The 144,179-nt window shown below is 40.1% G+C and overlaps 1 protein-coding gene, 1 non-coding gene and 1 pseudogene across 2 annotated transcripts; 1 reads left to right on the plus strand and 2 right to left on the minus strand.

The window, feature by feature from the left end:
- Positions 1–7,249: 7,249 nt before the first annotated feature.
- LOC118576843 lies at positions 7,250–7,351 on the minus strand. The gene has a single exon (XR_004944047.1). It is a non-coding gene; the product is annotated as a U6 spliceosomal RNA (small nuclear RNA).
- A 21,911-nt stretch (positions 7,352–29,262) lies between these two features.
- On the plus strand, positions 29,263–89,553 carry Ccdc172 (coiled-coil domain containing 172). Its single transcript, XM_036179358.1, has 8 exons — positions 29,263–29,341; positions 29,539–29,624; positions 48,931–49,047; positions 50,352–50,517; positions 74,437–74,538; positions 75,112–75,214; positions 88,795–88,882; positions 89,425–89,553. Exons 1-8 carry the CDS (start codon positions 29,263–29,265, stop codon positions 89,551–89,553), a joined length of 870 nt encoding a protein of 289 aa, XP_036035251.1.
- LOC118588323 lies at positions 37,259–37,782 on the minus strand (annotated as a pseudogene).
- Positions 89,554–144,179: the final 54,626 nt, after the last annotated feature.

Raw genomic sequence — 144,179 nt, forward strand, 5'->3', positions numbered from 1 at the left:
TAGAGGTTCAATGCCTGTTGCCCATATACTCCTGAATTGCGGAGGACTTCATCCTCTGGAGCATAGCCAATCTACAAGATACCATATCTTTAAAGAAAACTGACTCTCCCATCCCTCAAAAGCCACCAACTATCTGTAGCTGCTCAGTTAGGGGTGGGAGCTCGTGAACCCTTTCCCCCTCCACACCAGAGAATCAGTTGACTTCATCTTGTGCAAGTCTTGTGCGAGAAACCACAGGAGCCTCGTGACTATGAGTGTAGCAGTCCTGTTATAGGCAGAAGACACTGTCTCTCTCTATCCCTCCCTTATCTCTGCCCCCTCTGAGGGGGAGGTTTAAAAAAAATATTATGCTGGAGAGTTTATAAATGATGTATACTATTTTTTTTTTGAGCTGAGGATCAAACCCAGGGCCTTGCGCTTGCTAGGCAAGCGCTCTACCACTGAGCTAAATCCCCCCAACCCCTGAATGATGTGTAATATTTAGGCAAGGTTCAGAAAGGCTTTGAAAGCAATCCTAGTCGTTCTTAAGATGATTAGCTGAGAACAGTAGTGATGCTTAGAAATGATTAAGATAACTTTCTGTCCTGCATGCATAACCAGGCTGAGTCAACCACCAGTAGTGCGTTACAAAGCTGAGCTAGAGGGGACTACTTAGGAAAGGTCTTTCTTCTTGCTCTAATAGCTGAGAGACAACTTTAAAAAATGTATTTCCTGCTTGACTTTGTCCTTGGACTAACAACTGATTATGGAATTTTAATTTAATATTACAGCATATGTTGCCTTTCTGAATTTAAAAATCTATGACTTGCCTCTGAAGTATTTTCAAGTTCTGCAGAAGAATAGTCTCAAAAAATAAGGTCATCAGTGGAAGTATTTATAATAAATTTACAATTTCTGAAAAAAACGGAATCAATATATACAATTAATATTGCAGATAAACGTCAGAATGATAAACTTCCACCATATAAACGAACCTTGTTTCACACATAAATGTGCTTTGTGGCAAAGGTTCAAAATCCTTTTTCTTCAACAGTAAGCAGATTGAATGAAATAAAAAACGATGTGCCAGGACTTAAAGGTACAAGTGGTACAGACTTCAGATTATTGATTGCTGACTGTGCTTACAGACATCAAACAATACTTTTTTTTAGGCATCTGTATTAGTTCACTTCAATAGAGATGAGATATATCACAGGAAAGTTGAAAAAGTGGGGTCTCTTTGACTGGCCATCATCATTGTAGATTATTAAGGTTTGGGGTCCTTTTCTTAAGGTTATAGACATAAAACAATACAGACAAAATGAAATCTCATTAAGTTCACATTTTTCTTTCCCAGAACCTTGATTATAGCTTGAAATGTACCAAGATGTTTAGTAAGAATGCAAACTCACTTCTAAACTTAGGTTGGAAGTGCACATTTGGGCAGAATCCATAGGCTGTGACATTCTTTGATGGAAATCCCAGCAGGACACAGTGATCACTCCTGAGAGACCTGGAATGCATTTATGTATATCAAGGTTTGGCTTCAGATTTAAGAGTGAGCCATTTGCTTTAATGGAATATGAGCCCTTACAGCTGGCCCACTCCTTTCAAATTACTGTTTGGTAACATCTTCCCCAAAGTGTCAGTCACGTATAGCTTCAAAACTAAGTCCATGGTCTTATACTTGAAATTTTTTTCTCTAACTTGGAAGTGGAAAGCACATCCATGTGTTAGGGAATTCTGCTAGTTGGACCTCTTTCAGTTGCTAGTGACATAAACCAAACTCAAACCATCACAAGCCAAAAAGATAATTTATTGTATTGGATTATTGGAAAGTTCAAGTCAGGCTGGAGACATGAGTTCAGGTGATGTCACTGGGAATCTGTCTCTCTCCATCTCTCAACTATACATCTCCTGTGATGGATCTGCTCCCAAGCTGTCTAAAACCATATGGAGGACCTCTGATGGTCAAGATGCAGGCCTGGGGAGGTTCCCCCCCCCCCCCCCCCCCCCGCAGGTACTCCCAGCAAGAATTAACGGATTAAAACATCCTTGCAACTATTTTGCTTCTTGTTTTTTATTGGTGCCTATGCTCAGACCCAGAGCAGTCTTTGAGACCTCACGCCCACAGCGTGGTCATAGGTGCCATCTACCTGCTTTGGTTTCCTTTATACTTAGTCTCAACTTTGTTCCTTCATTAGCCAGGTGCATAAACAAGCCTTCATGGCTCTGCACTCAGAACTTCACAAGGTAGGAGTCCATCTTTGTCTGTTTCTCTGCCTGTCTCTCTCCACTTGGTACCCCTAATCTAGTCAAATTCAAAACTGAATACTCATTGATCCAGTCTTGGCTAATCATAGTACCCAGTGAGATGGAATTTTCTGAAGTGCCCAACGCATGACCAGTCTCCTGGAAACTGGATCATCTCTTGCTTAACAGTGTGAGCACGATGGGATGAAGAAAGCATACCCCAAAACAGGTGTTATACTACCCACATACAAGAAACAGACAGACACCACATAACCACAGAAAACACTCTGTGAAATCAGGATGAGTTGACTCATGTCATTTTCTGGGAACCCAAATTTCTGACTGAGCCAAGAGCCACAAAGCCAGCTGAGATGAGAAGAATCTGAAACTCTGGGAGCAAATGTGAAGGAAAAGAGGGCTTGTTTCCTTTCATCTAGTGACATGGAATTCCCCCACACCACAGATGCATTGCTGTCATGGGGTTCACTTGCTGGGGATGGAGAGCTAGCGCCTGGAGAGTGTTCTGGAAAGTGAAGTAGAGGAGCCATTGGTATGGGTTTTTCAAGGGATGCAATCTGACCTGGAGAGGGGAGGGCAGTGCCTGAAAGGACAGCCTTTCAGGCAGAGGAAACAGTATTTAGAGGGGGGTGGGATTAGCACAACGCTCTAACAGTTGCCAGCCAAGCTTCCAAGGCCAGCACAAGAGGGAGGGAGGATTGAAGCAATTATTGAGAAAATTGTCTCAATCTTTCCTTTTCTCCTGGCTGTGGAAATTTGGCCATCGCTACATTTTTGTAAGAGAAGAGAGTCTTGATTCCAGAGACCACACAAGGTTAAGTGATGGAATTTTATTTATTTATTTTTTAGACAGAACAGAGAAAAACCACAGCACCTGAAATCAGCTATGAAAAGGCAGACTTTATAAGGGAGGAAATAAAAAATCTTTCTTCTCTTGACTCCTGTCCTTGTCTCATGTACAACCCACTCCCCCATGTTCCATCTCTTTTTTTTTTTTTTTGAGTGGGAGGGAGAAATTTTATTTGAGCCAATCTATTGACCAAGAACTGTAAGTACAGATACATTTACTGATTTGTGAGAGTTTAATAAATGCTTGTAGTAAGACAAGGTAATTATTCAAATATTTTTTTTGAGAATTTACTAATACCCAAACCATAATCAAGTACAGTTCGAGGAACTGACTCTCTTGCCCTTTCTCCATTAAGCCACCTCCCCAAATGTCTGCATAGATTCTTAGCATTCAACACTTCCTTTTAAGATTAAATAGCATTGAAATTTTGCCTTGCAAGGAAAGGTATTATGAGCTTATATGAAAATAAGATGGGTAGAGATGCCTGCAGAAATCTCAAGCCAACAAAATGTGCCACAAATGAATAGAAATTAGATGGACCTTAGTTTGAGTTTTAGCACCATCATTTATGAACTATTCAATTATGGGGATGTTTCTTAATGTCCTTAACTCTCATTTTTAAAATCAAGGTAGAATCTGTATGGGTTGTCTGTGTGTGTGTGTGTGTGTGTGTGTATGTGTGTGTATGTGTGTAAGGAATAACTAAAAAAAGAGCTTGACAGCGCCCAGCACATCATATTAACTTGAAAGCAAGAGAACAACCCTCAGTGTTGGTGACATCCATTCTTCCCTGTCACGGCTGTGATGTGGGACCATCCACCTCATCTGTTCCTCCCTGTCAAAGCTGTTGCGGTTGTTCCTTTCTGTTGTGATAAACACTCTGACCAAAAACATCTTAAAGGAGAATGTTTTCATCCTAGCTTATAGTTCCACAGTGACAGGATCCATCATGGTGGGGAAGTCATAGCATGGCAGAAGGAACAGGAAGCAAAGACACCTAGGCTGTAAACCCCCAAAGATCACCCCAGTGAAGGGCTTCCTCTAGCAAGGCTCCATCTCCTAAAGACTCTGTAACCCCCATCCCAAAACAGCTCTACTAACTGGGGACTTATTGTTCAAATACATGAGCTTATGGGGGACATTTCTTATTTAAACCATCACAAAAATATAAGCATTAACATGGTTTGAAAGATACTGTCATGGCACTGATCCATGATGGATACCACCGAAAGAATGACCTTTATTGTTTTGAGCCTCCTATGATTTGCTGAAAGGAAAAAGAACATTAGACTCCCTTCTCAGAAAACCCTGTAAAGAAGAATGGAGGAAAACACAGTATGATGCCACTGTTGAGCCCAGTGTATGGCACAACCATTCCCTTATTCAAGGGTAGATTTTTGTCTATTACCTTCTTTTCCCCTTTTATCTTAAAAAAGACAGAGTCTCATGTATCCCCAGGTGGCCCCAAACTTGCTATGTATGTCTTAGTTACTGTTCTATTGGACCAAGACAACTTATAAAAGAAAGCCTTTAATTGGGGGCTTGCTCACAGTTTCAGAGGGTTAGTCCACAGTCATCATGGCAGGAGTGTAGTGTCAGGCAGGCTTAGCACTGAAACAGTAGCTAAGAGCTTACATCTGATCAAAAAATGGAGGCAGGAAGAAAGCTAAACTAGACCTACCATGGGCTTTTGAAACCTCAAAGCCCACCCTCAGTGACACACCTTTTTCAACAAGGCCGCATCTTCTAATCTTTCCTAAAGAATCCACTGACTGGGAACGAACATTCAAGTATATGAGCCTATGGGCCATTCTCATTCAATCCACAACATTTCACTCCCTGGCCCATATCATAATGGAAACTGAATTCAGTCCAACTTCAAAAATGCCCAGTCTTAACACTGGTTCAAAGTCCAAAGTCTGTTCTGAGACTCAAGGCAATTTCTTAACTACAACTCTCTGTAAAATAAGAAAGCAAATTAAGAACTTCCAGCATACAGTATACATTACCATTCCAAAAGAAAGGAAAAGGGGCATAGTGAGAAAATACCGGACCAAAGCAAGACCAAAACCCAGCAGGGTACACACCAAATTCTGCCACTCCATATCTGATGTCAAAGGACTCTTCAGATTTCTCTCCAGCCTTGTTGACTGCAACACAGTTCTCTCTAGGGCTGTTGCCATACTCTGCAGGTCTCCTTGTAGGCCTTCCAGGTCTCCAGCATCTTCAGCATCCTGGGGTTGCCAATGCAGTCAGGCAATGACCTCTCCAAGTCTCCATGCAGGAACTCCTCCATCACAGGCCTAGCCTCAGCAGTTTGCCTTAACCACAGAGGAATCTTCCACAATGCCTTTAGTCCTATATCCTTGACTTTAAAGCCAGAACCATGTAGGTGAAGCAGCCAAGTTCTGCTTGCGTGGGATAGAATCTGGCCCCCTCCTTGAATTACATTTGCATATGAAGGTTTGACTTGTGGAAGGTTTCCTTTGTTGAATGAGCTCAGAGGACACCACTCTCTTCATCCCATTTCTTCTTAAGCTGTTCCTTAAACTTCTCATCTCTTTGAGCACAAGATTTGGTGCCACCATTTAATTTCCTGGTGTGCCTTTCTTTCTCAAACTGCATTTTGCATTTTGTTTTCCCCTGCTTGCTCCTTTTCATCATAGATCTACGTAAGAGTGATCACTAGTAACCATGTGACACGGTCAATACTAGGTTGTCTTGAAATCTCTTCTGCCAATGACATTAGTCCAGAACTCTTCAATATAGCTCCAGGCAGATTGTTAGGACAAGAGTAAAAAGTCACCACATTCTTTGCCAGAATATCACAAGAACTGTCTGTAGGCCACTTGCTAATATCATTCCTCTTTGAAATCTCTTGAGCTGGGCCACTATTGTCTTTCAAGCTCCTACTAGGATGGCTCATGAAGCTCAACTTACTACACTTAACTACTTTTCTATTCCCAACACCCAAAGTCTTCCATATTTCTCCAAACAGCAAGGTCAGGTCTGTCCCAGCAATACTCCACTGCTTGGTACCAACTTCTGTCTTAGTTAAGGTTAATGCTGCTGTGATAAAACACCACAACCAAAGCAGCTTATAAAAGAAAGCATTTAGGGCTGGAGAGATGGCTCAGAGGTTAAGAGCACTGACTGCTCTTCCAGAGGTCCTGAGTTCAATTCCCAGGAACCACATGGTGGCTCACAACCATCTGTTATGAGATCTGGCACCCTCTTCTGTATACATAATAAATAAATACATCTTTTTAAAAAAGAAAGCCTTTAATTGGGATTTTGCTTACAGTTCCACAGGGTGAGTCTATGAGCATCACAGCAGGCAGCGCAGCAGCAGGCAAGAATAACAGGCATGGTTTTGGAGCAGTAGCTAAGAGCTCACATCTGATCTACAAGATGGAGGCAGAAAGAGAGAGACTAGGGCCTGTCACAGGCATTTAAAACCTCAAAGCTCACCCTCAGTGACACATCTCCTACAACCAGGCCACACTTTCTAATCTTTCCCAAGCAGTTCACTAACCAGGGATCAAGCATTCAAATATGTGAGCCTATGGGAGGCCTTCTCATTCAGACCACCATGGTGGGCAAAGATGAGCTTGAACTACTGACCCTTCCACCTCTACTTTCTGAGTCCTGAGATTAAAGGCATAACTCACCACGCCCAGCTTTTGTGGTACTAAGGATTGAACCCAGGGCTGTGTGCATGCTAAGAAACTTACCAACTGAGCTACATTCTCCTGCTCTAGAACATCTGTTATCTTAAAATACGTTTCAAATACACCATGTTATAGTTAGAGTTTTCCTGCCTGGCCCAGTCAGGACAAATCTCTCTTACCCGCCAGTCCCACAGTCCCTCAGACCTAACCAAGAAAGCACACAGAAACTTATATTCTTTACAAACTGTATGGCCATGGCAGGCTTCTTGTTACTACTTCTTTTATCTTAAATTAACCCATTTCTGTTAGTCTATACTTTGCCACATGGCTTGTGGCTTACCAGTGTCTTTACATGTTGCTTCTCAAGGTGGTGGCTGGCAGTGTCTGTCCTCCCCAGCCTTCTACCTCCCACAATTCTCTTCTCTGCTTGTCCCATCTATATTTCCTGCCTGGCTACTGGCCAATCAGCATTTTATTTATAAAGAGTGATAGCTACAGCACCATGTCATCCTTGCACATGGTCCATGCTCATCTTCTCTTATCATTTCAGTGTTAGTGTATATGCTGCTGAAGTGAGCACTTTTTAAAAAATTAGTTCTTTTAATATTTGAGAGTATAATATAATCACATAATTTACGTCTTCCCTTTCCTCTGTCCAAAGCCTCCCATGTACCCCTAGTTGTTCTCTTTCAAATTCATGATCTCTTTTTTCATTAATTGTTGCTAATGTATGTATATGCTTATATGTGCACGTGCACACACATATAGTTTTCTAAATACATAATAACAAACTGATCAATATGTATAATGTTACTAGTATGTGTGTTTTCAGGGCTGACTATTTGGTAAAAGAAAACCAATTGATGTGCTCTGAGTTGCTATGGTAATATAAATGTTCTCTTTAGGTCATGTTTAAGAAGATACACAATTCAGCATTGAGTCTATTTAAAATATGCACCTGCCTGTTGTGATCTTGATTTTATAGCTGATTTTTTTTAAAAGGAGCTAAAATATTCTTCAAAATAAGAATCTATGTAGAAACAGGAGTCAGGACAGAATTTCTGGTCATCTGCATAGTGACTATGTTTTAGTGTACCTTATTTTTATAGCTAAATATTCAATATTAATTTAAATATAAAATTAAAAATAAGTATTTTAGAGGAAGGATTTCACCTGCTGTCATATGGGAGACAATTCACATGATTGCCCCACTCTCTTGCCATTTAAATGAACTTTCAGCTGTATCTGTGCCTCCCAGTGGACGTTGACCACAATCACCGCGGAACGGAATGCAGTCCTTCTGCTTACCTCATTCTGAACACCACTTAAGTGCAGAAGTCTAGAAAAAGAGCAGTTTTAATCTGGAATAATAGACTATACCATAATTTCCACTATCGTGAAAAATGAGAGGATAGTATTTTAGAAAATCAACAGAAAACCATACTAGATATTAGATTTTGTGCAACCAAGCAAACAGGCTTATGTACAATAAGCAAAAATCCATTCTTCTTACACACTTATTCAATAATTAAATAATGATTTCTTGAGTCAGATTTGCCTATGGTCTTTGGCTCTGCCTACCCTGAGTTTTCATATAACTTTTTCCAATGAAGAAAGGAACTGTATACTTTCTTCTTAAGTTTAAAAAACAAACAAACAAACAAACAACCTGGGCAGTGGTGGTGCATGCCTTTAATTCCAGCATTCAGGAGGCAGAGGCAGGTGGATCACTGTGAGTTTGCGGTTAGCCTGGGTTAGCCTGGTCTACAGAGTGAGTTCCAGGACAGGCTTCAAAGCTACCCTGTCTCAAAAGAAGAAGAAGAAGAAGAAGAAGAAGAAGAAGAAGAAGAAGAAGAAGAAGAAGAAGAAGAAGAAGAAGAAGAAGGGATTTTTGTGTCTATGACCAACATTGTTACATCAAAGCCTCAACTTTTTGATCTATAAATAAGACACTTGTACTCTGTCCCCCCAAATGACCCTCAGTTTCTCAAAATGCTAACCTAGACCAGGATCATACCCTTTGGTGCTCTTGGCTAAAGGGAAACTGAATGGTGTGTTACCAAGAACTCCATAGCTGCTTAAACAGAAATCTATACTAGGGTTTAAGCCATAAATTGTATTTTGTTGAACATTGTTGATGCTAACATAGTTAAATACACCTCATAAATGGAAAGGGCTTCTTGGCCTAATAAACTGAGAACATAATATTAAATTAAATGAACCAGATTTTGTTGCTGCTGCCATATTTCAGAACTTTTAATAAGCCAATGCACATCGCACGCCTCCCAGAGGTGCTGAGATGATGCAGTTTCCTATCTGATTCTGCATGGAATTATCCTTGTGTTTTACAAAGAAGGCATGGGAAAACCTTGAAGCTGAATGAGGGTTCCTCAGGTTACAGCCCCAAAAGCACTTCTTTAAAGACATAATCTTTCTAAAGTTCAGGTACCTTAGGCTGACATGTCTTAAACTGCAGGACGATAAAGCACCAAACTCACCCCTTCATGTGTTGTCTGGGGGAGGCTTCCTGGAATTCTGCGTCCTCTCCAGGAAGGTCTTCGGGTTGTCTTCATTGTAATGAGTTAATTATGGCTTATCAGTGATTTTTAAAGGCACATTTCCAAAGCTCTAGAGACTGTGGTAGAAGATATACTAACATACAATGTGAAAACTAGACAAGAGTGTGAACTTTTTGGAGCCCTTCTTGCATAATTTAGAGATGATGAGAACTTTTTTTGTATGGAATAAAACGAAATTGTTAACTGCAGAGCAGAAGTTGGGTCAGGCAGATATATGGCTCTGGAGAATGTGCTGATTGTGATTTGTGTTTTATGGTAGCTGAAGAGTTTGAGCTGCTTGCTAATGAGATCAAGCACCATTTCATATATTACTGGCATCTTCAGAAACTGCACATTCATTTGGAAATATCTTTATGCTACATTTGTTCAAAGCATTGTCTTTCTGTTAGAGGAATTCACCTGCATATTGCATTTTTCCTGTAATATACTACTGATCGTGTGAACAACTACTTCTATGTGTCTCTTTGTCTGAATTTGGAAGCTGTGCATTTTGAGTTCCATTTTCTTCTGAAAACGAGTTGTTGACAAATAAGACTGTCACAGCCATTGTAGGACTGAATTACTTTCCTGATTTCCTAATTCGTTGCTTGAATTGTAATGTCTCAAAATAAGTGCAGTCTCTCTAAAATATTTTGTCATCTCACACTGTTTGAAAGATACATGGTCTTCAGTGGAATGGTTGCTGAAATTCTTTGTTAGAACAGAAGTCTTAACATCAGGTTCTGTACCGAATAAGATGTAGGCAGCAGGGACGTCTGTGTTACAGGGGAGGTTTTTCTAACACAGTAGTAGAATTCTGGAGTTGAGTCCTAATGTTTGTATTGTTGAAGACTGTGGGGGTTTTTAAAAGTTGAAATGTTTTATATTATAATATTGAAAGTAATATGAGATCTTGGTAACAAACAAGAAAGGAAGGTGTATTTTTTAACAGTAATGATGTATTTGTGTGTCAAGTTGGCAAGGGGTCAATTGTGTTGGCAAGGTTTTTGTTTTGTTTTGTTTGTTTGTTTGTTTGTTTGTGAGCTCGAAAGATGATTGAGTCATCAGAGAAGAGGGAACTGTAATTGAGAAAAATTCCCCCATCATATCAGCCTAAAGGCAAGCCTGTGGGACATTTTCTTGACTGATGATTGATGTGGAAGGTCTCATCCCACTGTGGGTGATGCCACCCTTGGACAGGAGTCCTGTATACAAAAGAAAGCAAATTGAACAAGGATGGAGGAGAAGCCAGCCATTAAGCAGCATTTCTTCGTGGTTTGTGCTTCAGTTCCTGACTTGAGTTCCTTAGCTGATTTCCCTCAGTGATTGATTGCAACTGTAAACTGAAATAAACCCTTTATCCCCCACCAAAAAAAAAAAAAAAAGATGAAGGATGGGTTTCCTAGTTAAAGAGCACGATCATGTGTTTGAAGAGAACAAGGAGTGAGGTCATCTGTTAAAGGGGATGCTTCCCTTTGGATATTCCAGAGGTGGCTAAACATGTGTACTTACATTCTTAATTTCTTGAAGAATGGTCATACTGCTTTCCACAATGGCTACATCAATTTTCAATTTGTTCATTGCAACATTATTCAGTCATTAAGACACCGAGGGTTGGGGATTTAGCTCAGTGGTAGAGTGCTTGCCTACAAGGCCCTGGGTTCAATCCTCAGCTCAAAAAAAAAAAAAAAAAAAAAGATAGTTTTTGAGCTGGAGAGATGGCTCAGTGGTTAAGAGCACCGACTGCTCTTCCAGAGGTCCTGAGTTCAATTCCCAGCAACCACATGGTGGCTCACAACCATCTGTAATGAGATCTGGTGCCCTCTTCTGGCCTGCAGGGACATATGCAGACAGAGCACTGTATACATAATAAATAAATAAACCTTAAAAAAAAAATAGACACGGGAACAGAGCCTGGGGAGCCAGCTCTGCTGATAAAGTCCTTGCCACACAAGCATGAGGATCCAGATTCAACCACCAGAACCACATGGGAATGTTAGGCATGGTGGCTCATTTTAAATCTTAGCACCAGGGAGGTAGAGACAGGAGGATCTCTGGGACTCACTGGCCAGCCAGTTTAGCCTTATCTGTGAGCCCCAGTTCATAGTGAGAGAGAAATGAATTACCATTTGTGTCAATATTCAGGAACATGGAGGAAATTATGAATGAAACAAGCCTGGTACAGAAGAAAAATATTACATAATTTAGGTGCAGACTCCAAAATAGTGGGAAAACAGAAGGTAGGATGGCAGTTAGAGGGATGAGGAGTATGAAAACGGAGCTGTTGGTCAAAGAGTACAAAGTATCAGTTATCCAGGACATGTGAGTTCTGGACATCTAATTTATAGCTCTCTGACTGTAGTTAACAACGCTACATCATACGCTTCCATGTCGAGAAGGTAATTTCAAGTCTTCTTAGCACAAGAAAGGGGGAAAATGGCATGATAGCTATATTAATTAGCTCTTTGTGGTAATCATTTTATAATATGCACACACATAAACCATTATGTTGTTCCCATTACATACACACTATTTTTATTTGTCAAATATATATTTAAAAGGCTAGGGTTATGGACTATGGGATTAGGGTTCAAATCTGTGGGAAAGCCTTTGATAAATCAGACAATTATCAATTATGAATAGAAAGGAAGAGACTACAATAATTCATAAAACAGTATTTTTTTTTCATTATAAATTGGATATTGAACAAGACGGGGGGAAACGAAGCTGTGAAGAGGGGCCACTAGCTGTTGAAGTCTTTCCACATATATGTGCATGTTGTTACACGTTCATGTATGTGTGGCTTCAGTGTGTGTGCTCAGGTGCACGTCAAGACCAGAAAACAACCCAGCTACTATTTCTCAGGAGCTGCTCACTTTTTTTTTTTTTTTTTGACATGTTTCTCTTACTATCCTGGAACTCATCAAGTAGACCAGGCCAGCCAGTGAACCCCAGGAACCTACCTGTCTGCCTCTTCAGGGCAGGGTTTGCAGTCATGAGCCACTATACTTGGGATTCTGTTTAAAATATGAGTTCTAGGGACTTGTCCTTTTGCTTGCAAGGTGAGCACTTTGCCAACCGAGCCACCTTCCCTAGTGCCTGTTTCTGAGTTTTTAAGCACAGAGAAGTCACACTGTTTATAATCATGGTTTCTACATTCTTTGGCTACTGCTCCACATGTAGATTAGCAATGGTTATTGCTTCAGGGAAAAACAGAATCTATGGATTGGACTTAATTTTCTGCCTAGAATTTTGTATATTACTGTTGTGTGCCTAGTCCCCCCCACCCACCCCTTATGCTACTTCTCATTTGAAAGGCTTTCACTCACTGTGCCTATAAGGGATTCTATCAAGGCTCAATACTGGTAAGTTTCAGGGAAAAAAGTGAGAAAATTATTTAAAGGACTGCTTTTTGATAATGGCAGTGTTTTGACAGTCTTTGACAGGCAATTTGGAATAATGCAACCTCCTGGATTACAGCCAACCTCTGAAATGGGCTGTAATTTAGAATGATGGCAGCTTCTATGACCTCTATATTGAAGAGTCACTGGAATTAAAACAGAAAAAAAAATCTCCAAACAATTTAGGTCTATATCTGAAAACCTAGTTAAAATGTTCTGTTGGAACCATTTTATTTATTGAAAGGGTTTTCTCATCCAGTGCACAATACCAAATACTTATCCTAAAGTGGGGAAGATTTTTTTCCTCTGCCTTTTTGTGTGTGATGAAACTCAGATTGTACTCCCAACGGATTCTGGTATTCTTATGAGCCCACTCTGGGTGTATCTGCCTCTTCTGTGCCCTGGATGGAATAGACCCACTTGAGTGTTTATAACTCTATTGTGCTGTCATCCATCTGAAGACAAAGCTCTGAGCTATTATAGCATCCTAAACTTTCTCTTCTCACACACATGTGCTGTCTCAGGTCTTGGATTTGGTCCTTAAGGCTATTTTGAAAAAAGTAGATTCAATTACTCCCTTAATTCTGAGAGTTAAATGCTTTTTAAAGAGTTGTGTAACTTAAATATGAGCTGGGTGTACAGGGTAGGGTTTTTAACTGAACCACAATTCTCCAAACATACCAATATATTCCAAAATTGCCAGTTGCAGGCCATAAAATATTTACATTACAGAGTTAATAATGTATGTTTAGTAAGAAACGATGAAATATTTACAGTTTTTCTAAAGATACTGTATGGGTTTTCCCTTCTTTGCCACAGCCATTTTTCTTGAAGTAGGCAAATGAGCAACTTCCAGAGCTGTGGGAGCCACACAGAAGCCTCTGCAAAGGCAAGGGATGCTACAAGGCAGACAGTGAGAAGAAATACCACTTTACCGAAGGCAGACACAGAAACACATTTCCTGTGACTGAAGGGCCAGGGAGGAATTAGCAAGCTATTTGGGTATCTTCACCATTACCTGGAAGCATGGACAGCCTCTGTCACTGTTTTTTTTTTTTGCCAAACTGCTTCTGTGGGAGATTCTCTGATGATGGTGCAACCTTCTAAGCTTCTGGATAAATACTTTAACCTCCCACGCCTCTTACCTTTGACCTTAGTCATACTACCAAATCTTTACTGTACAAGCATAGAGGGTTTTCCTTTAAAAAAAAGATTTATCTATCTATCATCTATCTATCTATCTATCTATCTATCTATCTATCTATCTATCTATCATCTATCTATCTACCTATTATGTATGCAGTGTTCTCTCTGCATGTATGCCTGCAAGCCAGAAGAGGGCGCCAGATCTCCTTCTAGAAGGTTGTGAGCTGGAACTTGAACTCAGGACCTCTCAGGAAAAGCAGCCAGTGCTCTTAATCACTGAGCCATCTCCCCAGCCCTAAGGAGTTTTCAATAGACTTACAAACAGGGAACTGTGGTGGTATTGTGTTCCCCAAAATATTGTGCACCCTAATAAACTTATCTGGGGTCAAGGCACAGAACAGCTACTAGATACAGAGGCCAGAAAATGGTGGCACTCACACCTTTAATCCTAGCATTCCAGAGGCAGAAATCCCTCTGGATCTCTGTGAGTTCAAAGCCATATTGGAAAACAGCCAGGCATGGTGACACACACCTGTAATCCCAGAAAGTGAGCCTTTAATCAAATGGCAGAAAGCAGAAAGGTATATAAGGGGTGAAGACCAGAAACTAGAAGTATTTGGCTAGTTAAGCTTTTAGGCTTTGAGCAGTACAGTTCATCTGAGACCCATTCTGGATGAGGACTCAGAAGCTTCCAGTCTGAGGAAACAAGATCACCTGAGGAACTGGCAAGGTGAGGTAGCTGTGGTTTGTTCTGCTTCTCTGATCTACCAGCATTCACTCCAATAACTGGCCCCAGATTTGATTTTATTAATAAGTACCTTTAAGATTCAAGCCACAGGGAACCTCGGGACTACCTATACATTCCAACAGGTTAAATCCCATGTAATGCCTGGTCACCTTCATTCTTATAGTTACAGATCATAAGAATCTAGAGAAGAGCTGGGTGGTGGTGGTGCTCACCTGTAATCCCAGCACTCGGCAGGCAGGCAGAACCAGATGGATCTCTGTGAGTTCGAGGCCTGTCTGGTCTTACAGAGTGAGATCCAGGACAGGAACCAAAACTACAGGGAGAGACCTTGTCTCAAAAAACAAAAAAAGAAGAAGAAGGAGGAGGAGGAGGAAGAGGAAGAGAAGAATCATCTAGGGAAGTAGTACAGGATGAAAAATGACTTCCCATAATACCCTTCTAATCCCTGGAATCTATGGGTGGCCCACCATATAATACAGCAAAAAGGAAGTTTCAGATATAATTAAGCATTCTGGTATTGCAAGATATTTGTTTATACTGTGAAGATATATCACTGTGACTGGTTGAATAAAAAGCTGAGTGGTCAATAGATAGGCAGGAGAGGTTAGGCAGGACTTCTGGGCAGAGGTTGAATCTAGGTGCCGATTTTGCCAGCAATATGTGGAGCAAATCAGTTACACACTACTGAGGAGAGATAAAGAACCATATGGCAAAATGTAGATTAATAGAAACAGGTTGATTTAAGTTATAAGAGCTAGTTGGAAACAAGCCTAAGCTAGAGCCAAGCTTTCATAATTAATAATAAGTCTTCATGTCATTATTTGGGGGCTGGTGGTCCAAAGAAATTCCAACAAGAAAGTCCTGCTACATTCTGGGATGGGGATATTGTTCTGAAATACTTTATAAGACCCTAAATGTGAGCAAAGTCTTCTTATAAGAGGAAGACAAGGAAGAGAACATAGAGTAACAGTGGAAGAAGAGATATCATCCTATTGGCTGGAAATATAGAACCAGAGAACATAGATGGGGTTGTGAAGTGGAGAAAGACAGATTCTGTTCCATAAGGAACAGACCTGTATGCTTGTTTTCTCTCTCTCTCTCTCTCTCTCTCTCTCTCTCTCTCTCTCTCTCTCTCTTCCTATCCCTCCTTTCCTCTCCCTTTCTCCATCTTCCTTTATTTCTTCATGTCCTAGAGATTAAATCCAGGACCTCTAACATGCTATGTATGCACTCTACCCATGAGCTGCATCCTCAACCCCTGAGCTCTCCAAGCAACCCAGTGAAACTAGTCTTGGACTTCTAACCTCTTGAACTACAAGAGGATGTGTGTGTTATATAAAGTCAAAATGCTCTTGTGAGTCTGTAGAAGCAGGAACCACTGCCTCCAGTGCTTTAACTTTAAACCCCTTTGTTGCTAAACACAGCTGCTTAAGCCATGACTTCAAGGCACTAAGACCTAACCTGGTTTGTAGATATTGTGGCCTCCTCTTTCCATCTGCCTTGAAGACCTCCCCAACAGTCATACTCCCCTTGAGGATCCCATAGCTGCCAGAAGAGGTAAGGCAGAGGGCATGTGGCCAATAACTGCATCCTTCAAAATTGGACCTTAAGCCACAAGAACTCATCACCATCCTCCTGAGTGCTCAGCATTCTGCTAGCTCCCCAGGGGAACTGAGGGAATAGAGGCGGTCACTCTCCACTCTCCTTGGAGGCAGAAACGTTGCAGTGATTGCATACACTTACTTTGCACTTCCAGGAATGTCAAAGCTGGGGCAACAAAGGATTGTCTAACTCAGGAACAGAACAGATGCATCATTGCTGTTTAAGGGAAGAGATGATGTCAAAGCAGGGGCTTACCACTCATACCCTGATTAGAGGAGCTGGAAATCAAGTCATTTCCCATTGTTTTAGGAACCTGAGAGAGTACTGGGTGTATTACAAGGTTGGTGAGGGTGTATGTGTGTGTTGGGGGTGGGGAGATTCTGTGTATTTTATCAGTATTTGTTCCTATCAGAACACCTCAGTGAAAGGACAGGAAAAAAAAAGATGGCAGCTGCATGGAGCTGGGATAGTATCTCATTTCCATGGCAACGAGTCTGCTTTGTTCCCAAGCACCATCTGGTATTTTCAGGCCTACCATGCAGGTAGTGTGTAAATGCCTGTTGGGGGTTGGGAGGAGACATCAGTGAAAATTCTTGGGATCAAGCACAAATAAATCTACAGCAACACAATGCCTTTTCTCAGGAAGCATGGCTATGGTAGCTCTTGCTGATCTCACTGACTGTCCCTTCCAATTTATTCTTACTGATTACTGCTTGGTGACACCTCCACAGAAAGCATAAGGAGATACATTTCACTCTTCCCTGTGGGCCCTGGGACCCAGAAAAACTGTGCACTTAATGAAGCCTGTACAACACCATTGTTTTCTACCATTCTCTAGCTCCATTTTGAGCATATTTATCTGGGGGAAGTACTTCCCTTGTTTTCTTAAGTAATTCCATCTATAAAGATAGAATATCTTTACAAAGTCATAATTTACCCCAAGTGCAATGTAACCTTAAAGATTTATTGCTGTCCTATATTTGGTATACACACTGAAAAATCATTTGGTGCTTGTCAAATATTCAAGTTTAATGGAACATGGTATATTTTTATTTAACATATCTTATAACTCTATTTATAGATCTGAATATGGGCTTTTAAGGTCATTCTATCACTTAGGCTTTGATAGGGTGTATCAAGATGCCAATATACCGAATAGAGTATTGGTTTCCAGCCTTTTCTTGTTATTGAAACAGATATCCAAATATTTGTTGTTTTCAGTAAAAACTGTTATCTCTTCCACTGCATACACACATCCATTTCTTTTATTCATTGAACACCGAATGGTTGACGTTGAGTACCTGCTGCTTGCCTGACCCTTCTGGAAGCCAGAGTCAGTGGGGTGCCTAAGATCTATGGGCCCAGCCTAGCACTGGACTGCATCTTCTGGTTTTATTTCAGGACATTTACTCTCATTATGTATAAGTCACTGTCTGGTATACAAAGACCCATTAGATATGGCTCCTACCTCCTCAGAGAAGATAAAGTACACTAGATTAGCTATCCCTTACATATCTTAACATTTCCCCAAACCTCTTCAGTCAGGCCCATGGGAATTGAACGGCTGCATGAATTCAGACTGTCATTGTCCTCCACTGCTCATCTCCTCCTCAGTGTTCTTCAGTATGGAGCCTCTTCTTTTCCTTGTGGGGATCTGCCAATCTCAGAGCCTCTCCTCCGTCCTGCTCCTCTTCTGAGCCCACAAGAGATTTGGACCTTGGTAGTGAGATAGACAACCTTCCCCTCTTTTTCCTCAACTCTTATCTTTTTTTTCCCCTTATTTTGTTTTGTATTGGTATCTACTAACTAGGAGGAGATAATCCAAAGTCTTCAGTGCTCCAGAAAGTTCTTGAGATATGGGTCTACTTTTAGTTTTTTTTCTGTGTAGCTCATAGTCTTTTATTTCATATCTCCTGTTTTGATTGTGACACATTTTTGTGAGCATTCTGAGAATCTTACTGCATATACTAAAGTGTGATGGTTAAATATACAACCACCATGGAAAGAGAATAATGGCCCCAAAGATATCTATAACTCAATCTCCAAACATCAGGGATGATACTTCGCATAGCCAAAGGGATTTTCAGGATGTGATAAGGGGTTTTGAGATAAGGAGGTTATGCTGAGTTATAGGGCACACGCAAAGGGGTCGTGAGCTGTGGGATAGTAGAGGACTTTAAGGATTACTTTGCTGTCCCCAAAGAAGAAACCAGAAGCCAATGAGTGTGGGCAGATTTTACAAACTGGACACAGCAAGAGAATGTATGGTCTCCCAAGGTCCCCAGAAGTACTGTGAACACTTTTGCTCACTAGGACAGACCTCCTGTCAGACTTCAGGGACTGCAGTGTCACACACCACAGTTGTCTTGGTACGTACATTTAAGTTTGTGATGATTTGTTCAAGCAGCTATAAAATGTCAACACCTTGCAGCAGGTGCGGGGGCCCTTGGAACTGATACAGAGAAGGATCCCAATGGGTTTTGCTAAGCTGGGTGTTGACTGGTTACAGGATCAGGTGTGGGTAGATATCTGCATGGCTCTGGAGGTGGGACAGCAGAAGTGATGGTGTTGGCACTGGAGGGATCAGGCAGTGGTTATTTACAATACCTGTGTGAATCTTTCAACAGGTTTACAGCCAGAATTGGTATATCAAGGGATTTCTATGATACACAAGCTTGCATGCAATTAAATTTAAGGGATATAAAGAGGATCTCGGCTTGGATCTTGATTTTTTTTCTTCCCTGAGGTCTTGATACACTTTTAACTAAGGTGGCCAAGGCCATGATTTTAATAAATCATACAGCCTTATCTATGTCCATCACAATTTGAAATTTACATTTATAAGTGTTGAGTCTCTACTTCCTCTTCCTCTCTTCTGTAGCTTCCCTTTGTTCACTCTGCATCTTTGATTCCTGCAGTGATATTTTATTTGTGCTTTAGTAGAGCTTGCCTAGAGATCAGAGGAAAAAGCAAGCCATTTTAAGTGAACATAGAAGTCAGGCAACATTAGCACACATCCTTAATCCTATTACTTGGCTGGCAGGGATCTGTCTGGATCTCAAGGCCACACTGGGAACAGAGCCAGGCATGGTGGCACATGTCTTAATTTCCAACACTATTTGTACAGACTTCCAGACCTCCATGGTTAACTAGTGTTGGAGGTCTGGAAGTCTGTACAAACAGACAGGAAGTGACAAAGCTGGGCAGGAAGAGAAAGTGATGTAGCTGGACAGAGAGAGCAAATCAGATGGCAGAACAGCAAGGCATATAACCATGGGTAGACAGGAAGTATCTCACTTTTGGAAGCTGTGGAGTTGGTGAGGTAAGGTTAGCTGTGGCTTTTCCCATTTCCCTGATCTCTCAGGTTTTCACCCCTGTATCTGGCTCCGTGTTTTTTATTTAATAACACTGTTCAGAAATTTGTTTACAGATACCCTTTTGAAAACAGGTGAATAGAGAGAGTCAATAACTTTCTCAGGGCTACATAGCTGGTTATCAGCCAATGAGAACCCTGGACCAAGGTCAATGTGTGTCAACTACTCCACCATGACAGACTGTTGCCCCACTTAGGAAGCAGAAGATTTTTGTTATTTTTTTTCATCTTAAAATACAGTCATTTCCACAAATAAGCCTTTAGAATCTGCCACCGAATTTTGAGTAACATCCAAAACCCTTGTATTATCTTTAAGGCTCTGTATGATTGAACCCAGTGCCTTTGGTCAAGTCCTTCTGTGAACGAACCCCACTGGCATTTTTTCCATCTTTTCAGCCTACCCAGCCTGAAGAACTGTGGGAGGTTAAATGTGTTATCCTCAAGTGCCTATCCCACATCAATATGTTTGACATCTATATTTCTGTGTTTGCAATGACTGAATGAGTGTGTGCATCCTCTTTCTTGTTGTCCCGTGGAATTGGTTAGTGTAGAAAGATAGTTGTTTTTGTTTATTGTTGTGCCACACAGTTTATCACACTCGGTCCCCCATAAACATTTGCTGAATGATGCCTGCAGTCAATCCTCATGGATGCACCCAAAGGCTACAATGCCACTTCTCAAGGCATACAAAAGCTAGTCCATCTTGTAAACCTTCCAAATAGTTTGCCAATCAAATTCTGGGACAGAATAAAAGAAAAAGTGTTTGGTCAGTTACATAAAATATCACAGCAGCACTTAAAGGATGTGAAAACCTGTTTTGTGACCTCTGTGGTAATCGGCTTACACTGAAGCAGGGGATTTAAATCTCCTTATCAATGCCTAGATGAGAATATTGTTTCATTTACAGTTACAGCCTCATGGACAGAATATCATATTTTTTGAGTAATAGCATCTGAAAGTAAGATAAAAGACATCACAAAAGAAAATGAAAGCATTTAAAATACAACAATTACCAAAATAAAATCATCTTGAGGATGTTTTTTTGACAAATTCTCTCAGGCTTTATTAATTCCTTCTGAGATTATCACCATGAATCTCTTTTATGAGTGTTTGGATCCTGTAAGCTCAGTCCTTGGATGTAGTCACTGGGGGCTAAACCATGAAGCTGAGTGGGTCTCAGCTGGCTTCTGCTCTGCTCTGGAGATTGCCTTGAAATGGTAAAGTTAAAGGTTAGATTCGCAAACAGATCTGAAAACCCAGGTCCATACACATTTTGTAAGCAGACATGTAAGTGCCAAATGAAGATGATCTATATCTCCTCCATCATTCTAACATTGCAATGTTTCCATGTATGTCTCAGACATTAAATTCCTTTCACTTATTTTTCTCATCCCACTCAATTAACTGTGAGATACTTGTGATAGTCTTAGATTTAGATAGGTTGTGTGTGTGTGTGTGTATGTGTGCTCATTTATTTAAATGGAAACTAATTATTTCCTTTAGCTCTCTCCAAGAGTTTTTGATATTCTATTATCAACAGCCTGCAATGTCAAATAAAAGATAAGGTTTATGAGCCATGTACACTATGATAAAACATTTTGAGCTGTCTATAGCATCATAGAAGGAAAATAATGGCAGTGTCTGGATTATATAATGTAATACTATTGTACTAAGGCCAATAAAGTCATTTTAAGTATTGAAAGCATAAAGTAATTTTATCCTGGTAAATGAGCAACTTAGCAAAGTGTTTAAGAGTAAATAGAATTTGATGCTCATCCCATCTATTTATGTATAGGTAAATATGTACACTGAATTTTTAAATGATCCAGTGTCAGAGAAAATAATAGCAATATTAAAATTTAATCCAACTTCCCAAATAGTCACTTAAATTAATGAAAAAATCATTCATAGAAATTGCAATAACAGCATGGATAAGAGTGCAACATGTGGTTTAAGTTTAGACTCACTCAATAATTAAGACTCGATTGTTAAGAGCCAGGGAGATGGCTCAGCAGTTAAGGGCACTGCTGAGTGACGCCCCGAGTTTCATTCCCAGAACCCACATGCTATCAGGAGAGAACCAATGCCCACAGTTGTCCTCTAGCATTCACATGTGTGCAGTGACACACCATACCCCAGGAAGTTAAAAATAACATAATAAAGCTTTAAAAATATTAAATAGCAAGTTCTTTAGTGAGGATGTATTAGATAAGCAAAGGCTATGATAATAACTTTTTGAACTATTATTTGTGTGTGTGTGTGTGTGTCTGAGTCTGTGTGTGTGTGCGTGTGTGTGTGTGTGTGTGTGTGTGTCTGTGTGTGTATACAGACACCCACATGATCAGGCCACAGCTAGAGTGTAGAGGTCAGAGGACAGCTTGCAGGAGTCAGTTATCTCCTTCTGTTATTTGAGTTCTGGGGATGGAACTCACATCATCAGGCTTGGAGGCAAATGCCTTTACCCTCTCAGCCATCCCCCAGTTCTATATTAATAATTTAAAAAAGGAATCAGCAAAAAGAAAAACATTTTAATTTTTCTTTTATTCATTTATGTAATCCCAAACCACTAAATTTTGTTGTCATGGAAACTATGAGTTGGTACATACTTATTGCAAACTCCTTGTCTTAGTCATCTTTATCACAGCACATTCCTGTTTGCCTTATGTATAGTACCTACCCAATAAGTATTCATGAAATAAACAAATGAACTACATATGGCAGAGAATATGATTTTCAAGCGTCATTGTGTTTCTGTCTTCTGGGCCTGACAGGCTGCCCTTAAGACAACAGGTACCCACTTTTGTGGTCTCTATGTTTCTGTCTTGATTCTGATGATATAAAACTCTCTTTTTTCAGTCACAACACAGACTCCCCCCTCCCCCCAAAGACTTTGACCTTTAATGGCTCTTAAAATATTGGTGAAATTTTTCACACATTCTATTTCAGAGCCAAAAAGAAAGATTTTCTGTCCATTAAACACTTACTCAGTGATTGAGAATGGACTATTTGGCACAGGGTGGTGGTGGTGAACACCTTTAATCTGTGCACAGAGGCAGAAGCAAGCAGATCTCTGAGTTCCAGGCCAGCCTGATCTATAGAGTGAGTTCCAGGACAGCCAGGGCTACACAGAGAAACCCTGTCTCAAACAAACAAATAGAATTGACTGTTTGGAGATATGGCTCACTGGCAGAACACTTGTCCAGCGCTCCTGTGTCTATAAATTCAAAAGTAACTGTAGCACACTTTTAATCCCAGGACTCCAGAGACAGAGGCAGGTGGGTCCAAGGCCAGCCTTGTCTACAGAGTTAGTTCCAGGATAGCCAGGGCTACATAGAGAAACCCTTCAAAAAATGGTGGGAGGAGGAAAGACTGTATAAGACTTTTTAAATTATTTTTAAAGATTTCCTCTTGTTTGTTAATTAATTATGAGTATGTCTATGCATGGGTATGTACACAAGGGTAGGTGCCCTTGGAGACCCGGGGTGTTGGACTTCCTTTCAGCTAGAGTTATAGCTGGTTCTGAGCTGCCCAGTGTGGGTGCTAGGAACCAAACTCATGTCTACTGCAAGAGCAGTGCATGCTCTTAGTCACTGAGCCATCTATCAATTCCTGTGTGATATAGTCCTAAATCCCCTTTACACCACTAGCATGCTTTGACTTTAATATTGAAAATTCTGTTTCATTTGAAAAACAAAAACAAAAACATAAAAAGCCTAACTGCTTCCTACAGCTTGACTTTTCAGGTCTGTTCTGGGTGTCCTCTCAAGAGATTTGTTGGAGTCATTGCCTCCTGTACTGCAGACTGTGACTGTTCTTGAAACTGGGATATTTGCAGGCATGATTAACTAAGATGAGGTCATATTGGTGAGCTGTAGTCCTCTTACCTAAGATGACTGGTATCCTTCAAAGGAGAAAAGAGGGAAGAGAAAGGCACACATCTGGAGAATTCCAAATGACACCAGAGGAAGATATGGGAGAGCCATGTCCCAAGAGTCCCAGGACAATGACACCAACTTGTTCTGATCTGTAGCCCCTGAGCTGTAGTAGAACACAGTTCTCTTGTTCAGAACCTTTAATGTGGTGCTGTTCCAGAACGCGTAGGAAGCTAATATAAATACTGAGAAACTAATGCAATGCTTCTCAGAGATTTCTGTTCTAGCTTCACACATCAGATACACAACTGGTTACATTTTAAAGGTAAGGCCTGTTACCAACTTTGTTTTTTTACTCTGTAATCATGGCTGACCTCAAACTCACAGAGATCTGCCTGACTCTGCTTCCTGAGTGCTGGATTAAAGGCATGCATCACCAACTTCAACTCACAACTGTATTTCCTTCAGTTATATTTTATTTTAATTCATATTGAAATATAGGATATATATCTGAAATTGTCTTTATAAGTATTAATTGATAATAAGCAGTTTTAGAGATGTCTACCTTTGAGTGAAACAGATACTTGAAACATCTTCTCTCTTGAGGTTTCAGAGACCAAAGAAACTCAAAGATGATGGAAATGCACATCTTGACTCTGCTACTTCCTGCCCCTGGACTGTGGAAGAGTTACCCAGCTCTCTCTGCCCAGGGGTCCAAACAACAAAGAACTGTTCCCATCGGGTTATTGAGTTGATTATGATGATTTATTCATATCAGTGATTTCCATGGTGGCTGGCACACAGTGAGCACTGTGGTATGAATGTTTGTTGCTATGGATATCACTCTGTATAAATAAAATGCTGATTGGCCAGTAGCCAGGCAGGAAGTATAGGCGGGACAAGCAGAGAAGAGAATTCTGGGAAGTGGAAGGCGGAGAGAGAGACACCGCCAGCCACCGCCATGGCAAGAAGGATGTAAGGTAATGGTAAGCCACGAGTCACGTGGCAAAGTATAGATTTACAGAAATGGGTTAATTTAAGATAGAAGAAGTAGATAACAAGAAGCCTGCCACAGCCATACAGTTTGTAAGCAATGTAAGTTTCTGTGTGTTTACTTGGTTGGTTCTGAGCGTCTATGGGCCTGGTGGGTGAGAGAGATTTGTCCTGACTGTGGGCCAGGCAGGAAAACTCCAGCTACAGTTTGTATCTCCCTCCCCATTTCATGGTCTGGTCCTAACTCCTAAGCTGGTGCTGCCAGATGTGGTGCTTTGATGAACCACTTAGACGGTGAGGTTAGGACTCACATGACTGAAATTTGTGTTTCTATGGAGAAAGCTGCGAGGCACTAACTAAGTTCTGCCTACCTGTGACAGTGAAGACGGTAAGCATCTATGAACTAGGAAACAAGCCCACACTGAATGTACAGAAACCTTAAGGTTGAATTCCACTGCTTCTAAAATGATCAGAAATAGATTTGCAGTGTTACTAAGCTACCCAGTTTATGGGACTTTGTGACAGTGGCCCAGATGAACTAAGATAGCATGCTACTCAGTATTCAACAAGCAAACTGGTAGTCTTGTTCTCTTAGTGCTTCTAACCCAGTGCGTTCAATTTACTCTGCAGATCAATGTGGACGTTCCACTCACCTGCTGGAAGCATTCAATGAATCTATATTGTATACATGAAAATGTGAAACACTTAATATTGGCCCTATATGACTTTCTGCTGTTTTTCTCTTCTATTAAAAGTTTGATTTTCATTTACTTCTACTGGCAAGTTTTTCTAGATGGTCTATATTGGACATATTCTCTCACATCTACCAAATTTTAAAAGCATAGATATGAAAATATTATATAGTGCTTATTCTGAAGTTATTTGTGTAACCTCTGCCCCACTGGATAGACTGTGACCTCCAGGAGGGAGGGCTGGTATCTTTCCAGTTTTATAGCCTTCTTAATACTCAGGAGAGAATTCCAAACTTAGTAGATACTCAATAAATGGTTGTTAAACTTGGTTGAACCCACAATATTTTTTTCTTTATGGTAGCTGCCCTAAGAAAAACATAAACTAAATGAATTACTTTTCCTCCTTTCATTGCAATAGATATGCCCTGGGCTAGTGGGTATTTGCAAGCCTGGGTTAGAGCTTAGGAAAACCATCAATCTAAGAAAATAGAAGAAATGCATTTTAAATCATGGGAGCAATAGAGCCTTATATAAGGCCTTCTAGCAAAACAATTATTGATGTCTGCACAGTCCAGGTGCTAAGTGATCACAAGCGGATGCTGAGGGTGAGACACAATGAATGATCTTCACTCGTGTTCCATAGGTAGGCAATTCCATGAGACGTGCACAGATGGAAAGTTTAGGTCTGGGAATCACACGTGGGTGTCATAATGCAAATAATTGACTTTCTTTCTGAAGCACAGCTGTTGAAGCATCTGAAAGCAGTTGTTTATCCTGCTGCCAAAATGCTAAGAAATATAATAATTCTCCAGTGAGGTTAGAATTATCCAGGGGAAGAAAAATGGTTTTTTTATGTAGCTCTGTTTTTATTAAATCTTGTGGTTGCTTCTCTAGCATGGCACATAGATGTTCAATAATATTTGTCGAATGAATGTTGAATGAAAAGCAGAAACTCATTAAACAATTGTTGAATGAATCATTTCCCATTTTTAGACTAAGAAGATACATTTTTAGAAAATTGTATGCCCACAAAGTTTTACCATGTCATATACCATTTTTATTTGGCATAAATTTAAATAATGTCAACCTTGCTCTGTACATTATGGGATGTAATCAGCATACATTGCTATAAGAGAAAATAGTCTCAACATTATACAAAATATATGGATAAAGTTAGATTAGTATCTTAATATGACGTTACTTCAATTCATTATTATGAAAATGGCAAATTTTGAATTGCAGGCTTACATAGTTATGCTTGCTTCAATAAACAATATTAAAAATTTTAAACCCAGCTAGTGTCTGTAGTTGTAATACATCTAAGAAGAGTCTACTAATATTCAGAAGTGCTAGAATGTTCTGTGGTGTAAAGATGACTGTAGATCACGATGGTAGTGCTTATCTGCACCGTCCTTCTCTTGAACTTCCGGTGGTTCTCTTCTGTACTCTTGTATGAGAGAGGCAGGTGGGCTTCCAAAGGTTTTCCAGAATTCTCTTTGCCTAGTTTCAGTACACATAGAATGTGTTAAATAGCAGATGGAGTCTGAGTGTTAAATAATAAAATTGCAATGTTTTAAAAGCATCATGTTTTTGAAAACCATCCTTTCTGTGAGGATGGTGCCTATGCAAGATCACAAGAAATACTCTGAAGGGAGCAATGTCCATTAGTAATGTAGTTTATGTCCAGAAGTCCTTTACTTTGATGGTCACTGTGACACAGTTTAGGAACCTCCATGCAGGTGCTCAAAGAAAATGGTTCAAACCATAATCTGTGTCATCTTCCATCCTTGAATAGATAGAATAGTTTGGTTCCTTTCCATATATCTAAACTATACACACACATGCACACATGTAACAGAGGATCATGAGTTACAAAACATATTCATGAAGCATTATAAATAAGTTCATTATGCATATGATGCAATAAGAAAATTATAGCTGAGTCCAAAACTGAATTCATGGCTCTCAATCCCTAATTTCTTGGTTTCAGTCACTTTCATGTACAAAGTACGCCTCTTCATGAGGCACAGAATTTGAATCCCGATCACACATGGCTGTGGTGATATTTTCTTTGTTCACCCCAATAAAGTTTATCTGAGGATCAGAGGAAAAAGCCAGCCACTATAGTAAACATAGAGGCCAGGCAATGGTGGCACATGCCTTTAATCCCCAGGAGGCAGAGATCTGTTTGGATCTTTGTGAGTTCAAGGCCACACTGGGAACAGAGCCAGGTGTGGTGGCATATACCTTAAATTTCAACACTAGTTAACGATAAAGGTCTGGAGGTCTGTACCAACAGACAGGAAGTGATGTAGCTGGGTGGAGAGAGGAAATGACACAGCAGAACAGAAAGACATATAGGCATGGGTATACAGGAAGTAGGTCTCTTTGGAGACTGAGGTGTCAGTGAGGTGAGGTTGTCTGTGGCTTGTCCTATTCCTCTGATCTCTCAGTTTTTCACCCCAATATCTGGCTCCAGGTTTTTTAAATATGACCATTTAGCAATTCATCTTACACATGACTGTGGACAAGTTCCCTAGGTTTTACTACCTCAGTCCTTTAATTCACAAAAACAGGATGCATGTCTTGATTAAAAGAATTGATACACATCAAGATTTCAGTTGATGACTGAACTAAATAGTTCATTGGAGTAATTTTTTATTGGAATATTTTGTGTCTGTCTCCTTAACTATATTAGAAAAAGAAGGACGAAAGTCATCTGAAGCAGACTTAGAGCGCTCAGAAACAGAGCGCTCGGCACATAGAGTATTCATTTATATTATATAATTATATAATGATTATTATGCAGTTGAATATTACATAAGCAACAAAATAACATTGTTACTCCTTATTCATGAGATTTCAAGGTTGTAAATAAAAAATGCTTGGCATGAAGGGTTACCCAAAAGACTGGGAAATTTTTCATCAATATTTGCTTCTGAATAGCTGCGTAATTCTTCTTCACTTCATTATAGTTTTCAGTGTGTATTCTGTTAGTTTAAATATTAAATTTTATGTATACATGACTTAATGAAAATTAAGGTAGAAATTTAGAATAGGTTAAAATTTATAACTGATTATATTAAGGCATTATGGGCTATTAATTAAGCCTATTATATGTGACAAAATTTGCATTTACTTTATTTTATTTAATTTTAAGCACATTTAAACTAGAAGTTATTTTTAAAAAGTTTAGCCAGTGTCAATCTTATATTCAGAATAAAGTAAAATGTTTATTACAATATCAATATTTTGACCTACCAAAACTGAAAATTTTTTTAATAATAAAAAAAAACTCATGCAAAAGCCCCAAAGGTGCCTTTCACATTTAAGCTTTAATTAGCAACCACTTTGGTCTCTGACACACATTGTGCAGATATTGAAGTGTTAATATTACCAAGGCTTGATTACAAAAGGCAATGAATGATTAATTTCAGAGGAGACAAAAAAGATATGCCCTGATTACAAGGGAATGATTAAGGCAGAATCTCAGGCATTGTACATTTGTAGGAGTCTTTGCTAGCCTCCAAGGATAAGACTTTGCAAAAGTTTACATTTAGAATCACGGGTACTTTGCACTCTATGATACTGTGTCTTGGAGACTGGTCATCCCAGCTCTAGAAACGGCCCAGACCTCTGAGCCCAGAATGGCTGCAGAATGGCCCCATCGGGCTCCGGTCGTTAAGTTCTCGCGAGACTAGCGGAGGCCTTCTCCACCTGGGATACCTGAGGGAAAATTCCCGACCCCCTAACCGTGAGCATCTGTTTCTTGAGAGGTGAGGGTGCTGGGGAGGGGAGGCTGCTGTCCTCCGCCTCGGCTTTCCTGTGGGAACTGCGCCCACTGCAGCTGCAGCAGGCATGGGACAGAGGAGGGAGGACCGCGGCCCAGGCCCTGCTGCAGCCTGGCGGGGCAGAGGAGGGAGGACCGCGGCCCAGGCCCTGCTGCAGCAGGCATGGGACAGAGGAGGGAGGACCGCGGCCCAGGCCCTGCGCAGAGCCTAACTGGGAACAGCCCTGGAAGGCTTCCCCACGGTGCTTTCCAGGATCCTCAGACTCCACCATAAAGTATTTAAGGGCGGACCAAGAACCCGCAGGAGCCTGCCGAGATGAGCCTGGAGTCCTTGTTCCAGCACATCCTCTTCTCAGAGCACCAGGCTGAGGAGAGTCGCAGGGAGTTGCGAGAAGGTCAGCTGGTCCTGCCCTTGGGGGCCTTTGTCTTCTGGAGCTGGGTATTTGCACCCACGAAGGAGGGGAGGGGAGGTCTATGAGGGGAGTTTGCAACCTGGAGGGAGAGAGTTGAAAAGTCACCTACCAACTAACTGCCTCCGAGATGCAGACATGACACTCAGGATGAACGTGAGTAAAGACTTTGTGTGTTACAGTGAGGTCCGAAATTACCCGGTGTCGTGGGAAAATTAAGGAAGCCACAGAGGATCTGAATGAAGAGAAGGTCAAGTTGGAATCTAAGGTAATCATGCGCAGAGCGTCCAATTACTACTTGAGAAGGTATCTGAACTTGGCTTTGGGGAAAATTTTACTGTTTAACTAGGAAACTCAAGAATTATATACTATAGTTCTGTGTTGTCTAATATTGAAAGTTCTGAATCCGGTGCTATCTTTAGTTTTTAGTAGGAAGTGGCTCCAAGGAAGCTAGCCTTCAATAACCAATTCGTCGTCCACTTTGTGGGATGGTTAAGGTGTATAAGAAAACACAATGGAATTGAAGGAATAACTGTCTGATAAGTAGTTAGTGCAGCATAAAACGTTTAAATGCTAAACCATTTAAGCGTGCTATGTGAATGTAATGGATTGTATGTATCTTTCAATGAGTCTTGAGTTTGTGCTTTTCAGTTCACTACCACATTTTTGGGCATGTCTCATTTAAAGAATGCTTCTCTTTCATTCGTCTCTTCTGCTGCATGTGTAAAGTTCTGGGTTTTAGAGAACAGGACCAAGGGACTCTGACAGCTTCAAGAAAGGTTTTGAACTGTGGGTAGGATGTTGGAGGAGCAAAGAGATGTAGTAGAAGAAACCTTTTGTAGCAAAGGGAGGGGCTGATGTGCCCCAGGCACACCGAGGGAGCACCCTTGACCCCAGCAGAGGTGCTGTACAGGAGGAGGAACATGTTGCCAGATTTGACCAGAGAGGGGCAATGAAAGTGCTTTGGGGGCGCTTTGCCCTGGTCGCAAAGATGGGGGCAGAGAGTGAAGATGGCAAGACCACATGGGAGGCCTCCCCTGGGTGGAAGGACGCAGGCGTCCAAGAACAGCGTTTCAACACCTAACGATGAACCAAGCTAGCATTGTGATAGGTGATCTGTTTACTTAATTATTCTATTTTTGCCTATAAAAATTTCACTTTATTACATATTAAATATAAATTTATATGTAAATGAAATATAAATTATACATTTATAAATTATTACTCTATTCATTTAGCTTACAATTGTGAAGAATTTTCAGTTTTCTGTGCATAAAACAATTCTGGAGCCTTTACCACCCGGTGAGCATCCATTCTTCTTTCCCCATCTTGCTCATGCATCACAGAGCCCTCCCTGGTCAGCTATGTAAAATAAAATTCCTTTATTAAATATCAACACATGCTCATGTTTGCAGCCCCTGTTGCTCTGCGAGGAACATACTTAGATTTTCCTTTCTTATTCACCTTGTTCCCCTGCATTTGTTGTTTAGCAAACGTTGTATGTGAGTGTGCTCATTGCTAAGAGTGTGATACATGACAAGGGAGGAGCTGTCTTAATTTGACAAGGAAAACTTGTGCATATTTATGGGTTCCATGTTTTGTTTTTTAGTACATTTTATAATGCTCAAGTCCAGGTTAATGTATCTGTGCCAACACTTATCCTGCCTTTGTGGTGAAAATATTACATATATTTGAATTTTTTAGTATATGCTATGAACTATAGTCACTTTGAATGGTAGAATATAGTAGAGTACCAGCATTTCTTCCTCCTAACTATGAGTACCCACCGAGCAGCCTTTCATTTCTTCCCTTTTCAACTGAGAGAGACTGGTTGTCTTTTAAAACACAGTCTGGTGCTGTTCTTCATGGAGCTCCTAGCTCTGATTTTTCCTGTAGTAAAAGAGAAAGTAGCCCTAGTGACAGGCTGAAAGCTGATGGGTGGGCAACAGGTGAGCAGTGTCATGATGGAACTTTTTCTTAAAGAAGAATTAAGATGCTTTGAAAGTTGGCAAATAGAAGCCATCCGAAGAAAAGGGCCACAGAGAGAGAGAGAGAGAAAGAGAGAGGGAAATAGACCCCACTGCCTCCACACCCCTGGGGCCTGGCAGCCAGCAGTGCTCATGTGCCTGGTACTGTTCAAAGGCTGCATCAGCTCCTTTAGTTCTAACAGCAGCTCTGAGAGGAGAGCCATCATTCCCCTTCTGCTGGTGCAGAAGCTGAGGGTTTAAATGACTTGTCCATGGTATATAATATAAAACCAAATAACTACTACAATAAAAGTAACAATTAAGAAAAACATAACTAGGTTGGGGATTTAGCTCAGTGGTAGAGTGCTTGCCTAGCAAGCACAAGGCCCTGGGTTCGGTCCTCAGCTCCGGCAAAAACAAAAAACAAATTGTGATCTAAGAAAAACATAACTCTATTAAAACAGGTTCTTGAGCTCATCTTGAGCATTCCTTTATGACATACAATAATGCATCCAAAGCTTTGTATCCTGGGCATTTTTTTTTGTTTGGTTTGGTTTTTTGAGACAGGATTTCTCTGTGTAGCTTTGCGCCTTTCCTGGAACTCACTCAGTAGCCCAGGCTGGCCTCGAACTCACAGAGATCCGCCTGCCTCTGCCTCCCGAGTGCTGGGATTAAAGGCGTGTGCCACCACTGCCCGGCTTGGGCAATATTTTTTAAAGGTCACTTGTGTAAGTTTTTGTATAAAGTGCATTTTTCTGGGATTGGTGAAGATACTGACCTGATATCAGATAGTGATGTTTTATTTTAAATGAAATGTTTTTTCTTTGTAATGTTTCCTTTGTAAGACAAATTATTTTTTGTAATACTTTCTTCATTAGCTACCTATTTTACCTGAGAATAGAAATGTGGTATTGATATCTACACATACTTACAGAAAATGTCTATTTAATTATTTGTGCTAGAGAAAACACAACAAATCTCTAATATTGTTTAAAAGCATTCATTGAAATTACTAATTAATATAGGCTCATAAATGTCCATTGCTTTTTAATCAGCTCATAAACATGGGTAATAATATAATTATATCTTACTAATAAAACTAGCATATGAGGGTCATAGTTCATAAAACATTAACTTGTAGTTGAGGTAATCTGATTTATAATTAGAGCCAAGATGTGTATGTATAAAGATTTTAAAGCAGAATTAAGATTATAATGTAAATGAGTAATGGAAAGAGCTAAAGAAGTAATCATAAATTGATTCTCTGTTTCTTTTTTCTCAGAGTTAATTATATGTCTGCCAATAACAATGAAAATCTATGTACTTGAATCTATTTGACCTGGTGTTTATTGACTCATTTATCAAACAGAAGCAGCTTAAAGAGAAGCTAGCACATAACTCGAATAGAGCAGTACTTGAGCTATTGTATATTCATATATTCAAAACTATTTGGGCATTTATTAAGGAAATTGCTTGTGGTCAAAAAATATATTTAGGAAGTATAGTATTCATTTTTCCCCTAGTCTGTAGAACCTAGGTAGCATGTAATTAGAACTTGAATGATAGCATTTGCCTTTCAGGGCTGGATGAATCCTTTAAAATATATGGTTGCAAAAAGTCTCAGATTGTGTGAGTGCTTTGTGACCTGGGCAGCTACAGTGTGCCTGGTTAAGCTCGGTAATGTGAAAGCAGAAGGCTAGGAGCATGCTGGGGTTTGCGTTCATGCTTACTAGTGTGCCTAAAGCTTCCAGCTGCTGATGGAAGGTTTTGTAGTATGGATGTCAGAGAAGCTAAAATTAGGGCTTAGGAAACTATTGTAGTTTCTTGTAAGCAACCCATTGAGTTTCTGCTATGTAAAAATTGGCATGTAATTATAGCTTGGATAGTTTTTATAAACATCTTATATAAAACCCAATACTGTGCCATACTCATGTGGGAGGGGTAAGTGGAGGAAAGGATTCGGCTACATTAGCTTATTTTACATATTCTTCCCTTTTCAACTTGCTGGATAAATACCTTTTTTTTACTTTTGTAATTTTGTGATTATAATATAATTACATTTTCCCCTTCTCTGTTCTCTATCCAAACCATCCCATAAACCTCCCTGCTCTCCTTCGAAAGCATAACCTACTTTTATATTGCATGTATATGTATGTACATATGTATTCCTAAAAATAACCTGCTTGGTCTGGATAATATTATTTGTTCGTATGCAGAAATATCTTAAGAACAATAAAATAATGTTTTATGAATTTTAAAGAAATATATTTGAATGAAGTAATAAAATGGCTCCAATTATGGTTTTAATTATAAATGTAGACATTCTGCCATCTAATTGGTAAAGACAGTCACCCTCTCAGAACTTGAGAATTATTAAATCAAGGAAAGAATAAAACCATAAATTATTATTATTTATAATATTAAAATGGAAGTTTTTAGTTGAGGTGATTTGTTTTCTTTTATAACTTGTATATTTAAATGTTGTATCCTATCCTGCTTATACTTAATTTTATCTTGACTTAAATTTACTTAAAATCATGGATGAAAGAAGACTCTTGTAAGCTTCTGGCACAGCAAAAATTCTCCTTAAAGAACATTGGGATGTCACTGTCTCGCGGAACTGGAGACCCAACATTTAATTCAGGGCTGGCTTCCTCAGTTGTCCTTGCATTGGTCCACTGCCAACAAAAACCTTTGAGGCTTCACTGAGTAACAGTCAGTTGCCTTTCCCCTCCCATGCAGTCCAGGCCGGTCATTAAAGCTGCTCCAGGAAGCCCTTAAAGGAGTAGCTGCTTCTCCATCTGTTGTCACCGTCCTTACCACACCCTGCACCCTTCCTGAGCACTGTTCTGGTCCTAGGCGGTGTTCCTGAAGCTTGGAGGGAGAAGGACCAAAAGTTGCTTCTCCACCATGCAGCCCAGTGTTTAAGTGTTTTAGGAGGAAAGTCCTCAAAAATTTCAACCTACACCTCAAGTGTTAGAATTTAGTATTCAACATTGGCAGGTGAGTCTAGGATTTTGTTGTTGTTTGGTTTTGGAGACAGGATTTAAATCTATAGCTGAGGCTGGCCTTAAAATCTGCATCCATCCTAGGCTGTCCTTGAGCCCTTGATGATTCACTTGTCTCAGCCTCCTAGAAGTGCCTGAATTATTGGCACCAAACAATTGGAATTGTACTAGTCAAGTAAAATAGTGAAATGTGTGACTGTCCTTGTGTCCCCACATAGATCCTAATAACTCCTTAGGTCATGTCCTTTGCTGTTCAGAGACAGAAGGATGTTTATAGGCTACCTTGCAGGCAGGTCCCCATCCTCCATCATGTAGATAAGTGATGACCTTTGAACCAGTAATGATCTTCAAGTTCAGTGAGAATGGCCCATGTTTCAGAAAAACATTAACTGGTTCGTAAGGAAATGAAGAATGTGTGTCAGGGAGGCAACCATAGTGTCTATGGAAAAGGGTTTAGTGGTAAAATCAGAATAGCCGTATAGAAACCCCTGCTGCCATTTGAAATGGATAATGTCTATCATTAATTATGGATAATATCTATCATTCAACTCTTTGCATCACATTTGACAGAACATTCTGCAAGATCCTCCCTTGCCCCGAGTTATCTCTCAGCAAAGGATGAATTTCTCTATGCAAACACTTTTAAAAGCATTTCAGGATATAAAATGGACTTTTTTTCCCTAAATTGATATTAGTGGCAGTTTGGGATACCTGGAGAAAGCCCACAAATGAACAAATAAAAAGGGGGGTCAAAGATCAAATTGGTTTCTATTATAAGGAATATGGTTTTAGAATCCCAAGTGTCAGGTGTTAGTATGAAAAAAAGAATGCTTAATGACTTGAAAATAATTTATCTTCAAAACATAAGGGGCTAAAATTCAACCTGTGGAAGCTATGTAAGTGTGAAAGAACCAAATACACAGAGCACAAGTCTTTCCTGTGAGGGTGTGTAAATATAGTCAGGGCATAATGACATTCATGGGATGATAAGTAGCACATCAAGATAGTGATTGTCCCTGTTGGAGTGGCAGGTGACTGTAATCAGGGAAGGGTGTACAGGGCACTTAAGCTTATGTAATGTCCTCTTTCTTAAGATGAGCTGCTAGGTCACTTTACAAAAAAAAAAATATGTTCTTTAAAGTTGGAAAGCAATGATTTATTATCTTTTCACAAGGTTACACTGTGATCATTGATTTTATAACATTTTCATTCCCCGAAAAGAAATACTACATTTGTTAGCAACCACCCCATACCCTCCTAAGCCCCCAGGGTCCACCAGCCACACATCCTAGTCAATCCATTGCTTTTTCCTCTGGACATGTATAGATGGAGGTACACAGTAGTGACATTTTGTGACTCATCTTTATCTGTTACAGTGTTTCCAGGCTTATCCATGTAGCATGATAAATGGTATTCAATTCCCTTTAGTGGGTGAATAATGTTTCTTGTATCCATACACTGTTTCGTATGTTCATCAATGACCACTCAGATTATTTAGGTGTTTTGAATAACATTGCCATGAAAACTTGTGCACACGTGTTTGAGTAACATATGTTTTCAGATCTCTTGAGTACTCCATCTAGGAGTGGAATTGGGATTTGGGACCTTTGGGATTGTTGTCTATTTGATTTTTTTTTTTTTCAGGAAATGTGAGATGGTTTTCACAATGACTTCACACTTTTGTGTTTGCACCAGTGTGAATGAATGAGGGCTCTGTGTCTGTCCTTGCCAACACTTGCTACCTTCTGTTTCACTGGCTTTAAAAAAAACTGTGTTCATGGGTCTGTAGCGGTGCCTTATTTTGGATTGTCTTTCTATTTCCTTCCTGACACCTGCTGAAGACCCTTCTAGGTGTTTGTTGACCGTATGGCACACTCATTCCTGGCATGGGCTCCTGATAAATACCATGCTTGTGAGGGGGTTCTTCTGTGAGAAGGCCCGACCTCTACAAAGTCATACCTCTTTTTCATGGTCACAGATCTAAAGTGATTACCTTCAAATTAAAGAAAATAGCATGTATGGCATTTATTATTGGACTCCCTTTTCTTAGTGCTGTCTTCATGACTATTGGAAAATCCAAAGAATATTTAGAATAAGAGTTTAGGTTAGACTAGAACAACATGCACATTAGCTCTTCTGATGCAGGGGATTGTAAACCATCCAAGTGGCATGCTTAATGGCTTGTATCCACAGAGTAGAAAATCCACTCAGCTGTTCCTGATTGTAAAATCCAGGATTCTGCTTCCATCCCTATTTTCAAAAGAAGTGTTCTAAATAAATTGTATAACATGAAACATCAGAAATGCTTTGAACAGAAAAATGATCTCTTGGAACCAAGAGGAAAATACTTAGAAGAAAAGTGAGTTTTGCCTCAATTTGCAGAAAGTGAGATTGGATTTGAGTTTGCAGCCCCATAAGCTACAGCACAGAAAAATATCCTTTCAGATTTACTTTGTGATTTATGATTTCTTAGAAAATCAGTTAATTATGACTCTCACTTCTCCTAAGCATCTCCAGTCGTTCAATAACCATTCACTGTACAACCTCTGAGTCACACTATGATTAGTAAATAAATTACATGGTACCTTATATTTAATTATTTATACATGTGTTTGCATCTGTGTAAACATGTGCATATATGTGTATGTTCTGTGGAGACCAGAAGAAGTGGACATGAACAGCCTGACTTGGGTGCTGGGAATGGAACTGTGGCCCTCTGGAAGAGCAGTAGGTGCTCTGACCAGCCCTGCGATACTTTCTTAATAGGGGAATTGGCATTAAACAGCTTCAGTTATATAATGCTGACTGTAAACTCAAGACTTATGAGGTTCTCAAGAGCAGAGATTACAGGGTACTGCAAGCAGATGGGGTGGGGGTGCTCTCCTGAGCTACAGAAGGAATGGTCTGGTGGGTAAGAAGCCTGCAAGTCAAATAATTAGTTGTCTACAGTCGGAAATGGTGGTCTTCTTGCTGGTCTTGGCATTCCTGGACCCAAAGCGCTCCACGGCTTCCACAGTGTTCATGCCTTCTTTCACCTTCCCGAAGACCATGTGTTCACCATCTGGCCACTCAGTCTTGGCGGCGCAGATGTAACTAACACTGGGAACCATTTGCGTTTGGTCCTGCATCTGCCATGGACAAGGTGCCAGGACCCGTGTGCTTCAGGACAAAGTTCTTCAGGACAAAGTTCTTATCCTCAAATTTCTCTCCATAGATGGGTCTGCCGCCAGTGCCATTATGGCGTGTGAAGTCACCACCCTGGCACATGAATCCTGGAATAGTCCTGTGAAAGGAGGAACCCTTATATCCAAATCCTTTCTCTCCAGTGCTCAGAGAGCGGAAGTTTTCTGCGGTCTTTGGAACTCTGTCTGCAAATGACTCAAAGGAGACACGGCCCAAGGGCTTGCCATCAGCCAGCCATGATGTTGAAGAACACGGTGGGGTTGACCATGGCTGCAGCAAGTGATAACGGGACAGCGGTGTCTGCAAAGCCGTATTTATAATTTTTACATCACTTAATACTTGCCTATTTTCTCAAATAATTTACATTTTTTCTTTATTATACATAGGGTCTCTCTAGGAATATTTTTGTAAAGCAATTTTTGTAGCTATATAATATTCCAATAAATACTGTGCCATATTTTAGTTAGCTGCTTTTCTACTGGAAGTATTCACTGTTACATTTGTAAATTACTGCCATTAACACAGTTGTGATGGTAGTCCTGCACATATAATTCTATGCACAAATTCTGGCTGTACTGGGACTTACTTCGTAGACCAGGCTGGCCTCGAACTCACAGAGATCTGCCTAGCTCTGCCTCCCAAGTGCTGGGATTAAAGGTGTGCACCGCTACTGCCCAGCTAGTAAATTTTTATAACATAAGAAAATTGCCTCCTTTATAGTTTCAATTTAAATGTTATTAACTTACAGAGTTTTTAATTTCTTATAGATTCCAGCTTTTTTATTAATATATTTATTTATTAAATTTTTTTTTTCATTTTACATACCAACCCCAGTTCCCCCTCCCTCCCCTTCTCCTGCCTCCTCATCACCCTCCCACTCTACCCCCATCCACTCCTCAGAGTGGGTAAGGCCTCCCATGGTAGTCAACAAAGTCTGGCATACCAAGTTGAAGGAGATCCTAGCCCCTTCCCATTGTATCAAGGCTGAGCAAGGTATCCCACCACAGGGAATGGGTTCCAAAAAGTCAGTTCATACACCTGGGATAAGTTCTGGTCCTGCTGCCAGGGACTCCACAAACAGATCAAGCCACACAACTGTCACCCACATTCAGCAGGCCTAGTTCAGTCCATGCAGGTTCCTGAGCTGTCAGTCCAGAGTCAGTGAGCTCCAACTAACACTGGTCAGCTGTCTCTGGGGGTTTCACCATCATGATCTTGATCCCCTCTTCTTTTTTTTTGAATGCCATTTATTGAAGGAGGGAGGAGGTCTTAAATACAGGCTTACAGCACAATGGGAGAACCCCGGAGGGCAGAAGTTCGCTTCAGATGTTTTTTTTTTTGTTGTTGTTGTTTGAGATTTTGGAGCTGAGGATCAAACCCCGGGCCTTGCTCTTGCTAGGCAAGTGCTCTACCATTGAGCTAAATCCCCATCCCTGCTCCTGATGTTTTACAATCTTGCATCTAAGCTGTTAACACCCAATGTGCTGGATACACAGACAAGGAGCTTCCCTTAAGCATTCAGGAGGGTGGAATCTCTTAGGGAATTAGCATAGGGAGGATATCAAGGTCAAGGTCGGCAAGCAAGGCAACAGTTACCCAAAATGGGGGCCAGGGACCTATGGGTCCCCCCCCCTTTTACTAATGGGTAGATCACTGAATCTAATGTCAAAAGAAAAAGGAGAAGACATAAAAATGACAAAAGGTAGATTACTGAATCTATTATGAAAAGAAAAATTACTTTTAAAAGGAACTACTTGTTTTACATAGGAGAAGTAACAAATGTAGTTTTCCTGCCTGGCCCAGTCAGGACAAATCTCTCTTACCTGCCAGTCCCACAGTCGCTCAAACCCAACCAAGAAAGCACACAGAAACTTATATTGTTTAGAAACTGTATGGCTGTGGCAGGCTTCTTGTTATCTGCTTCTTCTATCTTAAATTAACCCATTTCTGTTAGTCTATACTTTGCCACATGGCTTGTGGCTTACCAGTGTCTTTACATGTTGCTTTTCATGGCGGTGGTTGGCTGTGTCTCTCCCCAACCTTCTACTTCCCAGAATTCTCTTCTCTGCTTGTCCTGCCTATATTTCCTGCCTGGCTACTGGCCAATCAGCATTTTATTTATACAGAACGATATCCACAGCATTTCACCTTTTCTTTTTTTTTTTTAAAGGAAGGTTTTAACTTTTACATAGTACAATTACATATAACAAAACAATCATCAAGCAAGAATTACAGTTACAATATTAAAGAAGATATCCTATCTATTTTATATTTGTGAGTCCAAGGTTTTATATCTAACGTATCTTTTATCATAACTGAGGAAATTATAACTATCTAGTCTTTAACCACATCAAAGACCTCAGAAGGATATAATATTACCTGAGAAATGGGAGAAGGACACAAGCAACTTTCAGGAGTCTTGTAGGGTAGACAGAGACAGCTGGCAGCCTGGACAGTCACCTATTGTTCCTTTGTAAAGTTGGGGCTTTTGTCTTCAGCCCACAGGGCTAGAGTCTCTTGGTCACTTTTTTCAGTGTCCTGTAGAATGTCTGGCAGTTTCCTCTGTGAAGCAGGAACCTAAAGGACCATTTTGTCAAACAAAGTTCAGTGGTCACCTTTCTATGGGTCCTGCATGTCCAGTCGATCAAGCAGTCCAGGCAAGAACAGTTTCTAGCCCAAATGGCTATTTTTTCCAAGGTGAAGATAAACTCCATATGAAGTGTCTTCAATGCCCATCCTCCTCTCTGAAGTAAATTGATGCTGCCAGGAGCAGACATGTCTCACTGTCTAGAAAGTCTAAATTTTAAAAATATTTTAAATGCCATATTCTGTAGACCTTTGAAGTGTTTGAAGATTACCTGTCTATCTGAAATATCTCTGTATATACCTAGAAGACTTAACTAACATGGCTACAAGTATGATTATCATAGATGACCAATTACTAATCTATTTTTAATTATCCATTACAATTTTAAATGAGCTATACAAACATAATAACTTAAACACGAGTAGAAATATACACACAGTATAACAAAATTAACTTTAAGTTTGTATCAATAGACTAAAATCTATACCAATGTAAAACATTTTAAATGAGTTGTTGCTCTTTAGAAGTAAGTTCCTTAGTCTACTTTTCATCCTATTATAGCTATATCATATCCCCTTTTCTTCTTTAGAAGGAGATCACATTTATAATCAACCTGCTTTAAATAAAAATATTGGTTTTTTTTTTCTGTCCCACACCAGAGGGCTCTTCTGATTTGGGATACAAAAATCTCTTAACCTTTTCTTTTAACAATGTGCTTGGGTTTAGAGAAGGAGTGAGCCAATTCCATCTCCAAAGCCAGCTGGGAATTTGGGCGTAGTTTCTCTTACTACTTCCTGCTGGAGGGGGGCGCTGTATCTTATGGGAACACAAAGAAAATTTTAGGATTATGGAGTAGTCTGTGAGGGTAAACCTCTGAGCCAGTTGCCTTGAAACTATTCTGGATGTTGGATCATCTGGGCCATGGTGTCATCAGAGACCTTTTAGGTGGTCTTGGCTGATCAAACCTGATGTATCTTAATCTGGAACAAATCCACAGCCTCTGGCTTTCTGTAGAAACAAAAGCAGAGACTTTTTTCCAAAGCAACATATCCTTATTTCCAAATTTTGAAGTCAAGGTACCTTTAAAATTTACATATTTGTTTAACTCAACAGCTTTTATGATCAAATCTTTTTCTGCAGTTAAAAATTCCAAAGACAAGACAAACCAGATTCTTTGCATAATATCCATCTTTGTAAGACTGAAACACCGCTGTGGCTGCTGGCTCTGCCCACCTCAGCTTCCCAACATGGCGGTGGTACAGTTTACCGCCAGCTCTGGGTCTGGAGCCATGTGTACCATCAACTATCAGAAGCAGTTCTATCAAAGCAGTTCATAGCCCAGAAACCTTTTGTTGTTGTTGTTTTTAACTAGCAAAGGCTAAATCTACCACGCAGCAGAGTAAAGTGCCGCTTGTAGATTCTTCATTCCCGCCACACTGCAGGTCAGACACACACACCAGGAACCCACCATAGTAGCTCAAAACGGCAGGCTGCCACGAACTTGAGAGAGACAACTAGGAAGCTGGTTTTAGCTCCGTTTAGAATCTTTTTTTCTCAGGTTTTAGGTGGAAACTCTTGCCAACATGTTGGATGCCATTTGTAGTTTGAGTTTTCCTGACTGGCCCACAGTCAGGACAAAGCTCTCTTACCCGCCAGGCCCACAGTCGCCCAGACCCAACCAAGACAGCAAACAGAGACTTATATTGTTTACAAACTGTATGGCTATGGCAGGCTTCTTGTTATCTACTACTTCTATCTTAAATTAACCCATTTCTGTTAGTCTATACTTTGCCACATGGCTTGTGGCTTACCAGTGTCTTTACATTTTGCTTCTCATGGCGGCGGTTGGCGGTGTCTCTCCCCAACCTTCTACTTCCCAGAATTCTCTTCTCTGCTTGTCCTGCCTATATTTCCTGCCTGGCTACTGGCCAATCAGCATTTTATTTATACAGAGTGATGTCCACAGCAAACAAATTTTTATTTGTCTGAGTTTATCAGATGTTACTGGACTGGACATTGTTATGTATAATGGAGTTTTTTGCCTGAATCTGTCAAATGTTAATGCACTAGACATCATTAATGTAATCTTGACTGTGTATATTGTATATACTTATTGGATATGATTTTTCTTGTATTAGTTAGAATCTTTTCTAAATTTTAGACAAAAAAGGAGAAATGTGGTGGTATTGTGTTCCCCAAAATATTGTGCACCCTAATGAATTTATCTGGGATTCCAGCTTTTTATGCTATACCAATTACCCTTTGTCATTTAAATCTTGGCTTATGGAATATTTTTCTCATCGGCATTCGTAATTTTTATGTTGTTAGAATCTTTGATACTACTTATTTTAATATTTATTTATTTGTTTGTTTAAGTCCTTATTTATGTATTTGCTTTTGAACTCTTCAGTCTTTAGAAAGCCTGAAAACCCTCTACTGGATTTTAAACAATATATTTTTTTGGTTCTCTGAAGGATCCAGTAGGATAAATGAATGACAATTCTGTGCACAAGGTGCAGATGAAGTGGTTCTGATATGTCTAAGGAATAGCCAGGGAAAACCATGGGTCAGAGAAGGGAAGAGATTGTGGGAGGGTTGGAGAATGATGGGTGGGCAGACATGCTGACAGTTTCCTGTACTGAACCTTTTTATGCTTGCCACATGAGAGTTACTGTGTAATAATGGGACATCTGTAATTTAGAAACACACAAGTACCTGTTTTTTAAAGCTAAAAAATCTGTCTGTGGTGGCTCATGCCTTTAATCTCAACACTACGGAGGCAGAGGCAGGTGGATCTCTAGAAGTTTGATGCCAACTAGGTTTACATAGGGAGATCTTGGCCAGCCAAGGCTACATAGTGAAACCTTGTTTCAAAAAAAAAAAAAAAAGAAAGAAAAACAGCTGAAGCCTTAATGTCTGGTACAGTCTGCTGTTTGATGTACCCTGGCATTTGGACGATCTTTTGTCCTGGCTTCCATAACCCTAGGCTTTCCCCTCAGTCCTTGTGTGATTTTAGGAATACAAAATCTGCATGTCTCCCCTTGTGTCTCTTCTGTAAAGTTGCTTTTTGCTTTTGGAAGATCACCTGCCCAGCACAGTGCTGCTTGCTCAAGGCTAAGCTGATTTTAACAGTGTCAGCTGCAGGAAGCGTGACTCATCACTTTGGACCGAATGATAATCAAAAATGCCATTGTCACTTTCAGGTTCTGAGTTGTGTAGGGAAATATCTGGGGCATGCAGGCAGCAGGGACAGTGGAGAGCAGCAGATGGCAGCTTTGTTGAACACAGACCCCGTCACTGGATAAATCAGCTCCATGCCCAGGGGACTAGACAGGGAAGAAGAGGCAGGACAGTAGCTAGAGTTTTTTCTTTCCAAGGTGTTGTATGTCTCCCCCCCCTCTGCAATCTCACATCCCACTTATAAAATAATCACTCAGATGTTTATATTACTTACAAACTATATGGCCATGGCAGGCTTCTTGTTATCTACTTCTGTCTTAAATTAACCCATTTCTATTAATCTATACATTGCCACGTGGCTTGTGGCTTACCAGTACCTTACATCTCCCTTGTCATGGCGGAGGCTGGCAGTGTCTCCCTGCCTCAGCCTTCCACTTCCCAGAATTCTCTTCTCTGCTTGTCCCGCCTATACTTCCTGCCTGGCTACTGGCCAATCAGTGTTTTATTTATTAACCAATCAGAGCAACACATTTGACATACAGAACATCCCACATTATAGGACTAACAAGGGAAAGGCTACAAAACAGCATTTTCTGACAGAACTTGGCAGATTGAGTCTAGAATGAAATGTTAAGGCTTAATGCAGATATTTTTGTTTTTAGTCAGAAGATAAACAGAGATGAGAATCAGAAACTTGTATTCCTGCCATTGGGAACTTCTTTATATTGCATGCAGTCTTGAGAACCTGGGCAGTTGAGGAGACAGAGTCAAACATTTCTTTAGCTTCTGTTCACTTTAAACTAAATGGCTCAAGCTGCTGAGAGTGCATTGGTGTGTCAGTTCAAACTTGCAGTGTGGGGAGTATTTCTTACAGCATAGTTTCCCTTTTAAGGTGTCTTCCCACCAGCTCCCTCTTGTCTGTTACCTTGTAACAAAGCAGAGCTAAGAAATCTCTCAGGAGTTAGTGATTCTGTGAGTGGCCTCTGCTTTTGATCCCAATGTAGTCAGGGCTGTGTTAGAAGAGCCACTAAGATGGTCCCACCAGTGGCCTGGTGGTCAAGCCACGCAGGCGTGGACAGCATCTTAAGAAAGTAGTTGGGATAATGGAGAGAACAGGAGGAACAATTCCCTGCTTCCTGGGGAGAGGCCGCAAGAGCTGTTGCCTCTGAAAACAAAACCAGGCAGAAACAACCACTTGTCCCTTTAGTTCCATAAAGTGTGACCTCTACAGCCTGCAGCCTCGACCCACTCGTGATATTAGTGCTGTGAAGGAACATATCGGAAGCCCATCTTTTCCCTTCCTGATGGTGGGTGACTTTCCATGGCTCCCATGTTCTCTGTTGTACTTTTTCCCTCACTTGCTGTGGGCTTTTAAAAAAAGTGTGTGTGTGTGTGTGTGTGTGTGTGTGTGTGTGTGTGTGTGTGTATGTGAGAGAGAGAGAGAAAGAGAAAGAGAGCACGTGGGGTGGGAGGTGTGGTGGGTGTGGGTGTGTGGAGGTCAGAGGACAGCTTTGTGCAGTTGGTTCTCTCCTCCTACCCTGTGGATTCTGGGAATCAACATGGAAACAGAGGTCAAGAATTCACTTCTAAAGGACACACTATTTGAAGTGCTTTAGTACATTAAAACAGCTGATCTGCCCCTGGCCTGCAGGAGGCGTGCATGCCACTCCAGAGTACTTAGTGAAAACATGAGATTCATCTGCAATTTTTATTTATTATTTTCGTAACTCAATTCCACAGTTTTCAAACATGATCTCTGTATGGGATACTATAGTGTCACATGACTGGACATACTCATGCCTCACCTGTGGGTCTGAAGCATTTCTGCACAGCGCTGGCTACTATCCGCAGTGAGGTTCTGTGTCCTGGACGCAGGAGGACCCTGTTTGGTAGTTTTTCTTATTGTGTCTAGAACTGTGCTCTACCTTTTACTGCTGGGTGCTGAAGTCCTTCTTATTGCCAGAATTACCTTGAAATTGCTTTAGCATTTCCATTTTAATGTCATGATATAGCATGAAAGATGTTGGAAGACCTGTATTTTAGCTCCATACTTGCCTGTAATTAATTATACATCCTTTATAAATCTTAAACTTGTAGACCTTATATTATTGTCATCTGTATAATAATCATGAAGCAGCCCTGAAGTGTCATGTTCTTACACTAAACAAATGGAGGAGAAGTTATGATTCCTACTTTTGTCTTCCCTGTTGCCTTGTATATGATCCTGAAGTCTGGGAAACACACTTTCTGTTCTGCATTGCAGACACAAGATCCTTCTCATTTGTTACCGTCATACCTTCAGTCATGCAAATTATACATTTCCATCTTTCTCTGTTGGCGTTTTTCTCACGGTGTGGTTGATGGGAACTGCACCTAGGACTGTAGGTTGGGGCAGCGTGCTGTGGCCTTATATAAATGGAAGATCATGTTTTTATTTTACTTCAGCTATTTTTTCTAAATGCCAGTATTTCTAGGACTTAGTAGCTATAATATTTCAAAATGTCTTTGAAGCCAACCCTTTGCCTCTGGAATAGACTGTTCCAGGCTCTTTACTATTCAATATCTTCTGGGACAGAGATTTCACAACCTGTCTCTCACCTTGAGGAAGTTCTTATAACTAATATAAATCTTGCTTTCTGCAGTTGCAGTTGAATTTATGTCATTTTTCTTTTCTCTGTAGAGATGAGAACAGCCCCTAAACTGGAGGTGATACATTCTCATGAAGGCCAGTACCAAACACTGTAGAAAAACTGTTTTCAGCCCAGCATCCATTTCACTGACTTTCATTCTGATATTCAGTTCATGTCTTATAAGGTGCCATTTTAAAAGTCCAAATGAAACAATAGTTTCTACCTAATATCAGTGCTTATGAAATCATTTGTTCTTTGAAATAAAATGGGGTATGAAAATTTAAAAGTGAGTTCTGTGGGGAGGAAGGGGGAAATGTTGGTCTCTGTTCCTGTTTGTAAGAACTTTGTTGGCCAGGTAGTGGTGGCACATGCCTTTAATCCCAGCACTTGGGAGGCAGAGGTGGAAGATTTCTGTGAATTTCAGGCCAACCTGGTGTACCAAACAAGTTCCAGGACAGCCAGGGCTGTACACAAAGAAGCTTTGTCTTTAAAAACAAACAAAAAACAAAGAATGAAAGGAAGAGAGAAAGAAAGAAAAGTACCAAAAACTTTCTTGTTTTCTCCCCCAGTTTGTGGAAGAGTCTAACAGCCAGCTGGGGTTGTAATCTGAAGGGTATCAAATGAATCTAAGCACACGGAGCTTGTTAGTCCATTCGCTTTATTCTTCTATATCCATTCTATCTATGCAGCTGCTTTTCTGTTCTCATACTTAGTTCCTCTCGGTCCCTCCTGCTGCTTTCTCCTATCTATCTAGTTCTTTCCATCTTCCTCTCTTCTTGTTCCCCCAAGCGTGTGTGTGTGTGTGTGTGTGTGTGTGTGTGTGTGTGTCCGTGTCCATTCATTAACAACTTGTTAGTACAAACTACAAAGCAAACTCTCAGGGACAAGTATTCTGATAAGAGTCACACTTGGCAAAGACTTGGTCAGGTTCATTGGTGACTGACAATAGCTGTAGGTTGTGAAAACTTATGGCTGTCTCTTGAAGGAATAGCTGCAAAGGTTACAAGGAAAGAAATTAAACCAATGAGCGATTTAAGGAAAAGGCAAGGAGTATGTGTACTACTTTATGTGATGAATAATATCCAGACATGGTTAGTCAGTTAACAGCCTTTTTCTGTTAGTCACCTGAATCTCAGGACCTATACATGATTAGTCTACTGAGCCTAAAATCTGGCATTAAAAACTGGTGTAGAAAGTGTTAATTGTTATTTGAATCAGAGTGGGGAGGTGCTGGTGGAGGAAGCTTAGGGCAACATAGGTGCTATTGATCTCTTGAAGGACTAAGATACACCCAGGCCAGACACCTGCACTATCACTTCTGGTTCTCTATAATTCTTCTGAAGGGTTTTGATCTAACAAGGCCAGGCACCTGCAGTTCTGCTTTGTGAAAGTTCTGTGAGGACACTTTGGCCAATATTTACCTTGTCAGTAGCTAAGGATGGAGAACAAGACCTCTGAGTCTACAGTCCCCATGGAACAATAGATCTAGTATGAAGCGTATTTTAGAATGTTGCTATTCACAAAAATTGTACAGTTAAATAAGAAACTGTCTTCTAGATTATCCACAATTATGTGTACCCATAAGATTGAGATGAAGTCATGAGATTACATGTATGCATTACATGGAAATACACAGTAAATGGGGAGAATCATAGCTATTATTGCACAAGAAGTTTACAACAAGAGTCAGCCAATTCATTCAAAAGGCAGTAATCCCATAATGGCTTGTGTGATGATTTCCTCTAACAGAACCCTTAGTTCTGATAGGTTGACCTTCTGAACTCTAGTTGTCACTTACTATATATTTCCATGGTCTTTTGCTACCAGCAGCTCTCAATAGAAAAGATGGAAGGAAGGAAGGAAGGAAGGAAGGAAGGAAGGAATTTTAAAAGGTCTTATTAATAAAAACAAACCTGGAGCCAGGTATTGGGGTGAATGCTGGAAGATCAGAGAAGCAGAGCAGTCCACAGCCACCTCACCTTGCCAATTCCTCAGCTAATCCTGTTTCCTCAGATTGGAAGCCTCTGAGTCCTCATCCAAATGAATCTCATCTGAACTGTGCTGCTCAAAAGCCTAAAAGCTTAACCAGCTCTAGTTCCTAGTTTTCATGCCTTATATACCTTTCTACTTCCTGCCATCACTTCCTGGGACTAAAAGCTTTTGTTACCACACCTGGCTGTTTCCAGTGTGGCTTTCAACTCACAGAGATCCAGGCAGATCTCTGCCTCTGGAATGCTAGGATTAAAGGCATGTGTGTCAACATTTTCTGGCCTCTATATCTAGTGGCTGTTCTGTTCTCTGACCCCAGATAAGTTTATTAGGGTACACAATATTTTGGGGAACATAATATCACCACAAGAAAGAAAGAAATCTGTTGGCTGAGTGCCTAGAAGGGGCCAGGCTGGATCTCACTCTGTTGGCTCTCGGCAATTTACCAGTGCTATCACTGCTATCCAACTGCTGAGGTATCTGAAAATAAGAGACCCCCACTCCCCATAAATAAATAAAATAAGAAGACTGTGTTCTCAAAATACATTTGGGATATTTAACCAAATTTATGTCTTATTTCATATAGCTAGCTATTGTCACAAGACTGAGTTTCGGCTGCAGATTTTATCTTATTTTTTTAGTGATCATAGTAAGTGATTGATTCATTCATTATAAATTGTGAGACAAGAAGTCTGCTCCTTAGAGCAAGCTGTCCAGAAGTGGATTTCAGTGTGGATTGTCAGATGCTTCAGTACTCAGCTAAGAACTATGCTGAATGTGGTGAGGAAAATAAATGAGCCGTGCCCATGAGGAGCCTGTGGCTGTGCTGGGGAAGGATGCTGTAAACTTACTGCTGTGAGTCACTTTTATCACTGCATACAGGAAAACTCTGCAAGGAAATTTAATATTGTATCTTAAAGATTTTACAGAAAAAGTCTTATATATACAATTACATACCTGTTCAATTAACTAAACCCCTAAAACATGTATTCATTTGCTTTATTCTGATTTCTGTATTTTTCTTTTGAAGGTTCAGCAGTTTTCTGAAAAATCATTCCTTTTAGAGCTTTTGAAAACCCATGAAAATGCCTTAGAGAGACAGTGCAGTGAAATTATGAACCAAAGGGATACACTGCTCCAAGCCTTTGTAAGTCTCTAGCCACCTAGAAACATCTAAGTAACCATGTCAAAGGCATTTAAATATGCACAGCTTCACTTTGAGAAAATTATCTGTACGCATATCAGCTGACAGCACTGTTCAAATAAAAATATTAAGGGCCATTTAAAGCTGACTGGGAGAGTCATACAGTTTGGAAGGGTTGTGCTGGCATGGGTATAACACAGGGATTATTTGCAGCTCTAATGAGCCTAAGAAACAGAATGCTACTGCTTTGATTCACTCTGGTATTGAGACCCAGTTTTAATGCTCCTAAAAAACAGAGAGGCTTATACTGTTAGGCATATTTATGGGCATGGGTGAAAATATATTGTTTGTCTTTTTATCTTAAGTCAAAGCCAGAAAGCTGAGTGGTGGTTATGAGTATAGACCAGTTTGGAGATGTGACTAGTCATAAGTCAAATTGACATTTCAAAGAAATACATTTGGGTCAGCAAGAGGGCTCAGTGGGTAAAGGCACTTTTCACCAAGTCCGATGACCTTTCAATCCCTGAAACCAACATGGTGGAAGGAGAGAACTGACTCCTGCAAGTTGTCCTTTGACCTTCACATGTATGCCATGGCATGTGCATACCCACACTCACACACACAATGTGTAAATAAATAAATTGAAAAAGTACATGAGATATATGTAACAATAAAAAAAATACAGCTCATGACATGACCAGCTTCTAAAAGTGATTCCACAGAGTTGGCATGCCAGCCAAAAAAATAATAATACAGAAGACTAATGTTTCTAGTGCTGTCAGGAAATTAGACTTCTGCACTGTCCAAAGATTTGAATTCATATTTTCATGCCCTGTGGATATTTAATTCACAACATAAAAGCTTATTTAGAACTAACTTTGAAATGATTGCATAATTTGCCTTCAGATAATCAGTTTTTCTTTTTCCTATAAAGCAGCCATTGTTCCTTTGAGTAAAAGTTGTAATTTTCACATTCACTATTACTCCCCCTCCTAATTGTACATTATATTGACAAAGTAGCATATATGATTCTAAAGTAAATCCACAGATACAACCATAGTGGGAAATGTCAGAATTTCTGCTTCACTAATTCTCCCAGATCTGTAAGAATAAAACTTCCACATGAAAATTGTTGTATGACTGCCTCCATCTTTAAACACACTTTCGTAGTCAGCCCAGTATGTTTGTGGTGATGCAGGAAATAGAGCTGAGGTTACTTTGGCTGATAACTCCAAACTGTTGTATTTAAATCATTGAAGAATAGTGCAACCAGTGTGTATATTTGGTCACTCATTTCTGCTTTTCAGGAGGCCACCAAGAAAAAAGCAACAGAGGAAGAGGAAAGATTTATTAAGGAAATTACAGACTTCAATGATGAGTATCAAATAACCAAGAAAAGAGATTTTCTGTTGAAAGAAAATATCAAGATGGAAATTGCTGACTTGGAAAAGCAGGCAAATGTTTTGAGAGGAGGTATGGACACAGGCGCTTCAATCGTTTGTTGTGAATGAATGTACAGTGTTGTTTGCTTGTTCGCTTGTTTGTTTTTGAGACAGGGTTTTACTAGGTAGCACAAACTGCCTTGGAACTTAATGTGTGTTTCAGGCTGGCCTCAGACTTGGTGTAATCCTTCTGTCTCAGCTCTCTGAGTGTGGAGGTTTGCAGACGTGCACCACCATGCTCAGTTAACAATGAGTCATTTTGAATGAATGTATTTTCTGTATTAAGATAAATTCCATCATTACCCAGTTAACTCTTACTTAGTGAGTGTATACTGCCATGGTGAATATAAATTTCAAAATCTTCAGAAGTACATGTGAGCTGAGCCCTTGATCATCTATCTGATGTGAACGGCTGTTTCCTACATTATATAACTGTTAGGCACTGTTCTAGGTCCCAGAAATATGAAATTTAAAGGTGTAAGAAACAAATGTATAAGCCATGTGATAAGTTAGAGCTGCTGCTGTGAAATGCATGTTCTCACCAACCCTGTATAGCAGGAATTAAGGGTAGAGAGGGGTGGAGGGTGTCATCTCAGGAATATCTGAATGCATGTTATTGGAATCTGTGATAAGATCATTAATTAATGCAATTCCCAAAGAGAGGGGAGTGAAGGAGCTGTTTAGGAAAATAACAGGTCTTTAATACACATAGAACAGGGAATGCCAAAAACGCACCTGTTCCCAGGCCCCAGAGGCTCTAGTCCAGCAGGAACTTGGTTTCTCTTCCTTTGAATCAGGCGCAGTTGATGTGGAGACTCCTTGATTGTCACTGCCCTGGAATTCCTTAAGGATATTTCCTCCTAATCTGAAAACCTCACAGTATAGCAAATAACAATTTTTCAGATGGTCAGTGTGCTGAGATGAGATCAGAAAGAGGAAGATCATAGCTGCCATTGTCCCACCGCAGTTCTGAAGTGCACTTACAGAGACGCTGGCTGTTCCTGGTTAGGACTTAGGTTTCCTGCTGCCATGTTGTGGTTCCCATGTTGTCCTTGGCTCCTCCTGTGTTCTGCTTCCTTCTGAGGCAGTCCTTTTTTGTGAGAAGGGTCCTGTCCTTGCAGCTCCTCCTCTTAAAAGCTTGCTTCTCTTCTCCAGGAGTTCAGGCATTCAAGGGCTTCTTTGACATTTTGAGTATCACTGGAATTATAGAAATAGTTCTCTTAAAGACTTTGTGACTCTCAGATGAATCTATTGAGGTTAATTCCACTAGAAAAAATAGGCTGTAACTACAATTTTCTTTCTGAGATCAGATTTTGTTTTGACTTCTGCTGAAACACCAAGAAACAATATTAAGTGTTTTTTTAAAATTTTCCTCTTTTATGGAAAACAAGAAATGTGAACCATAAAAGGAAAAATATACACTGGATAAATTAAATTAAAAAATGTTAGGAAAATGAAGATAGACTGTATGGGTTGGAGAAAACATTTGTGATTTATGTGCATGGGCTGTTACTTAGAAAAATAACTTACAACTTACAACTTCAAAATGAGAAGACAACAAGACCTGTTATAGCAGGGGAAGGTTTGAACTTCACAGTATAGTACTGATGAATGACCAATGGACACATGGAAAAGGTACTCAATATGTTTAGTCATGAGGAAGATATAAATTAAAATACTGTGAGCTTTCATTGTGCATCCATTTAATCAAAATTAAACAGACTGACCAAGTCAGGTGTTGACAAAAATGAAGAACATTTGAAACTCATGTAGTAGTAATAAAAACAAAATCAATGCTAAAATTGCTTTGAAGAATTGTTTGGCAATTTCTCAAAAATTAAATATGCATTTATCATACAATCCACCACAACTAGATGCTCCAGAAAAATTAACTCTGTGTCTGCAACAGATGTTTTTGAAAGTTTAATTCATAGTAGCCAAAGACTGCACATAATTTAAATGTCTATTATGAAATGAATGGCTAGACAGCAGTTGATGTATATGTACAACAGAATATTCAACAATAAAAAATTGGAAAAACTTCTAGAATACACTATGAAGGGATCTCATGAAACCAGAGCTGTACACACTCCACACTGTGAACCTAGAGGAAATGTGTACAGGGGCAAGGGAGCTTTTGGTGATGATGGAAACGTGTGTTCTTATTTCTAGGGATGGCCTCACAGGGTTAATGACTGTCAAACTCATGGAGTTGGGTGGTACTCTCATTAAAATTGAAAAGGGAAAAAATGTTTCTGGTACCACAAATCCTGTCAGAATCCTCTACCTTGTGTCTTTCTCTCCCAGAAGTACAGATTTGATACGTGTGCCTCCATGGTACTGATACTCTTGCTTCTGCTCTTGGAAGGTCTCCTGTAAGTGTTTTATGACAGTTTATACCAAATATCTCCACAGCAGCAGGGCTTTGTTGTGTTCACTGCCCTATCACCAACAGTATTTCTAGCCTTTTCCAAGTTAAGGAGCTCTGTCATGCATTGTGGTTTTTTCTTACTTTATTGTTTAACTTTGACTTCAGCAGGATATATGATCACCCTGAGTTTATGCATTAATTAAATAAAATCAACCTTGGGTCAGGAGGCGGAGCCAGCAGCTAGTTGACAGAGAGTAATCATAGGTAGTCAGAGGTAGTATGAAAGATGGATAGAGAGATGCACAGGAAGTAGTAGGGAGGGACTTGGAGTGCGGCTGTCCTTTTCGCTTTGGAACAATGAAAGAGATGCTCTCTTTCTGAGATGCGGGCGAAGAGGAAAGGTCAGCTAGTTGTTCCTCAACCTCTCTCTGAGCTAGCAGGTTTTCGCCATAGCCTCTGACTCCCAAGTCTTTATTGGTAAAAGAACAATAGAGATTCAGTTAAAAATTACATTTGGTGGCAGCAGTAGGAGGCAGACCCAGCAGGATGAAAAAGTCTCAGAGGGCCACTGCCTGAGAACAGGCCAATAACAGCGGAGCCACAATTACTGCCAAAACAGCAGTAGATTCAGGGTCAGCCACTGTTTTCCTGTTCATTTTTCATTTTAAAAGTTATAATTACACTTTATTTTATTTAGTATATGTGTGTGAAGTATGTCTTCAAATGGGCATGTGCAGAGCAAGGCATATGGGGAGGTCAGAGGACAGTTTGTAGGAACTGTTTTTCTCTCCACTGTGTGCTCCCCAGATCAAAGTCAACTGCTTTCCCTGCCCTGTCATCCTGCTGGCCCTCCTGTCAGTCATCCTGCTGGCCCTCTTGTCAGTCATCCTGCTGGCCCTCCTGTCAGTCATCCTGCTGGCCCTCCTGTCATCCTGCTGGCCCTCCTGTCATCCTGCTGGCTTTCCTGTCAGTCATCCTGCTGGCCCTCTTGTCAGTCATCCTGCTGGCCCTCCTGTCATCCTGCTGGCTTTCCTGTCAGTCATCCTGCTGGCCCTCCTGTCATCCTGCTGGCTTTCCTGTCAGTCATCCTGCTGGCCCTCCTGTCAGTCATCCTGCTGGCCCTCCTGTCAGTCATCCTGCTGGCCTTCCTGTCAGTCATCCTGCTGGCCCTCCTGTCAGTCATCCTGCTGGTCCTCATGTCATCCTGCTGACCTTTCTGTCAGTCATCCTGCTGGCCCTCCTGTCAGTCATCCTGCTGGCCCTTCTGTTTCATTTTTGCTATTTGTAGTTTTCATCTATCTAGAATTTATTTTGCTGCAAGAAGTTCGGGATTCAACTTTAGCTTTTTCCAAATGACTGGTTAGCTGTTTAATGCTATTTGTTACATGGTGCATCTGTTTCCAGGCTTTTAAAATGTCTACATTTGTTATATCTTAATATTACATATATGTTTGTGTATGCCTCTTTTCTTATTTTGTTTTTTGTTTATGTTAGTTTCATATCATAATATGATAATGAGTGGGACAATCCTCTCTTCTTGCGTTTCATATTGATTATTGTATATATATTTTCTTAGGTAAAGTTAAGTTTTGTAAAGTTCAAAGGTATCTTGTATTTTAATTTGAGTTACACTAAGTTTACTAATGAGCTTGGGAAGAACTGATACCTTCCTAATCTTGAGTCTTCCTGTCAGAAAACTAAACATGGGCAGCAGATGGCTCAGCAGCTTAAGGTGCTTATTACCAAATCTGAGGTCCTGACTCTGATCTCTGGGACCTATAGAACCAACTCCTATAAGATGTCTTTTGACTACCATGTGCATGGCATAGTGTGCATGTACCTGCACATACACACATACACACAGAGAAAAAATGTAAGAGTGTTTCAGTTGTCTTGACTTTTGCTTTTACTTTTTCTCCAAGTATCACTATATTCTAAGTGGGTTTCCTCATTGAGTTCTCTCATGATTATGGTCTGTTTACAGGTAAAATGCCTTCTTCTACATTCAGATTTCCTAACACAAGCTTGATTTTGTTGTTTCCAGTGTATAACTGTGTATGCTACACCCAGTGATAACTCTCTTGGTTTTCCAATATTCATTCCATCTTTAAAATGTAGTTTTATTGGTGGATGTTTTTAAGAATGCTAATGAATACTAGGAATGACATTAGCTAATGTCCCTTCTTTCTTCTAGATCTTTATTACTAATCATGATGTCAGACTGAAGACAATTGCTCTCTCTTTCTCTCCTCCCATGGCCCCCCTTTCCAGTCAGCTTCCCTTTCTTTAATGACCATGTGTTAACTCCCCTCATTTGTTTGTTTGTTTATTTGCCCTGGCCATAGTTTCCCCTTCCTCCTTTCCTCCCAGTTCCTCCTCCCACCTCCCCTCTGCAGCCTCCCTCATCAGCTCCTCCTTCCTTTCTGTTCAGAAAAGAGCAGGGATCAACAAAACATGGCATATCAAATTGCAGTAAACACTTCCCCTCCTATTAAGGCTGGACAGGGTAACCTAGTATGAGGAATAGGGTGCCAAAAGCAAGCAAAAGAGTTGGAGGTAGTCTCTGCTCCCACTGTTAGGAGTCTCATAAGAAGACCAAGCTACACACTGTCCCATATATGCAGAGGGTCTAAGCCAGTCCCATGCAGGCTCCTTGGTTGTCAGTTTAGTCCCTATGAGCCCAGGTGAGTTGATTTTTGGGGTTTTCTTATGGTGTCCTTGACCCCTTTGACTCCTACAATCCTTCCTCCCCCTCTTCTGCAGGATTCTCCAAGCTTCACCTAATGTTTGGCTGTGGGCCTCTGCATCTGTTTCCATTAGTTGCTGGTTGGAGCCTCTCTGATGACAATTGGGCTAGGCAACAATTTATGAGTATAGCAGAACGCTGTTAACCATTATTACATTGACTTTTTTTTCCCCTGCCAGTCATGTTTGGTCTCTGAGTCATTCAACCTCTGGGTCCTGGTGCTCCAGACAGTGTCAGGGGTGGGCTCACTCTCACGGCAGGGGTCTCAGCCTGGACCAGTCATTGGTTGGCCACTCCCACAATATCTGCCACTATTACCCCAGCACATCCCATAGGCAAGATATTGTGGGAGTGGCCAACCAATGACTGGAAGTCTTGTCTGGTCACAGTTGATGGGCAGTTCAGGCCACATATACCATTTTGCTAGGAGTCTTAGTTGGGACATACTTGTAGGTTCCTAGGAGTTTCCCTTGCTCTAGGTTTCTACCTGACTCCAAAATGCCCCAGTTTCTAGTTTTCTCTTTCAGTGCTCTCAGCCCACACTCCCTCCACCTTATCCCTCATGTTCCCATCCCCAACTGCTTCCAGACCACCAAAGAAATCTATTTATCCTAACAGGGAGATCCAAGCATCCCTTGTTGTTACCTAGCTTTTCTGGGTCTGTGGGTTGTAGCATGGTCCTCATTTACTTTACAGTAAATGTCCACTTATGAGTGAGCACATACCATGTTTGTTTTTCTGTGTCTGGGTTACCTCACTCAGGATAATTTTTTCTATTTCCTTCCATTTGCCTGGAAATTTCATGATGTCATTGTCTTTAGCAGCTGAGTAATAGCATTGTATAAATGTAACATATTTTCTTTATCCATTCTTAAGTTGAGGAGCATCTTAGCTGTTTCTAGGTTCTGGCTATTACAAATAAAGCTGCTGTGAACATAGTTGAGCAGGTGTCCTTGTGGTATGATTAAGCATCCTTTGTGTATGTGCCCAAGAGTGCTATAGCTGGGTCTTGAGGTAGATTGATTGCACAGGTTTGAATTCCACCAGCAGCTGGAGGAGTGTTCCCTTGCTCCACATCCTCACCAGTATAAGCTGTCACTTGTGTTGTTTATCTTAGCCATTCAAACAGGTTTAAGATGGAATCTCAGAGTCATTTTGATTTGCATTTCCCTGGAGGCTAAGGATGTTGAAACACTTCTTTAAGTGTTTCTCTGCCATTTGAGATTCTTTTGTTGAGAATTCTCTGTTTAGATCTGTACCCCATTTTAAAATTGGATTATTTGTTTTTTTGATGTCTAGTTTCTTGAGTTCTTCATATATTTTGAAAACCAGTCTTCTGTTGGATCTGGGGTTGGTGAAGAGTTTTTCCCATTCGGTAGGTTGTTGTTTTGTCCTGTTGACACTGTCCTTTGCCCTACAAAAGCTTCTCAGTTTCATGAGGTCCCATTTATTAATTGTCAATCTTACTGTCAATACTATTGGTTCTGTTCATGAAGTTGTCTCTTATGACAATGTGTTCAAGGCTATTTTCTAGTTTCTCTTCTATCAGGTTCAGTGTATCTGTATTTATGTTGAAATCTTTCATCACTTGGACTTGAAGATTGCGCAGGATGATAGATAGGGATCTATTTGCATTTTTCTACATGTTGCCATCCAGTTTTAACAGCACCAGTTGTTGAAGATGCTTTCTTTTTTCCATTGTATAATTTGGCTTCTTTGTTGAAAATCAGGTATTCATAGGTATGTGGATTTATGTCTGGGTCTTCAATTTGATTCTGTTGATACACCTGTCACTTTTTTATGAAAATACCATGTGGGTTTTATTGCTGTAATTCTGGACTAGAGCTTGAAATCAGGAGTGGTGGTACCTCCTCAAGTTCTTTCATTATATAGGATTGTTTTAGCTGTCCTAGGTTTTTTGTTTTTCCTTATGAAGTTGAGTATTGTTCTTTCAAGGTCTGTAAAGAATTATGTTGGGATTTTAATGGGGATTGCATTGCATTTGTAGATTGCTTTTGGTAAGATGGCCATTTTTATTATGTTAATTCTACCAATCCATGAGCATGGGAGAGCCTTCCATCTTCTGATATCTTCTCCAGTTTCTTTCTTCAAAGACTTGAAGTTTTTGTCATACAGGTCTTTCACTTGCTTGGTTAGAGTTACCCCCAGGTATTTTATATTGTTTGTGGCTATTGAGAAGGGCGTTGTTTCCCTGATTTCTTTCTCAGCCAGTTTGTTGATTGTGTGTAGGATGGCTACTGATTTTTTTTTTTTTTTTAGTTAATCTTGTATCCAGCCACTTTGCTAAAGTTGTTTATCAGCTGTAGGAGTTCCCTGGTAGAATTTTGGGGGTCACTTATATATTCTATCAACCATCTGCAAATAAAGATACTTTAACTTCTTCCTTTCCAATTTCTGTCCCCTTGATCTCCTTGAGTTGTCTTATTGCTAGCTAGAACTTCAAGTCCTATACTGAATAGATATGGAGAGAGTAGACAGCCTTGTCTTGTTCTTGATTTTAGTGGAATTTCTTTGAGTTTCTCTCCATTTACTTTGATGTTGGCTGTAGGGTTGCTGTAAATTGCCTTTATTATGTTTAATTTTTTTCCCTTATATATCTAATCTCTCCAATCTCCAATACTTTTATGATGAAGGGTTGTTGGCTTTTGTCAAAGGCTTTTTTGGCATCTAATGAGATGATTTTGCATTTTTTTCTTTCAGTTGTTTATATGGTGGATTACATTGACAGATTTTCATATGTTGATCCATCTCTACATCTCAGGCATCCTGCTTGATCATGGTGGATGATATTTTTGATATGTTCCTGAATTTGTTTTGCAGATATTTTATTTGAGTATTTTTGCATCAGTATTCATGAGGGATACTGGTCTATATATAATTTTCTTTCTTTGTTAGAGTGTGTTTTTGGTATCACAGTCATTCTGGCCTCAAAAATTGAATTTGGTAATATTCAGTCTCTTTATATTTTGTGGAATAATTTGAGGAGCATTGGTACCAGCTCTTATTTGAAAGTCTGGTAGAATTCTGTGCTAACACCATCTGGCTCTGGGCCTTTTTTGGTTGGGAGAATTTTAATGACTGTTTCTATTTCCTTGACGGTTATAGGTCTATTTAAATTATTTATTTCATCTTAATTTAACTTTGGTAGCTGGTATCTATCAAGAAATTTGCCCATTTCTTTAAGATTTTCTGATTTTGTGGAGTGCAGATTTTTGAAGTATGAAGTAATGATTCTCTGTGTCTGTTATTATGTCCCCCTTTTCATTTCTGATTTTGTTAATTTTGATATTCTCTCTTTGCCTCTTAGTTAGTTTGGATAAGGGTTTGTCTGTCTTGCTGATTTTCTCAAAGAACCAACTCTGTGTTTCATTGATTCTTTATATGGTTCTCTTTTACTAATGTCAGCCCTCATTTTGATTATGTCCTGCCCTCTACTTCTCTTGGGTGAATTTGCTTCTTTTTGCTCTAGAGATTTCAGGTGTGCTGTTGCTAGTATAACTTCTTTATGAAGATACTTAGTACTTTGAACTTTCCACATAGCACTGCTTTCATTGTGTTCCATAAATTTTGTTTTGTTGTGCATTCATTTTCATTGAGTTCTAGGAAGTCTTTAATATCTTCCTTTTTAAAAAAATTTCTTGTCACTGTAGTCATTTAGTAGAGAGTCATTCAATTTTCATGATTTTATAGGCTTTCTGTTGTTTCTGTTGTGGTGGTCTGATAAGATGCAGGGGGTAATTTCATTTTTCTTTTATTTGTTGAGACTGACTTTGTGACCAAGTATGTGGTCACTTTTGGAAAATATTCTCTCAGGGCTGAGAAGAAACTATATTCTTTTGTGTTTGGGTAAAATGTTTTGTAGAAATCTGATAGATCAATTTGGTTCATAACATCTGTTAGTTCTACTATTTATCTGTTATTTTTTGTCTGGATTATCTGCCCATTGGTGAGAGTGTGATATTGAAGCCTCCTATCAATGTGTGAGGGTCAATGTCTGACTTTAGCTTTAGTAATATTTATTTTACGCACTTGGGTGCCATTGTGCTTGGGGCATAGATGTTCAGAATTGAGACTTCATTTTGGTAGATTTTTCCTTTGATGAGTATGTAGTATTTTTTTCCCATCTCTTTTGATTAGTTTTGGTTAGAAGTCTATTTTGTTAGATATGGGTTCATTTGCTTGGAATATCTTTTCCCAACCCTTTATTCTGAGATAATATCTGTCTTTGATGTTGAAGTGTGTTTCTTGTATGCATCAAAAGGATGGATCCTGTTTTCACATCCATTATGTTAGCCCATGTCTTTTTATTGGTGAATTTAATCCATTAATATTGATAATTCCTGTTATTTTGTTGTTGTTAGTGGTGGTTGTGTGTGTGTGTGTGTGTGTGTGTGTGTGTGTGTGTGTGTGTGTGTGTTTCCCTTCTTTTGATTTTGCTGGAGTGAGATTATTTATTTCCTGTGTTTTTATGGGTGTAGTTAATATCCTTAGGTTGGGATATTAACTAATATCCTTAGTTTTCCTTCTAGCACCTTCTGTAGGGCTAGATTTGTGCCTAGATACTGTTAAAATTTGACTGTGTCATGGAATATCCTATTTTCTCCATGTATAGTGATTGAACGTTTTGCTGGGTACAGTATTCTGGGCTGGCATCTATGGTTTCTTAGACTCTAGAAGACATCTTACCAGGCCCTTCTGGCCTTTTGAGTCTCCTTTGAGAAGTCAGGTGTAATTCTAATAGGTCTGCCATTATATGTTTCTTGGTCTTTTCCCTTTGCAGCTTTTAATATTTTCTTTGTTCTGTATCTTTAGATGTGGCAGGGTGACTTTCTTTTCCAATTTATTTTTTCTGTAAATTCGTGAATCTTTATTGGCATCTCCTTCTTTAGGTTAGGAAAGTTTGCTTCTATGATTTTGTTAAAAATATTTTCTGCAAAACAACTGTCCTCAGTGCATGAGCCGGCTTTTTAACCTAGTGTTTAGGCTGAGACACTTTGCTCAGCCTTTGCACAGGGAGGAGGGGATTGGACCTGCCTCAACTGAATGTACCAGGCTCTGCTGACTCCCCAGGGGAGACCTTGCCTTGGAGGAGGTGGGAATGGGGTATAGGTTGTGGGGGAAGACTGGAGGTGGGAGGAGGGAGGACAGGGGAATCTGTGGTTGATATGTAAAATGAATAGAAAAATCTCTTAATAAAAAGAAAAGGAAAAATATTTTCTGGGTCCTTGAGCGATATTTCTTCTCCTTCTTTTATTCCTGTTATTCTTAGGTTTGGTCTTTTCATAGTGCTTCAGATTTCCTGGGTCTATCATATCTTCCTTAGATTATCACTTCCATCTCTTGTATTCTGTTGGTGATCTTGCATATGTAGTTCCTGTTCACTTCCCTATATTTTCCTTCTCCAAGACTCTCTCAGTCTGTGTTTTCTTTATTGCTTCTGTTTCCATGTTCAGGTCTGAAAAGTTGAATTCATTTTCTTCACCTGTTTGTTTGTGTTTTCCTAGATTTCTTTAAGGGACTTGTTCATTTCCTCTTTAAGGGCCTCTGTCATCTTCGTAAGATTGGATTTAGGGTCATTTTCTTGTGCTTCTACTGTGCTGGAATACCCAGGGCTTGCAGTAGTAGGATAGCTGGGCTCTGATGGTGCCATCTTGCCCTGGGTGTTGTTGATGCTGTTTTTATGATCTGGGTTTGGGGTTATTTTCAATTTAGGTGATGACTTCTGAGTTTATTTTTGTTGGATGGATGCTTTTAGGTGTTGTTGCCCTTGCTTTCTCTTTCCTCTCTGGTTTTCTGGCCTGGGTGGCCTGTGCTTCTGGTGACCAGCAAGTCTTCAGGTCCAGTAGTGTGTCTCTGCTGGTGTTTTGGTGGCCTGCTTGGCCTCTGGGGTTTGGGGTGCTTGCTTTGTTTCTGGGGTTCTAGGGTTCTGGGAACTGGCCTGACCTCTAGGGTTCTGGATAACTGTGTGGTCACTGGGGTTCCTAATACCAGCATGGCCTCCAGTAGAGTAGGTGTCTTCTGGGTTCCTAGTATCTTTGTGGCCTCCAGTAGAGCAGGAGTCTTCTGTTGGGTTGTGGACCCAGATATGGAGCCCAGGGGAGGAGGTGCTGTTGGGGACTGCTGGGCAGGCTCTTGGGTTCCTAGTACCAGCATGGCTTCTGGTAAAGTGAGAGTCTTCTGCTGGTAGTTATGGGCTGGAATATGGAGCCCAGGGAAGGAGGTGCTATAGGGGACTGCTGGGTGGGGCTTAAGGGGTATTAGCAGGTGGTGGGCAGTGTCTTACCTGGGGTCCCTAGTACCGGTGTGGCCTCCAGTAGAGAGCCCCTGACAAATTTATTAGAGTAATGGATTTTATTAACAAATGTTCTGTCATTAACCTTACTATGATCTTGTAGTCTTCTAATGTGTTAATAAATTCTATTTGACATTATTTTATTTAAAAAATTTGAATCTTGGGAAGGCAAAGAAACTGGTGTTTCAGAATTCAACCCCACTGGTAAAGTCTCAACAATTAAAATTTACTGCTTTTGTCAAATTAACAGAACATAAAATCTGGAAAATGAAAAACATTTGAATCTTTATAAGTGAGATTAATATATGTTTGTGCCTGTGAACAATGTATTCATTTCACAAAAAAATTGTGGACAATACTTTCTCTGGTTGTTCTCTGGCCTCAACACACATGCACACATGTGGACACACACACACACACACACACACACACACGCACACACATGCACATTCACAAATAATAGTAAACCAAAGAAGATGTCTGGCAGAGAAAAGAGATGCTTGAGTAGAAGGATATAATAACAGCATGAAGAGTAACAATGGGTATCGTTCAAATCCCAGTGCGCTTGTCTGGCTCATCACTGTTACAGGACAAAAGGAAGATAAAAGCAGAGGCAGCCAAGGGTAGATAGAAGAGTTGGGAGAGGCAAGTGTCAGGGTAACAAATGTGGTGGCACAAATTAAAAGCAGGAATGGAAGAGCAAACCCTGACAATCCAAAGACAAATGGGAGTGAAACCTGCCCTGGTGTCTTCGCTCCCTACTCAGAGTTGAATAGTTCCTTTCACTACTTCCACTGCCACATGCATGGTCCCTAGAAACATCTCTCTGTAATCTGCTCAAAACTTGAAAGGCCATAACCACCTGTAATTCTAGTTCCAGGGATCCAACACCTTTGGCCTCTGAGGGCATGCATGCCTACACATGGTGCACATACATACACATAAGATAGGTAGGTAGGTTGATAGACAGATGGACAGACAGACTGACAGACAGACAAATCATTCTGATAGCTGAAAGCATTCTTAAGAGAAGTAAAATCCCAAACAAGGAGATATAGAGTGAGCAGGAGAGGGCAGCAGGAATCTAGGCAAGAGATACTGCAGTCAGATAAGGATTGTAGCAGCAGAGCATCAACAGTGTTGATCCATGTGATAGAAAAGAGGTGTTGAGGCCAGCATTTGGGGCCTGAGTAATTAGGAATGTGGAATAATTCGTATTTTATATATATGTATATATATTTGTGAAAGTGTGTTTATTTTAAACATTTGAAAATTTATAGATTGATGGTTCATCATTTTCTTTCAGAATAATAACTTCCATGATTATCATAACATTTTTTCTCAAAGTATTTCTTTGTGTTCACTTCTCTTAATTGGTGAATTAGCTCTTCCTGGATAGAAAATAAGATATGTATTTCATTTTGACCTTGCCTAATAATTAATCTGTTATTAATTAGTCTATTAATGATTTGCAATGGACATATGGGAAAGTACTCTTTTTAAAAGCTGAGAATGAATTTTGCTTCTCTTAGTTTAGTTTAATATTGATAGCTGTAAAACCTAGTTATTAGCCTGGCCTGTGAGGAGAAAAAATTAGAGATACATTTTACAATTGCAAATTGCTGACTTTGCTTCTGTAAACTTGCTTGTGTTAGACACTGACCCATCCTCTCCCTGGAAATAAGTAAAAAGTTTCAGAGCCCAGCCGTCGGCCTTGGGACAAGGTCTGCAATTATAGATTAAAATAATAATAAGTCTCTGTTTAAAAAAAAAAATTCCTCAAATGGGACCCAAGATAAGGACCATCTGGAGAGTCCAGCAAACTAGGTCAAATGTCAGCCTATCACAAGCATGTAACTATGCAAACTCCCCTCCAGAGTAACCGCTCCCCCTAGACCTCCCCTGAGCCAACCAGTTTACGACTAATGTTACAAAATTTCCGGAGTAACAAAATAATTGCTGAAATATATGATGATTTTTAAATTGGGCCAAACCCGGGGCACCTGGTATCTTATGCTAATTTTGTAGTTTCTGCCTTTAAAAATGCTTGTAAACACTGCTCAGTGCCAGTGCTGAATACATTCCTCATGCGTGTTGCATCTGCTGGTTTGGAATCTTGGTTTCTGGGGGAGTCCTCTCACAGACGAAAGTATCCCAGGGGTCTGGGGTCTTTCAGCCTGGTGGTATACACTTTTAATTCCAGTACTCAGTAGAAAGAGGCAGGCAGAACTTTGTGTGCTTGAAACTAGCTTGATCTACACAGCAAGTTTCAGGCTAGCCAATGCTACATAGTGAGACCCTATTTCAAAGAACACCCCCCCAGCCCCCACCACACAAAAAAATCCCAACAACAACAATAAAAAATCCAATATAACTGTTGATGGAAGCCTTGGACTTTGAGGCTGAGGAAAAAACTAAAAGTGATTACTCTATCAGTTGTACCCCAGTAAATCTGTAAATTAAAGTGTAAAATTAAAAAGGAGGCAGCAGAAAAAGGAGAGGAAAGCTTGCCCTAAAACACAGGTTCAGGTCTTTTAGTTTTGTAAGCTTTGTTGGGAGGAAGTACATTTGTTTTCTTTTGCCCTTTAAGAATCAGTCATTAAGAGAGAGGAGCCATGGCTAGATATAAAGAGGTGAGCTGTCGAGATGGGCCATTTTTCCTCACCCTTCTGACTTGAGACTAAAGCCTAATAGGTTTTCCCTGTCAGTAGAGCTCCCCTGCCCGGGGGCCTGTTGAGCATATTTGAGGCCACACCAGGACATGCTTACCTGAAAGTTGTGGACCTATCAGCCACCTGTCTGTGTTCAAACTGACCAGCCTTAAATGAGGGAAAGAGGAAGACCCCCCTCCCCAACGACCCTTAAAACTCCTGTCAATCAAGGTGAGACTGGGTTTCAGTTTCCCAAGGCCCCTGCATTGCACCAGATCTTTCTTTCTGTGTGCCTTGTTGTGTATATTTCCTCACACCTAATTTTTTGATGGCAAACAAAATAAATATATAAATCTTTAAATTATTTAGCCTAGAGATTGGGGACTGAAAACAATACATCCTCTGTCTCAGGAATACTTCAGTCCAAAATTTCTCCATGATTCTTGCCAAGTGTTACAAGCTGTTTTGTCTGATAATGCTGAGTACAATGTCATGTCTTTCCTCTGTCTTAAGTGTCATGTGATGTGCTGGAGTCAGTATTTAACCAATAGCATCTTTCTTTTTCCCTCCCATTTATGAAAGGAACAGAGTGAGGCTGTTGATTTTCTTTTCATAGAAATTTTACTTAATTAATGAACAGAAACAATTATTTTAAAAGTATAGTTCTTTTATTTTGTGTGTTTATGCCTAAGTGTCTGTACCACATGTATTCAGGAGCCAGAAGAGTCAGAAGTGAGTCAGATCCCTGGAACTGGAGTTACAGATGGTCATGAGCTGCAATGTGGATGCTGGGAACCAAACCTAGGTCCTCTGTAAAAACAAATGTTCTTAACCTCTGAGCCATCTATCTTGACTAGAAACAAATAGTTAAAGGCAATTATATGGTCCATTAAATTAAGTTCCACATGCTTTCTTGTGCACCTATTATGTGCTCTGCATATACTATGCTAGAAATAAGAACTGAAGTTTAGAGATGGCCAAAGCACAGGTCATGTTTTCAGGAGTTTGCAATGTATTATAGAAGAGAAATTGGTGAGAGGGTGGTAAGAATGGTGTGTGGATGGCTTCTACTCATGAATTCCCTCCTACCATGAACAACTGGATGACTGGAAAAAAATGTGAAAACATGATTTTAGATATTCAGAACAAGAAATGATGCAGGGTTGTGATCCAGCGGAGAGGAGAAACACGTTAGCACAGCCTCATTTCTGCTCTGCTTTCAGTAATGGTGCAGTTTTTAGTTGACAGGGTGGAAGAACTTATGTAATGCAAAGTGGTTGGTTGACTTGAAGATGTGAAGATTGGCGCTCAAGGAGGCCAAGGAGGCTAGAACTTACAGGACCATGAAGAGGAGAAATTTATACTGAAATCGAGAGCAAATTTCAATTTGTACTCATGTGGAGGATTTTTAACTGGTCCTTACATGGAGGAAACCTTCCAAGCAGGACAGAAGTTGTTCCAGGAAATGATAAAGTTGGCAGTTTTGAGCAGTGACATGGAATAAAGAGGTGTTGATATGCCATGAAGTCACAACAGAAAATTTCTATTAAATAGAAAGCCCTACTTGATAAAGTTCGATTGAGTTAACCTAGGGTGAGGGCTGGAGTGATGGCTCAGTGGTTAAGAGCCCTTGTTTTTCTTGCAGAGGACTTAGTTTAGATCCCAGTTCCTACATGGTGGCTCACAATCATCTCTAACTCCATTTCCAGAAGTTTCAATACCCTATTTTGACTATGGAAACACCAGGAACATGTATAGTGCACATATACACATGATTGCAAATACTTTTACACAATAAATATAAAATAAATTTGAAAGAAACATTAAAAATAGACTGACTAAATGTTCTCATAGACTCACCCTATAAAAATGTTATAAACAGTGTTTGACTCTGACCCAAAAGCACTTTGCCTTTCCATTAATACAAACATCAGCAAGCCTTAGAAGAAGAAAGCAAAACTCTAGCATTCAATGATATTGCAAACAAAATGTGTGATGTGCCGTATGAAAATTGCTAGACATATTATCAAGCAAAGGTTATAACTTACAGCAGTGAGGCCATTGGATCAGCAAACATGTAAACAGAAATGACAGAGATGATGCAATTAGAAGAAAAAAAAAAACCAAAACTGCCCCAATACTTGTAAGAGAATTCAGGGACATGAGTGTGATGGGGAGCTAAACGGACAGTATTGAAAAATAAGTAAATGTAGAAAAATAATTGGCGAGATCCAGTGCCCTTTGCTGATAAAATATCTAGTCAACTAAAGCTAGGAAGGGACTTTCCTCAGCCTAAAGGATATTTATGAAAAACACAAAGCTGATGTTATTCTTAATGGTAAAAGAAGGAATATTTCCCACCTAAGAACAAAGTTAAGTGTAGCCACACTAGTCATCATGACTACTTAACACAGTACTGGGGATTTTAGCCAGGGAGTCAAGTAAGAAAGCAGATAGAAGGCATGGAGACGAGACAGGAAGAAGTTAAAAATTGAAAGAGCTTGTGTTAGGGTTCAAGTGTAAAATGTGTTGAAGGCCTGGTCCCCAGCTTCTGATGCTACTAAGAGATAATTAGATCATGAAGTCATAGCTGGTTGGGCTAGTGGGAGTTAGGATCTAGTTGGAGGAAATAGACTGTGTGGGGATGTATTTGTTCCTATCTACTTTCTACTTTCTGGTTTCCATGAGGAAGCTTTACCGTGTACCCCCACCTCAATATTCTGTTCCATGGTGGGCCCAAGAGAAGTAGAGCTGAAAGGCTTTGGACTAAAACCTTTGAAGCTGAGAACCAGAAGAAACCTGTCCTCTTCAAGACTGTTTCTCTTAGGTAGTACCTCCACTGACAGTCTAACCTCTTTATGAATCCCAAGGAAGCCAGGGAAAGCTTCTGAAGCCAGCAAGCTCAGCACAGCTGCAAGGTGTGTAAGTGCAACATGCAAGATTGAATCATTTCAAGTGAATTTAAGACAATGCTATTTATAGGACTGGAGTGATGGCCCAGTGGTTAAGACACTTATTGCTCCTGTAGAGGATTCAGGTTGTTCCCAGCACCCACAGGTGTTTCACAGCCATCTGTAACTCCAGTTTCAGGGATCAGCTAGCCTCCTCTGATCTCTGCAGGCACACACCACACACACATTCATGCCAATACTCACATACACAATAAATAATTTTTAAAAATTTTATAAGAAAAATCTATTATAATAATATTGAAAAACTAAAATACTTAGGAATGTATTCAATGTATCAAAATTAGCTTGATACCTGAGAAATAAGGCAAACTGACACTGATATTGATGAGAAAAGATTCAAACTTCCCAATTATAAACTTCCAAAGAAGTAAAGTAATAAGATAATGTGGCATTGGTAAGAGATGGTCATGTAGATCAATTAAATTTAATTAAAGCCAAGAAGTAATTTCTTTTATGGTTAGCTGATTTGTGATTATAATGTCAACATAATTCATTGGAAAAGAATAGTTTCTGGCAGTATTAATACTGGGCAGCTCTGATACTGTACAAAAAGTCACTTACAATAGACCAAAATCCTAAACTTGAGAGTCAGAGAGACAGAGCACTTAAAACAGAATACCTTGAGTAGAGGCATTATTATGATATGCATACAAAGTATAGATAACTTAGACTTCTTTAAAGGATGTTATCTACAGTGGAAAAAGACCCACTAACTGGAGAAACTATAAATCGTACATCTGATCAGAGTGGTAGCCAGAATAGGACAACTCTTACAAATATTGGAAACCCAATTTTAAATGGACAAAATATTTATGTAGACATACCCCAAAAGATAGAGGAACAGCCAAATCAAACTCAACATCAGGGAAGTGCTAATCAAAACTGCAACAAAATAGCATAAGCATGGCTGTAAAGGACCGGTGGTAGAGGACCCATGCTAGAGCTGGAAAGGATACAAAGATACTGAAAACTTCATCATTGCTGAAGGAATGTGGTGTGCAACTGCTTTAGGAGACAGGTGATTCCTCAAAACATCCATCCTAAGAATGGGTGGATGAACAATTCTACCCTAGGCTTTTAAGAGAACTAAACAGGAGCCACATAAGAACTTGTACAAATGTGTTCACAGAAGCACCAATAATAGTAGCCCCAAAGTGTAAGCAACCCTAAACTTTGTCAGCTGCTGAATGCCCAAACAAGGTATATCTATATGATAGAACTTGGAGGAGCTCATTTAAAAAAAAAGAATAAAACATAGGTGTTACAAGTCTTTCTGTGTCCCACCAGCCAACTCCCAAATAATGACACAGAGACTTATTACTAATTATGAAAGCTTGTCCTTAGCTTAGGCTTGTCCCACTAGCTCTTATGACTTAAATTAACCCATTTATATCAATCTACATTCTGTCATGTGGCTCATGGCTGTTACCATTCCACTTGTTCTGTGTCTCCTCGCATCTCCTGTAAGCCTAGATTTATCCCTCAGACTTCCTCTCTCTCTCTGCCTGGAAGTCCCACCTCTACCTCCTGCCTAGCTATTGGCCATCTGGCTTTTTATTAGACTAATCACAGCAACACATCTTCACAGAGTGTACAGATATTCTACAAATATTTCCCCCTTTTTGTCTAAATAAAAAGGGAAGAATAATTATCAAGTAAGAACTACATTTACTACATTTAGTCCATATGTATTTGGCAAATTCAGAGAAAGTACTATATTATCTATTCGATCTTAGTCCACAGTTTTATGCCTAAACCATTTTTTATCATAACTTGTATTACCAACCTAAACCTATCTTTTTAGACCTCAAAACATTTTCTTAAATAAATAACTTAAGCTTCTATGTCGCTCAACCTTTATAAACTTTACATCCCTTTTGTAAGTTTTTTTGTTTTAAATTTGGTACAAGGAAAACTGTAACTATCTAGTCTTCAACCCCCATCAAAGGCCTGAGAAGGATATAATATTACTTGAGTAAACAGGAAGTGCAGAGCAAACACTTCCAAAAGTATAGAAATGACAAAGACATCTAGCTGCCTGTACTGTCACCCAAGGTTCCTCTGTAATGTTGGGCATCTGTATTTGACCTAGAGGCCTAGAATATTTGATAGACTGTTTTGTGAAGCAGGAATTTTGAAGGACTGTCCTACCTTGTCTTGGCAAAGTTTGACAGTTGCCTTCTTTTGTGTCCAGCTCTTCCAATTTGGACAGCATATTGTAAGCAGTTGAGGCAAGCGCAGTTTCTTGCCCAAATGACTGGCTTTGCCACAATAAAAGCAAACTCCATAATGGAGTTTGAGTTTCTTCAGTGCCCATCATCCTTTGTTGAAGTAAATTGGTACTGCCAGGAGCAGACATGTCTTACTGTCATGAAAGCCTTAGGTTATTATGACATCTTAAATGTCATATTTCTGTCAGTCTCTAAAATGTTTGAACATCATCTGTTTATTTAAAATATATCTCTGTTTGACCTTGAAAATACACCTAACACAGCCACAAATTTCATTGTTACATGACTAAGTACTAACCTGTATTTCTTAATTTTCCTTAGTAGTTTGTAATAATAACTTTCAAGAACTGAAATTTACATTACATTATTAAATGAGCTGCATAGTTACAATACCTTAAACAAGAGTAAAAATATGTGTGTGTGTGTGAAAATAACCTTAAATTTTGTATTAGTATATGAAAATATCTTAAACAAGAGTAGAAACATATATTGAGTATTTTCTAATAAAAATAACTTTAAATTTGTATCATTATACAAAAATCCATACCAATGTAAAATATTTGAGACTAGTAGTTGTTTTTTAGTTCAAAAGTACACTCAACAGTCCACCGTTTTATCCATCATTTCTATACTACTCTCCCTTCCTTCAAAAGAGATCCCTGAATCTAATCTTCTTTGTTCTTTTTCCCTGATCAGGACCAACAACTTGCAACCAACCCCCTAATGATGATAAACATCCATAATCCATTGAATGACCAAGATTCACCCACCTCACTTCTTTGGAATGTGGGTGTCGAGTTTCCTACACTGCTTCCTAGTGTCTGGGGGTGATGACATCTTTAAGGGATCCTGAGAAAATTGGGATGAAAGTCAAGTCTTGGGAGTGCTAGCTTTATTATTTTTTTGTTTAGTCTCTGTGTGATGGGAAAGTATAGAGCTTATCTGGTCTTGGCTAGATAGTCTGTGAGGCTGGACCATCTCAGCCAGCAACTTTGAAGTTGTTCTGGATGGAGAATTTTGAAGAACCTGCAACAGAGGCATTCTGAGAGGTTGGATTATAGCACGAATCTTAAATGGTCTTATTAATAAAAACACGCCCAAGGCCAGGTATTGAGGTAAATGCTGGAAGATCAGAGAAGCAGAACAAGCCACAGCCACCTCACCTTGCTAATTCCTCAGCTGATCCTGTTTCCTCAGACTGGAAGCTTCTGAGTCCTCATCCAAATGGATCTTGGCTAAACTGCTGCTCAAAAGCCTAAAAGCTTAACCAGCCTAGTTCCTGGTTTTCATGCCTTATATACCTTTCTCCTTTCTGTCATTACTTCCTGGGATTAAAGGTGTGTGTCACCATGCCTGGCTATTTCCAGTGTGGCCTTGAACTCACAGAGATCCATGCCTCCAGAAGGCTAGGATTAAAGGTGTGAGTGCCACCATTTTCTGGCCTCTGTATCTAGTGGCAATTTTGTTCTCTGACCCCAGATAATTTTATTAGGGTGCACAATATTTTGGGGAATACAATATCACCACATTGGGTTACTTGTTTTCACTAGTGTTTGGTCCCTTTTTCTTTCTGAAAACATACAAAAATTTAAAGGTAATACATACATATCTGCATTAATGCAAGTATGGAATGTGTGGTGTGCACAAGTGAGTTAAAGATGATTCTCTGCTCTATGTTTGAGCAGATAAAAGGCATCTGTCAACTTTATAGGTCTGTTTGAACTACATAACCAAACTGTAATATTAATCTCTATCCATCCGTATGAAAGGATAGCATGTAATAATAAGTCATGAGGACTCTGTAGTCAACAAGATTTATCATATCTCTTCCTGTCTCAGAACTGTTCCCATGTTGAGGAATCGGCATATATGGCACCTGACCTATAGTCTTTATTGGCTTTTCCACTTATGTCTATAGCTAGGATCCTCAGAGATCTCCCCTGATTAGAGCTGATCTTTATTGATTTTGAAACAGACCATAACTTTTTGTTTCCCATGGAAACAAAAGCACAACCTCTCCCCCAACACAATATATTTTCTGATTTCCAGTTTGAAGTGAAGACAGTCTTAAAATACACATAGGCTGGTATAATTTAGCAGTTTCCATATTCCGATGTCTCTCAGCAGCCATTTTTTCTCGTTCAATAGTACTAAAAAAATTCAAAATTAATGAAGCACCATATAAGCTTGAAATTCTCTGTGTTATAATATTTTCCATCTTTACAGTGGCTTGTTTTTATATTACTTTAGTCTTTTTAAAATGACTTTATTATTTTCAAACTATTTTTTCAATGATTGTGTATACCTATTTTTGTTTCTTTCTTAAGCACCTAATCACCTTTTTAAGTATACTGTACCTTTTTAGTGTGTGTGTGTGTGTGTGTGTGTCTGGACCTGGCTTTACTAAGCACCTGTAGCTTTCTCTGACTTTGCAAGAGAAATCTTAAGTTGTAAGGCTATGGTTAGGCCCTCTTTTCATGTGGCTCTAGTGGCTGGCTTCCCCCACCCACTTGGTTCACCGATAGCCTAGTTTCATGCTGGTGGGTTTACTGCCCTAGCTCTGCGAAGTTGTTGAGTCCACTTTATGGAGTCCCTGCAAGTGGCTCTGGGCTCTTGGAGAGGCCCAGGCAGCAACTATTGGCAGTGCTGGCTTGTGTGACTTCTCTGTTTGTGTGGTTGTGCCTCACTTTGGAATGCCAAATATAATGAGTCTATCTCTGTCCCTCCCACATGATGACATGGAAACTTATTAATTATGAAACCTTGGCCTTAGCTTAGGCTTGTTTTTAACTAGCTTTATAACTTAATCCATTTATATCAATCTATGTTCTGCCATGTGGTGGCTTTTACCTCTCTTTCTGCACGTCATGCTTGTTCTGCATCTCCTGCAAGCCTAGATTCATCCCTTTGACTTTCTCTCTGCCTGGAAGTCCTGCCTATACCTCCTGCCTAGCTATTGGCCATTTAGCTTCATAGCAACACATCTTTACCTAGTGTACAAATATTCCATAACACACAGTTACATGGTACAACATAGACCTTAAAATTATTGTATTGTGTGAAATAACCCAGACACAAAATTATATATATATTGTGATTCTTCTTTGGTTCATTGACAGAATAGGCGAATCCATGCAAACAGGAAGTGCAACAGTGGTTGCCGAGGAGGAGGAGGAGGAGGAGGAGGAGGAGGAGGAGGAGGAGGAGGATCTGGGGAAACTAAGCAATGTGTGCTAATAGAAGTGGAGTGGTCCAATGTAATGATGGCAGATATGGGATCTGTTAATATTCTACAGCCTGCTGAATTACGTGCTTTAAGGCGTTAATTATTGTAGTTAGAGTTTTCCTACCTGGCCCAGAGTCAGGACAAATCTCTCTCACTCGCCAGGCCCATAGACACTCAGAACCAACCAAGTAAACACACAGAAACTTACATTGTTTAGAAACTGTATGGCCATGGCAGGCTTCTTGTTATCTACTTCTTCTACCTTAAATTAACCCATTTCTGTTAGTCTATACTTTGCCACATGGCTTGTGGCTTACCGCTGTCTTTACATGTTGCTTCTTCTCATGGCAGCGGCTGGCAGTGTCTCCTCCAGCCTTCCCGTTCCCAGCCTCCTCCTCTTCCTTGTCCCGCCTACCCTATCCTTCCTGCCTGGCTACTGGCCAATCAGCACTTTATTTATACAGAGTGATATCCATAGCACTTTTTTTGTCCTGACTCTGGGCCAGGTAGGAAAACTCTAACTACAAATTATACCATAGTTGAGTTGTATTTCAGTAAAGATGTTTTATGAAAACAAAAAGAGCACTAGGGTTTCGAGAGTACAGTATCTGATGATAATTCCCTAGAAGGTATTAACAGCCAGCCAGAGAGTGCAGAAACATATAGGGGAATTAAGACTTTAAAAAATGAGAGACCTGTAGAATATGTGATTGGAGTCCCAAAATCAATGGCAGAAGAGTAGAATACTTAAAATCTAGGAGACAAGCCTTAAGGACAATTGGTGTTATCTGGGAAAATTAAAGTGTAGGTAGAGGCTTTTAGGTATGGGAAACTCAAGTGGCATTGGGGAAACTGTATTTATGTCCTGGCTTGTGTGGAGGTCATCCCGAATAAGTTTCAGTTACAATGTGTGGCTTTCTTAGTATCTTGGAAAGCTGTGAAGTCTTTCTTTCATTTGATGGTTATGGGATATCTCTTTTGTTAGCCCAACTAACCTACCACACTAGTGATTAGTCCATGCTGGTTAGTTTACACAGACAGTGCCTTAAGTGATCAAGGCAATCCAATTGGGACTTTAAGTTGATCATATGCTCCCTAGATTTTTATTGGATGACCAAAGGTTAATAATTGATGCCATATTTAAATACACCAAAGCCTAAATGCTTTCTTCTATTTTTTTCTCTATATTTTCAGTTTTATATTTTCTATTTCTGTGAATAATGCTGTTAGAGATTTTATGGGGATGGCCCTGCACATGTATACTGCTCTGGGAAACTTGGATAGTTTAAAAGTATTGATTCTTTATGAATGGAGTTGTTTCTGTTTCGTTGTGTCTTCATTGTCTCTCACCAATGATAGTTTTCAGTGTACAGATTGCTAACCTCTCTGATTTAATTTATTCCTGGGTAACTTTTTGGTGATAAATGTATTTGTTTCTAGAAATGAAGTCAATGGAATGTAACAGCACCCAGTTACAGGAACTTCAAAAACAAAAAAGTCAACTGTTAAAAGAATTATTTATTCTCCAGAAACAGCTTAAAGGTATTAGCTTCATGAGTCCATTTGTCCTGCTAGTAAATACAGTGTCCTGTGTATGACTGTGTTGGGTTAGTATTTAAAGACACATTATCCTGGTGGGTGGTGCTTCTGTTGTTTTACAGAAATAATGGATAGAGCACACAACTGAATTGGTTACTGTTACAGCTGCTTTTTGTCTGTCCCCACCCCCAGCTGTGGGGATTGAGTCTGAGGCCTGACACAGGCTACATAGGCTCTCTGCGCTGAGCTGTAACCTAGACTCTTTACTATTTTTTGTTTCAAGAAAGGTCTTAAGTTGCCCATCCTGGTCTTGAACTTGCAACTCTCCTGCCTTAGCCTATTGAAAAGCTGGGATTACAGGTCTGCACCACCAGACCTGGCAAGAGCTGACATTCTTTAGGTCCAAATTCTGTGAAGATCTTTTGTGCCTTTAATTGCTATGTTAAATTAGAAAATAAATATCATTTTTATGTATATTTGATATACAACACAAAAATAAGAGTTTTTCATGAATGACTAAAGATAACTTCTTTATTCAATTATTAAATGATTATAGAAATTTTCTTAATTGTTTAGTTCTTAAAGATGAAGAGACTGAAGCCATTTATACCACCAAATACCTAGAGGCAGAAAAAATAAAAGTCAAAGAAAAGCCTCAATATGATGCAGAATGCTTGAGGTAAGGCCTCTGTTTTAATAGTTTTTTAAGTTAAATGGATTTCATTATCAAGCTGAGAGTGTGTTTTTAAAGCCCCAGATAAAGACATCATTTGTGTCTTTGTGTATCCTGAAGCTTGCTGATAGGCAATCCCTCCCCTGGCCCAAACATACTACATGTCAGTTCACAATGCAGAGGGACTAGTGGGGAATTCAGTCTTACTTTCTAGTTCATAGACTGTTACTCTCATCTCAGTAGTTAATGTACTTCCCTTTCTGTCCTAACATTACAGTTTTTACAGTCTAGGATAAAATTCACAACCTACTGTCTTCCTTAAAACGTATTCCTCTGCTTTGGGTCTACATGGAGTACTTCTGTGCTTTTACTCTTTTAGTATAATGTAATAATGACTGATGTTTGAATTTACCTCAAGTCCTTCTTTTGGTGTTTGATGATTATTTATTGACATTTCATGGTCACATTTGCCAGCGTTGTTGGGATTCATAGAAAAGCCAACTGTATTGCTGAGTCTATAGAGAAGTCAGTGGAGCTTGCATCCACCTAAATTACATAGGAACTATGTCCAGCAGAGCTGGCTGAACAAATGCTTCACATTAACAGTGTATTGTCCTGGCCACCATTGGAAGAGACTATGAGAAAATATTTGCAATTTAATTTTGTGTTAGTTTATAAGCATAAAATGTCATGCTCTTGGGCAATGTGTGGATGAGGATGAGTTTCTGTGATGATGTCTGCTCATTGTCTTCTTACACTTGTTAAATGGCAGAGCACACAGGTGTCATGTCCTGGGCTGTGGACAGGCTTCCAGTGTGAACTCCGCCTTTGTTATGTGGGCACAAGCATTTCCCCTGAGTTAAGGTGAAATGCCCAAATCTGTGAGAGAATGTAAAGACAGTGGTGACAGGAAGTTTGGGGAAGAAACATCAGTGTATATGCCTGGTCCATTCCTTATTTAGTACTTACTAATGAGATGACAATATTTATCAATTGATATTTTAAATCTTTTTATATGTATAATTATTTTATCTAGTAGAGCATTTCATTAAAAATCACTAATTGTAAAGAAAATAAAAGTGTTGTAAATTAGGATTTTTGGAAAAAAGATCAACTTTTCATTAGTGGAATAGCAAGAAACTAAAGATAAGAAATGATATTAGATTTATTGAACATCAAAAAGGTTGAAATTAAGCTGATTATCTTTTAAATGTGGATAATAACACTGTATATATATATATATTATATACATATATATGTTTAAAAGTATATTGAATCCTCTACTAGTTGCATTTTTCTTAAATTTTCAGGTTTGATATTATTTTTACAGAAAGATTTCCAAGACTTGGCACTATTTAAAATTTAGGTCAGATTATTCTTGTTTTAGGAGTTGGTCCGATGCAATCTAAGGTATTTAGTAGTTACTATGTGCACCCCTTAGTTCTGACCACACAAATGGGCCCTCCTGTGTCAGGATAGCAAAATTATTACTCCTTATCATCCTGCTTTTACTTTAGTAGAACATACTAATATGTTTGTCTATCTATTTTTTTAGTAGTTCCCTCCTTACCCACTTTAATTTCTTTGGTTTCAGGTGCCTATGGTAACTATGACCTGAAATTTTCCACAAATGTCTTTACGTATAAACAGTCACCCTCTCCCCAATGTGAGAAAACATTCCAAGATGCCACTGGCTGCCCAGAGCCATAGTCCTAAACCTGGTATATACTATTATTTTAGAAACACATATTCCTGTGAATGTTTAATCTATAAATTAGGCACAGTAAGTGATAACAACTAATAATAAATAGAATAAATTTAATATTCTACAATAAGTTATTTAAATTGTATGAGTTGTTTATTTCTGGAATTTTCTAGTGTACTTCGGAGGCAGAGGCAGGCAGATCTCTGTGAGTTTTAGGCCAGCCTGAACTACAGAATGAGTTCCAGGAAAGGCACAAAGCTACACAGAGAAACCCTGTCTTGAAAAACATCTATATCTATCTATCTATCTATCTGTCTGTCTGTCTGTCTGTCTGTCTATCTATTCAGATTAGGTTAAATGAGAAGATTAGACTCCAGTTAACTGAAACCCTAGGCAGAGGGACGTGTGTGTGTGTGTGTGTGTGTGTGTGTGTGTGTGTGTGTGTGTAAAATTCTTTTGTATGGATTATGGTTTATATTTTTAAAGTTAGCCTGTTTTCCAGGTGGTTTGATGGTCTTGTTTAATTCAAAGTAGCAACCCCAGTATTTCTGCAACAGCAAGGGTATAATGAGACCTTCTATAGATAATTTTTCCCTATTTATTTATTTATTTCAAAGATTCTGTTTTGAATAGGATGGGATGAGTTAATATGTACTAAATGTCCAGAAGTGGAGATAGGGAACTGAGGAAGCCTTGAGTGAATGTGTGAGGAGTGGGTTAGGTCCTGAATGAATGTGTGTTGTTGACTTGTGGGGCAGGGCCGTGTTAAGGACATTAGAGCCTCAGACCCATGGGAACTGGCAGAACCTTCCTCTTGGTAAGGCTCAGGAAATGACAAAGCCTCCCCCCTTCCATGTACAAGTGTTTTTTTTTTTTTTTTTAAATGAGTAATTGAGAAATGTGTGCAAAAACTGACACCTGCAGCTTCCTCCTTCCTCTGTGATGACCACATCTTGTGGCTGCAGCCTTACAGAGACCTCCCATTGAGACCAGTTCCTCCTCTCCCCAGTGCTGAGCCTAATAGAAGCCCTAAGCCCACCCACCCAATCCTGGCTTCCCTGTAGGTGTATCTGTCTGTGTGTCTGCCCCTTCTTCATTCCCTTGTAGCCCTAGTCAAATTTATCATGAAATCCAGAGGCCGGGATGATTCATCAGAAGCTGTGTGCAGGTTTGTGTCATTCACAGTCTGGAAAGGACAGTGGGGATGAAATCCTAAAGTCTCAACCTGGAGGTTTATAGGATGTAAGCGGAACTTTCTGTCCCACCAGCAGCTCCCAGTTAAACATGCTGGGGCTTACACTAATTACAAATGCATGGCCAATAGCTCAGGCTTGTTACTAGCTAGTTCTTCCAACTTAAATTTACCCATTTCTATTCATCTACATTCTGTCACATGGCTTGTAGCTTTACCTGTCCTCCAGCATGTCTTGCTCCCTCTGTGTCTCCTGGTGACTCCTCTAACTCCACTGTTCTTCTTCCCAGAATTCTTCTAGTCTGGCTCTCCTGCCCAATCTCTCCAGCCTAGGTATAGGCCAGTTGGGTTTTTATTAACCAGTGAGAGTAATACATATTTACAGAATTTAGAAATTGTTCCACAGCAATAGTATTTACAATTTCTACTATTTCCAGTGACCTTGGACAAGTTAACTACCTATGCCTCAGTCTCCATATTTATAAGTAAGGTTGACAATAGAACCTACCTCACAAGATCACAGTAAATAGTCTCAGTATGTATGAACACCTTAGGACAGAAATTGACACATAAAAATGCTCTGTGGTTATCATATAACTAGAGTTTTGCTTTTAAATCACACTTTATGATGGCTGCCCATCTTCTCTCTCACTTTTCTTTCTGTCTTCCTCAAAAGCTGCCCAGCTGTCTGACTCTGTGGAGGAGGGGCTCTGGCGAGAACTCAGGGCCTCCCTGTTCCCAGTCATTTGGACTGTGGCAGAGATGCATCCCACTGTGCCTCTGCACCCTCAGGATGGTGTTTTTGTTTGTTTGTTTGTTTTAGAGACAGAGATTCACTATGTAGCCTGGCTGGAATTTGACTTTTAGACCAGATGGTCTCAAACTCACAGAGATCTGCCTGCAGAATTCTGCCTCCTGAGTGCTGAACTTAAAGCACCATACCTAGTTAACTTAAAGGCAGCTTTGAAGAGGAAAGAAGGTAATGTTTGGGTCCATTCAATCTCCCTAAGTCTATTATGTTTAGTTGGTAACTCCAGTACACAGCAAAAAGCACAGGGACAAATAGCCAAACGAATGGAAGCACATGAATTATGAACCAAAGGCTATGGAACCCCCAGCTGGATCAGGCCCTCTGGATAAGTGAGACAATTGAATAGCTTGATCTGCTTGGGAGGCACTCAGTCTGTGGGACCAGGACCTCCTTAGTGCATGAGCTGGCTGTTTGAAACCTTGGGCTTACACAGGGCCACTTTGCTCAGCCTGGAAGGAGGGGATAGGACCTGCCTGTACTGAATCCACCAGGGTTAAATGAATCCCTGGGGAGTCTTGGCCCTGGAGGAGATGGGAATGGAGGAGAGGGGATAGGGGAAGGTGGGGGTAGGGGCGGGAGTGGGGAGGACAGGGGAACCCATGGCTGATGTATAAAAATTAAAACACATAATAATAAAGAAAAAAGAAAGAAAAAAATAATAATAACTACTGTTGCTTATGTGTGTATGATGTGCAAGTGGGCATGCTTGTGCTACAGTGGAGGTCAGAGGCCAACTTTCAGGAGTTAGCTCTCTCTTTCCTCCTTCACATAGGTTCCTGGGGTTGAATGTGGGTTGTCAGCTTCTATAGCAAGGGCTTATCCCCCTTCACCTTCTTGCTGGCCTCACTATACACAGTTCTTAATTGTTTGCCTACTTTCCTTATATATCCAAAGTTGGCTGAAAAACTCATTATCCTCCTGCCTCCACCTCCCAAGTGCTGGGATTATTTGTGTGCACCACTGTGGCAGTGTTGTGTTGTGTTGTGTTGTGTTTTTTCTTCTTCCACTCTGAGTAGTACAAATCACAAAACAGACCACTCTACATTTTTCAGGCATTATTTTTTAACCAATAAAACTTCTTTTCTGAATGTTTTCATCTCTTGTATAACTGATATTTGGTACAACAAGAAGCATGTGTTAGAAAGAAATCTACAAAGTCAACATGAGATTTTTCACTCTGAATACTTAAAAGATAATGTGAGTTTGTGAAGAGCTTTAGCAATGGAAAATGCACAAAAATTAATCTGCATCTGCTACTGAGAGACTCTGAGCACATTTCTAGGTGACAATAAAACCATTTAACCCCCTTCCATGGTCATCCAGTTGAGCTGGTCAGAGAAAGCACAATGATGGTCCTAGATGTATAAGATAGACAAACACATTATGAGGTTGAAGTACTCTCAACCTCTCTAGCAGGTGCACTGATAAATATGCATTTTACATATATATATTTACCCACATATATATGCATATTTAAATTATGAGAGTAGGATATTTTTATTGAAGAAAAAAATATAAGAACTATAGTAATATAAAAAGTCACTCTGATGCATGAAGCATGATAACTTTTTAAGGTTTAGTGAGCATCCTGTTTGAGGTTATGCATTTTTCTGTCTTTGTCCATGTATGTAAGTATTTGATGCATGTATGTTCATGCATATTTAGAACAGTCAGGTCATGGTATCACATTTATTGCTTCCTGTTTCATTGTTTGGCTAGGTGTTATAGGCATTCTTCACATTAGTTTAATTAATGAGCTTCATGTTTTAAATGACATTGTTTTTAAACCATCATGGCTATGTTTTTTGTTTTTGTTTTTGTTTTGTTTTGTTTTGAGGCAGGGTTTCTCTGTGTAGTTTTGGCGCCCTTCCTGGAACTCACTCTGTAGGCTGGCCTCGAACACACAGAGATCCACCTGCCTCTGTCTCCCGAGTGCTGGCATTAAAGGTGTATGCCACCACCACCTGGTATCTATGTATATTTTTATAAACATATCCTTAACTACTTACAGGAATATTCCTGACATTATTTAGAATTTTATGTCAACTTGACATAGGCTAGAACCATCTGAGAGGAGAGAATGCTATTTGAGAAAATGCCTCCATAAGATCAGGCTGTATGCAAGCCAGTAGGGTATTCTCTTAATTAATAATTGATGTGGGAAGGTGTAGCCCATTGTGGGTGGTATCATCCCTGACCTGGTGTTCCTGGGTTCTATAAGAAAGCAGGATGAGCAAGCAATGGAGAGCCAGCAAGTAAGCAGCACCCTTCTGTGGCCTCTGCATCAGTTCCTGCCTCCAGATTCCTGCCCTGCTTGAGTTCCTGCCCTTGCTGTTTTTGATACTGAACTGTTATATGGAACCCTTTCCTCTCTAAGTTGCTTTTGGTTATGGTGTTTCATCATAGCAATTACAATCCTAACAAAGACACCAGCCTTCATTTAGAAAATAGTATACATTTATTTGTTCTTTGTTTATAATGGTAAGTGTAAAAAGATCTTTGCTCAGAAGTTTCTGCAAAAGTCTAGTCAAATAATTGCATCTGAACCCAATTCATATTGAGTTTCTCTTCTAAAAGCATTTATAGTAGATGAAAATTCTCATTTAATTTCAGGATCGTTTGTAGCTTTACACTTGTTGAATGTTAACTCTGCATCTTTTCTGGTAGAACTTTATTATTTATTCACTAACAGAAGTCTCCACAGCATTGATTATAGAGCGTCAAGCTGGGAGAGATCCCTTTTCTATGAAGTCTTGGCGCATGCTGTAGTTATTGAAGCTTCTACATAAATAGAGAGGAAGTTTGGTATGAGACTCAATTGATTTCAATGTGTATTCTGTTATAAATGTACCTATTTACCCTGAAATTTTAAAAAAATAGTCTTTACAAGTAATATGTAACATTGTAATGACCCTTTTGTGTTCATAGAATTATTATTAAACCTTTAATTCCTGTGCTCAGGAGACAGAGGCAAAAGGATCTCTGTGAGTTCAAGGCCAACCTTGGTCTACATAGTGAGTTTTTAGGCCAGGGAGAGCTACATAGTGAGACTCTGTTTCAAAATACATGGGAAAGGTGATATGGAGGCCAGCCACCAGAGCCTGCCTTATCCTCAGTTCCTTCTCTTCCTGAGGGGATAGTACCTGTCAGGTGGGGCAGGGCCTTGACTAAGGAAAACATGAACAACTGACCATGCATCTTTCATACACTTACTTTTCATATCCACTTTCATAAATCATATATGAAAGAGGAAATCCTCTAGCGTTTAAAGTTAAAATGGCACTAAGGTAGTCCATATGAATTAATACAGAGAAATATATTAAGAAAATCAAACTATAAAAATGCATAGAAAGTAGAAAAGGCAGCCCAGGGAGCTGGGAGACAGCTCAGCCAGTAATTGCTTGCCACACATAGTGAGGACCTGAGCTGGGATATAGGAAGCTGGACGTGGTAGCGCACACCTATAATCCTAGCAATTCACAGACTGATGCCAGAGGGTGTCCAGTTTCAAAGAAATAATATGGATATTAACAGAGAAACACACTGTTGGGTTTCCATCACTGCTGCTGTGATAAACACTGACCGGAAGTGGCTTGAGGAGTGGGAGTTATCTGGCTTACACTTCTGGGTCACAGACTATCACTGATGGAAGTCAGGGCAGGAACTTGAGACAGAAACCATGGAGGAGCACTGCTTGCTGGCTTGCTCATGCTCATGCTCATCTAGCTTCCTTGTACAGGTCCAGGATCATCTGCTTTGAGAACAGACTGCACTCAGCATGCAGTTCTGGCTGGCCTTGAACTCATATGTAGAGCAAACTGACCTCAAGTGCACAGAAATTCACCTGCCTCTGCCCCCAAATGCTGGGATTAAAGGTGTGCACCACCATGCCCATCTTCCATTGATTTATTAAAGTTTTTCCTTCCAAATTTTTTCTTCAGAATTTTTCTCTCTACTGAATTTCTACTCATGTCTTGAATTAGTTTCTTTGCTTTATTAATATGTTTTGGTCTTGTTTTTCTACCCAGGATTGCTTAGTATAGAAACCAAGGTCCTGCTTGTACTAGGCAAGTGCTCTACCACCAAACCACATCCCCCACCTCTGACTCGAGTGTTGTTTTATGTCAAGTATTAATGGCTCTTCACCTTAGCTGTGTTGGTTCAACTTTACCTGATGGACATCAAAAAGTTCAGGATGATTCAAAAGTTAAAGTAACGTGAAAAGAGACAGATAGCAGGGTCTCATTCATTCCCATCTTTCTATCCATTTCTCCTCACTGTTGCATATAACCATTTTCATTAGCTTCTGGCTTACCCTTCTGTGTTTCTTTTATAGAAATAAATGGATAAACAAACACTAACACAGTTTATGTGATCTTTTGCATCTTATTGCCTATCATTTAATGGTGCATGCTAGAATTAACTTATATTTGTTGAAAGAGATCATCTTCATTCTCATGGTTATATGATATTCTTTTGTAATGAGTATGTTATGGTTTCTTTAACCAATTCCATATCGATGGATAGGAAACTTGTTTTTTAATACTTTGATTTACATATCACACTTGAGTTTATGTTGTCTTGTACTTTATATTACTAGATGTGAAAAGGCAGAGCTATAGTAAATAGGCAAATTAGTTGTGTTTCATTCTACCGCACTTGAAGTTGTACCATTTTGGATCTTATTTAGCTAATATTTAAGCAGATTTATTTCCTCATTGCCTCACCAAAGTGTTTGCAGTCAAGGGAGTGAAGCTCCATCCAAAAGAAGAGAGCCAGCATCCGAAAGTTCTGTCATGAGTTAGGGGGCATTTTTACCTCTAAGAACCACTTGTGTGTCACTCTGCAAACTGCCTCTTTAGAACCACCCCACTTCCTATTGGGTGTTGGTCTTACCTAGTTTGGAAAATGTCTTTATCTTTAGAGAGCCTTTATTTGTGAAGTATATAGTAGATATTTCTCCTAGACTATCATCTCCTGTTAGTCTTTATACATGTGGTTTCTGCTATAGAAAATTTTTACAGAGTTGAATTTAATTTTTTGTTTTAAATTAAATCACATTTGTATTTGAACCATAGTTAAAGCTCTACCCACTCCTATCACACACAGCAATTCACCCATGCCCTGATTTGTATGGTTTTATTTTTTTAACATATAAATATTTGATCCATTTAGAGCAGATATGCTGTGAAGTACAGATCCAGTTTTGCCTTTGAAATCCATTTAGTTTTTATCTATTTCAGGCTGTTGTCCAGTTGTCCCAGTGTGATTTATTGAAAAGCATATTCTTCCTCAGGGAGCTGAGGTACCACCTTCATCACACATGTTTTCCAACACATTGTGTAAACAGGATGATAGGCCATGTAGCTTCTGGTGTCTATTTTTAAAATTAAGCCTAGAACATTTGAGATTCATCTATAGTGTTGCATGTGTGAAAGGTCACAGCAGAATGTTTTATAAAAATAACAAAATACATTTAAACATAATACAAGAGCTCAGACACCAAGCAGCATCTTAAGAAACTCAACTTCTGTATACACCTACATCTCTAAAAAACAGACATAAAGAGAAAACATGCATGCTGTGGGATGTTCTGTATGTCAAATGTGTTGCTCTGATTGGTTAATAAATAAAACACTGATTGGCCAGTAGTCAGGCAGGAAGTATAGGAGGGACAAGCAGAGAAGAGAATTCTGGGAAGTGGAAGGCTGAGGCAGAGAGACACTGCCAGCCACCGCCATGACAAGTGAGATGTAAGGTACCAGTAAGCCACGAGCCATGTGGCAAAGTATAGAATGATAGAAATGGGTTAATTTAAGATAGAAGAAGTAGATAACAAGAAGCCTTCCACGGCCATACAGTTTGTAAGCAATATAAGTCTCTGTATATTTACTTGCTATGGAACTGGCGGGTGAGAGAGATTTGTCCTGACTGTGGGCCAGGCAGGGGCAGAATTACTGCACCTACACATGTAGGAAAGCAGAGGGAAAAAGACACATTAGTTGCCAGGTGGTGGTGGCACATGCCTGTAATCCCAGCACTCAGGAGGCAGAGGCAGGTGGATCTTTGTGAGTTCAAGGCCAGCCGGGTCTACAGAGTGAGATCCAGGAAAGGTACAAAGCTACACAGAGAAACCCTGTCTCGAAAAACAAAAAACAAAAAATAAAAACAAAAACAAAAGAGACACATTAGCTGAAAGAGAATGTAGGGTCCGAGAAAATGCTGAAGAAGACCCCAGACTCAGATAGTGTGTAAAAGCAAAGAGCATTTATTTTCCAGCATGTGGGGTCCACCACTTGTACAAAATGGCGACCAGGGGACAAAGTCGTGCAGGTCCTTTTAAGCATATCTAGGCAAATTCCAGGAACAGCTAAGTCATTTCTAACATGATTGATCAAACAAGGAGCAGTTACATTTATACATTTTTACTTTTGTCTTTCCATATTTGGGCAAGTGTGGGTCTATTTCAGGAGGTCACCGGAATGGTCCTTTTTTGGTCACTGCTTTGAGATACTCTGGGGCTGACTCAGACCTTGTATGATCTCTCTCCCTCGTTCTTGTTGTTAGGGGAGTTGTTGATTAATAGCTTTTTGTTTAAGAAACTGAAACTTAGAACCAGTTTGTAAAATGGAGGAAGTTTAGACCTCTCAAGAAGAAAGGAATGAGACCTCTTATCTGAAATGATGTAACTGGAAGACAAGTAATGACATTTCACACTGAAAGTATAAGTATAGTTTTAGGCACACATGAGTTGATTGAATCCTTGCCATTACAAACTACACTGAAAAAGAAGTCTGTAGCACATTTTTTAAGAGGGAGGGTGTAGGACAAACATGGTATGTACTCATTCATAGGAGGATACTAGATGTAAAACAAAGATGACTAGACTGATACACAACTCCAGGGAGGCTACCTAGAAAACGGGACCTTAGGAAAGACCCAGGCATCACCCAAAGACAGAGAAATGGATGAGATCTACATGAACAACCTGGATGACAGTGGGAGTAATAAAGGGCAAGATTTGAGGGAAAGAAAGCTTAGGGGAGCAGGAGATCCCAGCTGGATCAAGAACAGAAAGGGAGAACAAGGAATAACAGACCATGATAAATGAAGACCACATGAGAACAGGAATAGGCAGAGTGCTGGAGAGGTCCCCAGAAATCCACAATGATATATCCTCTGTAGACTGCTGGCAATGGTCGAGAGAAAGCCTGATCTGACCTAGTCTGGTGATCAGATGACTAAACACCCTAGCAGTCGTCTTGGAACTCTCATCCAGTGACTGAGGGAAGTGGATGCAGAGATCCTCAGCCAGGCCCCAGGTGGAGCTCCAGGTGTCCAGCTGTCGAGAAGGAGGAGGGATTGCAACAGCGTGAATTGTTGAATCCAAGATTGCAAAAAGCACAGGGACAAATAGCCAAACGAATGGAAGCACATGAATTATGAACCAACGGCTGTGGAGCCCCCAGCTGGATCAGGCCCTCTGGATAAGTGAGACAATTGAATACCTTGAACTGTTTGGGAGGCATCCAGTCTGTGGGAGCAGGACCTGTCCTTAGTGCATGAGCTGGCTGTTTGGAACCTTGGGCTTACACAGGGCCACTTTGCTCAGCCTGGAAGGAGGGGACAGGACCTGCCTGTACTGAACCCACCAGGTTTAAATGAATCCCCAGGGGTGTCTTGGTCCTGGAGGTCATGGAAATGGAGGGGAGGGGCTGGAGGGGGAAGGTGGGGGTGGGCGCGGGAGGGGGAGGACAGGGGAACTCATGGCTGATGTATAAAATTAAAACACATAATAATAATAATAATAATAATAATAATAATAGTAATAATAGTAATAATAATAAAAGAGGGAGGGTGTGATTCCAAATAGGAAAGTGGAGTTAGTTCCAGAAACAAGTTCGGCAAAGGTAAATATAAAAGCTCCCTTGTGATTTTAAGTCACTTTACAAGATAAATAGCAAAAAATATTAGCACTATATTTTAGATTTATAATATATGGGAAATGTATGATGATAATAGAATAAAAAAATTGAGGGGAAAATTGAAAATATATTGCTGTACCATTCTTCCCTGTAAGTGCAGTTGTGTTGTAGTATGTGATAAGACAGTATATGACAAGACAGTATATGTCATAAACTTAACTGTATTTATACAGTTTTAAAGCAGGTATAAGAAAAAGTCTAGCTGGGTCCATGCCTTTGATCCCAGCACTTGGGAGGTGGAGGCAGGTGGATCTCTGTAAGTTCGAGGCCAACCTGGTCTACAAAGTGAGTTCCAGGACAGCTAGGACTATTACACAGAGAAACCCTGTCTTGCAAAGAAAAAAAAAAAAAGGCTACAGAGGAGATAATAAGCAACTCCGTTATAGACTGAAAAGAAGGGAGAGGAATGAGTAACCTACAGGAGAAACAGAAAACTAGAAAAAAGTTGTGTTTTGAGTCCTACCATATAAGCTACAACATTAAATTTAAATGGCTGTAATATGCCAGCTAAAAGATAAGAGATTTTCATATTAAAGAGTAATACAGGTGTATATGCTTCCTACCCCAAACCCCAAAAAACCTTAAGTATAAAAAGGTGGGTTAAAAGTAAAAAAAAAAAAAAAAAAAGAATGACCCATGGTGCACTAGGGCACTAAAGTTCCAATTTCTGCCCCCCCTCCTTCCTTTTCCTTGTTGAGCTGGATCTTACTGTGTAGCTGTGGCTGGCCTGGCACACAAAGCTCTGCCTGACTCTTCCTGCTGAGTGCCATGGTCTAACCTCCTTCCTGACTGTCCCTTGTGTTTTCCTTGGGGTGTCGTCCCTAGTTACCGTCACAGTTGACACTGTTTCTTGTCTTTATTAGACATTGGATCGCTTTTATAAGTAGCCTGTTAAGGGTTGGAGGTTTTGTTATGCTTAGTTTGTGCCCATTCTGTGTGTGTTTTCCTTGTAAATGTGTAGTTCTTTTAAATGTGGGTATAATCTGCTTCTGGCCTCTACTGACCTACACTGGATTTTCTTACTAATGTGCTTGGTGATTTTTTTTTTTTTTATTGCAAGCTTGTTATTTATTCTCCTTCTGTGGAAGACCAGTGGGTCTAAATATGTTAAGCCTGCCCTCAAAGAGGGGTTTCTGTGGCTATTGTTGGCACACAGGGAATAGAGCTGATCTGAGTTCCTTCCCTGTGAAGGTTTCATCTTCTGCCTAGTTGCTTAGCTTTGTGGGCACACCCTTGCTTGTAGTATCTGCCCTGGGCTGTCTCACACAAGCCAGCTGTGGTCAGGCCCTGGTGTTCTTCCCCTCACAGCTCAGGACTTTGGGATGTTTTTCTTTCAGGGATAAAAATGTTAGTCATTATACTGGAGAAAACAGTCCACACTGAATTCAGACAAAAATAACTTTTTTTATTCAATAAATTATTCCAAAATGTAAATACACATTGATAAAAGTAAACACTGATGTTTAATTCTCAGTTTGATATATTTTAATTAATATAAGTATTATATATTAACTTTAATTTTAGAGCAAAAGCAACAGTCAAAACTAATTTTTAACGTAGGGTTTGAGTTAGGATCAGAGAAGCCAAGTGACTCCTTGTGTGTTCACCTTCGCAGTAGAGAGCTGGTTCTGCACTTGTCACATAACCCAGGAGGACTTTTTAAATTACTTACATTTATCTGTGATTTATTTTCTCCCTTTTTTTTAATAAGAGTTTTTCCTCTAAAATTTTATGTAGTTTGTATAGAATCCAAGAGGGTTAAATTTCCTAAACATTTCTGGTTTTTAACCTGATTCTGATATTTTTCAGGCTACAAACCTGCCACCCTATATGTAATAAAATTATTGTAAAAGCTTAATATCAAACTAATGGAGTTATTTGCTTTTAAAACAGACTTAAACAGGAATTAGATCTTTATAAAGAAGATGAAATGGAAAACGTCTGCCAAGTGCTCCAAACAGAAGTAGAATTTCTGGAGTTGGTAAGCCCCCACTGTTCATGTCTCTTCTCTCCAACATTGTCTTATCTGTTGCGAAACAGGACTTTGCTGACATGCATACCCTGGAACCAGGGCTTTGCACCTCTGCAAAACCCTTAAAGCAAGTGAGTGAAAGTTAAGTTGGGATATAAGCCACGAGGTGTTTTGAGCTCCTGGAGGGCCAGCTCCATAAGCTTGTCATCAAGGAGCAGGACAGCTTCTCGAAATAGAAACAGTCCTGTTAGAGGACAGCTGCACTGGAATCTGTCTAGCACTTGCCTGCCTCTGCTTCTAGCAGGCATAAACTATGCTTGCTACATCTAATCCTGCACTTTATACCTCAGACTCTCATGATCTCAGACCTTTAGACATTTTCAGGCTGTGAGAGAGCACTGCCAGTAACGAGCTTACAAATTAGCACAGACATGCATAGGGTATGCTAAATACAATTTTAATTTGATGCTCTGCCTTTTGCATTGTGTTTATTTTCTGCAAACTGTTGCTTGTTCAATGGTTAAGAGTTACGTTTTTTGATTTTCTATAAGAACTTTGGAAAACCTAAGTCAGAAATCCCAAGAATTATTGCTGTGTTAAATTTAGGTAAATTTTATGTGATCCCTTTAAGAAATGAGTTTGGGTTAGGTGTGCAGCTGGATCATTGTACCCTCGCCTAGCATGTGCAAGGCCCTGAGCTTGATAACGAGCATGTCAGAATTCACTTTCCCTTATAATATGTACTGCATGCTTGCTTTTTCAGATACTGACACAGAAAGGTCTTCAGGACAAGTAACTTCTTCGAGTTGATGAGCTGTCCCACACTTGACCATGGCATCTTACAGTCAACCCTGAATGGCACCTGAGTGGCAGATCCCCGTGTAAACACAAGGCTCAGAATAGTCCACATGCTGACATCTAGAGTTGGTTCTTGTATATCTACATACTAAATTTTATCTTGTTACTTAGGAGGTCCCTGTGTACTTTCTAAAGGAAGAGAAAGGATAAGATACCATAGTCCAGGGTTCTTAATGCCAATCCGTCCTTTCTGATCTTTGTGTGTCATTCTTTATTGTAGCTTACCTCAGGTCCTGTTAACACACAGTAAAGAAGTGTTCAGGTTATTGACTCGGTTTTGTTCTTGGCATTTCTGCCAGGCAAAGTGCTTACTTTGATTTTAATCTTTTTTCCAATCATAAAGTGTCTGCCGACAGTGATCATCTGGGGCCTTTCATTCCTCTGTGTGTCTGCAGAGCTTTGAAGCTGGGGCATTTGCAGACATATGACAGTGGCTCCTGCCTGCCACTTATCTTACTAATGACAGTTGGGAGCAAAGGAAAGTCTCCACTTGGGGAGGATAGAATGGCCAACGTCATAGACCGTCCACAGTTATCTGTCCTCACTCCTAGAAAGGGTATTTTCACTAGTGTCTGAAAGTGCATCAATGCTGCCCAGTCAGAGCTTAGGCTAGGCTAGGTGAGAGGAGGGTGTGTCTGAAAGTGTTTAGTGTGGATGTTGGAGCCATGTTCCTTTACAGTTACTGTTGAATTTGTTTAGTGCCACATGGGACCTGTTCAGAAAAAGTAGATTGCTGAGGTCTAATCTTAGTTTCAAAGCAAGTCTTACCTTGCTACAGCTATTTTTGTAATTGTTGTACACTCTTGGTTTTGATAAGTAGCAAACTTAAAACACTTGCCTTTGGAGGCCAATATGATGACTTAGCAGGTAAAACTGTTTCCTGTCAAGCCAGGTGACCTGAGTTCAATCTCTGAGACCTATGTGGTGGAAGAAGAGAGCCGACTCCTGTGATTGTTGTCTGTTCAGATGCCGTCAGTTCTGCCAGGGGATTGCAATCGATTTTATATATAATACAGATACAGAGTAGGACCAGTTATTGGGATCAGTCATGGCTGGTCTGGTGGTGCCCAAGTCTTAGCTCTTGAGACTATCATGTAGCATTCATGTGCTGCGTGGATTTATGCAGACACTCCTTTCCACCCCAGTCACTCTTGTTCATGGCTGGTTTTAGAGTGAAACACTAGCGTGGCCTAGGGAATGCCCTGTGTGTCCCCTTCCACACAGTGGCACATACACAGAATAAACTGCTACTGATATGACTGTCCATCTGTGCGCCATATGGAATGTGTGGGTAGAGTATTCAGTGACAGGATCAGGCATGATGTGAGCTGGACCTGAGAGGACTAAGTTTGCTGTTTCCATTATTCAGAATGAAATAAGGTACATAACTCAAGATTTAAGTCATTGTTCATATAACCAAAGGGATGGTACTATGAGCATTGTGTGGGAGAGCAATGCAAAACACTAGCCATGTGACCTGGTTGGGGACTGTGTTCAAGTAGCAGGTTCTGTGAAGTAAAGGAAACAATAGCTGCAGCTGCACTGTTAAGCGGAACTGCTCCCAGTGGCTGAGTTCTTTAGTTGTTGCTCTCTTCTCCTTTTTACATATTTGTAAGTCACAAACCTCACGGGAAGAAAATTAACTGAAGTTGTCTGATATATGTATAACTGAATTTAATTACTCTGGAAGTAAGACAGTGGCTATAGAGGAAGGTAGTTTGTACATGAGTGTGTATTCATTAAGTAAATTCATTAGATTGACTTTGCATTTAGTTACAAGCAAAGTGCCACTAACCCAAGCAGTCACCACACTGCACGTGCTGCCTGGCACGCCACCATGGGTCCTTAATGCTATCCTACGTCTTTCAAGAAGCAATTTCTAATTCTTACTTCTCTGCTGGGGACTGTATTTGAATGTATAGTTTGCTACATATTCTCCTATTGATTGACGGAGCCATTTGGCTAGAGGGAAAATAGCAATAAAATTATAGGATATGGACATGGTCCTGGTGAAGATTCCTTTCTCTGTTTTTAGACCTTATTGTTGGGAGGGAGGGAAGGACAAAGAAAAGGGAAAGCTTTAAGTAATGTACAGCCAGACATGGCTGCCTTACCATTGTTTTGTTCATAACATGTTTATTTTGTAAAAGAAACAAAGATTAAAGAGCATTTGCCTACCTGTCTGTCTTTTCTTGAACTGTAAAACCATGATGAGCTTTGAAAAGCCTAGAAGGTTGAGGTCATTGTATGGTACAGAGTCAGAACCTAGGCAACAGTCAGTTGTGCAGTGGGAACTCTGCTGTGAGCAGTCTGTTGAGTCTCTTCCCAGATGGACATGCTGGATGGCTGCAGATGGACAGACGACAGCACACCTGATAAGCTCTGTTGCCAGCTTTGGCTGAGAAAAGTCTCTTTCTATTTTGCACCAACCAGTCATAAGTAACTGCCATGTTGTGACGAATAAATTGTTTATTTGTAGTGTAGAACCCAGTGGCAGTCAAGTGACATGGCTAGAAGAAAGGAGACAGTTTTAGTCATTAGGACACCAGGCTAAGGTGTCCTTTATTCAAATGTTTATTATAGTATGGGTTTGAAATGTGGAGTTGCTAAGCATACCAGAGAGTCTTTCAGCATTTGGAGTTGATCTATCTTAGGTGGGCTTGGATGGCTTTTTGTTTGTTTTTGTTTTGTTTTATTTACTTCTTTTCACTCCCCTCTGTCTTTTGAAAACCCTAAAGTTTGCCTCTCAAAATCTAGTTGAGAATATTTTTTAGAATGTGAACTAAAAATGAAAACTATTTATGTCATTAGCCTGAAGCAGGGATTAAGTCTTGGAGGTTTGTGGCCCTTTTATCTAAAGACAACAGATTTTATTTTACTTTTTTTTTTTTTTTAAATGCAAGATGGTAGCAGAATTATCTTTGAGAATGCTGAGGTAGGAATGCATAGTCATGTGACTTTGTTCTCTGTGAACATTGTATTTAAAGTTAAATAGTTTTGTTTTTCTTCATCTAAGAGTCAAATAATCATACTAGGAATTAAGCTTTATTTTCTTATTTAATTCACTAAGATGTGAAATAAATAGTACTGTCACGACACTGACTAGTAATTGGTGAAGGAAACTTATTAAGAGTCCCCCAATCCAGGAGAGGCAGGATTTTACTATTGTTCCTTGGTGGAGGCTCACATTCACTAACCATGAGGAAGGACTGCACAGATAGTCACAGGAGCATGCTCACTTGAGTAGGAGGAAGAAGAAAAGCATTACAAAAAAAAGGCTGTCTGGAAGTGGAGGGCTCTCCCAGCTGCTACCCTACAAAGTACTGGGAGGAAAGAGTTGGAATTGAATGCTTGTTTAAACAACTGCTTCTGATACATAGCAAATTTATCTTTAAAAAGCCTTTATAAAATCAACAGCACTGGAATTCAGATGTCTAGGAAAATAAAGAGCAAGTGAAATGTGAAATTAATAACAATGACTGACAGAGGGATCTGTTCTGAGCCCGTGGAGCAAGAGGAGATGCTTTTGTTTTTCTCCTCACAACCAGAAGAGCTCCACGCCTCTAATAGTTCTAAGTCCGTTATTTTGATACTTGTAATAAAGTGCTATCCGAATCAGTTGGTAAATAAAATCTTGTTAAAATAAAACCCTCTTAATCTCCATTTAATATATGCAAATATAGTACTAGTGACTGTTTCTGGATCCAGCTTTGTGATTACTGAAGCCACAATAACATTGTCCTTGTTGGAACAGTTTTTGTGGGTGTTGGATAAGAAAGAAGCCCCTGTAGTGTGAATGACATGGGGTGGAAGTCGGGTGGGTCACACAGGGTCAGTGTCATAGAAGTTATAAATCCAGTGCCAACCAAAGTTTGTAGAACACTGAGATTTTGTTCACAAGAACATCTTTACCCAGTGGAGTCAGAGCTCACTGTTGAGAGCCATAGTGGATACTATCATGTATGGCAGGCTTGCAGACAGACTTGAAGTTTTGATTAGTGGTCTGATTTGTGTAAAGTCACAAAGAGCTGTGGTTGGCTCTTTATTTACACTTTTTAATTGTTCTGACTCCAGTGATAACATACCTTAGAGAATATTGGTTTTGAAAATTTGCTTGAAGTTAAAAATATACACAACAGCTATTATCAGAGAAATTTGAAAATTATTTAAATCAGCCTCTGAATACCAGAAATCATGGAATTAGTCACAATCAGTAAATGGGAGTTTCAGTTAACTCAGAATGTCTTCTTAGAGTCCTTGATGAGAAAGGGCCCTCAGAACACAACAGGTTTGAATCCTTACTGGAAACTGACCCTCTGGGAATCTCTGGAAAACAATACCTGTCCATCTTTATTTGCTAGACTTTATAGACATGTATAGTTTAGTATTGTCCTGTGGTCATTGATATACAAAGTACTAGATAGAATCAGCTGGCTTACAGTTAGCATTCCTGCTCATTTCCATCCTCCCCATTTATGCTCTTCCTTTCTGTTCTTACATCTGCTACCTTTCTTGGCTTCCATCCTGTCCCTCTGTGGGAGACCAGCTCCCTCTTATTCCCCCAGGGTACTCTTGAGCAGGGAGAAATGAGGAATTTGTAGATAGAAGTATAGAGGAGAGAGACAGAAAACACAGGATAGTCTTGGGAGGGCCTGGGTCTCAACCCACCAGCCCCTTCTGTTTCTACTAAAAGGCTTTTTAAAGGAATGCCAAGAGGTGAGGCAAAAGACCTCCCCCAGCACAGCAAGTGCAGACCATCCCAAGTACCTGGTGACCTTGCACGTGGTCCAGCCATCCCCTTGATGCAGCCCAGCTGTGTAAAGCAAGCTCCGATCTAACTAGAAGACCCTTGTGGGCTCCCATATCCCTCCCCTCCTTGCATACTCCTCTTCAGCTACATGGGCTTGCTCTGTATTCTCCAAACTGGGCCAGCCTGTTCTGCCTTAGGAGCAACTCATAGGCTGTTCTGGGTATGGAGTTCTCCCACTTGGATCCATGTTTGGCGCCTGCTTCTGTCAGTCGATGTCAGATGATCTATCACTCCTCAGAGATGCCTGTGGTGAGATATTGTGTACCCTAATAAACTTGCTTGGGGATCAGAGGACAGAGCCAGCCACTAGATTAGAGATAGAGGCCAGACAGTGACACACCTTTAAACCTATCACTCAGGAGGCAGAGATCTGTCTGGATTCTGTGAGTTCAAGGCCACACTGGAAAAAGAGCCAGGCAGTGGTAGCACACACCTTTAACCCCAGTACTGGGAAACACACATGCCTTTAATCCCAGGAAGTGATGTCTGGGCAGAGAAAGGTATATAAGGCGTGAGGAAACAGGAACTCACTCTCTTGAGGCTGAGGATTTCGTAGAGGTAGAATATGGCTGGCTTGTTCTGTTTCTCTGATCTTTCAGTTTTCATTCCAATATCTGGCTCTGGGTTTTTTATTCCTAAGACCATTTAGTAATTCATGTTACAGATGCCTTCCTGTAGACAGTCTTAGATTGTCGTGTTTGCTATGGTTGGTCATGGAATGCCCCCATAGGCTCTTGTGCTTAGTGCCTGGGAGAAGGCTGATTATAGGCCATGAGGCCCTGCTGGGGAACCCGGAAGTTCAAATTTCGTTGCTGCCTCTTGTCTCACTGCTTCTGCCGTGACGTTCAGCCTCACCTCAGGCTTGACCAAAGTAATGGAGCCAGTCTTGAGCCCCAGAAAGCATGTGCTAGAGTAAAGGTCCCCTTTAGTAGTTTCTCAGAAGTGTTAACACCTTCATTTAACTTTCAGACCTTGTGTCCAATCTTAATGTCTTACTCATTTTTCTTTTCTGTGATTATCACTAAACCCTGAGTTTTATGAGGGCCATTGTCTTGCATACCACTTTTTTCTCAGGACATAGAAGAGTGTCTGTCTGGCATATAGGGAGTATTCAATTAAATGTGTGTTGAAATATGATTTGAATTAGTTTTTTATTCCATCCACATATATTAATGAGTTAAATATAAATAGATTCTCTAGTTATGCTGAATTCTAGTTATTGCTGGTTTTCTTGGTCAAATTATCCTATCTTCTTATTTCTCACTATTTATGGACTGTTTACTTCATTAAAAAAAAAACAGCAGTGATAATCCTTGCTAATTCTGGAACCTATCTGTGTAGAAAAGTCTATAAAATAAACTAGAAGAAATTAATGATCCCACATCCCATCATAGAAAAAGTTTGTAAGCCTCTCAATGGTCACTTACAGCTTTCCATTATCAAGCTGTTGATTGACAGATAATGGTTATGAATGCTTGCTTCCCACCAGCTGTTAGAATAGAAAGTGAACATTGTAAGCTGCTTGCAAGCTATGAATGTGCACTTGAGTCCCTTAAAAGCATTGTTTCTCTGTGATAATAGGAAATTTCAAAATGTGTTTGCTTCTGTGGGTTGGTTCAGTGTTTCTGATCTGAAATACAGTTTAAGCAATTTTAAGTTAGCACCATATTTAGAAAAATATATGAGTGCCATCTGCTGGATTTCTCTAGTACCACATTAAGCAAGATGATTCAACAAAAATCTATAGATTTGGTTTTGGTGTTCAAGTTTGGGCAAGATGACCCCTTGTGAAAGAGTGGTCCAGGAGGGCATGATGACTTGTGCTTGTGACCCTGACTTTTTGGGGTGGTGGCTGGAAGACAGGAGGTCAAGGTCAGCCAGGACTCCACAGTAACAACCGCAAGCAAAGAAACAAAAACCCTCTTTTCTTCCTTCTTTTCTTATCTCTACCATTTTTCCCAATATAAATTTTGTATCTCTATGTAATTTATATTTTCTCAAATTACATAATTTTTAATGTCTGATACTAATTTTTTATTTATTAATATGCTATTTCTATTTTTGATAACCTGAAAATAGCCATTTAATTAATAACTTTCTTACACTTTTAGCCAACAATATCCTTTTATTCAGTGTTTGTTATTAGTTCTCAAAGATTTATTCATGAATTGTTGATTTATAAAATAATGTCATTCTACTTAGGGTCTGTCATGGCTCTGGAATGTCCCTGTTGAGGTGACTGGATCTTGACAATGCTGACCTTGTCAAATACGTTAGGGTAGAAATGTCCCTCACATGCTCCTGTGTGGTGATATATTGCTTGTAATCTAAGAAATAAAAACTTGCTTGAAGATCAGAGGACAGAGCTAGCCCAAATTTAGCCATAGAGGTCAGGCAGTGGTGGTACACACCTTTAATTCTAGCATAGCACTCCAGAGGCAGAGGCAGAAATCTGTCTGGAACTCTGTGAGTCCAAGGCCATGCTGGGCTACAGGAGATTAATCCAGTCTAAAAAAGAAACAGCCAGGCAGTGGTGGCACACACCTTTAACTCCAGCACTTGGGATCACACACCTTTCATCTCAGCACTAGGAAAGTTGAGACAGGAAGTGATATGGCTGGGTGGAGAATGGAATATAAGTCAGGAGGAGACAGGAACTCAGGTCTTTTCAGTCTCTGGCAGGCTGAGGAGATGGTGAGTTAAGAGATGGCTAGCTCTGTTTCTCTGATGTCTGGCTCTGGGTTTTATTAAGACTGATTAGGATTCATGCAACACTCCTGTCTTGAACTTGTGGAAAACCTTTAGGAGGTGGGACCAAGCTGGCAGCTGTCGATCATGAGAGGACACCTGCTAGCTTCATTTGCTTTCTGCTACTGTGATAAAACACTGGCCAAGGCCAACTGGGAAAGAGAGGTGTGACTTAAAGAGCTGACATTTCATCAGAGAGGGATGTCAGCCATGAACATAAGGCAAGGACCCAGATCTCTGGGAACTAGCCTGTTGACTGCTTTTATCTTAGAAGGTGTAGGCAAGGTTATGTGAGGTCTCTGTGCCTCCAAAAGATTTTCTGTCATGTAAATCCCCTTAACCAGAAATCCATCCGATGACTCACTACTTGTATCTATAATAGTCATCGATAAACTTTTTCTTACACGGATTCATGGACCTTTAAATGCATTCTCATAGTAATTAATAAGTATTTGTTGAAGATTTTCTGATAGATGCTGTATGAGTTACTAAAAAACTTAAAATCAAATAAGATATATTACATTACAAAATCAGCTTGGGCTTTGAGTTCACAGTCAATATATTCATTGGCATTCACTTTATCTAATTCAAATTGATCTTGTAGCAGTCCATTGAGGCAACCTTGAGTCCTGTTCTGCCTCTGTCTTTCCTGTGAGTTCATTTTCTAATGGTAACAAAAGAATAACACAGTATCCATTTTGTTGGGTTATAGAGCTTCTAGAGACAGTATACATAAAAGCTGACTCATAATCCTGGTAGTACATGCTTAGTTATTTAATCATCATATTTTGGTTGTTGTTTGTCAGAAAATAGCATGGGATACTGTGGTTATGATAACAATCTTTTGGATTTTTTTTTCTTTTTCAAGATGGGTCTCATTATGTAGCCCTAGGTGGCTCAAACTCACAAAGATCTGCCTGCCTCTGCATCCTGAGTGCTGGGATCAAAGATGTGCCTGGTAATGACATTCTTTACAAATGAAACAAGTTCATTGATTCCCCATCACACAGAAACTGACAACAAATGATACAGAAGCTCTCCTAGGACTTGACCATTATCTCAATTTTCTCAGCGTTCCCTAGAGATGTCATCACATCAGACAACAGAAAGTAATTTTAAGAACATGATGCCCACATTCCCAAGAGGTAGGGTGGATGGTTTGTGGTTGTTCAATGTGTTATAGATATTTGTCATCATGTGGGGGATTGGTTACAAGTTTTTATTGGAAATGGTCAGAAAAAAAGCTAAACATAGGAGATTAGATTTAGGGATCTAATTCTGAAAAGGGGGGAAGATACAGAAATAGGATAAAAGGGTAGATTATTGAATCTACTTTTAAACAAAAACTGCTAGTCAAATATTTACATTGGTATAGATGTTTGTACATTGATACAAATTTAAGGTCGTTTTTGTTAGAACATACTGCACATACATCTCTATTCTTGTATAAGGTACTGTAACTATGTAGTTCATCTAATAATGTAATGTAAATTTCTAGCACTTGAAAGTTTTTATTACAAACTATTTAGGATAATAGAGAAATGCAGGTTAGTAGTTAGTCACCTATACAATCAAACTTGTAGTCATATCAAGTATATCTTAAAGGACAAACAGATGTATTTTAAATAGAGAGGTGGTTTTCAAACAGTTCAGAAATCTATAGAATATGGCATTTAAGATGTTTAAATAATATAAGGTTTTTTATGATAATGAGACATGTCTGTTCATAGTAGTACCAATCTACTTCAGAGAAGATGATGGGCATCAAATAAACTCCTTATGGAGTTTGTTTTCTTTGTGACAAAAGTCAGGCACTGGGCAAGAAAGTGCCCTTGCCTCAACTGCTGACAGTATGCTGTCCAGATTGGACAAGCTGGACACAAAAGAAAGTGACTGCTGAACTTTGCCAAGACAAAGCAGGACAGTCCTTCACCAATCCTGCTTCTCATATAAGTCTGTCAGCTATTCTAGGCCTGTAAGCAGAAGATGGATGCCCCAGCATTACAGAGGAAACTTGGGTGACTGTCCAGGCAGCCCTCTATTTCTATCATTTCTGTTTTGGAAGTTGTTTGCTCTTCACTTCCTGTTTACTCAGTTAATATTATTACCTTCTCGGGTCTCTGATGGAGTTGAAGACTAGCTAGTTATAGTTTTCCTTGTTTCCAAATTTAGAAAAAAAGCCTATAAAAGAGGTGTAAAACGTATAACATTGAGAGACATAAAAAGATAGTTTTTCGTCAGTGATACAAGTTCGAATAGTAAGTGAATTAGGTACAACACTTTGGACTCACCAAAATAGGATAGATTAAGGAGTATTTTCTCTGATTTTGCCTAATGCAAATGGGCTGCACATTATTAATGTAATTCTTACTTATACATATTTGTATATAGTAATTGTACTTAAAATTGTATATAGTTTTACTATGTTAGTGTTAAGACCTTTTCCCTTTTGTCTAGACAAAAATGGGGAAATGCTGTGTGATATTTTGATTGCATTCTGACAATAAAGTTTGTTTTGAATCAGAGGGCAGAGCTAGTATGTTGTTGGATCAACAAAGTATGTTGTTGGATCAAGCCAGCAAGAGAGTCTACACAATGCTCTTCATTGTGGCAAAAGTTAACAATGCAGATGCCACCACCTCTTGTCCAGTACACATTATTTCTCATCAAGGAAGTAGAACATGGGAGTACCAGGCTGACCAGCATCTGCTACACCTTTGTTCCATGAAGGGTGTATTGCTCCCAAGGATGAGCTGTTGAAGACTTATCTGCTCTTTATTGAAACTAGCATCATGTTTTACTATGAATTACTTTAGATTTATTAAAAGTCAGCTTCATTAGAAAGGTTAGATCTAAGTGTTTTGTTAATATCACATAAGAGTAAGAAGTGGTTTTCCAGGGTAGGGGAGTAGGTGGAAGTGGGTTCTTATAAGCCAGAGGCACATGGAAAGGGAAGCACTAAAGGACTGAAGTTGTATAGACAGATGAGTGCTCATAGCATCAACCATGTAATCATCTGAGGACAGGATGAATAGCAGCAGATCCATGTACTGAATTCTACTATGGGCTGTAAACTGCCCAACACTGTAACAGTCATCTGATTCTAACACAAAAAAGAAATCCAACACATACATATAAAGTTAAGAAAATATATTTGCAATAAATGGTAAGTGAAGTACATTAATATAGAGAATGTAAAATATTAATAAAAAGAAGATAATACAAAGTGGTCGGGGATATTAATAATTAAGAGAAAAGACATAGGAGCAAATATTCATATAAAAGGATGCTTAAACTCATTTATTATTTAAAATGCAAGTAAAATCAACTATAATTTTTCCAAAAAATTGGCAAAAATTTAAGTAAAATCATCGTGCCAGAAAAGTACATGCCCTATCTACCAACATTTAATATTTAGAATCTGTACCCTAGTAGGTACTGCTAGGCACCATCATGGTGTTTGAATGTTTGTGCACAAGAATGTAATAGCATTTGTAGTTTTAAATAACTCTGAGGTGGCCACATTGTAGAACCTATAGCACCTTGTGTAAGTGTTAACTGTTGAGGAATAACCGTTATTAGTTTTATGAGATGTCCATGATATAGTCTGAGAAAACAACTTAGGAACTCTATGGACATTGTAGATATAACAGTGACATCTTAAAGCCTGCGGTGTGTAGCTTGCATGTGTATATGTGTGTTATGTACATGCATAGGTAATATATTTTGGTAGTTTGCTGTTACTGTTGTGACATATTGTCATAGATTTTATGACTTGAAGGAGGACAGATGGACATATTACAATTCTAGAAGTCAGAAGAAATGAAGCCTGTAATTTTAGCAATCATGAGGCATATATGTAGACCTAGGCTGTATAAGAAAGACTCTTTCTTTAAAAGGGGAAGAAATGGATCTCAAGCTGGGCATGGTAGCACACATCTTAAATACCAGCACTTGAGAGGCAAGTGGATCTCAGTGAGTTCAAGGCCAGCCAGAGCAATGTAGTGAGATATACTGTCTCAAAAAAGAAAAGAAAAGAAAGAAAGAAATAGATCTTGCATAGTTGATATTGAGTGTGACAAGTCTATGTCTATGGGATGACTCATCCCTAATATGCTTGAGGACCAGCGGCCCAAACCAGTAATAAGATACTCCCTGTACTGAATCCACCAGGTTTAAATGAATCCCCAGGGGAGTCTTGGCCCTAGAGGAGATAGGAATGGAGGGGAGGGGCTGGGGGGAGGTGGGGGCGGGGACGGGAAGGGGGAGGACAGGGGAACCCATGGCTGATGTGTAAAATTAAAACACAAATATAATAAATAACAACAAAATAAAAGATACTCCCTGAGAGCCAACCTGGTTCTGCCTAAGGGCTTTAGCAAAAGCAGCTAAGACATACTCTGGAGATGGCCTGGATCAATGAGAGGCAGCCATGTCACACCAGCAGATGCATGTTCATCAGACCTTCCCCCAGGGTGAGGTGCAGGGTATATAAGGCTTGCCTCTTCCTGAATAAACTGAGCTTGTTGTTTCAACATCCTCCCAGAGTCTGTGTCATTGACTCTGTGTCTACTCACTCACTCCCAAAAGGGAATAATAGCACAGGATCCTGCCACATGTGTCCTTCTGGATGAGAGTCCTTTTCCTCCTTGCCTTTTCAGCATCCAGGTGTTCTTTCCATTTCTTAACCTGTGACCCTGTTTTACATTCTTAGAGCCAGCAGTATCAGGCAGAACCTGCCTGCATTTCATTCAGTTTAACAAGTTGGTCTTTGAAGAAAATAATATTTTTACAAGTTGTTTGCTGAAACAGATACAGAGTATAACTCTTAAATGTACAGTACAATGTGGATGTAAGATAACAGCTCCATACTGGCCAACTGAGACATCCTTTTCCCGAGGAACAAATAATAAGAATCAATAGGGAAATGCCTCAGCAAGACTGGATATCCATAGCAGGAGAGAGATTCCTAGCTCTCATCATATACAAAAATAGGCTCAAAATGGATTAAAGCAACCTAGCTGTGAGACATGAAACCATTAAACTACTAGAAAAAATACATCATTGTAGACAGCTATTTCTTTTAATTCCCCCAAATCACAGACAACAAAAGCAGATGATAGGATTATTACAATAAAGAGTGAACAACCAGAATAATGGGAGGAAACATTTGTGAACTATTCATCCAACAAGGTGTTCATATCCAGAATATATAAGCATTTGTCAATACTCAGCAGCAGAATAGTAACAGTAATTCATCTGAAGCTCGGCTAATGATCTACATAGACATTTGTCAAAGAAGATACATAAGTGACCAACAAGCCTGTGAGAAAAATGGTCAGCAAGAGTAGTAACCTGAGAAATGAAGGAACCACCTCACCCAGTCAGAGTATTACAGAAAAAAGGCAGAAACCTCCAGGTCTCCGGAGTGGGGGTGAATGTATAGGGAAAGGGAAACTCATAAACTCAGGAACAAATTCATGTACCTCTTCATAGCACAATGCAGAGGTTCCTTTAAATGCTAAGATTGGAATTGCCACAAGAGTCAGCAGTTCTACCAAATAGGTAGATAACTATAGGAAATGAAGTAAGTGCAACAAGACACCTGCACTCCTTGGTTTACTGAAACACTCTTTGTAATGTCAGTATGGATGGAAATGGAGGATAATAAGTCAAGTGAAATTAGCCACACTCAAAAGTATAAATCCTACATGTTCTTGCTTGTATCTAGAAACTAGAAAAGTTGATTTCAAAGAGGTCTATAACTGCTCATTAGAAGTTAGGAAGCACAGCAGCCAGAGAGATGGCTCCAGAGCTTAACATGCTTGTGTTCTTCCAGAGGACTGGAGTTTGGGTCTTTGCAACTTCATCAGGTGGCTCACAATTACCTCTTAACACCAACTCTGGAGAGCCTGAGGCCCTCTTCTGGCTTCCATGGGCATCTGCCACAGGTGTGCTTATATACACACAAACATACCCACATACTTCATAAATAATAATGAAATAAATAAAAAGTAGTGTAGTGTGGAGGGGGAAAGAGGTCACAGATGCCAAGGCAGATACATAGAAACAGTCATTCTGTGGTTCTAAGTAGGTGACTTCAGCTCACAACTTACATACTTTATAAAGAGTTAAAAGAGAGGAGTCCAAAGGTTCCCAACACACAAAAAGGTAAATGATGGAGATAAAATGTCTGTTTCCATGGTGTGAGCATCAAATCATCATATTGTATCCATGTTGTTATAAGTCAATGATGATAACAAAACTTCTTAGAATTAGATGAATGTTGAAATTATTCAGGGAGCTTTTAATGATTTGACATTATTTTTATTTGATTATTTAAAATTGAACATTTGGGACTACAGAATGCTGCAAGAACAGAGAATGCCTAAGGAGCAGAGAACACCCGAGCCTGCAGAGACCCATGTCTCTCCTTTCCCCTCTGCTACATGCTGCCACATGGAACCTAGGAGAGCTAGAGGCATCTGAGAACTTCACTGTTCAGCACAGCTTTTCAGCTGTTCATTCTGCAAGTATTCTTTTTGTAGGTTACTTTCTATTACTTACCTTCTATTTATATATTTCATAATGGTTTTGCTTTTCTTTGTGTGTTGTTCACTTTGGCTTATGACTGTTGTCTTTGTTTCCCCACCCTATTTATCTGAAGGCAATCTTTACTGTTCACTTTGGGCACATCTCATATACTCCCTCTCTTTCCCCTACATCCTTTCCTATTTCTCTAATCTTTATCTCTTGATCCTTTTACCTTGTGGTAATTATAACCTTCATAGTTTAACCATCCCTAAAGTCTGCAGGCCTCCGGAGTCTCCTAGTTTTGGCCTCATAGCTTCCCTTCAAAAGCGATCTACTACTTAATTTTCTCTCCCCTCCCCATCTCCTCGATTGAAATCCAAGTCTACTCCATGCTGTCCTTGCTTTTGACTCTTCAACAGCTTCTGAAGTCCTCAAGGAGCTGCTGCTGTTGATTGGCTGATATGACGATTGCATAGTGGTAATACCAAACAGCTGTGCTCACACTCCCATTCAATGTCCTATGAGAGAGTAATTTGGAGCTTACACCAGATACCCAGAGCTCTTGGTGTGAGGAATTATTTTCTGAACTACATACTCAACACTACTACATACAAGCCCTACCTGAATACTGAGAACACTTAAATGAAAAAATATATCTTATTAAAATTAAGCCAATCAAAGAAGTAACACAAGATTAGCATGAGAAAAATGAAAATCTAAGACAACATAACTGCTTCAAAAATAATTGAAACTACAACAATGGCATCTAGCAAGATTATGTTGTCTATCTAGCTATGACAAGGAAGCAGCAACCATAAAATCTCAGCAATATGGCTCCCTAAATGAGACCCGGACAATGACAATACCTGTTGACATGCTTGGATGGGGGAAATCTCATGGGGCCTCACCCCTAGATGAAGAACTACACAAAATTAACAATACTGATAGAGAGAGAACTGATCTTCTCTAGGGATGAGCCCCTAAATGGTTATGCAATAGCAAGTGGTCAATCCTGAAATCATGTACATGCAAGCAACACTAAACAGACTGAGCAGGTTGTGTCTATATACTCGTTCACATATAGGCATAATGATAAAGGAAAAGAAGGCCATGAGTCTGAGGAGTCGTGGGCAGTGGGGCTTAGGAGGGATTAGAAGGAGTTGGGAACAATGTAGTTTTGCTTTCATTAAATTCAATTAATAGGCTAAGGGAATTTATAACAACAAAACTGTAGCTGGAGACCTTCTCTCCAGCCCCCGCCAAGCCCTCTTAGTCTGACAACCCACTTACAAAATAAACACACAGACACTGATATTATTTAAACTGCTTGGCCATTAGCTCAGGCCTACCATTGTCTAGCTCTTACTCTTATACTCAGCCCATTTCTATTAATCTATACTTTGCCATGTGGCTTGTGGCTTTCTGGTACCTTACATCTTCCTTGTCCTGGTGGCTGCTCGCAGTGTCCCCTTCTCCCTTCCTGTTTTCTCAGTTCTCCTCTCTGTTAGTCCTGCCTATACTTCCTGCCTGGCTACTGGCCAACCAGTGTTTTATTTATACATAGTGATATCCACAGCACTAAACAACTTCTATGGATGGTACAGTCCTTACAGAATGGAGAGAGGCAGGTCACATGAAAAGATAAACCATGACAGAAGAATACTAAGCAAATAGGAAAGGAGAAAACCAACCCAGCACTAGAAATTCAAAAACATGGCAAGAATCATTTCACAACTTTATAATAAATCCTGAATATTAATGGTACCAATTTTCCAATCAAAATACACAGATTAATAGATTGGATCCTAAGACAGGAGCCATCTGCTTGTGACTTCTTAAGACATGAACCCCACCACAAAAGATAGATTCTGCCTTATGGTGAAAGGGTAGAAAAAGGTATTCTAAGCTAATGGATGTAGGAACACACCAATTCTAGTATCAGACAAAATAGAATTCACAAAGGGACTAGGGAGAAAAGATACAGATGTTACTTCAGACTGATTCAGGGAACAATCATCAAGTGGACATTAATGTTCCAAATATATGCCCCCAACACAGGTACATCCAATTTCATTAAAAAGTACTCCTAAAGATAAACTCATAATTAAGCCTACCACTATAGTTGTGGGTGACTGCAATATCCTACTCCCATTGATTGACAGGTCATTCTAACAAAAATAAAGCAAATAGCATAATTAAATGATTTTAAATTGAACATTTTAACCATTTTTAAGTACAGTATATTTACATTGTCATGCAGCTGAAATTTGGTAAATTGTTATTTGGTAAGTGAATACCAAATTAGATGATAATTCTGTGTTTAGTTTTTTTTTTTTTGTTTTTTTTTTTTAAGAAATTGTGCTGATTTCCATAGCAACAGCACCATTTTACATTCTTACCAGAGTTTTCCATTTTTGCCAACACTTGCTATCTTCTGTTTCTGTAAACAGCCTTCTAATGCGCTCAGTAGGTTTTGACAAATATAAACATCAACAGCTCTCACTATAGGATTTTACACATCCTAGCACCTATAAATATTCTTTTCAATTTAGACGCCCCTTTTCCTTCTTATTGTACACTGTGTACAATACAAATAATAATGAGTGAATATGAGATCAAACATCTGTAAGGTGGCCAGCAAGACCCCAGGTTCTCCCAAATAGAAACCAGGAACAACCTTGCTTACCTTCTAAGATCCAGGGACATTCAGGGTAGAGTGAGTATAGTACACTAGACACTCATGTTAGTTTTTAACACAACAAACTCATACTATAATCCAGAAAAGAAGAAAAGGAAAACCTGGTCCAAAGCCTTCACACTCCCCAGTAATTCTAATATTCAGTTAAGCTCTTAGTGGCTTCGGTACCACTGAGTTTGCTGGGGCAAACATTTTCAGTTGATCAGTGCAGAGCAGAGCCGCTTGTCTTTACAGGACTCTTAAGATGGGACAGGGCAGGCCAGCCTGTGTAATGCTGAAGACACTGACAGTGACCTTCAGTGGGATGACCTTGGCCGAGCATATGCTGGAGACAATTGAGTGGGTAGCTCAAATAATCTATGACTTCACAGACTGCCCAGTATCAACCAAAACAAGCTATTTGTTCTCTTGGGCTCAGCTCAGAAGCTATTTTATCCAGCAATCTGCCAGCTGCAAGTAACTACAAGCATGATTGTCCCATAAAAGTCTATCTTGGTGGCTCAGGGCCAGAGATAATTGTTTTATTTTCCACATCTTTGGATTGCATTCTCGTGAGCCATTGTGGAAATCAGGGAGGTGTGCATGACACTGGAGGATATCTGTCAGCTTATCTTTTTGTTTTATTTTATTTTTTGTAGTTTGCAATTGCTTGGTTCTCTTCCTTGTCCCTTTTCTATTGGGGGGGGGGGCACTGAACATTGTCCTTAGCTGATCATTATCCTCTGTAACCTTCCTTTCTAAGACCCTGACATCTGACTCCCTGGGAATAAGACTGAATTCTTTTTGACTAGTCCTGTTTATCCAACCACAGTCCTGTTGCCCATCAAGCTTAGCTGTTCTCACTAAAGCTCACTACTTCTCTCTGTGCACAAGGCAAAAAAGTACATAACCTTCCAGTTGGCCAGAAGCAGCTTAAAATGCACATGCATTGTAGATGTAATATAGAGCTAATTCTAGAGCTGCTTGACTCTGAATCTGTTCTGTTGACAAACACTGCCCTTTAGGAATGGCATTTGTTTACTCTCTCTGCACCAGCTGGTAACTGACTGTGAAGCAAGAGAATGCATGTTTGTAATGTTCTGCCTCAGATTCAGAATTCAGTGTCTGAAATTTCAAGAAACCCCCTGTGCTGGTGAATTTAGTATCATGGAGCAACATTGTTCTAACGGACCATGAAATAATTCAGCAGTAGTCCACATTTATTGGAAATAATATTTTGAACCCAAGCAGCTTGTGAGCACTAAATATGTGTGCTCATGTTCTCATTCATGGGCCATTGTTGAATTCACAAAAAGGAGACCTTTCAGAAGCACAGCCCGTTGGAGTCATCACACTAGGGGCCTTCTTTGTTCATTAGTTGTCAGCTTTTCACTTTGTAACAAGAGACACATGTAATTTAAAAAAAAAAAAAAAAAAGGTTGGTATCGAAATCCAGGTAGAATTAGAATGTTTTCTATGTACTACCCCTTAATATATGCTAATGAGTTTCTAATAGTACATTTTAGGAAACTGTTAACAACTTTCTAAGCTCATATTATCAGTTTCTTTAATTTGGATTCTTTTTTATATGTATGTGTGTGTACTTATGCGTTTATGTGTACCACATGAGTTCAGGTGTTTGTGGAGGCCAGAAGAAGGCACTGGATTTTCCTGACCCCCTGAAGCTAGAGTTATGGATGGTTGTGAGCTGTCTGGTATGGATGCTAGGAACCAAACCTGGGTCCTCTGCAAGAGCAATAATGCTTTTAACCATTGATCATCTCTCCAGCTGCAAACCTGGATTATTAATGATGAAAATGACTTATTTAATAGAATAACTTCCTAAGCTGCCCCCTACTTGTGGCTGGTTTGCTGCTCTACTTCTCTGAACCATCCCTAGCCATCTTGGGTCTGATGCTGTTCAGTGATGAGACCATGAAAGAGAGAATCTAATGTTGACTGATGCCCATGAACTAGCATAGCTACTGCTTGGTCATGGAGAGCTACCACCATACCCATCTGCCCTGAGGCCCATGTATAAGTAAGACACTTTTATAGCCAAGACCAAATGGATATTCATCCAGCCACAATGTTAAAGTCTCACTAAGTCTTTATCCTAAAGACAGGACCTCTCAAAGTAGCACTTCACAAGCAATATAGACACTGTCCTTGAACAAGCTTCACATGACAAAAGCTGGAGCTAGGTTTGCTTTCCCTGTTTGTGATGCATGCATTTCCTGTGTTCCCCTAATGGTGGGCAACAGCTTTCCACTACTATAACATTGAATGATGATAGCATATGTATACATACACAGATACGTTTTGTGACTATGAGGCATGGTTGTGATTCCACTGACTGTTGATATTATGTTGGCTGAATTCAAGCTGGAAAGTTTTATTGGTGCTGCGTCTTGGCTTTTAAGTGGTCCCAGAGGTCTCCGTGGGGAAGGTTTGCTCATCAGGGAGGCATTATTGAGAGGAGATAGGGCCATTGGGAAGTGAAGCCCAGTGGGAAGTCTGGGTCATTGGGAATTGTGGGACCTGCTTTGGTCTTGGTCTCTCTTCTTAGCCACGGAGTAGTTGTGTTCTGCTACACCCACGCTTGATCAAAATAGTCCTTGACATGAAAGCATTTTTATTGGTTCCTAATCTCACATTTCTTTGATACTATCTGTGGTCCTTCATACACATAATCCAGTATTTCAGGTGTTGGTAGATGGATAATAACAACTGGAGGGTGGCTTCATTACTTTTCCATAGTTAAAGTGGTCATTCCTCTTATCTTTGCCTTCAGGGTTGATGGGCTAATGAGATGTTGTTTCTGGCTTGGAGGAACAGAGAGGTGACAAAGACACCCTGTGGATTCATGTAATCAACTGTGGAAAACACTGAGTTCTAGAGTATGGAGGCCATGGAGACTCTCCCCCATCCTTCTGTGGCTGGTAGAGCCACAGCAGGTAAAGTGTACCAGTTTGCCAGCATGTCTGTGTACACAGCAGCTATATATAAAACAGTAAAGCCAAGATGGGCCAGTTGCTGAGGTTAAATACCCTCTTTGTAAGGAAGAATTGGGAGCTGTGAGTACTTCTTTGGGCAGTGGTGCCTCTTTAAGAGTGGGCTGTCTGACTCTAGGCATGGTACAGGGTATCTGACTGTTAGACTATTTAATCCCTCCAGCTCCATGAGATTTCATACTTGGAGCCCTAGGAACAAATCCTGAGGGAGAAGAACCTCTCTCTGGTCTTCAGGAGGAGAGAGACAGAGACAGAGAGGGAATGGAAGAAAGGGAGGGAGAGAGAGAGGAAGGGAGGGAGGGAGGGAGGGAGGGAAAGGAGGAGGGAGAAAGCTCGGGAGAGGGGGAAGGAATCAAGGGGACAGAGGACAGACAGGTGTCCTAGTTCTCACTGTCGAAGCACCACACTTATGGCTGTTGCTCTCCAAGCCCCAACAAGAGTAGGAAAGCACATTTAATTTTAGGACCATTCTTGGTTTTATATTACCAGAAAGAGATAATTGGGAATGATCAGCTCTTCATATTTCTCAAACAATGGAATATTTTTCTCCTGTTTCCTAAGGGATAGTCACCTTTGCTTATCATATCTCACAATGCATTTTTACAGAAATAGTTCATATATAGACATTCATGTGAAAATGGATAGAGTCGCTGGCTGACTGCCAGAAACCCCAAACTTCACACTGAGAGACTTTACAGTTTGAAGCATAATGTAAGCATTTAAAACAATTTAAACTCAAACCAATTCTATGCATAATAATTTAAAACAAAGCCATGTCTTGTAGATTTTTAGTTTTATATATAGAAGTTAAAGTAAGAAAAGGTGAGCCCACAGATTATATGACATGATATTCTTTTTCAAGAAAAATAAAATGTAAAATAGCTTAGCAATAGTCGCTAAGCAACACATTAGCAAGCACATTGATTTTGTGGAGAGACACGTTCACTTTCTGTGGAGTGCTGTTCTTAAGACTGCTGGGTTTGGTCTGGATAAAACGTGCTGTTTTATTCTTTCCATTCTGGCTTTAACTAAAGGCCCCTGTTTAGCCTCTAGGTTTGTGAAAGATAAAAGGATTCTGTTTGAATAAAATATAACTTTAAAAGATGTTTAAAAAGTCTGTGTTTCTCTAAAGCAAAATATCCTAAAAGTATAAGTTTTCACATTTCTCAGTTTAAATTGGCTGAATTCTTTTGTTTTACACAATTAAAATGATGTATTGTTTTCGTTTATTAGTTCAATATGAAATTATCACTTATGAAAAAACAATATGGAAATTATTCTAGAATCTTTTGAGCTGATGAACTTTTATTTTAAAATGAAAAATTCCATTATATTGACTGCACTTAAAACAAGTGTGGTCTATTTTGTAAAACAGACTGGGTCACATTTGTCTTACATCCTGATTATTTTAACAAAGTCTTCATTCATAAAGTTCAATTTCAAATACAATTTTAAGAGCTGTGTTCTCTGCCTAGTCACAGTTTCATGGGATACTTTCTAATGTGATGTTGTTTCAGTGGGTGACATCTTCTCCATTTTATGCGTGGATAAAGCAAAAACAAGCAGTTAAGTGAGTGGCCAGAGAGTGTGAGTGACAGGCCCGGGGGCTGCCGGCCTGCCTGTGCGGGGTGCAGCCTCTGTTCTCGAGGTTTCTGCAAGTGAAACTGAGGACAGAAGTCTCAGAGAGAGATGATCCACAGAGAAGAGGAGCAGGGGCTGGCAGGAACTCCCGGGACAGTCCTGGGGACACCAAGAGCTGGACACAGTGCCACATTGTCTCGGGCTCCACTGGACTTCCACAGTGATCGCTGATGATGGTCTTTTTTTTGTGGAACTTGTATTTTTCCATAGTCTTAATGTTCCTTGAGTCCCTTGTTGTCTATTCAGTAGCTGATCCTGCAGTTAGTGACAAGTTGCTGCAGGTGACAACCGTTCCTCAGCACTGCAAACAAGACCCTCCTTTTCCTCATGGGGCTTAGAATTGTTACGTGAAATCTTCTGAGAGCAAGTGCTCTCTGAAATAAAAGTGTTACTGAGTTATTACAGATGCAAATAAGAAAAGGACAAAGTGGGAAGGTTTCCAGCTACAGCAGTGGGCTGATAGCAATGGAAATATGCCTGAGGGACCTAAGAGCCAAGACCACTTTTAGAATTCAAATTTGCAGAAGGAAACATGTTGTTTACATTGAGCCTACATTGACTATAGATATTTGGAGCAGGATCACATAAAGTGGGGGCAGCTTTGGGGTGGGAGGGGCATCCAGAAGGAGCACTTGCTGTTTCTGGATTTACTAGGGTAAATTTTCAGGAAGTCATAGATAGCCACGTCTGATTGCAGGTGTTTCAAGTCAAGGGTGTGTGTGTGTGTGTGTGTGTGTGTGTGTGAGTGCACAGACTAGATGTCACTGTCGAGTGTCTTTTCAGTCACTCTCCACCTTACTTTTTGAGGCAGGGTCTCTCACTGAACCTAACTCAGGCCCTCATATTTGTATAGCAGCCCTTTATTCACTGAGCCATCTCTGCAGCCCTAAGGTTTTAGCATAATCCCTGCAGGTGGAATACTGTGTGGTTTCAATTGATAGCAATTAACTAGTGAACTTCTTATCACTGCCTCCAGTCAGCATTTGTGATAAAATATAGATTATCACAATTTTTCTTTTATGATAATCTACTGTGGGGTCAGTGAACCACAGCTCACCCTCCAAATATGGCTCACAAGCTAAGAATGCTTTTTAACTTTAAAATTTAAAAAGAATATTGCATGATGTGAAAACTATGAAATTCGAATTTCAGGAACATTAATATAGTATGTTGGCCATGCTCCTCTGCTTACATTTTGTGTGTCTGTCTGAATCCAAGCTGTGATGGCAGAGTGGGGTTAGTGGCATGAGAACCTGCCTGGCCTATGAGGTCTAAAACATTTAGTACATGGTCCTTTACCAAAAAGATGTTCAAATCTGGCAGGTGAGACCCAGGTTAAAGAGGAGGCTAAGATTACATAATACTGAATAAAAACTCAGCATTATTTGGAAACACATAATCTGTCAAACAAGATAGATGTGATGGGTAACATTAGTATCTGCATATACACTGAAAGAGCCATCTTCAACCAAAGGAAATCCTGGTTTACAGAATTCAAACTGAGGACAATCCTGGCTGTGTAAGTGGCTGAATTCTGCATTTAAAATGGGCTCATAACCAATTACTTTTTTCCTTGGGGTTTGGCTCTGCTGTCTTTCTTTGGTGTCACATCATTTGGAGGTAGACTCTCCCTGCATGGAAGAAACATTGATCAGAAACAGTTGTAGATCTCGTCATCCTTTAAAGTGTGTTAGTTACCGTCTCTGCAGCTGTGATAAAATACTCTGACAAGAGCAACTTGAGGATTTCTTTGGTTCACGGGTTCAGGTACAATCTATCATGCAGAAAATTAGGTCACATGGCATCCACAGTCATGAAGCAGAGAATGATGAATGCTTGGCTCAGCTCACTGTCCCCTTTCTATATACACTCTAGAGTCTCAGCCCAGGGAATGGTTCTACCCACAGTGGGACGGTCTTTGTATCTCAGTTAGCCTAATCTAGATCATCCACCCCAGTGCACCACCAGAAGCCTCACTCCCAGGTGATTCCAACCACCACAGGGCCATTTGCTTCACAGAAGCCTGAGGAGCCCAGCCCTGTGTGTCTGCTCCACCTGTCATCACCTCCACAGCCATGAGTGCAGGGCTGTGCACCTGGCATCTTTTCCAGTAGCTAGAACCGGATGGAATGAGAGAAGCATGCAGTGCTCACTATGGATCTAGAAACATTGTGGCAGATAGTTGAGGTTTGGGGGACCTCATTCTACTATTGGTGTGGCTTCAGAAAAGTAAAATCCTATGAAAATAGTAAACATTTTAAGGCATAAAAATGCTGATTTTAGATAATCTAGCTTCGTGAGCTGTTCTCTGTGACCTATTGACTTGTAATAGGTTTTTTTTTTTTTCAGTTTTGTTTTGCTTTTTTGTTTTGTTTTGTTTTTTAAAAGTCACTTCTGACATATTGGACCTACATCTGACATAGCCACCTCTCATATGGAGTAGCAGTAGCATTTCCTATAGGTCAGTGATTTTCAACTTTCCTAATGCTACGGCCCTTTAATACAGTTCCTCATGCTGTGGTGACCCCACAGCTATAAAGTTATTTTCGTTGCTGCTTCATAAGTGCAGTTTTGCTACTGTGATGAATTGTAATGCAAATATCTGTGTTTTCCGGTGGTCTTAGGCGACCCCTGTGAAAAGGTCAGGGGGGTCAAAAGTCATGATGTTGGAAAGCACAGAATCAGCTGACCTGAGCTCCTGGAGCTCCTGGACTCTGGACCAACAGTTAGGGAGCCTGAATGGGACCAACCTAGGCCTTCTGCATGTGTGTGACAGCTGTGTAGCTTGGTCTGTTTGTAAGGCTCCTAGCAGTGAGATCAGAACCTGTCCCCAGAGCTTAGCTGGCTTTTGGGAACCTGTTCCCCATGCTGGATTACCACGCTTAACCTTGATGCAAGGGGAGGAGCTTGGTCCTGCCTCAACTTGAGGTGCCATGCTTTGTTCAAGCCCATGGGAGGCCTGCTCCTCTCTGAATGGATACAGAGGAGGAATGGATAGGGAGGAGGTAGGTGGGAGGCAGGGGGAAGGAATAGGAAGAGAGGAGGGAAGGGAAACTGTGCTCAGTATGTAAAATAAATAAAAAATGTTAATTAAATGACATTTAAAAAAAATACAGGGTCATTTGCAGGGGGCTGTGGCAATGTACAGCAGTGACAACTAGTGTTAACAGGTTGGCCCATCAGAAGCATGACTCCCTGTGGGCCCCACCTGGCAGAGCTGTGGGGTTATTGACTGTAAAGGACTGGTGGTTTTCTGTCCATACTTTCTCAGTGCCACCACTGTGCCTCCCTAATAAGAACAGCTGTGGGGTTCTTTCCCCGGCCCTTCGGTGGTTTGTTTTACACTAATTTGGTACACTTATAGCTGTGGATGTTCTGGAAGATGACTTCTGTTCAGGCTGTATAATTTTTTCTTTTTCTTTTTTTTGAGCTGAGGATCGACCCCAGGGCCTTGTGCTTGCTAGGCAAGTGCTCTACCACTGAGCTAAACCCACAACTAGGCTGTATAATTTTGATGTATAGAAATAATACTAGGATAGTTTACATTACTCAGACTGACAGGATTCTCAGTCACAAAAACAGCCTTCTACACAGACAACTGGTTTTGGACTTCAGAACAAATTCAAAACAGACTAAACTGCCCCTGCAGAAAATACACAAAGACTAATTCCCAGGTGTTATTTATTGTTAAATAAGGCCAGGCTGTTTACATTGAGACATACTTCCTTGCAGTAGTACTGTTTCTGCGTGTGTTCTGACTGTTCAAGGTTCAGCCAATTGTTTACTCTCTGGGATCCCTCCCCTCACCAACTTAGAGCTATGTACATGGGTCAATATGGCATCACTGGCCTCAGAGAAACTACGTGACTTATCCTGTGCTTTGAGAATGGGTAGAGCCCTGAAAATGTAATTTGTAATTGTTCAGAACTTGGCTGTGAGATGGCAGCAGCGGTGTGAAGAGAGACGGCTGTGCAGAGCTGGGGGAATGGGGGACAGTGTGGAGAGAGAAGGCTGTGCAGAGCTGGGGGAATGGGGGGCAGTGTGGAGAGAGAAGGCTGTGCAGAGCTGGGGGGTGGGGGGCAGTGTGGAGAGAGAAGGCTGTGCAGAGCTGGGGGAATGGGGGACAGTGTGGAGAGAGAAGGCTGTGCAGAGCTGGGGGGTGGGGGGCAGTGTGGAGAGAGAAGGCTGTGCAGAGCTGGGTGAAAGAGCTCTTACCATGAAGGAGGAGCTGTGTGAGGGAACTGTGGAAAGAGCAGCAGTGAGAGTGTGTGCGTGTGTGTGTGTGTGTGTGTGTGTGTGTTAGAGCGTGAGTGTGCGTGTGTGTTAGAGAGTGTGTGTGTGTGTGTTAGAGCGTGTGTATGTGCATGTGTGTGTTAGAGCGTGAGTGTGAGTGTGTGTGCATGTGTGTTACAGTGTGAGTGTGTGTGCAGAAGGAGCTGAGGAGAGAACATGAATAGTTAAGCAGGAAAGAGAGGGCAAGAGATTTTTCAAAGACAAGAGGGGGCTGTGTAAGTGTGTGTGGAAAATGTAGCTGTATGTAAAGGGTTGTAACTATGTAGAGACAGATTTTCAGAGAGAGATATTGAGAGAGAGGATTTCTCAAGTTGAAGTAAAAGACAAAGTTACCATCAGAAAGCGTGTATGTTTCCTTATTATTTACCCCTCATAGAAAAAGTCTGGTCCCCAGACAGATAACAATTTTTCCTAAACCCTCACTACTCTGAGATCTTCTTTTCACTGCCCTGGAGCAGACCGTGGGGCTGGCCTCCCATGATCTGCAATCATCATTCGTGCCACAGATTGAGAACCACTCCTGTAGATGGAAGCCTATTTGCTTGTCAGGCATGAGCACCATTTCAGTATCTGCTAGAGTGTGAAGATGACTGTCTCTGTGTGCCCATTGAGCTACTGAATATAGGAAAATTAAGTCTGATCATCTTGAATAAAATGAAGAATATCTCTCCACAAATTATATGCAAATAAAAGATGACTATTAAAAGACCTACAATTGAAGAGGTCAGACCTCTGAGTGGCATATGGAGAAGATGAGGATGAGAATTTAAACTGAAAGAAAGCATGAACATGCCACAAGCAATTATTTTGAGTATCAATAAGACATATGATACTATTACAAAGGAGGTTATATATTCAGTTAAAAGATTGCCCCGACACCAAAAGTTTTACAGATGTGAAGTTTATCAAAGAGCATATTAGAAAGCAGGAAAGTTGTGTCTTACACTGAGAGAACATTTGTAAATGTTGTCTTCACTGGAAATTATGTTGATCGAGTTCTGTCTGAGTACTTCCAGGAGAGTTATAAATGCAGATACATTGGTTGTAGCATTTCTATTGCAGATGATGACAACAGGGATATAGGTATACCGCCTAATTGTGGAGGTTTAATTGGTAATACTGACAAGAACTTTATGTCTGAAGATAAGACACCAGATTGGAACTCAGTAAAGAACATTTTGTAAAATGTGACATAATTGGTCAACGTAAGTCGGAGTAACTTACCTCCTGCAATGGAGAAACATCTTTGAAGAGAAAATAATTTATATTTTCTGATTATGTAATTTGCTAAGAATTTATTTGTGTCAAATAATTTTTAAATATTTTAAGATGTACCACAGTTGTTTAGCATTTGCTACCACAAACCAGATAAAACCCTTGGCCAAAATCCAGACACTCCAGAGCTTCTTTTAATGACCTAAATGCGTGGTAGCCTGTGAGTCCTTGGGAACCATGGTGGAGTGCTCAGAGCTATTTCTGAACAAGTTTGCTTGTCATTCAAGAGAAAAAGCCACATGGTGATATCAGAGCTTATGTCTTTGAAAACATTCTTAAACTGCTGTCTGATTTGATTTGCTCAAACTTAGTAAAATTGCCTTTGAGAAACTGATTTCGAATATACTACAACCATTCTCCCAAAATTTGAGTCACAGCATGAACCACACCCTCAAAGCAGAGTCAGAAGCAGAACAACACACACACACACACACACAATGTAGAAAGTAAACCAATATTGCCTACACTTGCCTTTCTAGTTTAATATTGCTAATATGAAGAGCTACAAATTGGAGTTTTTAAACTGCAAACTCTCAGGAACTGAAAAAATAATTGCCAATGGTATTGGGATGCCATCTCTGTTCACATCACCCTAGGTGTTTGCTGTTGTATAAGGAGAGTCAACTCAAGGCAGAGTACCAGTGCTTAGACATCAAGTTTGGCATATGAAACTGAGTGAAACAGACTATTGCTCTTAACTGAGGAACTTACAGTTTCGTTTTTATGGCCTGATAATGATATCTTAGTATCTTACAGTAACTTACAGTGGCAAGCCATGTAGCAACACATTATGAAAGGAAATTTCAGTAATGAAATGTGGTGGTTTGAGAGAAAAATGCCTCCAAAGGCTCAGGTACCTGAGCACTTAGTCCCAGTTGGTGGTGCTGTTTGAGGAGGCAACAGAACTCAGGAGATGGAGCCTTGCTGAAGGAAGTCCATCACTGTGGTGTGCTCTTGCTCTCTCTCTCTCTCCCTCTGTGTGTGTGTGTGTGTGTGTGTGTGTGTGTGTGTGTGTGTGTGAGAGAGAGAGAGAGAGAGAGAGAGAGAGAGAGAGAGAGAGAGAGAGAGAGAGTTTTTATCACAGCAACAAAATGTAAGAAATACACAATTTTTTTCTTAATTTTGTTTTTATATTTTGAAATTTCAGACGTATCTAATGCTGTGTTTTCCTGCCTGGCATCTTGTTACATATTTATATCATCCTTCAGGACATACAGCTTAGGTTGTTTTTCTCTTCTTGACTAGACTAACATCTAATCTGCTCTATTTATTAGAGTAGACAGCTTCTAGGGGCTGCTAGCATTGGCTGTGTGAGATAAAGTTAAAGAAACTAGTGATAGGCTGGACCACAGTAAATTAATTAATGTGGGTTTACATTCTTCTTAGAGGTGATGAGACATCTTCTGGTGTGTAGGGATGAATATAAGTTACGAACAAAGAATTTTAATTATATGTCATGCCACATAGGCTTTCTAACTTGTTCCAAGTCTGTGCCCATTTGCATGAACAACCTTGATCCTGACCTAGGCTTCTGTGTGATGCTCTACTCCCATATGGTTATGAAAGACTGTACTTAAGAGAATAATCTATGTTGTCATGTTTATAAACAGGGACTCCAAATAGCAGGAATCCACCAGAGGGGTGAAAATTACCTAGTGATCCCAGGATATTGTCATTGTGAACATAGATATATCATGTTTTCCTGTTAATGGGTTATAATTATCATTCAGCTACTTGTCTTTAGTTGGATGCAGTGATCACCAGGGAATTGATATGTTGTTGATCTGGTTAAGGGAACAACCATAATTAGCATGCTGCAGACTATCTTGTTTTTTAGTAGTTTTTTTTTTTTCTTTACACATTGTTATATTTATGTTCTAGTTCCCATAGCAGCCTCTTGTAAGTTTGGGCAGCTAAATCAGCTAGTTAGCCTTACTGCTTTTGGGCAGCCTGAAGAAGTGTGTTGATCAGTCACTGATAGATGGCCACACCATAGCTGTTACTGTTCACCTGAATTTACACATGAGTATATGGCCATAATAGAGAGAGGCTCCCTTACCACCATAATTTAGAAATAAAATTACTATTCCTTCAGAAGCTTACAGAGATGGATGAACATAGCCACTAGTGAATACTTTTGGAGAAATCTGGAGACTCAGAGTGCTAGTGGGTAGTTTCAAGAAAAGATACTTGCATTACTTGGTTTTCTTTTATTTCTATCTATTTGAGCAGTCTTTGCAAATTAATTTTTTTTACTCAATAGACTAGTTGAATATGAGTTTACCTTGGAGAGAAGTCACAGGATAGAGCAGGCTCAGTTGACAGTGTTTCACACTGTGCTCAGAGGCTGCTGACACTTTACTGTGTGAGGAAAAATGGCAAATGGCCCTGATAGGCTGGACCACAGCAAACTAGTTAATGGGGATTTATACTCTTCTTAGAGGCAAGCAGGCATCCTCTGATGTACAGGCATGAATATAAGTTATGAGACAAAGTGTTTTAATTATGTATCTTGCCACATAGGTTTTATAACTTGTACCAAGTCTGTCAATATTGAAGTCAATAAAAGTTGAGTGACTGTGAAATAAGATTCTGAAAGATTAATCTCAAAGCTAACGTAGTATAAAGAATGAATGAAAATCATAGATACATGTAAGTTTATTATATCAGTTCATTTCCTTATATGCAATAATTATGCTTTCTTTATAAAAGTCAATCATGATTATATTGAAAAAGTGTTTCATTCTGCCTTTTGGAAATAATTTTAAATATGCTCAATTGGCCTATTCCAAATGGTTGGGTTCTCAGGTGAGTGTAAGTAAATTAAGTAAGAAGGTTCTAGAACTGATGCCAGAATCAGTATAACATAGACATCTCAGGAGGACAGGGCAACACCTACCTGAAATGTGGGTGGGACAGAAAACCAGCAATCCTGCCTTTAACAATCCTTATATGGGGTTTGATGGACTTAAAACCACAGTGCATTTGCTGGAGATAATCTCGAAGGTCATGGAGTTTAGCTTCCGACCAGACATATAAATCTTTCTTGCGTCACCCCAAACAGCCATGAAGCTTGTCCTGCTCCTTGCCAATGACATTGGATTTATTACCATCCTACTTGGTTCATAAATTTTACCTTCCATCTGGTTTGGATTTCTTTATGTATACATCATACAAATTCTAGGAGACTTGTCTCCTAGAAGGTAGAGTCAACAGCTAACCCACGCCTCCCAGCCTGCTGATAAACAGAGTTTCTCTGTAATAATGTTCTAAAGTATTTTACTGAAGGAATCAATTAGTGATTTCTAATTTGGGAACATTCTGCCTCTCAGGAGATTCATTCTTTTTTTTTTTTTTTTTTTTTTTTTTTGGTTTTTTGAGACAGGGTTTCTCTGTGTAGCTTTGTGCCTTTCCTGGAACTCACTCTGTAGCCCAGGCTGGCCTTGAACTCACAGAGATTCATCTGCATCTGCCTCCCAAGTGCTGGGATTAAAGGTGTGTGCCACCACTGTCTGGCCCGAGATTCATTCTTAAACAGAGTCCTTCATTCTTCCTTAAGTCTCCCTCCCTCCCCCCCTCTCTTTCCCTCCCTCCCTCCCTCCCTCCCCCTACCTCCTTCCTTCCTTCCTTCCTTCCTTCCTTCCTTCCTTCCTTCCTTCCTTCCTTCCAATGTGCATGAGTGTTTTACCCAAATGCATGTCTGTGCCATGTGCATGCCTGGTGCCCAAAGAGGCCATGAGAGGGAATCAGATCCCCTGGAACTGGAGTCACAGACTAGAGTCAAGACTGTTGTGAACCATCATATGGGTGCTGGGAGCTGAGCCCAGGCCCTCTGTAAGATCAGCAAGTGCTCCTAACTGCAGAGCTGCAGTTGCAGCCCCAGACTGGTCCTTCCTTAGGAGTCTCTGAGCACTGGAAAGGTGCTCCATCCTTGAACGTGGAGTGAAGATGTTGAGCTCTTGTTTTTGTTATTCATTCCCACAATGGGAACAACAGTGTCATCAGTTCTATTGTTTCAAATCAGATCTGTAAGATCACAGGGTATGTGGTATATGTGCGTGTGTGTGCTCAAGTATATGTACAAGGAGCGTCCTGCCCATTATTACTCTCGACTGTATTCCCTGAGCCTGAGCCTTTCCCTGAACTTGCAGCTAGGCTGGCCATCAGAGATCCATCTGTCTCTGTCCCCAACCCTGGCTGTAACCCCAGTGATGGAGCTAGAGGTACATGTGTGGCAGTGCCTGGCTCTCCATATGGTTTGGAGGAACATTCTTTCTTTCCAGCTGCCTAGACAACAGGCTTTACTGGACATAATTCCCTTACTTGACAAAAAAGACCAGTTCTCCCATCACTTTAGTGTCCATTTAGAAAGTCAGTTGAGGGAATCCTGCTGCAAGAGAGATACTGTTCTCCGGGTGTGACCACCACGGACTCAGTGCAGCTGCCAAGAAATCATTGTACTTCAGGCAGAAGGCAGGACGTCAGATAAGCCAGTGTTTTTCCTCAGGAGAACTTACTCAAGTATCTATGAAAGCAATCCTTAAATTCAAAGTAAAGATGGCTTTAGAGCCACAAAGACCTCACGTCACAATGTTCAGTGTCTCCACTTTACAGAAAGAGAATCAAATCCCAGGAGGACGGTTTTGTCTTGGAAGGCTCTCAGCTACCTAGTGTGCATGACGGAGGCAGGGACCTACCTGCGCTTCCAGATCTCCATCTCCAGGCAGCTGCTCTTTCTCTTTGGATGCAAGGTTGGGTGGTCTTGTCTGTACCAGGGATGGCGCCACCTCCACGGTCTGGGGCCTCCCTCATTGATGACTAATTGAGAAAATGTCTTACAGCTGGATCTCATGGAGGCGTTTCCTCAACTGAGGCTCCTTCCTCTGATGACTCTAGCTTGGGTCAAGTTGACACACAAAACCAGCCAGTACACTTGCCCCAAATAGAAACTATGAGTACTGCAGGCAGCGGGGATGAAGGGTCCAGAGCTGCCCCAGATCTGTTAGAGCCCATTTGATTTCATCAGGATTTCCAGACACCAGATATGCAGCCTTAAGGATTGGTATTTGCCCTGACAAGTTTGGGTCCCATCTTTTCTTGCTATGTCCCCACTTTCCATTTTTGGAATGGAAACATTTATTTTGTGCCTTGTATATTAATAGCGTGCAACTTGTTTTGTGATTTTACAGGGCTTCACAGTTAAAAGAGATTTCTTTAAGCCTCAGAAGAAACTTGGGGTTTGAAAACCGTTAGTACTTAATGACTGTGGCTTTAAGAGATGGAGTAAATGCATTTTGAATTATGAAATGAAATGAGACTCTGGGGGCGAGAGGGGTTATGCTTTACAGTGATGTGTTCGGATGTCAGCTTGACAAGGAATTGAATTGTGATGGCTAGTCTGCATCATTTAGAATCACCATGGAAACATGCCTCTCTAACACACCTCTGCTTGTCTGTGAGGGATGATGGTTCCGGGAAGGCAGAACTGAGGAAGGAAGAAGGGTCTTCAGAGAGGGCAGCGCAGCCGACTCTGTTCAGCGGGTAAGGTTCCCAGACAGAGTTTAAAGGAGAAAACAATTCGCTGCTAGCTCCAACTTTCTCAGCCTGAGGTGGTTTAAATGAGGTATGTCCCCTGTAGGCCCATAGATTTAAACACTTAGTACCCAGCTGACAATACTGCATGGTGAGGCGGAGCCCTTCTGGAAGAAGAGTGGGAAGTGGGGGATGACAGCCTCCCACAAGTGTGATTAGCCAACTTCCTGTTCCTGCTGCCGTGCCAGGTCTTCCTTTTAGAACACTTCCCTCTATCAGGTTGCTTTTCACTATGGTGTTTTGTCACAGAGACAGAAAAGCCCCCCCCCCCCCCCCCCCCACCTGCTGTGTTTCACACCACAGTGGGCCTTATCTCTTAAACCAACTGGAACCAACTAGGAGGGAGAACAAACCTCTCTTGTTAGTTGCTTCTTGCCAGATACTTGGTCAGGGCCATGTGGAAATAAGTAACATGCCACCTTTTTAAGTGAGGTCCACATGTGGGAAGCACTCCCTTCCCCTAAACCAAATCCATCAGCACCTTTGCCTGTTGTGATCTGAGTTTCTCCAAGCATCTGTCACTGTGAATTCAGACCACTGCTTACTTGTTATTGTCTGTCTCTACAGCCCTGATAATTACACACTCCACAGAGCCTAGGTAAGTAACAGTGCTAGGGTCACTGACAATCAGCACTCAATGGAATGCTCCCTAATATGCATTATCTTAGAGCTTTTTGTACCATTAGAAAAGGCTGTTCATGGAAGCATGGAGAAATCATTCAGAAAGTGGAAATTAGGACATTATGATATGACCTACCAATTTATATGATATCTGAACCAGTTTAAACTAGCTTCTTGCAGTGCACTGTATTTCAAATGTTTTCTTAAAGAACACTTAGGTCAAAAAGGAAATGAAATATTTTAATTGCAGAATGTATGGAAGCAGAATATATTGAAACAAAAAAAAAACAAGTAAAGTTGAAGGAAGAATTTAGTTAATAAAAAATAAAGTCAAAGTGAATACCATATGAACAGAAAAAATAGAATATATAAATTTCTGTAGCTTAATAAAACTAATAAAATAGGAGATCCTGATGGCCAGTATAAATAAACATGGGAAATAAGCTGAGATGTGGAGGAAATTAAGCTGTACTTGGCATGCATGCATGCATACTAAGAGCCCTGGCACTCTGCCTGGAATGTCTAGTTTTACAGCAAAATAAATCCCAGATGGGTGAACATGTATGAGTAAAAACTGAAACGAGAGAAGTATGTAAAGAAAACAGGAAATTGTTAATAATTTTGGAGCGAGGGAGGCTTTTCTAAATAAGATAAAACCCAAAGCCATTATAAGAAGACTGATAATTTTGATTGAATAAAGTATACAATTTTTATATGAAAAATAGGAGCTCAGATAAAAATATAAACAATAAACTGCAATAGTTTTGCCAAATATGTGACTTGAAGAGAGCAAATTTCTCCACTATTAGAAGAATTTGTATAAATAAACAAATAACAAACCCTTAGAAAATACTCCTAAAAAATTTCATCCATAGAAAACATACATACAGCCAAAAGTGCACAAAAAGCTATTTAAACTTCTTGGTAGTTAATGAAAAGCAAATAAAAATAACAAAGACCTTTACTGTGTGTGTGTGTGTGTGTGTGTGTGTGTGTGTGTGTGTGTATGTATGTATGTATATGTGTGTTTGTGTATGTATGTATGTGCATGTGTATATTTTGTGTGTGTATGTATGTGTATGTGTATGTGTGTTTATGTATATGCTTGTTTATGTGTATATGTAGAAGCCAGGGTCAACTCTGGTCTTGCTCCTTGGAATGTTCTCTGATTTGGTTTTTGATACTTGGTCCCCCACCTGACACAGACTAGGCTAGGCTGGCTGGCCAGCAAGCCCCAGGGATTTGCCTATCTACACCTCCACAGCACTGAGATTACAAACATACAACACCATGCCTGCCTGGGATTTTTTTTAAAATATATGGATAATATATATCAAATTCAGGTCCTTATGTTTGTGCACCAAGCACTTTATCAACTCAGTTCTCACCAAAGGTCTTCATTCTGATAGAACATACATGTGCCCTTCCCTATAGCTGGTGACATTTTTCATCATTATTTACTCTCCTTCCTGGGACAAGCCTACCTCTGACCTCATGGCGTGGAAGAACATAGCCTGTATCTGACCACACTAAAAAGCCTGTACATGTTCTAAATATTACATCTGTTTCTTCTGCCCGAGAGTAACATGTTCACAGCAGGTCCTATTCCTTCAGCTAGGATCCTGCATGAAAACAGCTGGTGGGTCAGAGACAGAGCCACCCTGATGCCATTGCAGCCAAAATATAATGTAAGCAACAGACAAACCTTAATTTTTGTAAGCCAATGACATTTGAGGGCTATTGGTTACCACCACATAACTTAGCAAAAAGTTTATATTAGTATGCCTCTGATTCCATTGATAGAATGACCCACATGATGGTTATATTCTGCCATTAAACAGCAGGATAATATTTCACTTAAATCATTACTTTTTTTCAACAGTTTTCCTATGGAATATATACATATATTCCACAATGCTCAGTCCATTTTTGCTATTAGAGTTCTAATAGAAAAATTATATTAATAATTGTAGTTTATAAGACAAATCAAACTGGTCATCATTTGATAAAGAAACATGCCTTATTTTCCTTTTGTGGCTTCTCTTATTACTATAAAAGTAATTTGTGTTTACCTATGAAAATTTGAGATCACAGGTATGTATGAAGAAGGAAATAAAAGCCACTTATAAACATTCCATTGTTGCTCTTTACGTAGATTTCCTTTGAATTTTATGCTCCTCTATTATAAATGACATTATAAATTCTCCATAGACATTTTCAATGGCCACATAATAGTCTCAAGTGTCATAGTTTCAGGGCCATATCTTTTATAATTGCTACTCAAGTTACTCAACTTATAAATTTTATAGAAAGCGTGTTAATTTTAGAAAAGTATCAACTGCCCCATTTCCCACAAACAGCTTTGCTATCCCCTGCTGTGGCTCAGCCTGCTCTGTCAGATTTAGTGTCCTCCAAGTTCATGCTCTTTTTATCATTGTTTCTCTAGGGGAAAGTGCAAAATGGCAGTAGCCCTGGTAAGTTACTGCAGTGGCTTAAATGAGGAATGTCCCCCTAAGGCTCATGTATTTGAACACTTGATTCTATTGGGGGAGGGCATGGAACCTATAGGAGGTAGAGCCTTGCTGGAGAACATATATCAATGGCACAGACTTTAAGAGATTTTCTCCTCCTCCTTCTCTTCCTCCTCCTCCTCCTCCTCCTCCTCCTCCTCCTCCTCTTCCTCCTCCTCCTCCTTCTCTCTCCTTCCTATGCATGGATGGAAATGTGATCTGCCAGCCAGAACCTGCCCCTGCTGCCATGCCTCCCCTGTTAGGATGGACTATATCTCTTTGGAACCATAAATCAAAATAAACTCTTTCTTCCTTAAGTGCCTTTGATTATAGTATTTTATCACAGGGACATAAAAGAAACAGATACAGTTTAAAATGTAGAAAATAAATAGTTATTAAAAACTTCATTTCTAAATCCAAACTCTTTTACACAGACAGAGTGATTAATATTGCTGAGAATCTGAAGCAGAAAAGCCACAGAATGCAAATAATTAAGGCAGCTGGACATTTGGGGAAAAATAGAAGGCTGTATTAAAAAATATGATTCAAGTATGAAATCCCTGGTCCAAACTAGAACCAGGTATGTGTGCTCGTCCTGGGCAAAGCAGAGTGTATTCCAGATGGGGGTATGTAGAGGCCATGGTCCACTGGGGACACCCTGAGGAAGGAGCATGTCCACAGATCTAGCAGAGGAAAAGCAACTTAAAACAGCAACTGAAGCATCAGGGAACAGAAGCAGTAGGAAAAGCATGGCCTCGAATGCAGCAATCAAAACCAAGGCTGATCCCCAGCAGTCCAGGTGGGAGGAAGGACAATTCGCTTGGATAGTCTGCTTTGAAGAGTGTCTGAACAATGAAAGTACAAATCCAGAAATGTAATTATATTGTGCTGATCAGCTCCATAGGCAACAATATTTCTCTGATTATAATATAAATTCTGTTACTGGTTTTCAGCTTTGAAGAGTCATGAGAGACACCCACTGCTGTGGATATCGCTCTGTGTAAATAAAGTTCTGATTGGCCAGTGGCCAGGCAGGAAGTATAGGTGGGACAAGAGAGAAGAGAATTGTGGGAAGTAGAAGGCTGGAGGAGACACCGCCAGCCGCCGCCATGAGAAGCAACATGTAAAGACACTGGTAAGCCACAAGCCATGTGGCAAAGTATAGATAAGCAGAAATGGGTTAATTTAAGATAGAAAAAGTAGATAACAAGAAGCCTGCCACAGCCATGCAGTTTGTAAGCAATATAAGTTTTTGTGTGCTTTCTTGGTTGGATCTGAGCGACTGTGGGACTGGCGGGTAAGAGAGATTTGTCCTGACTGGGCCAGGCAGGAAAACTCTAACTACACACCCACAAGTAAAGAGCAGAGCCTGATGTTTTCCATCTTGACAGCAGGAAAGTGAGCACACAGGTGACGGACTGTGTGGGACCCCAGGAGAGAAAGCAGCTCTGTAAACCTCCCTTATGAAGGTGCCTGGTCAGGTTGCAAGGACTGGGTGGTCCGCCAGATACACAAGGTTGAACAAAGTGTGATTTTCCAGTACAAGTCAGTACGGACTACAGCATGGGACCCTGTCCCAGGAAGAAAAACAGAAAGAAGCTAAAAACAGTGTTTTGGGATTCTTGGGAGAGGACAGGGACACAAATGGAGTGGTGGGTCACTCTGGGTTATTGAGCTATTGAAACCCACTCTGGTCTGGGATGTAGCAAGTGTATTCCTACCTATTCCTATCTCCAGTTCACATAAGTGCCACAAAAACACAGGTGATTTCAACTGTTGACACACAGGCATACAAATGCATGCATACAATCGTTTGCTGAAACATGTGTTAACTAGGACAAGGGAGGAAAGTTTATTATTGTGGGTATGCAGAAACAGAAATGTCATCAAAAATCAAGGAAGAAATATTACTTAGTTTTAAATATAAGTAACATTAGGGTTATGATACAATATAAATGAGCTTTAAAACATGAAACAGAAGCCAGATCCAAAAGGATAGACTTGGAATTCTCCCATTTATATGAGGTACCTGTGCTGACTAGTTTTATGTCAATTTACACAAAGTAGAGTCATCTAATCTAACCTCAATTGAGAAAATGCTCCATAATAAGATCTAGCAGTAGGGCATTTTCTTAATTAGTGAATGATGGGGGAGGATCCAGCACATTGTGGGTGATGCTATCCCTGGGCTGGTGGTCCTGAGCAAGCTGTGAGGAGCAAACCAGTAAGCAGCACCCCTCCATGGCCTCTGCATCAGCTTCTGCATCCAGGTTCATTTGAGCTCTGTTTGAGTTCCTGTCCTGACTTCCCTCAGTGATGGACTGTTACCTGGAAGTATAAGCCAAATAAGCCCCTTCCTCCCCAGCTTGCTTTTGGTCATGGTGTTTCAGCATGACAATAGCATCCTAACTCTAGAACAGTATGTTACAGAGATAATGATGAGTAGCTGTTTAACTGAGAATTCCAGCTTGAAATGATGGAGAAGTTCTGGAGAAGGTTGGTGCTGATAGCTGTACAATGTAAGTGACAATACAGAGGAACTTGTATTTAAAATAATTCAAATGACTCTTTTTACCTTATGTTAGTTTAGCACAGATTTTGCCAAAGTGAGAATAGGCTAAGTTGAATACAAGTGTTTGAGGACACTGACTTGCGTCTGTCTGCTGAGGGTTATCTGGTTCTTCACTCAGTGCCCAGAGGGTGCATTGGCCTTTCAACCCCTCTACAAGAGGCCTGTGCTGGACTCTTGTGAGCTCACAGAGTGAAAAGAAGTTGAGAAAAATCAGTTTTTAAATGAGACAGCCCTGGACCAATGAGGAGAAAATTAGGAAACCAAATACTTTTTTAATCCAGTCACCATGCAAGCAGCCTTCTTCATAGCTCGCCATTCCTCTCAAATCAGGTAATTAAGCTCGTCCACATTGTGCAAAGGTTTGAAGGCTGACATTTTGCTATGAAGATTTAGAGTGGGATTTTTTTTTCTGTATTTTGTTTTTGAGACAAGGTCTCCTATAGACCAGCTAGCCTTGAACTTGCAGTATAGAATGAAGATGACCTTGAAATCCTGATCATCCTGCCTCCTACCTGCACTCTAGATACTGGAATTGCAGGCCTGCATCATACCAATCCAGGTTTGTGAAGTGCTGGCAGCCACTCTAACAGCATACCCCAGTCCAAAAGTGTGATGGGCTATTTGTACTGTGTGAAGATGTATTACTGTGATTGGTGTAATAAAAGCTGAACAGCCATAGCTAGGCAGGAGGTATAGGCAGGACTTCTGGGCAGAGAGAGAATTCTGGGAAGAAGAAAAATGGAGTCACCAGACAATGCCAGGGAGACACTGAAGAGGTCAGACATACAATACAGAGCAGAGGTAACCAAATGAGACAAAATGTAGATTAATAGAAACAGGTTAATTTAAGTTATAAGAGCTAGTTGGAGAAAAGTCTAAGCTAAGGCCAAGATTTCATAATTAATAATAAGTCTCTGTGTCATTATTTGTGGGCTGGTAGTCTTGAAGAGAAAGTACTACTACACAAAAGTTTCACTATTTTAAAGTAATAACTAAAATACAGTGCATGTCAAGGTGTGTACTTACAGGATTTCCTGAGATCTGGCCCATATGCTGTTGTATGAATTTGGCCAACTTATTTGTAAGAAGAGAAAAGTAATCTCTGAATAGTAAACCAGTCTCTTCCCCAAGGGAGTGAACAGGCACTGGTGATCATGTAGGGTATTGCCCAGCATACTCTGAGGGACCAATCATGGGGAAAGACAAAAGACTAAGATGTGGGGAGGGCAAAAGCAACAGCTTGTTGAAGTTAGCTAACAGCCGCCTTCAGGATGTAGGAGCTCACTAAACAGACTCTGGGCGCTTTGTAGGCCATCTGATCCTCCCCTTTACCCCACTGGCCCCTCTTAGATATCCACCCAAATGCCTTTCTGCCAGCTCTCCCTCACAATGCCTTTTGGGAACAAGAAGTCGCCATCTTAGGGAGCTCACTCTCATTTCCCTATCTACCTTTGTCCTTTTATCTCTCCATCTCAGAAGGAAGAGTCAAAGATAAATGTGGTGTGGTGCAATAAACCTCTGCAAGTCAAAAGTTCCCTCACACAGTCCCAAGGGGGATGTGGGCATCAGTCCGGTACTTCCTGCAGTTTCAGTCCACATTACCACACACCCAGCTGCTGAATGGTTTTGATTTGCTAGAAATGAAAGCACCCAGGATGCAATCTTTGGGATGAGTTGATCTAACCCTGATTAGGCACTGTTTCTACTCTGTCCAGGCGTGTTAGAGAAAAGCAGTCAAATGTACATACTGTAATTAACCCTCTCTCTTCTGTAAGATGCCTATGATTTCAAACAAACTTTGGATACCAGAGTCCAAGTATCTGCTAGTGATGCTTTTGTAAAACTTCTCACAATTATTTTGTTATACTACTTGAGATTGGTATACCAAATTGAAGAAATGTACGCAGATACTTTTTTCTCCCTATTCTACTTTGTGACATTCTAGCAGCTTTAGTGACATTCAGAAGCTCGAGTTCCTACAGCTTGTCATACTGCCACTTTGAGGCTTCCATGGGGCTTCTCTGATTACAGCTGTTCACGCGATAAGAATAAATAAGGCTTTTGTACTAAATTCCCTCTCCAAAATAGTTTTTTTCCCCTTTGATGTCAAACAGGACTAGTCAGTGTTTGAGGCCCCCGTGGGACTGAAAGAGTTGGAATGAAGAGGCATCTGGATTTGTTTAGATAGATGACAGTTAACATTTCTATGTGGACTGCATTGTTTAGCAGGAAAGTGCTTCAGAAACTCTGAATAAAATCAATTTTATTTCCTACCTCAGCAAATCCCACTTCTGGTTTTTGCTCTTTTGGTAGGAATGCTATAATCAGAATACAAGGGGAGAGCTCAATGGTTCAGCACTCCACAAAAGCAAGGAGGGGTTTGGACCCAGCCTTACCAAGGTCCTTGACCTGTTGGTGTTTACCCTGCTAGGTCCCACCATGGTGGCCAGCCTGTCTTGGCCACCGATGCACTTACGTCATTACCTACCGTCAGGAGTCTTTCTACCATCAGCTACGTGACTTGTACATTCCTTAGAAGTGTCCCTCAGCCACAGTCCTTCCCTTGTTCTCTTGCCTCTTGTCTCTCTGTCTGTCTGCCTCCTTCATGTCCCCACTCTGAGATGACCTGTCACTTGCCCCTTCCCCTCCCCCAATAAACCTCTTGCATTAACTCTGTTGGGCATGGTGGGCTCTCTTAGCAGCACACCTTGGCAGGTGCCCCTTTTCTGCATTTTTATCCTAATTTGTGGTCTTAATGCTCACTATAGGGTCTCTATATCAATAGAGGGCACAGAATCAGATTGTTCCTTGAGGCCACAAGGCTGAATAAGGGGGCTTGGGGGTGAGATGTGACCTCCCAGAAACAATAGGAATGCTCCCCTTAAGGTATTTGGGGAAGGAGAGGGAAGAGAGCTTTGTGCTTGGAGGAAAGAAAGTGTGAGCTTAGGGATGCAAAGAAGCATAGAAGTAGCCCTTTGAGTTAATGTGCATCTACAGCAGGTGCTGTCATGAGCAGTTCCTTGAGAGCTCTGGTTTTGGTGGCCTGCTGTCTGTACACAGAATCAGCATTGAGGGTGAGGAGGGAGCAGATGGTGTGAACTGAACAGCCCTGACCTGAGTTCTAACACCCACCTCACAGTGTGTTGGAGCCAAATGAGTTACTCGGAAGAGTGCTTACAACAGTGCCCAGCGCATAGTAGGCATGTTAGTGTTATAATAACTGTAGAGATAATGAGGCCTTTGATCTTCAGTTTTCCTAGTGTAAGAAGCATTAAATATGTCTATTTCCTACCCAACACTATACAACTTGTGGTTACCACAAGGAATTCAAATGTTTTTATCCCCCTACCCTGTATGCAGATATTTTAATCTTCCCAACACAAAGGCCCTGATATTTTCTTGGGTTAAAGTGGCTGACCCCTTCCCCCTTCATTTTCTTTAGTGGATTATTTTAACAATAGCCAATTACAAAGATAGGACCCCAGCCAAAGAGGAAAAGGCACAGACACCATCTGAGTTAGAATAAAAACCAACTATACTTCCTGCCTGGGTGTGCTTGTTCTTCCTAACACACAGTCTTGATCAAAAGTCAAGTTTTGCTTCGTTGAGACAGTTCTATTGGAGTGGTTGTTGTTTATTTGTGGCACTATTTACCATGTGAGAGAAGCCAGCAGGTGTGGAAGAAAAGGGGGCAGGAAAACGGGTGGAATCTGCTTTTAATATGGGTTTTTATGTAGCTATGCTACACTACACATGCACATAGATTACATGATCACACTGCTCACAGATTACTTGAACATACGATATGGTGCATGTATTACGTAGGATATAAGACCCTGGGATGACTAAACATTCTGCAGGACTGACTAGACAGCTCATGCATGGCTATGTAGCTAGGGAGTGGCTAGGGATTCTAACAGTGACTCTGGGAACATTAGAAAGGTAAACATATCTTTGCCACTTGTTAAAATTTAAATTACCACATGAAAAGGTGTAGGGATCTATGCTTTCTTGGATCTCATTAAGGCAAAGCTACTTCCTCATGGTCAAAAGAGTTGAATTTAAGTTCTACCTCTAGCCTTGGGCAGAGTTCCAAAAAATTGCATATTACTGTCCCCTAATTTTAAGAGTTAATCCAAATGTGGCCTGAGCATAACCTGGATAGGATTCTATCCCCCAAGATGCCCAAGTCACCTCAAGACATGCTGCTAATCCCACAGATATAAGGAGAAAAACTGCTGACCCAAATCATGGCCAAAGTAATTAAAGGTTTGTTGTTGTTGTTGTTTAATAGGGGCACACATGTTGTCCTCCCACAAGGCAGAGTTCAAGAGATCAGCACTGGAAATGGGGAAAATAAGGGTTTTTATAGCTCAGGAGTAGGTGGCTTCCAAATGGGGACATTTGGCAGGTAAATAGGCCAGGCCACAGAAGCAGAACATAAGCATAACAAGATGGTTCTAACAACCTTTTGAAACAAAGACATAATTGCATGGTGGGTCATAACAAGTAGCCATAAGAGGAGTGGCCATAATAACCTTTTGAAACAAGGGCATGGTTGCTGTTTCCCGGAACAGGCAGTACAGAACCATTTGTGGTGAAGGTTACAAGTGGGGCACAGCCCAATCCTTGAGAAACAGATTTCATCATAAACAGGAATGAACCTAGATTGTCTTCACTGTAAGATGGTTTTCAAGCTCAAGGTGGAGGCAGGCTGGTTTATCAATGCTAACGAGAGAAGGTCAATTATCATAATATGCATTTTCTTCCCAGAAGCCCCTCCCTCAGTGCAGGCCACTGCAGAGCCTCCACTAGTCAGCACTGTTGTGCCCCCACACCTGTTTTTCTGAGTTAAGCATTCCCCCACTTCTTTTCCATCTCTTTTTCCCCCATAGACACTGGCCCTTGCCTGGGCATGCTTTCTCTCACGTTCTGACCCTTGTTAATTGTTCAGTGATGCTCTGCCCACCCCACTCCCTTCGGCTTTGCCACTGTGTGCCAGCCTCCATTGCCTCCCAGAAGTCAGCCTCTCTGCTCTGCCTTGCCCATGTCTCCATAGTTTCTTGCCCCATTGTTCTCCTCACTGACACAAGGAATTCTTCTTGAGCTTTCTTCCAAGTATGTTTCTAAATTCTTTTATTAACAACACTAAGAATGCTTGATCAACTGCTTAATACTATTAGCATAGGCTGCACAACCCAAACCAGGCTATCAGGCACACTGGGGCAGGGAGTGAGCACAACAGGGTGGTGTCAAGTGAATCCACGAGAGTCTCTTTTAAGAGGCACCCTTTAGGGTATCAAGGATCTATTAAGATATAAAATGGGGAAAAATACACTCACGGATACAGAAAAAAAGTAAACAGCTGTCACCCTCCATTCTACCTGGGGAGATGAATGGAATCAGCCATCCAGTGTGCAGCCACCCTGAGAGAGAGCACGGGTGCCCCTCCTCAGTTTTAAGCAGTCATGTACCCAGAAAAACCATGCCTCTATCAGGCCAGATACCCCAAGGTCATCAGCAAAGCAAATTCCTACAACAGGGCGGTGAGTTTACTCTGTTTTTGTTTGTTTGTTTTGTTTTGTTGGTTTTTGTTGTTGGTGGTGGTGGTGGCTGGCTCTGCCCCTCCACCCCCACCCCAGTGCTGGGATTAAAGGCATTCACCACCACAGCCAAGTGGTGAATCTCTTCTCCCCTTTGGGGCCCAACCTCACAGTCTTTTGTAATTGGCTGCTTTTAAAAGAGTCTGTTCATGGGGAATAAAGGGAAGTATGAGGTGAAGAGGCCAGCAAGTTCCTGGGAATGCAGTTGGCCTTTGTGAAAACAAAAGTTTTATCAGACAGGGAGATTAAAAGATCTGAATTTGCTAGAGGATGTCTTTCTGTATGCTGTGAATATATGTTGTTCCCATTGGTTAATAAATAAGCTGCTTTGGCCTATGGCAAGGCAGCTTAGAGGCAGGTGGGAAATCCAAGGAGAGAGACTGGAAAGAGAAAGGCAGTGTCTGGAGAGACCTGAGCCAGCTGCAGGAGGAGGAACATGTAATGGAATGCAGGTAAAGCCATAGAACATGTGGTGATACATAGATTAATAGTTATGGGTTGAGTTAAGTTATAAGAGCTAGTTAGCAAGAAGCCTGCCATAGGCCATACAGTTGATAATTAATTTTAGCCTCTGAATGATTATTTTATAAACAGCTGTGGGACTGTGGAAACCTTCGGACTACCTGAATTCCTTTGCATAAAAGTTTCACAAGGTGGGGGAGACTTACGGAATATTGGCCACCTTTGGTAGAAAATAATATTCCACACTAAAAGGCTTTTTGAATTTCCTCAGAATTTAAATGTGTCCTTCCTTAACTTTTGTAATTTACTATAATTCAAATTATTTGTTGATAATTTTTCCCCAATAGAAATGCTTATATTTGCACATTTTACTTTTTGTTTTAACAACAAAACCTACAGTCTATAGGGGCACATGCCTGTGATCTTGGAGCTCTGGAGGTTGAGACAAGAATTGTGAGTTTGAAGATAGTCTGGGCTAATGAAAGAACCCCACCACCACCACACATACACACATCACACACATCCACACACACTCCATCGTCTTCTGAAGGTTTTGAGTTTGGTTATAAAAAGAATTCAATAAAACATAAGAGGTACAAAATAATACTTAGTATAATTAATAAGATGGAAAAAAGTTCCTGGTCAAGAAACTAGAACCTCTGGCCTGAGAGGAGATCAGAGGTCTCAGTTGAGCTGGGTCAATCACTTAGGCTAAGACACCCTGTAAGAAGATGAGCTAATCTTAAAACAGGAGGATTAATTAGCACTTTAATGAGATATTGTACATAATCTATACCTTTATTGCAGTAGCTTCTGATGCCTCAGGGCTGTGACCTCACAGCTGTGTAGCTTGGAAGTCTCCTCACTATTTGAATTATTCAGAAAAGTAACTTTTTCTCTATTATATATAATCTTTTCTAAGCTTTCTAATTTTTTACCTAAATAAAGCCTCTCTCTCTACCATAGGCAGCTTGTCATCCAAATGTCTGACCTCCATGCTAGCTTAAACAGGGTAACATTTTCTCCTTCTCTCCTCCAGGCAATTGTTGAGGATTTCAGCTTGCCTGGCCTGGAGTTCTTCTTTTAACCTCTGGTAGAAATGTACTAGAGCTCCATTTGAGTCCATTATTAATTATCTTATTAATGAGATTGAGAACCCCAAGAGGGACCCCAGCTCCCCTGTATAATAATCTTATAAAATTACCCTTAGCATGGCATTACACTTTATGTCATGAGATTCCAACCTCTATTTTTTTCTCCTAAAGCAAGTTGCAGACACTATTTATGCTATTTTTGTAACATGTGTCTAAGCCTCAGATAATTTTAATGAATCTCATTGACAAAAGAACTCCATAAGATTTACTGAGACTGATTTGACCTTCCTAGTACTGACATGTACATATTACTTAGGAAAAAAAAACCCCAAAACTTTCTCCCTACTTTTAAAAAGATATTTACATAATACATTTTATAGCACATTAATAAATTTGGTATTTTTATGATATGTAGCAGTAACTACTTTAGTATAACATATATATTAGGAAGGTCTAAAAAATCAAATCAAGGAAAAAGAATTTTGAGCAGCCTCATAATTAATAATAAATTTTTTTTGTTTTTGTTTTTTTTGAGCTGAGGATCGAACCCAGGGCCTTCAGCTTGCTAGGCAAGCACTCTACCACTGAGCTAAATCCCCAACCCCTAATAATAAAATTAAGCCAAGCAATTTTGAGGTGTTTTGGGATAATTCTATTGAATGTTAAATTGTGGTGGTATTGTGTTCCCCAAAATATTGTGTACCCTAATAAACTTATCTGGGGTCAGAGAACAGAACAGCCACTAGATACAGAGGCCAGAAAATGGTGGTGCACTGCTGTGGATATCGCTCTGTGTAAATAAAGTTCTGATTGGCCAGTGGCCAGGCAGGGAATATAGGCAGGACAAGAGAGAAGAGAATTCTGGGAAGTAGAAGGTTGGAGAGAGACACCGCCAGCTACTGCCATGAAAAGCAACATGTAAAGACACCGGTAAGCCACAAGCCATGTGGCAAAGTATAGACTAACAGAAATGGGTTAATTTAAGAGAGAAGAAGTAGATAACAAGCAGCCTGCCACGGCCATACAGTTTCTAAACAATGTAAGTTTCTGTGTGCTTTCTTGGTTGGGTCTGAGCGACTGTGGGACTGGTGGGTAAGAGAGATTTGTCCTGACTGGGCCAGGCAGGAAAACTCTAACTACAGTGCACACGCCTTTAATTCTATCACTTGGGAGGCAGAGATCCATCCAGATCTCTGTGAGTTTAAAGCCACACTGGACACAGCCAGGCATGGTGACTCACGCCTTTAATCCCAGAAAGTGATGGCAGAAAGCAGAAAGGTATATAAGGCATGAGAACCAGGAAATGGCTGTTTAAGCTTTTCAGCTTTCAGCAGCAGCTCAGTTGAGAGCAATTCGGATGAGGACTCAGAGGCATCCAGTCTGAGGAAACAGGATCAGCTGAGTAATTGGTGAGTTGGGGTGGCTGTGGCTTGTTCTGCTTCTCTGATCTTCCAGCATTCACCCCAATACCTGGCTCTTGGTTTGTTTTTATTAATAAGACCATTTAAGATTCCTGCTACATTAAATTGTTTTCATTTATGATTTTTACCAACACCTCTTTCCTTTGGAAATAGAACAGAGCAGTTACTCATTCAGTAAGCAGCTCTCCCCCTTTATATTAGGCAAACTCAACTGTGTCAAAATCCTGGATAAAAACAACAAACAGCAGAGACAGTTCTATGCAGGCTTTGACTGCATAGCTACAGCACTTTATGTTTACCTTGAATGCACACTGACAAGTATTCATACACAGGGCTGGTGAGAGGGCCCAATTAGTAAAGATGCTTGCCACCAAGCCTGTGTTATGGTTTAAATGAGAAATGCCCCCGAGACACACACACACACACACACACACACACACACACACACACAGGCTCAGATATTTGAACAGTTGGTTCCTGGTTGGTGGTACTGTTTGGGGGACATTATGGAAACTTAGGGAGGGGAAGCTTGATGGAGGAAGTGTATCACTAGGGGGCCAGGCTTTGAGGATTTATAGCTGTTGCAGAGAATTGTTCACACTACCACTTTGCTGTGCCAATAAAGCCATCTTGAATCAAAGGATGGAATCAGCAGTTGGCTGACTGGAATTAGTCATAGAGATGTTGGAGGACTGAGGAAGTCAGAGAGGGACAGGAAGAGAGAAGGAGGGGTTTGAGTAGATTTCTCAGGCTTTTTAGATGGGGAAAACCATGGAGAGTAGGGTCAGCTGAACATCCTTCTGCTGTTCCTTGGATTTATGAGATTTTTATCTCAATTTTTAACTACCAATTTTTATTAATATTACAACAATTAAGGTAAATGCTTTTGGCATCCAATGCATGGCGAGATCACATGGCAGCTTTTAAAGCTGTCATTTTCCTGCCACAGTGGGTCACCAGCACGGGCTTTTCATCTCTCTTCAACAGCATCTCTGCCCCCAAACATGCAATTGCAGCTGCCTGCCACCTCTGCAGCTGACTGAGTCAGCCACTCATCACTGGCTCTGCCATTCAGGCCAGGTGCCCTCCCATGCTGCATTCTAGCTGTGGCTGCCTCTCCTCCTGTTTCCTCCTTGTGTATGCTTCTTAGGTGTAGCAGGAATACTTAATGGTATTTATTAATAAAATCAAACCCGGGGCCAGTTATTGGGGTGAGTGCTGGAAGATCAGGGACACAGAACAAGCCACAGTTTCCTCACCTCGCCAGTTCATCAGCTGGTCTTGTTTTCTCAGACTGCAAGCTTCTGAATCCTCATCCAAATGAATCTCAGCTGAACTGTGCTGCTCCAAAGCCTAAAAGCTTAACCAGCCAAATGCTAAACCAGCCAAATGCTAAACCAGCCAAATGCTGTTAGTTTCTGGTCTTCATGCCTTATATATCTTTCTACTTTCTGCCTCCACTCCCTGGGATTAAAGGCATGTGTCACCATGCCTGGCTGTTTCTAGTGTGGCCTTGAACTCAGAGATCCAGAGGTATTTCTGTCTCTGGAATGCTAGGATTAAAGGCGTGTGCTACCATTGCCTATCCTCATGTTTAACATTGTGGCCATCCTGTTCTCTGACCCCAGATAAGTTTACTAGCCTGCACAATATTTTTGGGAACACTATACCACATTTCCCCTATTTTTGTCTAAAATTTTAAAAAGCTTATAACTAATACAAGAAAAATCATATCCAATAAATATATACAATATGCATAGTCAAGATTACATTAATGATGTCTAGTCCATTAACATTTGACAGATTCAGGTGAAAAACTCCATTATATATAACAGTGTCCAGTCCAGTAACATCTGATAAACTCAGACAAAAAATTTTCATTACTTATCCTATTTAAAACAAGTAGTTTCTTTTTAAATGTAGATCCAAAAATTGATCTTTTTTTCTTATTCATATTCTCTCTTTTTTCTTCTCATAAAAGTTCCAATAATCTACCTTTTGTTATTTTTGTATCTTTCCCTTTTTCTTTTTTGTGTAGATTCAATGATCTCATTTATCCTATTATTTATCTTTTTTCTCACGGTAGATTCAGTGATCTACCTCATATCTATATTCTCCTTTTTCTTTTTTAAACAAAAACTCTATTTTTGGGTTAATTGTCAAGTCCTGTATCATTTATCCAGCCACTGCATAATGAGAAAGTGCAGGGCTTGTTTCAAGTCCTTGTTCAAGTAGTCTGTCAGGCTGGATCATCTCAGCTAGCCATCTCAAAATTGTCCTAAGTAGTTTGTAGTCCAAAGTCGATCTTTGCATGGTGTTAATCAGCTAATGGCTTTATCATAATCCATGTGGAATCATAGTTGTGGGATCCTGTCATCTTTTTGAAGATTTCAAAGTCACTGTTAGGTGTGGTCATGGTTCCCTGCAGACTTATTTTTTCTTTGCCTCCTCTGTGGTATGGAGTAATCAAAGTCTGATAAATGTCTGTCTCTCGGAACCATGAACATTCTTCCCTAGAAGAGAATATCTTCACAGCAATTTCTCCCCACCATTTGTCTTGCCAAATGTTTCCAAACTGACCTTTGGTAATGCTTTCTTGTAACACGATGGTCCTGACAATTCTTCTCTGAACAAGCAGTAGTAAACACTTTTTCCCAAATTCCATTACCTGCAGGAAGTAACCCAAAAGATATTCAAAGAAAAGAAATTTGGCAAATGGATATGTTTTATTTTGCAGAGTTTGGAAAATTAAAGTATGTGCACCAAACCATACATAGTCAGGATTTCAATGGGCAACTGCTTTGAATTCTGAAAAGGCTGATTCTGTAATCACACATTTATTAGAACTTATGGCCATTATGGTAATGCCTGTACAAATTAAGACTAACAATGCTCCAACATATGTCTCTAGTGAAATGAAATAGTTTTTTTCATATGACAACATAAAACATATTACAGGTATACCACACAATTCTACAAGACAAGCAGTTATAGAAAAATCTAATCATACTTTTAAAAGATATGCTTAATAAGCAGAAAGGGGTAATAACGACCTCCAGAGATAGATTACACAGTGCTTTATTAACTTTAAAGTTTTTAAATGCCAATGAAAAAAAAGGAATAACAGCTTCAGAGAGACATTGGGTAGCAGAAAAAAAATCAGCCTGTGTATTTTAAGGATGTATTAACTTCAGAATGGAAACCAGGATATGTGTTACACTGGGGAAGAAGTTTTGCTTTTGTTTACATGAGAGAAGAAAAGCTATCGATACCATAAAATTGATAAAGATTAGATTCAAACAGGACAGACCTCTTGATTAAGAAAGGTGATAGTTCATCAAACAGTGTGATCCTTCAATCTAAACTAACTTATAATACTAACAAGTACTTTTCATTTGATCAGATATAACCTGCCAAAAACAGAAAACTCCCCAAAGTTTAGGTTTTGTTTTATTTTTCCAGGAGAATAAAAAATGCCCAACTAAGGAAACTAAAGATCACTGACAAATAAGACATCTAAAGAAGAAAGAATCATCTAGAGAAAATGACCCAAGAAAAAGAGTAAATTGGTTTAATTGTATATATACTTCCAATAGGATGAACTCTCATAAATCTTCCCAGATGTTTATTTCTGATGATCTCTATAGACATATAAAGCAAATGGTCTTCTATAGTCCCAATTCACTTGAAAATTAAAGCTGGCTTTGGAGTTGGAGTGTGGCTCTCTCCTTCTCTAAACCCAAGCATTCTCATTGAAGAAAAAATCCAAAATTTCTGTCTCATGTCATAAGAGCCACCTATTATGGGACAGAAGAAAACCAAAATTGAGGGATTTTTCTATTGCCATTAATCTCATAATCTTTTGGGTTTATTTTGACTCTTTAAAACTTTTCTTAATGTATAAATATTATCTCAAAATTTATAAGATACATATTCATGCTGGGCAGTGGTGGCACATGCCTATAATCCCAGCACTTGGGAGGCAGAGGCAGATGGATCTCTGTGAGTTCAAGGCCAGCCTGGTCTACAAAGCAAGTTCCAGGAAAGCCTCCAAAGCTACAGAGAAACCCTGTCTCAAAAAAAACAAAACAAAACAAAAGGATACATATTCACTTTCTGTTATGATATTAATGGTCATATAGAGTACTAACTAATTCTATAAATAGGCTTCATCTAGTTTTCTGTACATGATTTTTGGGGGTGAGTCTGAAGCAGATAACTAGGAACTGAATTTGTGTACCCTGGATGTACTTAATAGATTGTGGTCCTTTAACGTCTCTGAGTACTGCTGCATATGACATTTAAAATGTTTAAGTTTTCTGCAGGGAACCATGACCATTCCTAACACCAATCTTTGAAGTCTCCAAAAGGATGATGGGGCCACCTGGATTATGGTAATGCAACTGAACTGAAAAACACCACCCAAAGATAAGCTTTGGACTACAAACTGCTCATCACAATTTCAAAGTGGTTAGCTAAGATGTTCCAGGCTCATAGATTACCTTAGCCAGGACTTCAGGTAAGTCCTGCACTTTCCCATCCCACCAAGAGTGGACAACAGCTAGCTCTCCCAGGACTGACAATTATCTCAACTTTCTCAGGGTCTCCCAAAGATGCTGTTGTCCCCAGACAACAGGAAGTAATTTTAAGAACATGATGCCCAAATTCTCAAAAGGTTTGTGAGGGGGGGTTCTGGTTGTTTGGTGGATTATGGATGTTTATCATTGTTTAGGGGTGCAGAGCAAGCAACTTCCAAAATTATAGAAGCAACAGTCACATCTGGCTGCCTGGACACCCCCATACAAGGTTCCTTTGCAACATGGAGTTATCCATCTTTGGTTTACAGGCCTAAGAATATCTGACAGAATTTTTGTGAAGCAGGAATTTTTGAAGGACTGTCCTACCTTGTTTTGGCAAATAGTCAACAGTCACCTTCTTTTGTTATTGGTCATGGTCATGGAGGAAACCAAGCAAAGGAAATTATATTCATGGATCCTGTTTTGAGAAGAAAAAGGGATATAGAAATGCTGTGGGATGTTGTTCTGTATGCTGTGAATATGTGTTGCTCTGATTGGTTGATAAATAAAATGCTGATTGGCCAGTAGCCAGACAGGAGGTATATGCAGGACAAGCAGACAAGGAGAATTCTGGGAAGAGGAAGGCTGAGTCAGGAGTTGCTAGCCAGACACAGAGGAAGCAAGATGACAAGATAGAACTGAGAAGAGGTACCAATCCCTGCGGCTAAATATAGATAAGAATGATGGGTTAAATTAAGTGTAAGAGCTAGTCAATAATAAGCCTGAGCTAATGGCCAAGTAGTTATAATTAATATAAGCCTCTGTGTGGTTATTTGGGTCTGAGCAGCTGTGGGACCAGGAAGAACACAGGTAAACTTCCAACTACATAGAAATGACAGGATAAAATGGTAGATTATGGTATCCACTTTCAAACTAAAAGAGCAACTACTCTTCTATAATATTTTACATTGGTATGGGTTTATGTATATTGATACAAATTTAAGTTTATTTTGTTATACTGTATATGTTTCTATTCTTGTTTAAGATATTGTACCTTTGCCGATCATTTGAAAATTTCAATGTAAAGTTCTAGTCCTTGAAAACTATTTAGGAAAATAAAGAAATACAGGTTAGTAATTTAGTCTTCTGTAACAATCAAACTTATAGTCATGTTAGGTATGTTTTCAAGGTCTAACAGAGATATGTCAATAGAGAGATGATCTTCAAACACTTCAGAGACCTACAGATTATTTAAGATGTTTAGATAACATAAGGCTTTTCCTGACAATGAGACACGTCTCTTCCTGGCTGGACCAATTTACTTCGAAAGAAGGTGATGGGCATCGAAGAACCTCCATATGGAATTTGTTTCATTGTCACAAAGTTTTCTGCTGGGCAAGAAGCTGCCCTTGAAGTGTGCTGACTAAATGGGACAAGCAGGACACAAAAGAAGGTGACTGTTGACTATTTGCCAAAACAAGGTAGGACAGTCCTTCAAAAATTCCTGCTTCACAAAAATTCTGTCAGATATTCTTAGGCCTGTAAACCAAAGATGGATAACTCAATGTTGCAAAGGAACCTTGTATGTGGGTGTCCAGGCAGCCAGATGTGACTGTAGCTTCTATAATTTTGGAAGTTGCTTGCTCTGCACTGTCTGTTTACTCAGGTAATATTATTTCCTTCTTGGGTCTCCGATGAAGTTGAAGATTAGATAGTCATAGTTACAGTTTTCCTTTGTTATGACCAAAAGTAACTTAGATGAAAACTTTGAACTCACCTAGATAGGATAGATAATGAGGTATTTTCTTTGAATTTCCCAAATAATAATGGATAAGATATTGTGAATGTATTCCTTACTTGATAATTGTTTTTATTGTATATAGTTTTACTATGTTAGAATTAACACTTTTCTGTTTTATTTAGACCAAAAGGGGGAAATGTTATGGGAGAAATGTTTGCACTGCCACCCCACTCTGCCAAGAAAGCCACCTTGAATTAAAGGACAGAGTCAGCAATTGGCTGACTGAAATTAGCCATAGAAATGTTGGAGAACTGAGGTAGTCAGATAGAGAGGGACAGCAAGAGAGAAAGGAGGGACTTGGAGGGGTTTCGTTGGCTAATTGGATTAAGAAAATATGGAGAGTAGGGTCAACTGATTGTCCCTCCACTGTTCCTTGGATTTATCATGTTTTAAATCTTAATTTCTGACTCTTGAGTTTTTATTAATACTAGAACAATTAAGGTAAATGCTTTATATAGCTTCACCTCATGTCCTTTTCTCTCTGTGTTTGCTAAAGTATGCAGATGAAAGATCTCTCTGCTTCCAGCTCCTGTTGCCATGTCTGCTTCTCCATGGTAGACTCTAGCTTTCTGAAACCAGAAGCCAATATAAGCCATTTTAAGCCATAACTTGCTTTTTGCCTGAGCGTTATGTCATAGCAACAGAAGAGTAACTAATGCAAATTGTCCTCTGCCTTACACACACACACATACACACACACACACACACACACACACACACACACACACACACACACACACACACTGTGGCAATTGTACCTACAGCATCCCAGCAAAGAACATACATATAACAAATAAATGAAACAAATGTTAAAATACTGGAGAAATAATGTGCAGTCATTGAGCCCAACTACATAGCTAGCTACAGTATCTATATTCTTGGGGATCAAATGAGTTTATCCATTTCTCATAGGTTTATTTATCATGAACTGCACAGATTTATAACAGGAATAGACTTTTTTTGTTTGTTTGTTTGATTTTTGAGACAGAGTCTCACTGCATAGCCCTAGATGACCTGGGGCTCATTATAGACCAGGTTGGTCCTGAACTCATAGAGATCCACCTGCCTCTGTTTCCTGAATGCTGAGATTAAGGGATGTGACATCACACCTGGCATATGAGTAGTTTTTTAATAATTATTTTTTGGTAATTTTTCACCTTCTAGAAAATATTAGATGAATATATAAAATCCATTTTCCCTTATACTCAAGATTTATAGACTGATAGTATCATTACCAAATAATTATTCATATGAGTAAATATA

The sequence above is a fragment of the Onychomys torridus genome, chromosome 1 (assembly GCF_903995425.1).
Source record: "Onychomys torridus chromosome 1, mOncTor1.1, whole genome shotgun sequence".
Lineage (NCBI taxonomy): Eukaryota > Metazoa > Chordata > Mammalia > Rodentia > Cricetidae > Onychomys > Onychomys torridus.

Excerpts from the sequence above, each read along its gene's own strand:
- Ccdc172 (XM_036179358.1), top strand. The coding sequence starts at position 29,263 with ATGAGCCTGGAGTCCTTGTTCCAGCACATCCTCTTCTCAGAGCACCAG. Across the intron at positions 50,518-74,436 it reads GGCAAATGTTTTGAGAGGAG|AAATGAAGTCAATGGAATGT; the intron begins GTATGGACACAG and ends ATTTGTTTCTAG. Across the intron at positions 88,883-89,424 it reads AAGTAGAATTTCTGGAGTTG|AACTTTGGAAAACCTAAGTC; the intron begins GTAAGCCCCCAC and ends ATTTTCTATAAG.